At 40.7% G+C, this 121,896-nt stretch overlaps 3 protein-coding genes across 3 annotated transcripts; all 3 read right to left on the bottom strand.

The window, feature by feature from the left end:
• Positions 1-793: 793 nt before the first annotated feature.
• C2cd4d (C2 calcium dependent domain containing 4D) lies at positions 794-2,201 on the bottom strand. Its single transcript, XM_020179844.2, has one exon. It carries the CDS (start codon positions 1,938-1,940, stop codon positions 894-896), a length of 1,047 nt encoding a protein of 348 aa, XP_020035433.2. The 5' UTR covers positions 1,941-2,201; the 3' UTR covers positions 794-893.
• A 9,741-nt stretch (positions 2,202-11,942) lies between these two features.
• Positions 11,943-34,222, bottom strand: Them5 (thioesterase superfamily member 5). Its single transcript, XM_020179846.2, has 7 exons — positions 34,199-34,222; positions 17,114-17,279; positions 16,758-16,959; positions 15,308-15,446; positions 12,817-12,927; positions 12,458-12,582; positions 11,943-12,133 (listed from the first exon to the last, which is right to left on the bottom strand). Exons 2-7 carry the CDS (start codon positions 17,234-17,236, stop codon positions 12,090-12,092), a joined length of 744 nt encoding a protein of 247 aa, XP_020035435.1. The 5' UTR covers positions 17,237-17,279; positions 34,199-34,222; the 3' UTR covers positions 11,943-12,089.
• Positions 34,223-39,290: 5,068 nt separating this feature from the next.
• On the bottom strand, positions 39,291-74,721 carry Them4 (thioesterase superfamily member 4). The gene is made up of 6 exons (XM_020179834.2): positions 74,565-74,721; positions 70,485-70,671; positions 62,445-62,604; positions 61,591-61,701; positions 41,900-42,024; positions 39,291-39,897 (listed from the first exon to the last, which is right to left on the bottom strand). The coding sequence occupies exons 1-6, from the start codon at positions 74,631-74,633 to the stop codon at positions 39,857-39,859; spliced, it is 693 nt and encodes a 230-aa protein (XP_020035423.1). The 5' UTR covers positions 74,634-74,721; the 3' UTR covers positions 39,291-39,856.
• Between the last annotated feature and the right edge of the window lie 47,175 nt (positions 74,722-121,896).

Raw genomic sequence — 121,896 nt, 5'->3', positions numbered from 1 at the left:
CAATCTTGGGACATTATATCTCAGTCTTTGGAAATGGAAGTGCTGCTTTGGTTCTTGGCTCCAGCCTTGACCCCAGGCAGCACAGGCGTGGAAGGAATAGGCAGGAAGGTTAAAGGGAACTGTGTTAGTCTGAGGCTCAAAAATTTCTTTCTTTCTTTTTTTTTTTTTTGTTGCAATACTAGTGTTTGAACTCAGGGTCTCACACCTGCTAGGCAGGCACTCTACCATTTGAGGCACTACACCAGCCCTTTTTTGTGTTGGGTATTTTTTAGATAGGGTCTCCTGAACTATTTGCCCAGGTTGGCTTTTTTTGACCTGCAAATCTCCTGATCTCTGTCTCCCAAGTAGCTGGGATTATAGGTGTGAGCCACTGGCACCCAGCAAAAATTTCATTTGTCTTCAGGACAGATGTGGGCATAAGGGGTAGATAGGGACAGAAGGACTTATTTCCTCTGTACAAGGGAACCTCCAGGGGAAGGTGGCTTATGCTGGTTTCTGTCACGGAGTTTTTTAGGACAGGGACCCTAGGATTTACACAACCCAGACCTCCTAAAGTAGCATCTTTTGGGGATGAGCCTAGGATTTTGCATACTTAACAAGCTTTTCTAGGATTTGTGATACCTGGTTATTTTGATGCTCCTCTAAGTTTAAGAACCACTGCTTAAAGTCTGCTGCAGCTGGGACAATCTGAATTTCTTCCATCCTGTGTATGGCCTGGACAGAGGGAAAAAGAGTAGGCTGCAAACCCCACGGTGTAGGGTGCTGACAATGGGAGAGATCCAGCTACAGACAAATGGGCATTTTATTAATAAAAATAAATACACGATGGGCAGATAGCAATAATGAGGACTGCTGACCCACTGGAGTCCTCCTGAGGAAGCTGCAGTGTCAGTCTACAGGCTGAGATGGGAGGGGGCCAGGGAGGACCCTGGGCCTAGCCCTCCACCCAAGGGGGGCAACAGGGCAATAAGGGGTGTCTCGCACTCCCCCAGCACCACGTCCCTGCGTAGGCCTGCACCCCTGTCCAGCACCTTGGCCCTCAGACTGCGGGCGGCTAGGTCTGGCGGGCAGAGCCCATCGAAGAAGAAGTCCTCATTGAAGATGGGGTTGGCGCTGCACTTGACCACTCGGCTGCGCTGGGCTCGTGGCCGGACGCGGGGCTGCAGTCTTAGCACCACGCAGCAGCCGCCGCCGCCGCTCCCTGGGCTGGGCGGTGACCTGGGCAGGCCCTCGGCGCTCACCAGGCGAAGCCGCAGCCGCCCTGGCCCCGCCTGGTAGGCTGCGGAGAGCCGCAGCTGCCCGCCGCGGGGCCCGAGGCGCAGCACGCTCTCCTTGGTGGGCCGCAGCTGGCAGCAGAGGAAGTCGAGGTGGAAGAGCGGCGGGGTGGGGGGCCCTGCGCGGCGCGGCGCGTACGGGCCCCTGCCTGTGGATCTGGGCTCCTCCGGGGACAGCGAGTGCGGCCTGGGCGAACCAGGCCTCGGGGAGCTTAAGGGCGACGGGTCAGGCGACGACGCCGTGTCGCTGTCGGGGGCTCGGCATAGGCGCAGGTCCGGGGCAGAGACGTGCAGCCGAGACTGCGCCGGGGGGAGGCCTCCAGCCAGGCCGGGTAGAGGCGAGTGGAACAGGGACTCGCGGCGGCGCGTGTGCGGGCTCTCGGGGAGGAAGGCCCAGCCCTCGCGACCCGCCAGGTGTGGCAGCGAGCAGGCCGCGGTGATGCCGCGTCCTCCTATTTCGCGCCAACTCGGGGGCTCAGCGCCTCCTGTGTCAGGGAGCCGAGGCGGGATGAAGAACTGCGGGATGCGGTCCGGGGTGAGGACGTTGGGGTACGCGCGCGTCGGCGGGTGGGGGGCGCGGCGCTTAGGGAACATGTTGGAGGGCGCCCATCGGGACCCGGGCTCCGTGGTCCCCACCCTGTAGCCGGCTTTCTCCAGGAGCCACATGCAGTGGGTGGGGGTAATGAAGTTCCACGGGACCGAGAGGGTCCAAATCCTGCGACTCCGTTGGGAGGGCTGGACGGAGCTGGGCTGAGAGGAGATAAGAAGATCCTGAGCTCCGTGATGCTGCAAGCAAACACCTTCCGGTCCACCGCCGCCCTTGTCCTTAGACTCATGGGGCGCAAACACCAGCGTGCTCTTGTCCCCGACTCGTGGGGTGCAAGACCTCTATTTGAGCAGGAAAAGAAAGAGGCGGCGAAGTCTCGGGGGCTGGAGAGAATGGAGCACAGGGCCAGTTACATTTTCAGATGCAGGCCTCCGACACCCAAGTATGCAGACCTCCCGTTACTACTGAGGATGCCTCACTCACCTCAGAGTTAGAAGGCTCAACACCCACCAGAACACTAAGGGTTTACTACCAGGAGAAACAGTAACACTGGCGTAACCAAAAGGTCTGTGGTTACACACATGGACCCAGATCCTGAATCCCGCTCCGAGCTCTCGGCCCTTGCCCAGGGTGGGGGAGGGAGGGGTCCTGTGTGGGCTCCTCCCTTCTCCCCTGCCAATTCCGAAGATCTGAGGTCTCTTTTAAGATCTGGCCCGGCGCTCCTCGAGGTTCCCTCCAGGGCCCAGGCTGCCCCGGCTGCTCCTGGTTCTCAGCCCCACCTGCCTCCTTTGGCTCCTCCCTCAAGTCCCTCCTGGCCTTCTCAAGTTGCTCCTGTCCAGAAAGGGACTCGCTTCTGCTCCTGGCGGCCAGGAGACACGCCAGACTCCTGACCTGAAAACGACCACGGCTGGTGCAAGGAGATGCTCCTCTCAATGGAGCACAGAAAACCACCCGCTCCCTTCAGCCCTGAGGGCTCCCGGGCCTCTCAGCCCTAGCACAGCTCGTGTCTGCCTGGCGGGGCCAGGTAGTTGGCTCGCGCCTCCTACTGTCCACTCTTTTTCTTCCTAAGAAACCAAGGCAGCACAAAGGCAGCATTGATTCCCGCCACCCCCAGGAGCGACTGGGAAAGCTCCTCAGCTGTGCACTCACCGCACCCTTGCACCGAGTCAGGGGGACTGACATTTCCACCGTCTGTTTCTGCCTGAGAGTCTGGGACCATGACCAGCTCCGTTGTGCACCCAGAGCGCTGGCCTTACCTGTGGGTGGCCACTGGGTCCTGGTTCTGGCTCTGGCTCGGAGGCGTGCAAAGCTCTAGGGGAGTAGTTTCCTCTCCTGCTTGCTCCCCCAGCCCAGTCCTTCTGGGAGGAGCTGGCAGGGGCATCCGCTGCCTACGTCTGACTTCTTTTCCTGGATAAACACTGCTCTGTCTCCCTAACCCTCAGCCTTCTTAACTTCTTCCTCCAGCCAGAGCCAGATTTCTAGCAGCAACCTGCTAGACCTAGATCTAGGCCATTTGAGGGTTGGAGAGGGCTACAGAAGGAGACTGCCATCAGTGGCTAATGGCCACTGTTCTTTCTTGGTGTTGCACCAGCCCCACCCCCAACCCTCCCAGGTGAAGCCCATAGCCACACAAAGCCCATCTTCTGCAAAACCCTCCTTGCTGTGATCCTGTTTTGGTCCCCAGTGTTGTGTTCTGAAGCCATCCCAGTAGTTCCCAGGCAGAGTAGCTTGCAGTGACCATTTTTCTGGATTATAAGAGCCCAAAGAAAAGTGGTCAGAGTTAGGATTTCTGACATAAAGCACTGAGAACAGAGCAGGTTCCAATAGTGAGTCAGATGCCCACCATCTTTGGGAGATCCCAGGAACCACCAGAACCCCTGAGAAGATGACACTATTCATTGTACTCAGGCACACACTTACCTCCCTCTGTCTTTCCAAGGCATCAGCAAGCTCATTCCCTCCTTAGGACCTTATCTTAGGCTGTTTCCTCTGCCTTGCTCTCCCTTCACCTTTCGGATCTGGAGGCCCTCATTGACACTCTCTTATCTGTATGTTTTTGTAGCACCATACACTGTTCCTTTATGACACCAGTTACAGTGTTACTTTCTATGCCATATCCCTAATTTTGAGTTGTGAGGACTGAACAAGGTAAGTAACACATGGGCATTAGACTAACTTCTGCAAAAGTCTGAGGAAACAGAAAACCCAACTTGACCTGACTTAACAATAAGGACATGTGTGTGTGTGTGTGTGTGTGTGTGTGTGGTACTGGGAACAAGAAGGACATTTTTGACTTCATTAACAAGTTCAAAAATAGGGTAGATGCAAGGAAGTTTTTTGTGGCTTCGTTCATTCATTCAACCATAGTCATTGAGTATCTACTAAGTGCCCAGACACTGTTTAGAATTCTGGGAAAATAGGAAAGACAAAACAAATCAATACCCTGGTCAAATGTAGTTTACACTTACAGAGGAAAGAAAGACAATAATAACAATACATTAGTAAAAATATAGTTTATTAGATGGACATTACTATTGAGGAGAAAACATAGAGAGCATGACAGAGGATGCCGGGAGGGTTTGCAGTTTCAATAGAGTGGTCAGGGATGGCCTGAAGGTAACATTTTAGTAACAATGTGAAGGAAGGAGGAGGGTTTAAGAAAAAAAGTCATTCTAGGCAGAAGGAATTACAAATGCAAAGGCCCTGAAGCAGGAGTATCCTTGGAGTGAGTGGTCAAGGGGGCCAAAGTCCAATGTAGTTGAAACAGAACAAATGAGGGAAAGATGAAGTCAGAGGTAATAGGGCCAGAATACTGGAGCTTGTAGACTTTATAACATTTTTAGCTTTTACTTGTGGTGAATTAAGGAATGATGTGGTTTGATTGCTGTGTTAAAGGGTCTGTTTGGTTAAGAATAGAATGAAGAGGAGCCAAGCACCAGTGGCTCATGCCTGTAATTTTAGCTACTTGGAAGGCTGAGATCAGGATGATCATGGTTCCATGCCAGCCTGGGAGAATAGTTCTTGAGTCTCCATCTCCAAAATAACCAGAGCAAAATGGACTGGAGGTGTGGCTCAAGTGGTAGAGCACCTTCTTTATAAACTTGAAGCTCTGAGTTCAAACCCATTTAAAAAAAAAAAAAGCAAAAGGACTGTGTGCAGGGTAGCTAGGAGTGGTAGAGCACTTGTCTAGCAAGAACAAGGCCCTGAGTTTAAGCTTCAGTACAGAAAAAAAAAAAAAAAAGAATAGAATGAAGGGGGTAAGGGTAATGGTAGGAACCAGATAGGAGACTGCTAGAATAATTTTGGCCTCAGATGAGATGAGTGGGACACAGATTACGATTGTAGTACTCAGTTTCTGGATATAATCTGAAGAGAATCAATAGGACCCTGATGAATCCATCCCCATCCAAAGAGAAAAGGTAGTCCAAGGATTTTGACCTGGCAATGGAAGAATGGAGTTACCATTCTTTTACTGAGAGGGGGTGGAAATATCTGGTGCTTGGTTTTGGGTTTGTTAAGTTTGATATGCTCATTAGACATCTAAGTGGAGACATTGAATAATTGGATATATGAATCTGGAGCTCAGAGGAGAGGTCCAGATTGGTGGTAGAAATGTGAGTACCAAGTGAAATAAAGATAGAGTTTAAAGTCATGAGACTTGATGAAGTGTTGGCAGAAAAGAAAAAGGAACCTGCTGTGTCAGATGCTGAGATGAAGGTAAGATGAGGGTTGGCATTGACCATTGGATTTAGCAATGAGAAGTTACTGATGACTTTGACAAGAGCAATTTTGGTGGAGTGGTGGAGGCAAATGCCTGATCAGAGAGGACACAAGAAAAACCTGGCGGGGGGGAAGAGGGTAAGGGATAGAAGAGAAGAGGGAGAGGAAGAAAGAGAGAGAAACTCTCTTGTGGAGCTGGCTGAAAGCTTAGAAGAGAAGTGGGGCAGTGGCTAGAGGGGAAAGGAGAACCAAGAGAGTTTTTTTTTTTTTTTTTTTGGTGGTACTGGAGTTTGAATTCAGGGCCTCATGTTTGCTAGGCAAGTGCTCTACCACTTGTGCCACACTATCAGCCCCATTTTGTGCTGAGTATTTTTGAGATAGGGTCTTGCAAAAACTATTTCCCTAGGTTGGCTTTGAACCGTAGTCCTCCTGATCTCTGCCTCCGAGTAGCTAAGATTACATTCATGAGCCACCAGTGCCCCACCAAGAGATAATTTTTAATTGGGAGAAAGAATGGCAGGTTTGTAGGCTGACAGGAAAGATTCAGTAGAAAAGGAAGAACATTTGCTAATGCAGATGACAGAAGTGTTGGAATAATGCTTCTAAGTAGATGAGAAGAAATGAATACCATGCATAAGAAATAGATCTAGGGATTGTTCTTTGTCTGCTGTGTAGACAGTTCACCCTGTGCCTGTGTGGAGAGAGGCACGTAGGTAGAGAGATATGAAGGTGAGAACTTGTTATCTTCTGAATGTTTCTAATTGCTCAATGAGGCAGAAAGCAAGTTTATCAGCTGAGAGTGAGCTGGCATTAGGGGCTGGTGTAGAGAGGATGGGTAATGGAACAATTCCTAGAAGAGCAGTAGAGTGAATGGGACAGGGAATTGCAGGATGATTGCTGGGCAGCATGAAAGGCCCACTTTAGAATAGTGGTCATGTCTGAACTGGATAGCAAGGTGTGTATTTTCTCTCCAGCTGTGTTCAGCCATACAGTGTGTGAGGGTGGGGTGGGAGTGGGCAGAGATTTGGATTTAGCCAGGGTTGTGCTCAATGTTTGACAGTTCATGTTTTTCTTTTTGTGGATATTAAATCAAGGTTGCAAATGAGACTGCACACCATGTGGGCTGTATAGCAGTGGGATTGAAAACTGACTACAAGTAATTAACAACCTGGTTGAATTAGTCAGAGTCTGGTCAGGAAAATGGCACTTGCTTGGTAGTTCAACAGGGGTTGGGGTTAGCACAGGGAACTCCTTACAAAAGTGTTTGAAGAGCTTAAAAGGCAAACAGGATGATGGTGGGGGTGGGGGCTGTAACTATGGAGACACAGTCACTACTTTAGTTACCTCCTGAAGCCAAGAGAATTGAAGAAATATCCTTATTTCCCCCTCCTTTCTGCCTCTAAACTGCTACCAGACCTTTCTGAAGCCAGGTGACAAAGAGGACTAGAAAATGTAGTTTGCAGGCATGAGCCTTGTGCCATGTAAAGCAGAATAGGGGAAATGTGGGAATCTGTGAGCAAGCAGACAAATGTTTGGCAAATGGGTAGCCAAAAGTTGGTTCACTTGGAATGGTAAGATACCTGACCTGGAAGGAAGTTGGATGTCACCCACCTTCATTTTTACAGAGCAGGAAATAGACCCAGGAAGAAATGATAGGCCAAATAGTAGCAGAGTTGAGACTAGAAGCCCAATTTTCTACCTTAAAGAGCCAGACAATTCTTAAAGAGGTTTGTCCTCTGCCTTCTTGAACCCCTTGTACCCTAAGGGTCTTACATTGGAGAGATCTGCTTCCTTAAATGAGGACTCCAAGTACTGTCTCCTTGCTTTCCCAGAACCATTTCTAACACTCTTTTTACAACTTCCTAGTCCACTTTCTGTTGCTATAACAGAATACCTAAAACTGGGTGATTTATAAAGAATAGAAGTTTATTTTGGTACATGGTTCTGGAGACTAAGAAATTCAAGAGCATGGTGGTGGCACCCAGGAGTGTTTTGTGCTGCATCATAGCATGGTGGAAAAATGGAAGAACAAGAGGGAACATTGAGAGGAGAGAGAACAGGAGTATCCTCACTTTATAACAGCCTGCTCTCAAGAGAAAAAACCCACCCCCAAGACACAGGCATTAATTCCTTTTAATGACTTAATCACCTTTTAAAGGCCTCACTTCCCAACACCACCACAATGGCAATCAAATTGCAACATGAGTTTCAGAGGGAACAAAACATATTAAAACCATAGCAACTTCTAGGACTGATGGTCCTGACTTCCTTGCTCTTGCTGGTACCATTGTAGAAGAACACTTAGAGAACTGGGCTGTACATAGTGCTTTCCTGAGTCCCCACCAGATGGAAGAGGCAGAGAGGGAACAGGCCTTTCTTCCAGTTGGCAGGCAACTGCTACAAGGCTCCCTAGGTTTTTGGGTCTTGATAAGCTATATATTCTGAGGTCATGAGTGATGGCCTCAGGCAGCATGCTTGGCCAGCAGTGCTCATTGCACCCACCTCTGGAGGGTGATGGGGTTGGTCATAAGCTGTGTCTTACAGTTCTGGATTGTGACCCTGGACCTGTAATGAATGACTTAGCTCTGTAGTCACAATTCCAGGAAGGCCTTAGGGCCCCTTCTTTAACAGCTGATATGAGATACCGAGGTCCTCTGCCTTCTTGAATTGCTTGATTTTGCAATGGCCATCTGCACTGTTTGGTTTCTCTTGGCGCCTGCCTTAGGCATTTGGAGACTACATACCCTCTGCTTTAAGCAGAATAAGCTATCACATGTGCCTGAATTGCCTCCTGGATTCTACCCCATCTACCTCTGCAGTAGCTTCATTCCAGATAAATGCATTGTACATGGCAATGGGTTTGTAAATGTGGAGGTGGCATCTTCCCTTGTTTTATCCAGATAGCTGCCAAACTTGGCATTGTGGGAGACCTCCATCAGTCAGAGCTCTATACACTAGAGAAGTGTCCTAGCAGTTGATGGCCTTATTTCCTTTGCAAGATACCTGCCTATCCAGCTAGTTTTGCCTAGTCAAGGCTGATCCTCCCTGGCTTTGGGGCCTTGCTTGAGAGGTTCCCATCTCTGTAGATTTCCGCTCTGCCTTGATTTCTGTTAAAAACTGGCCCCCATAGAGAAGTGCTAGGATGCACTTCTGGAAACACAACACAACTGTCTTGTCCCCCCTCCGCCCCGCCCCTGCTTTTTAAACTACATAAAAGGATGAAATATATTTCTCTTCTGCTGGGGGAGTCTGAATGAAGACTAGGCTCTCCTTGACCATGAACAGAAGGCAACCAGTTTTTTATACACACTGATTTAGACTCTGGGTTTAACAGATTATCAAGGGCAACTGTGAAAGTACAAAGGAGAAAGGGTTTTGATGTGAGTATATGGGGGAGGGGACAGTTGGTTGTCAAAACATTTCTGGCTGTGGCTTCAGTATGTCTCTACCCTTTAGGAGACAATGGGTCAAGACCCTTCAAATCCATGACTACCTATCCTCTGTCCATCATTTGAGATTAATCACTTAGAAGCTTGTGGCCTACTTATTGGAAAGGTCCACCTCCCTCATCACTGCTGAGTTTGTGCACAACCCTCTGGCCCTGTTCCAGGCTGCAAAGGATATTGTTCTCTCTCTGAATCTCCAGTCCCAGCTCCAGATCCTCAATACCAGCTAAGGCTTGAAGCCAAATCCTTCACTTGGCAGGATAAGAGTCTGGGCATAGACTATTCCTTCTACTGACTCCCCTCAAATTAAGGCATGGACTGCTAGCTACTCACTAAACCCATTTCCCTCTCTCCAACATACAGCTAGTTAGACAATATTTTCCCCATCAAACTTGGACTGCGGAGCCTGATGATTGAATTATAGCTGATGGAACCACTTTGAGACCTGCCTCCAAAACACCTCCTGTGTGGATTCTCATCTCTTTTATTTGGTCACTGGATGCCATCACCCAGTATGACTTTGGAAGTCATGTGTTGAAGATGGCTGAGCTTTTGTCAGCCAAGTACCTGAATGACTCCTCAACACCACTAACTGGAATTTACACGAGTGAGAAGTACATTCTATTGAAGATATGGGTGAGGCTATAGGAAAAAAATAAATTTTTTGTGGTAGTGGAATTTGAACTCAGGGCCTTATGCTTGCTAGGCAGGTGCTCTACCACTTGAACCATTCTGCCAGCCCTGTTTTGTGTTGGGTATTTTTGAGATAGGGTCTTGCAAACAATTTGCCTGGGCTGGCTTTGAACCATGATTCTCTTGATCTCTGCCTCCTGAGTAGTTAGGATTACAGGTGTGAGTCACCAGTGCCTGGCAAAGCTATAAATATTTAAAAACTTGTGTGTTTCAGCATTTGACTTTACCATACATAATAGGAAAATCCTTTCTAATATGGCATTTAGAAATTTTCTTGATCTTGACCTCTTCCTGAACATTATTTCCACCTATTAGCCTTAATGCAATTCTGACTATCCCAAGACAGGAGCTCTCTTCTCATGCAGTCCTCCCTACAGAAGCTGCTCAGTTTCCCACCTCTCTACTCCCCAGGTACTGAGGAGGAACAAGCTTCTCTTGGATGGTCATTGCCTCCTCCATTCCATTGTTCTCCATCACAGCAAACCTTTTCTCCTTAAAAATCTGCACCAGCCATGTTGCCCTCTTTCTGCCTTTACTCCTGTTCTAACCTGGATATCTACCATTGTCCTTGAGTTTTGCCAGCTGGCTCCCATCTTCCTCTCACTCAGATTGGTGTCACTCCAGATACCTGTTTTCCTCTAGCAGTGGGGCTGCCAGCATGTTTAGGTCACACTTGTGCTTGGTCAGTTTTATTCCTGATCCCAACAGAGGCTTTCCAAATCATCCTTCTCTCTCTAGGGCTCCTTCTCCGTGGAAGGCCTTGCCTGTCATTTCACTGAGAAAGCTAAAGCCGTCTGGTGTGTATCCCTTTAACTTCTCGTCCTGCTCTTTGTCTCTACCTCCTGCCTCTTGGTCTCAGAATCACATTGATGCTCTCCTGTCACTCCTATCTCCACATGTACTTTTGATTCATCTCTAAGACCAGACAGCTATTCTGCTGGATGACACTTCTCTCCCACCTAGAGGTTTAAGCCTCTCTACTAGCTCTTTCCAAATCAATTTATAAATGCAGTCAAATCTCTTTCTTTGAGTAACAATGACAACAACAAAATTCCTAGAAAGAAAAACCTACATTCCATTTCCCATTCATTTTTCTTTTTGTGGTATTGGAGCTTGAACTCAGGACCTCATGCTTCCTAGGCAGGTGCTGTACCACTTGAGCCACTCCTCCAGCCCTCTTTTGTGTTGTGTATTTGTAAGATAGGGTCTTGCAAACTATTTGCTCAGACTAACCTTGAACTGTGATCCTCCTGATCTCTGCCTCCTGAGTAGCTAGGATTACAGGTGTGAGTTTTTAAATTGATCCCACAAATTGAGTCAGTAGCTCATCTCTCCTGAGCTCCAAGTCATAATACCCAGGATCCTGTTGGTGCTTCCCACATGGTGGAGGTTCCATGGCACTTCAAATTCAATGCATGTACAACTGAGCTCATTCTTCTCCTTTGTTTCACACCTGCTCTTTCTGTGTTTCCAATAATACCATCTGGAATCCCCAAAGTCAGAAACTTGGAGTCATCCTAGACAGCTGTCCTTCACACATCTACTACATACAATTAGTAAGAAAGTCCCGAACTTTTTTTTTTTTTTTTGCCGCATTTCCCACAGCTCTCATCTTGACTGCTCTGACCCATGCAGCCCTTACTGTCCAGTAAGGACGGTACAGCCCTGCAGGAGTCTCCTAACCAGTGCTCCTGCCTCCAGAGTCATCTTTATAAAGAACAGAACATTATGTCACTCCCCAGCTCAGAGCCTTTGTAGTTTTTGTTGTCTATAAGATAGTCAAACTCCATAGTGAGGATTCTGAAGCCTCCCATGGCCTGCCCCTGCCCTGCCCACCTTCTCTTTATTTAAACTCCTGCCCTACTCAATGCTTTGTAGTTTTCCAAACTTCTTGAGCTTCTTCATGATACTGTGCCTCTGTTCTTAAGGTTCCCTCTGCCTGGACTTACTGCCCTCCCCTTCTGCCTGGTGAGTACCACTTAACTTTTGAGACTCATTTTAGGCTCAGCTTCCTTTAGAAAGGCTTTTCTCATTATATTCAGAGAGTAAAATGGACCCATAGTGCGCTCCTGATAGAAGCCACGGTGGGGTGGAAGGCCCCAGTTGTCTGTCCTGAGGCCAGAAGCCCTGTCTTTCATTGCTGTGTGCTAGGTGACTGGAACCTGGCAGGAACTCAGTAAATCTCTGAACTCTGAATGGGAGGGTGAATGGGAAATCCTGGAAGGATTTTGATGTCCCATTACAGAAGGATCTTGGGCTGAGTGTGGGACAGTGAGAGTTTATTTACTCAGAGAAAGTGCCCTGTCTGTCCCCCACATGCCACCTGCTTCCTGGGGACCCTCCTGCTGTGTGGTGAGTCCCTTGCAGGCAGGGCTATCAAGGTTAGTTCTGCAGAAGTCATAGTGACTGCTACTGGGCTGAATCTTCTTCCAGCTGCAGCTGAAGGAAAATACCTATAAGAGAAGAGTGAACTGAGGGTCAAGAAGGATGAGCTGAATGTGAACAGCCAGGACATTGAGGACAGGAGCTTTCTCAAGTGCATGGAACATTTTGGTCCAAATTACCCATTACCTGTAACTGTCCTGTGGTATAGGTTGGTAACTATTTCTTAGAAAAAAATCCTAGTTGGGTCCTTTTATCCGTATCTGTAGCGGGTGCCCAATCCCACCCCTAAAAAAAGATGGATCCCAGCCTAGGAATGGATCTTAGTGTTCTTCCTCCCTTCCCTTTGTTCTGGGAGACCAGAGCTTGGCTGCTGAGGCTGAGGACTTCCTTACCTGAGGACTTGGCATAGACTATCTGCTGGTCTCTGCTCTGGGCGACACAGGACATATAAAGCTTCTGATCCTCAATTTTTTCCACTTGGACATTCAGGACAGCCAGAGAGCCCACGGGGATCAAGCTGGGAGAAGAGTCAGTTTAGTCTACTCCCCATATCTTCACTCTTTGTTCCCCCTTCTTCTCTTCACCCTACTCTGCCTCAAGGACTCATAAGTGGTCTTGGGCTCAGCAGCCATTTGTCAGCTTCCAAAGTTGGATGGCAGGGATTGAATTCTGACCAGGGACTAGAGGAGGAGGCTGGGAAAGGGCTTGCACATCTCAACTGCTCAGGATAGCCCCGGGGATCCATACTTACTTTTTGAACCTGATGTTGAGGCTTAGTGTGAACAGTCCCTCTCCAGCCAAGTAGGCAGTTTTAGAAAAAGTCTCATCCATCATGGCTGCCAGAGACCCTCCATGGGCAAACCTGGGGGTCAGGATGGAGAACAAGTCTAGGGCTGGCACAGCTGGGCAGGCTGCCTCATTGAGCCTCCCTTCATCTTGCGACGAAACTTTCCAAGCTTCTCCCTTTCCCTAGAACCCTCCAAATGTGGATCTTCAGTCTTAGGCAGCCAAACAGAAAAGGAGACAGAGCTGCATCCCATGTGATCAAATCAGTCAAAATCAGCTAAACTTTTTCTCCTGTTTCGCTTCAGCATGTGTTAGTAACCACTCTCATAGAGTCAATGGAAAATATTTTTCTGATTCATCACCTAATTGCCATCAGCAATTGCTGTAATTTGGAAGGGTATATGCAGGCAGAGAATGGAAAATCCCCTGAAATTTTTTACTTCATCTTTCAAGTGTAGCTTGCACTATCTCTCACTGTGCCAGTCACTCAATCAGTGCTGGGTCCACAGTTTCAAGACAGGTGAATGTGAAACATAACTTCTGACATCTAAAGTGCCAGCAAGGTGGACTCCCGAGCAGGGCTGCCTGGAAAAGGCAAGAGCCTGTTTCAGCAGGTTGCTGCAAACATTTACTTTACTTAAAGTATGCAAAACCCTCATTCTCACTTATGTAAGCTGACCTTTATGCCAAAGCTACATCATTATTGGTTAAGTTGGGGGAAAACAGAGAGACATTCTACTTTAAAATGCAAATATCACAAAACAGATTTCAGTTCCTGATTTTTGAAAGTACAATCACAACTCTTCATGGACTCAGGCCAGCTGTTCATGCTGTGCTACCAAAGTTACTTTCTTGCTCCTGTCACCAGTGGTCTTCACAGGCCTTCATGTCCACTTCCTTTGACGGTTAGACTCCTTGTTCCACTACTCACTACCTGTTTTTAATTTAGCAAGTTGCTAAACTTTTCTGAGCCTTAGTTATTCCACTGTGTATTGTGAATAAAATAATTCCTAGTTTGCTGAATTAAATAAACAAATGTTTGTAAAATCTCATGCATACTTACAGACACTTCTGTTTCCACCTCCCAAAGTGTTTGGAAAGAGGGAAAAGGAGTTGCTATCAACTCCTAACACCTGTTCTTTTCTCCTTGTCCTTGCTGGCCAGGCAAGGTATCTATTCTTCAGAGTAGTTCATGGCCAACTGGCAACTCCCTCTTACACTCATTGTGTGGGGGCTCAGTAGACATTAATCTCTTCTCTGGTCCTCCTCAATCCATTGACTGGCCTCAGTGCTGGATGGTCTGTTTCTACCCCTTTGGCATCACCATGAGTCCTAAATCAAAGTCAGCCATTGCATCAACCCCATCCCAGCCTTGGGGTTTTCTTCTTCAGAATGAAAGGGATAGGGATCCATGGCCCAGGTAGGGCTCAGAGCTATTTCCTCAATGTCTGTTGTACTAGTTTAAGGAACAATGTCCCCATGAAGGACACCTGTGGGATGGCCAAGGTGACTGAGGGCTGCAGTCTGTGTCCATAGCCCATAGAAGTGCTCTATGGGCTATGGACATTCTGGATTCTGTTTAACCCCAGTTGAGCCCCTTGCAGGCCTCAGAAACTTAAAGCTGATCCTACCTTCTGGTCTCTCTCCCTTGCAGGAATTCCAGCACCATCAACCACCTTCAGTGACTGGAGCAGGAAAAAGGATAGAGGGGAAGGCAGACAACCAAGGACTTGATGGTCCAGTGGCCTTAGGCAACAGATGCGGTACCAGCCTGATTATGTCCAGTATGAGTTTCTCCCTAGGTCTAGTTCAGCTTTGGAGCAGCAGAGTACAGTGGAAGGAGAAATGCACTTGGAGTCCCAACTCCTAGATTAGAATCCTGGATCTGACTGTGATTGCCCATGCTACTGTGGGCAAATTAATTTCTCTGTGTACCTTAGTTTTCTCATAGGTAAAAACAAGGGGTTTGGGTAGATGGTATCTTTATTGTACTTTTTGGTTCGTTAGCACATACACACTGTGTACATAATGTCATGCCTGTCATTCTCTTGGGCAGGCAGATATTGTCCTAGGTTTCAGATAAGAAGATTAAAAAACTAGAGGTCAAATTATTTGTTTATAGCAACAGAGCAGGACTGGAATCCAGGCTTTTGATTTCAGATCTCGCCCTCTTTCACGTGCATCACATCCTTCTCAAAGTGGTCTCTCAGGCCCTTTCTCACTGGAAAAGTCTAAGACCTAAGTAGGGGGGCTCTCCCTTACATGTACAATGGAGACTGGACTAGACAACTCAGTATGTCCTTCTATGCCTGGCATTGTGAGGCTGAAGCCCAGTTCCTTGATCCCAATCTTAGCTCCTTAGAGAGAGGTGCAGACTCTGGGGTCTGGTGGGTGCCAGACCTACCCTGCTGAGCCAAGCCTAGGAAGTGCCCACACTGGTCTGCCTATGATCTTACCCTGGAGCCCCTTCCAGGTAGGGGCCTGGTTGGAAAAGACAGACTGACTTCTTCTTGGATGGGTGGAAAAAGATGACATACTCGTAGCCTTGTCCTTCCACTTGGATGCACCTGGTGAAGATGCGCCAGTCACTTTTGTCTGGGGAGAGATAAACATTTTTTCCCTTGGAGAAGGGAGGGTGTTGAGGATGTGGAGCCTAGTCAGGATGCAACACCATGAGGTGAGTCTGGTACCAGTTGAACCCTCTGGTACAAGATGGAGAGAGAACCAAAGGACACCCAGGGTCCACCCTCAGGGAGCTTTCAATATGGGAACAGAGACATAGTCCCTGTCTTCTGAGAGCCGCAAGAGCCTGTGTCTGGGAGGGGACAAAGTCTCAGACAGTTCCCATACTGAGGGTGGAGACAGGATCAGGGCCAGGTCAGGACTTGAAAAGCCTGCAAGTATTGACAATTAAAATGCGATTACTAGGGTTGGGATTATGGCTCAGTGGTAGAACATTTGCCTTGTTAATGTGTGAGGCACTGGGTTTGATTCCCCAACACCATAAAAACAAACAAATAAACAAACAAAAAATAAAATAAAAATGTGATTACTCATGTAACTTGTATATAATTAAAAGCAACAATACTTGGGTTGGTGGTGGGGTTCAAGTGGTAGAGCACTTACCCAACAAACTCAAGGCCCTAGGTTCAAACCCCAGTAACACACACACACAAACATTCCTTCAAAAGCTAGGAAAATAAATAAATAAATAAATAAATAAATAAATAAATAAATGAAATAGCAAAATAAGTACAGGAAAGTCCATTAAGTTCTGATTTTTTTCCTCAAGAAATTACTCAACTACACCCTTTTTTGGAAATATCAAATTCTTAAAAGAAATTATTTTGTAGCCTCTGCTTTGTTATGTCAAACTGTTGTTTGTGCCAACCATGCATATGAATGAGAACAGTGTTCTCTCAGGTTTCTGGCTCCCTTCCTCCCATTTGAAGGCAGCACACCCAAAGGATGCCTGTTTTCCCAGCTGAGTGTGTGTTCCTACTTAAGAACTGCCTGCTCGGTGCCCTGCCCTTTCTGATTTCTCCTGGAGGTTCTTCTCTCACAGTCAACCTTTATTCCAGGCCTTCCTTCCCAACCCCACAAAACTCTCTGAAACCCCCTTGCCCACTGCAGGCCTCAGCTTAGCTAGGCCCAGGGTGACACTCTGAGACTCCCACTGGATCCTATAAACAATGCTGTCACCTTCACCTTTGTGTGTGTGTGTGTGCACGGTGTGTGTGTGCACACACATCTACAGCAGAGGATAGAATTATACAGCAGGAAGAGTTTCTAGGCTGAGAATGGGAAGGCAGTTTGTGAATTTCTTTCCTGAGAGTCTTGGAACTGTCAGGTCCCAGGCAGGGGACCTTTGTGTGTGACCCTGGGCCCTCCCAGGCTCTGCCTTACCTGAGGTAGTTTCCAACCCAAATGGGAGTTTGAGCCCTTGGATATGTTCTCTGTTGGACTTGAAGGAGGGTAGTTTGATCCAGCTGCCTGGCTTGGTCTTCTCCAGAAACTCTTGGTATAGACTCAGCATGTCTGGACCCCAGCTGGCATTGGGAAGGGCATAATCCTTCAAGTCTGTCTTTTCTGGACAGAATCTTGAGACCTGAGCAGGAAAATCAGAGTGATAAGATGATGTCCTGGAGGGTTGGGACTACTGCTTGGGTTGTGGGACCTCAAGGTAGAGGAGATTTGGGGTGTTCCATAAACCCCAGGCTCTGGGAAAAAAAGGGTGCCCATCTACTGAGTTGGGAACTCACCAGGGAGTCTGTGGAGGATCCAAATGCTGAGGCCAAGTCAAGTCTGGGCAGGATATGGGGGGTCCTAGGAAGAGCTCTATGGTGGCCAAGTCTTGTTGCCACCTGGAGGCCTCTCCTCATCATCGCTGAGTGCTAGTCTTGCTTGAACCAGGGGATCAGCTGACTCCTGAAGAGGCAACAAAGTGAATGCTGTGTAGCACCCAGGCTGTAGATGCAGCCACCTCCCACAAGCCACTCCTTCCAGCAGTGAGCTTCCACTGCAGAAAGAATGACTGTGCAAGGCTAGGCTGGGCTGATAAAACACCTATGAGGGGCCTTTAGCTGATCCCAAAGCCCTGCCAAATGCTTGGAGAGAGGAAGACACTAACTGAGCATGAGTGGGCAGGAGGACTGGTGTGATTTCCAAAAGAAAATTGTGAAAGAAGTAAAATGTGCATTAGCAAGTAGTATGGGGTACATGGAGATTTGGAGAGCTGCCCTGGATTTTTGGGAGAGAAGCCAAGAAAATTTCCAGAAAGGGCGGTCTGTCCTGGAGGGTGTTGGGGGAGTGTTTGTGGCATGTGTTCTGCCACAAACTAAAATAAAGCATGTTCTACAGATCAGAACTATGCAAAGATGGACTCACTAAGATGATTATGATGAGGATGATAGTGATGATTATTATATTTTGACAGGTTCTGAAAGATCAGACTGATTTAATGTACAAAGTTAAAGCATTTGCCTTATTACCAAACCAGGCCCAGGCCCATTTTATCAGCCATACATATGCCAATCACTGAGACAAGTTTTGCAGAAGAGTTTATTTGCAAGGCAGTTGAGTATGGATGGGGACACCAGTTTCAAATCCTTGAGGATGGGGTTTAGGGGTACTTTTTGGGGAAAGAAACAGGGTGATTTAGGGTGTGGGAAAGTGATTAGTGGTGTGTGCCTATGTAATTAAACCTCATGGCACTTTTAAATTTTTTTTTTTTGTGGTACTCAAAAGTTGTAGTAGACTCAGGACCTTCAACTTGAGACATTCCACCAGTCCTTTTTTTTTTTGTAATGTGTGTTTTCGAGATAGGGTCTCACAAACTATTTGCCTGGGCTGGCTTTGAACTGTGATCCTGATGAACTCTGCCTCCTGAGTAGCTAGGATTACAGGCATGAGCCACCAGTGCCCGGTCCCTCATGGCTCTTTATGAGATATATGATCAGAAAATGGTGGTATTAGCATTAACTGAGGGTAGACTTTCCAGCTTTCTGACTTCAAAACGTCACCCACCAGACACCTGCATAAGCCCAAGTGAAGAGTTGGCGGTTTTAGCAAAAATGGCTTTCAAGTTCCTGAAAAGTAATTTAGGCTATGCTAATTATTATAACCCACGTGTCAGAGGTCTTAGCTAGAGTAGAGCTTGTGGGAGACTAATGATATGTAGATTTTAATAATATATAGCTTTTAAGTGAGTTTTAAAGCCAACTAAAAGCAAGTAGTTAAGGGAAGGCCCAGGTACTCAAAGTCAGAGAAGTAAAAAGTATAAAGTATTGGTTAATGCAAATGAAACTAGGTTAGTTGTGTTTGTTGGCTAGTGAGCTAGTTTTACTCCAAGATTTCAAAGAAAGGACAGGCAATGTGTGGGAGGGTCAGAATCCCTGTGGGCAGCCCCTGAGAGGCAATGGGTGAAACTGTGAGAGTGACACCAAAGCTGTAATGGAGACCTGAGAAAGTTAGGGATACCAGGAACATGGAACATCTGCTGAGAAAAACTGCAGACAATGAGCAGAACCAACCATAGAGAGATGCCACATGGGATGCAGCCAGCAAGGCCATAGGGATGGGACTGCATATACCCCTTGGAGCTCATATCAAGCTACCACATGCACCAGTTGCTGGACATGGAGCTATAGCATTTAATGTTTGCTGTGTGGGGTTTTCATATTGCTTTGATTCCCATCCCTCCTTTCTATCCCCTCATTACTCTCTTTTGGAATGGGAATGTTTATGCCCATCCCACCATTGTATGTTGAAGTATGTAACTTGCTTTTTGAATTTTGCAGGGGCTCACAACTAATCATTTGCTTTGAGTCTCAGATTTTGGACTTGGACTTTTGAGCAATGTTGGAACTGTTAAGACCATGGGGACTCTTGGACTAAATGAATTTGCATTGTGAGATGAGTAGGAGCCTTTGGAGGCCAAGTGTGTAATGTTTAGTTTGGAGATGGAATGTCTACAAAAGGTTTGTGTGTTGAAGGTGAGGTCCCCAACACAGCAATAATCAGAGGTGGGGTTTTTGGAAGTGATAGAATCATGAGGGCTCTGACCTCATTAGTGGATCAATATATTGATAGGTTCAAAAATTGACGGCTTAGGAGGTGGGACCAAGTTGAAGGGAGTGAGTCATTGTGAAACTGAAGCTTTAAGATCCTGGGATTCCACAGGTTAGATCTGGCCACTTGCCCCAATATGCCAAATAAAGAGATGATCAGTGTGGAGACCATAATCTCAGTCACACGTGCAGCCTTAGGGTTGCGGGAGGGCAGCCCTGGGAACGCTGTCTTGGGAACAGCACAACCTTAAAAGTGTAGCCACGGGAAGCAGCCTTGAGCCATCAGGCTCCAATTGGATGCCAAAATACACTTATGTAACAGTATGTTATGATGAACCAGGCTGTTTTGTAACTGGCTTTGGGCCACTTTTGTTCTTTTCCTTTAAGAGGCAGGGATGGCCGGTTCCACCTGACTCTCTCTCTCCTTCCCTCCTGCAGTCTGCTGTAGCATTGTTTTCAATCAAAGCTGCATAAAAATGTAATTGCCTTCTGCCCTGTGTGCTTTTCTTTCAATTTTCCACCGGACCCACACTGGCACCACAGTTGGCCAAAATGGTGGGCTTAACAAGTTGGCGTACTCGGCAGGATCGGTCAGTAAGTCCAGTGGTGGAGCCGTCTGTTCCCCAGACAGATTTGAATGAAAGGCATGAGATATTGGCCCCTAACTAATTTGTGGTATCCAGTGGCAGCTTTGTTATTGCAATGGGCTCCTGAGGAGGCTTGGGAGGACCTGGCAGTGACTCTAGCTGCCTTGGAGACGGCCATCTCACATGTGTTGGACTTGCTCTCAGAGAATCATCATAAATCAGCCTGCCAGGTGGCATAGCTGTTTTTACAAGACATGTAGAGGAACAGGCTTTACAAGTTCAGATATGCCATATGAGGACATCACAGACTTGTTAGAAGCCAAGACAACCAAGCTAACCAGCGGCCTCTAGTTTGGGTGGCTCACCTCCTCCTACCCTAGTAATGTTAAGAGCTGGCCTATTGTTAAATGCCAGTTAGAGCATGATCAGCAATTGGATGAATGTGGCTGGCAAATGGGAGCCCTAGAAGTTAAGAAGCATACTACATATGTACAGTATCCTCCAGAGGGCTTAAGAGAATTGGCTAAACAGTCTTGGCAAAAGCCTGGGGAATCTATTGTGGCATGGATGCTACACTTATGCGATGATGTGTGAACCCCTTCTTTCTTGAGCTGGTTAATGGCTATTGCCCAGGCTGTATGCATAAATGAAGAGAGATGCCTGTTACTCCCCCCTTTATCTTTTTAGTGACTGATCAGCTAGAGTCTAGGGGACAAGATAGACTTACCACTTTTCATTCTTAAGCAAATCACATTAGAGATCTCCAATGCAAACACCCTAGTTTCTCTGTACCTTAAAACCCTTCCATAATAATTGCTAGCACATGGTTCAACTTCCTTGTCACAAAGGCAGAAATCTGAATTAGTTTAAATGAACACAAATGTTATCTATCAGTTCTGTCTTCCTGAACCCCAAAGTGATTGCAAAAATGACTACAGAGAGAATTGACTTAGAGCAAAAACAATTACAAAATAGAGACAGGGGATGCCAAGCTTTTCTCCTTCTTTTATTTAATTTATGGGCCAAGTAAGGAGTTAGTGCTTTTTCATAAAAAAGCATCTTAAGTGCCTTTTATAATTCCCCCCTTATGTTTGAGTGTTCTTAATCTTGAAGGGATTAGAATGTTGCCCAATCTGGCTTTGCAGGTTTCTTGAGCAATGACAAACTAGTACATGAGAAGGGGAATAGAGCTGAAGTATGTAAGTCAAAAGTACTTGTTCTAGCCTAAAACTGGAAATAAAGCAGACTACAGTAGACGGAGTAAAGATGAGGAGACATCCAATTAAATAAATTGTGCAGGGGATCCTCCTTTAATTAACTCCATGTGTGTAGACTACTAAAAAGATATGTTTGGAGCTAGTAGAAATAGTCATTTTTATCACTACTTAAATAGAAGACTTTGGCCAAAAATATGAGTTTGCCTTCTGTCAGAGGTGCCTGAAAGAGCTTTAGTGTTCATTAGCCATGCATAATGTTGGAATTAAAGACCCTCCGGTGCTGAAAACACATGACAGAGAAAATCTTGATAAGGCAACTTTTTTTATCAAAAGGGTGCAAGCACATATTCACTCCAGCTAAGCAGACACACTAGCACAAAATGACTGACAGTGGCTCCTCGTTATATCCCTGACACAGTTGTACCTGCCCCTCCCTGGGACTTGTACAGGTCAAAGGTTCACAGTCTTTCTCGATTGGCTAAAAGGCTTGGGGCATGGGTTAGGGCATGCAATTTGGCAGACAATTTTCATGGGCAGTGGGGCCATACAAGAATCCGGAAGAAGAAACAGGAACCCTTTAAACAATGCAAGTCACTGAAGATGGCGACCTGAGGAATTTTAAGAAATCTAAGTGGGTGACACATACTTTGATAGAAAAGATCGTTTTTCTTACAATAAGAAGTCCTTTTATCACAACCTCTTGCCTTTGGTTACTTTTGGAAGGGTTGGTACAACTGACTCCATTTGGATTCTGACAATTTCCCCTCTTGTCTGAAGAGTTGTCTTCAGAACTGTTTGTGTCTCTGAACAGTTTAGAATTTCTAGCCAGAGATTCTGCTGATTAACCACCCTGTGGTTTGTCTGTCATTGCCAGGATGAACTTTTTCCAAGAAGGTCTAAATCTCTTCCCAGAAGGTCTAATCTCATCCCACATTGGAGGGGAAGTGACAGACAGGTCAGGTGAGAGTCAATGCCGATAAGACCCTTTTGTCCAAATTTAAGCAACTAAGAGCTTTAGAAGGAGTGGCTATAGGCTAGGCTTACTTGAAGGTCCATTTGAAGGGTGGACTGTGGAGGTCCATGTGTTCCCCAAAGCCAGGGAAGGAAATGCCCTGCCTCTTTCCCAAGAGACACCTGTTTGTGCCAAAATCTTCATGTTGAAACATACTCCTCCCACTGACAATAAATAAAACCTATAAAACCTGATGTCCAACCTGACTCAGGGAGCTATGGGATTCTGGGTCCTGCTTCAGGCCTCTCTGTGTAGCTTTTTCTATTGCTTCTCTGCAAATAAAATTCCTTTGCTCTTTACTTGAGTTCCTGCCTTTGACTTCTATCTAAATGTGGAACAAGGACCCTTACCACCTGAGAATTCCAGTGCATTATTATTACATTCTTAAACTTAATTCTTTCTGTCCTATAGGCAATGTTCTATTATCTTAAGAATGCTATTTAGGTTTCCATTATTAGAAGTTGAACTTTTGTAGAATGTAAACAGACAACAATTACAAAGTTTTAAGAGGAAAATACAAAACTAACAAAAGCAGTTGACAATTAAGTACTTATAAGAATCATCCTCTATGAGCCTGACTGCAAATGTTCCAGAGATGGATCAAAACTGTAATGACAAAAGACTTAGAATAGCTGTAGTTAAAATTTTGAAAAACAATACAGCAATAGAACAGTCTGTTTATTTTCATTGCTTATGGCATTTTAGAATATTAATTATGATTAAAAGCATTATACCAGCTCAATTAAGCTCTCCTTGTTACAATTAGCAATATTTAGACACAAGCCTGCAAAAGTAAACTTAGAACCTCTGGCTGGGTAAGATAGTAGGTGTGTAGCACTGACAAAAGTCAAAATTTCAGATCTATTACAAGTTAGGTGGACAATGCTAATGACTCCAAAATAGCCTTATTTTCTAATATGCAAGAATATCTTTTTGTTTGTTTGTTTTTGAGCAGAGTTTTACTATGTAGCCCAGGCTGGCCTCAAACTCCTGATCCTCCTGCCTCAGACTTCTGAGTGCTATGGTTACAAGCATATCCACCACATTCAACTCACAATTGTATCTCACAGATACAGTGACACTTGTTTAGTTCAGACAAATATGTGTAGGCCAGGTTTTATTATTATTATTATTTTTTGGTGGTACTGGAGTTTGAACTCAGGGCCTCACACTTGCTAGGCAGGTACTCTACCACTTGAGTCACTATGCCAACCCTTTTTTCTTTAAAAAAAAAACAAGTTTTATTTTTATAATCTGACCATTCTAATAAAAATATTATTATAATATTAGCTACCTTTATTTTCTGCGCCTTGACTCTAAACCAGGCGTGCCTGTACAGTCTATAGAGTATAGATTCTATCTCACATGCTCAGCTCCCTGAGGTAGGTCTGAAGGGACACCCTGCTGCCTAGCCCACTCCTCCACAGAGATGGGGAGTCCCTGGGAGCCAACACAGGGAGCTGGACAGGCAGGGGTGTCCCAGCTGGTGGACAGCAGGTGGCAGTGTTGGGAGGGCAGGGTCTCTGACCTCCCTGAGACTCACTAAGGGCAGGTTAGGGTGGAGGCCCTGAGCTGGGTGGGGATCTGGGTGGGGACAAAGCCTCACAGCTGGGCAGAACTCCCAGACATGGTGGCACCTGGCTGGCCTCGTGGTGGGGGACACTTCTATGTGGAAACACTATTGCCTCTGGACCAGCCCTTTTTTATGTTAGATATTTTCGAGATAGGGTCTCATGAACTATTTGCCAGGGCTGCATTGAAACATGATCCTCCTGATCACTGCCTCCTGAATAGCTAGGATTACAGGTGTGAGCTGCTGGTGCCTGGTTGTAGGCCAGGTTTTAAATAGCAGGATTGCCCAAAATGGCAGGCTTAAAATCTGAATAACATCAGTTACAAACAGCAGAAGTGCCAAAAGGTTTAGATGTAATATATTTTGGACAAAAACATTATCTGGTCACTTTTATGTACTAAACTTACACACTTTCAACTGTGCAAATGTTTGTGTAATGTTTAGCGTTTAGATACACAGTTCCACTTACTTTTAGTCACAGATATATACAGCACTGACTGTGTTAGAACTATTCAAAATAATAGTTATTTGTTTCTGCACAGTTATAGTGTGGTCATTTAAAAGATTTTGACATAAACAGGTATCTAACCTGTTTCAGTTAACTGAACTCTGATTCAGTTAAGGTTCAGTTTTCTAAGTAGCCGAAAGCCTAACAAAATCTACAGAAAATACAAGCAATTATCTTGATAAAATCTTCCCTTTAAGCCAGCTTTAAAAAAAATGTTACTAATAGAAGATCAGTGTTCTTATTGTTATTAGACATAGAGAATTAGGTTTTAATTTTGCATCAGTACATTACATTTTGACCTTAGATAAGTTTTTAGGTCCCTCTTAAATTATAGCCAAATCACAAACATACCTTTTTTATAAGTTCCATCTTTCATATACTTTTAAGACCATTCATACACTTCGCATATTTTCTGAGCCTTCTTCTTCCATTTTGAAACAATCCTTAGGACAAATCTTTCTCTATAAAATCTTAGCTTATCTAAAAGCATTTCCTCTTCCTTTAGTGTTCTTTTCCAAAACCATATCCCCAATCAATACCTTCCTATATCTTTCCTTCTTGTTAATTGTTTTTTCTTTTTAACTTGTATTTTGAAATCACTCTCACAAAAATTTGAACTTAGACAAAATTGTTTCCTTTTCATTAAAAAAAAAAAAAACCCAAATACTCATAGTAGCCTTATATTTCAATGAAATCCCAGGAAGGAAGGCAATCTCAAATTGTTTTTCTATACAATAACAATTTACAAAAACATATTATTAATAGATCCATTTATTACAAAAAGAGAGTTGAATTCAAATTACTCTTATGACAGAATGACACAGATTAAAATTGCTGTCTCTAAACTGGAGGTGTGGCTCAAGTGGTAGAGTGCCTGCTTTGCAAGCATGAAGCCTTAAACTCAAACCCCAGTCCCATTAAAAAACAAAAGCAAAAACAAAACCAACAAACAAAAAAATTACTATCTATACAATAGTTGTTTTTTTTCTTCAGTCCTAGGTAGCAAATAATTCTTGAGTGCCTGCATTTTAGTTAGACCTGGTTGAGATAAGAATTTTAGATAGATTTTCTTAGAAGGGGAAGGAGGAGGTGTGTGTGTGTGTGTTGGTGGTAGGAGGAGACACACAGAGAGAGACAGACAGATAGTCAGAGAGAGAATAGAAACAGCTCCTCTATATTAACTCTATAATAAGAACCATCCTAAAGATGTTCACATACACACACACACACATACACATATGCAAAAGTTTTAAATTAGGCATGCAAAAATATCTATTTAGTTACATATAAGGTGAGGTCAAGAAATTGAAAGAATTTAATTTAGTGGCCACAAGTACATTGGTCATTTATTTCCACAAATTTTAGGAGCAGACTGAGTTGTGTCCAATGCTGTTCTTTTAGGACTCATCTTGAGAAGTGGGTTTTTTTTTTTTGGTGAGATTGGAGTTTGAACTCAGGGTTTTGTGCTTGCAAAGCAGGCGCTTTACCTCCATTTTGCTCTGGTTATTTTGGAGATGGGGTCTCGTGAACTATTTGCCCAGGCTGGCATTGAACTGTGATCCTCCTGATCTCAGCTTCCCAAGTAGCTAAGATTGTAGGTGTGAGCCACAGGCTGAAAGGTCTATCGTGATAGCTGAAGCAAGAGTCAATGTTAAGGAAGCCTTAGAGTTAGTCTTCAATAGGACTATTGCCATGGCCATCAGAAGTTTTCATCAAGCCAATCATCATAAACAGAGAGTAACAGATATATGCAAATGATACACAAAAGCAATTACATTAATTCAGAGTACACTCTTAGACAAACTATCCTTTTGCTGTTTTATTTTCTTTATCTTTTTTAGTGTACTAATCAGCTAGAATTCTCCTTAGGGGATAAGCTAGACTTAGTGCTTTTCATTCTTAGTAAATCATAACAGAGATCTCCAACCCAAACACTCCGTTTTCTCTGTGTACCTTACATCCTTTCATGCTAATTGTCAGCACATGGTTCAAACTTCCTTGACACAAAAGGTGAAGCTCAAATTAGTTCAAATGAACACAAATGCTCAGAAAGACCTTCAAACTAAGGATCAAGATTTCCTTGTCAGGTAAATGACAAAAACCCAAATAGCTCAGAAGAGCTTCCAGACAACAAAAGGAAGTGGGAAGCCCAAGGTACACTGATAGGGGAGAACTTTAGTGTCAGACTTCAGGGCTGAGTCCAAATGTCCATTTCTCTGCCTCACCATTTGATGATAAAAAGCAGCTAATGCTGGCTGAAGTAGAATAAGAAAAATCCCTGGTATAAAAGTAATTCTGACTTCCAACAGTTGCATGGAACCAATTCAATCTTCCCTCTCCACCCAGGGCTGACTAGCTGTGAGTGACTAACACCTTAGGGAACATTTTCTCCTGCTGGCTCACCAAAACTGAATCTGGAGATTTTAGGCTACAGGTCCAAACTCCTGGTGTTCTACATGTCAGGTCTGGCCATTCGCCCTCATATGCCAAATAAAGAGCCATGGGAAAGGCAAAGATTTATTAAAAGTAACTTCTCAGAGGCATTTGTAAAAAGTGGTAAACACTTTAGCCCATCTTCATCTATCTTCAGGGTACAGATAAAAGCTTTAGTTTTAAATTGACAAAGAATTGGGGTGTGTGTGGCAAAAGGTATGCATAGATAGTCCCAGTCACTGGTGTTGCCTAGTTGTTATCTCAGGCCTTACTCTCCAAGGGTTTCAGAGAAGTTGTTCTTACTGTCATTTGTGTTGAGCAATCTGATTCTCATGAGATAATTACTTCTGTTCCAGGGTGCAGCCTCATTATTATAGGTAATATCCTCATTTGATGGGGTGGTCTGTCCTCAATAGGTCTATTGTTCCTTAGAGGTAGTTTGGTCCTTTGTGATAAAAATGTCATCTATCAGTCCTGTCCTTCTTGGATCCCAAAATGATTGTAAAGTGACTACAGAGAGAATAACTTAGAGCAAAGACAAATACAAGATGGAGGCAGGTATGCAAACTTTTCTGCTGCTTTTAGTTAATTCCTGGGCCAAGAAAGGAGTCAGTACTTTTCAGCAAAAGCAGTTTAACTACTTGTAATAATTGTAGTCCCTGAGGGCTACATCTTGTCCCTGGGCCTTTCCCATTTTCTCTCTCTCTGCTCCTTTCCACAACGAGGTGAGTAGTTTTGTTCCATCCATACCCTTCCACTCTGATAAACTGCCTCACCACAGGTCCAAAAAATGGAGCTAGTGGAGCATGGACTGAAACCCCCGAAACCATGAGCCAAAATAAATATTCCCTCCTTTAAGTTAATTTTCTAAGGTATTTTGTCACAGTGACAGAAAGTCAGCAAACACAGCTGGTAATCATTGAAGTTAGGATTCTGCCCTCCTATGGCATCTTGGGAACTGAGGTCTTATTCTTTTGATTGTTACATTCCTGAGAATCACGCTTAGGTCCCTGAGAGATGCTTCTGAACTGCAAAAGATATTTATAACTGCAAACTCTTCTTTTTGTAAATGCCCAGCAGACAGTTGTGGCCTATGGAGTGAGGGCTTAGTTTTAGTTTCACTGTATTTGGCTGCTCTGGAAGACTGGAATATAAACATTTTCTTTCACCTCATATGAAGGTTTGAACTCCTCAAGGACTGGCAGAACCAGTTTTTCTACGAATGTCTCAGGCTCTGGGTCTCACTAAAGACAATTGAATTAGTTGCTAGCATTTAAAAACAGAGAGTTTGAGAAGAGGAAAGTTCTTTCAAGACTCAGCCAGAGTTGGCTGGGCTGAGGCCTGTGCCTCTTCTTGTCTAGGCCTTCCCTGGTGCTGGCCATCCTTTTGTTCTCTTTGCCCACCTTCTATGTATGGTCTTTGATTTGGAAGATAGGATTTGAGGGTGAGACTGAAGAAAAAAGGAGCATCTTAGAAAGGGCGAATGGACAGAAGAGTACTTGGAGGCAAGGGGAGTGGGGAGAAGATGAGGCTCCTCAGGTGCTGGTGAAGCCCAGAGTTGATTCCCAGCAAGGTGGCCCTGGGGGAGGAAACTGCTGTCTCATTTCCCAAGACCACTCTGGAGATCATTCTTACCGGCTGGCAGGCTTCCTGCAAGTTGTACATCCCAGTGGGATCTATAGTTCTTACTGCCAGACTAGGACAATAACACCTTCTGACTTCAGTTTCAGCTTTTGGTTAAGTCAACATTCAGGTTTTTACATAATTATTATTTTTTTCTATTTTTAATTAGCATACTATAGTTGCACAGGGGGGGTGCATTGTGACATTTACATAAGTGCTTACAATGTTTCTTAGATTCACCCCCTCTATCTTTCTCCTTTATCCTCCCTCCATAATTATATTTATGTAACCTTTGGTCTCAGCCTCGTCACATCCCTTACTTGTATAACTTATATTTTGATAATTACCTAGGTTTAGGGGAACTGAAGGAGCCAATGAGTGGCAACCAACCTTCATTTCCCAGCTGGGATGGGTAAAAAAAAAAAAGGCAGTGAGGTTCTTTTGATGTCTGTGACATCAAAGAACAGACTTAGTAGGAAAAAGGACAGGACAAATTGGAGGTAATTAGAAAGATAGCTAGGGAGAAGTAAGAAGTGAACGAATTAGGAGACTGGAGGAAAATGGAGGAGGTTATCTAAAGTTATCCAGGGAGAGAAAGACTAGGACTATGGAGAACTGGTCCCTTCCTTCTTTCCAGCTCTTTGTTTTTGTTCACACGTCTTACGGATTCTTTCTGCAAGATGAAGCCATTCCTAGATATGGGCTAGGAGGCCAGCTGTTTAGGGAGGTAGAGAGGTACTTCTCTAATGCCTTCAATGGGTTTTATCACAACATGAGCTTTGGTCCTGACCTTTGACCTTTGTCCCTCTGTAAGAATTTGCTCAGAGAAAATAAAGAAAAACTCAACTCAGAGGAAAGAAAGCCTCCTCTGCAACTTAGACTCTCTGGAGAAGTAACTAGGGAAAAAAGAGGGAAGTTGGTGAAGACAAATTCTGATTTAGTTTGTTATCCTGTCTGGTTCATTCCCAGTTTGGGACCCATTGGTGAATGTTGAGTTTGAGGCTTCTCTTGTGGAGATACGCTCTGTACCTAGAAGCACATTCTGGGCCTTCCTGACTGATGGTCCACAGAAGACCCAGCTGTGGTGTGCTAGGACCTGTCTAACAATATGTTCTAGGGTTGGGGACAAGGTGGTTTTCATGATAAGCCCTGATTTATAGCAGTTGCCAGTTTCTGTGGTGTAAATATTCTTGCTGTGATTTCAGGATACCAATATGAAGTCACTGCCCACCTGTGAATCTGGGAAGGGACGCGCACAATCAGCCCTGGTGAGTAGGTAGGTCCCAATTCCCATAAACCACTGCACAAGTGACTTCTTTGGCCTGAAGCAAAGCAACAGGATTGACCAAGGTTTCAGTAGGTTCAGCAGATAAATTCTTTGTTCCAGATCTAAACTCATTCCCATTTTCATGTGTTTTGGAGTCCTCTTTTCTCAAAAGGCTATGTTGTAATGCTTAGTCTTCCCAGCCTATCTGCTTTGCTGCCCCAGAAACAAATCAACAGGACTTTTTGTTTGCTTGTTTAAAGACAGTTAATCACTAAGAGGAAACAGGAAAATCAACATTTTCAGAAGTCTGTTAAAAGTCCATCTCCTCTTGGGTGGCCCAGGAAGCCCCTTTCTGATCAATCTGTACTCTCCAGATGTGTGCTGGCTGGCTTCCTGCTGTGATACAGGATTCTCAGCACTTCAGAGTAGTTCTGTCTGGGCTGACCTTTTTACATGAATGTAAGCAACTGTTAGTTATTTTACCTCTTATTTTAAATGGGAACCTAAATGTAGATTTTAGATAAGGAAAAGTGGGAAATTATGGTGAAAGGGACAATCTTGAGTTTGAGCTTATGGAAGAGAAGTTTCCCTGGAAGCATAATTTTGCCAGCTCCCCCACCCTGATGGGGCATGGCTGGATCAGACAGACTGACTTCTTTCTTTGGTGAAGTCCCACAAAAATCCCAGACTCAGTCTGGTGGTACCTTTGTTCCAAGTCCTTCATTAAGAGGAGAAAGCTTTATTGAAGTCAAATGACTTATTCATTCACACATTGAGCCTCATGGGTTGTATTTCCAAAAAATATCTCAATCTGTCCCTTCCATCCACATGTGAAATCCTAAGGAAAAACTCTACTATCACGTTATGCACTTCCTCTGTGGATCCTGTGATCACAGGATTAAGAAGCTATGAATGACTAAGGCTGGCCAAATACTTGTCCAATGCCAGTGGGTCTCTTTTATGAGAATCAAAGAAAAGTTAAAACGGCTGCCTGCCAAGGCAGCATAGTTCTGTTATTGAAGGCTGGGAGGAAGAGAAGGTGGGCAGACAAAATTTTGACTAATATCCATGATTGTATTTCAGCAGTTCCAGAAGTTTCTGCCCCAGAGATGAATACAGAATCGGAGAAAACAGTCATCCTGGGGAGGTGGTGGCAGAAGAGGCATGTCCCAGTGTGAAGATTATGTTTTGGGAGAGAACGGATGAAATGGAGTCAAAGTAAGAGAAAGGAGGAGTAAAAGTGGCCCTCTTTGTTGTGCACATTTCAAAGTCTACAGATCAGAGTTTTTCAAACCTGGAGTTATTCAGAAATTTGCTGAGGTTGAGGACATGGAAACATTTCCCCCCATGTTCTAGATTTGGGTGAGGTAGATATTTTTCCTAAAATATGTTTTCAGTACTTATCCTTTTGTTCCATTCATCTTTACCTGCAGTCATGGACTTATTTTTTTCTGAAGAACAGTAAGGTACATTAGAGGGGATGGATAGCCCAGTGTTGTCTCCTTACAGCATTTATTTTCATGTGTATTCTTAACTCGGCTAATATAGAGTTAGAGATAATTAACTACAACTCTATAATGTCCACTCCAGTAGTTTGTACTTTTATTTACTATGGTTGATATTTTTTTTTGAAGATGGGGTTTTGCTCTGTTACCCAAGCTGCCTGGAACTTGCGATTCCCTCTCAGCCTCTTAAGTCACTGGAATTACAGTGGCACACTACTGCACCTAACTATGCTGCAGAGTTTTTTTTTTCTGATCATAAAATAGACACTAATTATATGCCACTGTAAAATTTACCTTATTAAAATTTTATTAACTTCTGGATTTGGGTATCTTTTTTTAAACAAAATAAAAAATTTTCAAGAGTCAACTTTGAAGCTGGTCATAAGTGAAGTGATAAAAGAACATGTCCAACCCTGCATTGCAGCATGTGCTTGTAGTCTCAGCTACTCAGAAGGCTGAGGTAGGAGAATTGCCAGCCTGGGTAACACAGTAAGGCCTGGTCTCCCTTCTTTAGGATCTCTCTCCACTGACTCCATCACACTTTTACACACTTCTGTACCCAAGTATGTGATCACAGGAGGACAGTAAATTGCAGGGTTAGAAGCTTAAGATCTAGAGTCAGGAGAAACTCATTGCAAATCCCAGGTTTGCCTCAGCTTCTGTATCTATAAATGGGAATAAAAGTACTCACGTCATAGGGAGGGCTATGTGATTTTGGGAAATTTGCTTAAACCTCACACAGTTTGCTCATTTGTAAATTGAGGGTATTAATCATATTGAGATAGACCAGGAGGACCTAATTTTCCCTGTGGGTATTAGGACTGGGGGTTCAATGTTGGTAAGTGTCTTTGGGAGACTTTGCCTCAGTCATGTTTGCTCCAGATGCCTTGCAATGGCTCTGGAAGATTTTGCTTTGGGTATGACAGCTTCATATGATTAGATGACCCTGCTTACAGTCACTCCAGATGACCTTGGCCACAGCTGCCCTGGGCCTCCTGGAGCTGTCCTCAATCTAGTCTGCAAGGAGGACCTCCCCTGCTTATGAGAGCTAGTGTATAAGCATGACTATGTCCTTTTCATAAACAGTGTTCTTTTCACTCTCCTAGAGCAATTGGAGATCTCCCTCCTGTGAACTGCCCCCTCTGGTACCCAATCAAACCTCATCTGAGTGTTTTATTACCTATTTGTGGTCTATTATAGTTTAGATATGAAATATTCTGCAGAAGCCTCATGCATTGAATATTTGGTCCTCAGCTGGTGGATCCAGTCAATGGGAGGTGACTGTATCATGGGGGGCTTGACCTAATCAAATAGATTAATCCCTTGATAGATTTGTGGTATGATGGCATTGTTGGGAGGTGGGTGGAAAGTAGGAGGTGGGGTGTGACTAGAGGAAGTAGGTCACTGGAGGTGTGTCTTTGAAGGGTGTAGTTTGCCTTGGCTCCTTCCTGTTACTCTCTGCTTCCTGCCCACCATGAGATGAGCTGCTTTGCTCTATCACACTCTTGCCACCATGATATTCTGCCTCACTTCTTCAGGCTCAAAGCCATGGAGCCAGCTAACCATGGACTGAAACTTCTGAAACCATGGTGAAAATAAATACTCCTTTAAGTGGTTTCTCTCAAGCATTTGTCACAATGATGAAAGTGACTAAACTTGGTCTTTATGATGGGTAGAGTGGTCTGAGCTGGTAACATGAAAAGAAGACAACTCCCAGGGCTGCTAGCTACAAGCACACCCATCAGTAAGGCCTCTGGAAAGTTTCAGACAGTGGCCAGTCTCTGTAAAGACAGCAGAAACTGTGAAGAGCTGAGATGATGAAGGACTACAGAAGTACTAACAGGGTGAGAGACAGTAGAGTGTTGAGACTGCTGGAGGTGAAGGCCTGTGAAGAGCTGAGATTATGGAAGAGCTGCAAGTCCCAGCTGCTATGAGTTCCAGAAAGCTGTCAAGTTGCTAACTTTGGCTGCCAAGTAGCTCTAACACTAATAGCTGAGGGTCCTGACACTCTAAACTTGGAGTTGCAACACTAGCTGCTGGCACTTAAAGCCAACAGCTGTAAATAATAAAAGGGCAGAAGGTTCTGACACCTTAAGCTTGAGTTGGTGACACTAAAGGAACTATACTTTTCCTATTTGTGATTTTCATTCAGATAGAGCAAAAGAACCCTCAGCTAACTGGTGACAGTATCTACAAAGTAATGGAGGTGACACAAATACTAAGTGACACAATACCTAATTTTAAGTAATAATTATCACACTTTTCACAATTACTTGTACTGCAGCAGGCATGGCTCATTTTTGATCAGTGTTTTGGGATAATTCATCCTCACTTCACTTGCAGCCTCTGGGTACAGCCTCTTCATAAGCAGATTCTACACATCTTCTTTAACACTGCTCCTCCCTTGTTGGTCATGCAAGACACAAACAGCTGAGAAGAGCAAAAGCCAAGCATTAAATCTACTTCACATTTGCTCTTAAAAAAGATTCTTTAAGATCAATGTCAATCACTGCTACCTGGAGCCTGATATGCCTATTTTTGCCCTTTTCTCTCCCTTTTCCTACACTTCGCTAGATTGCCCTGCTCTGGAATAACAGTGGGAGAGTGCTTACCAAAGGTCAGAAAACTTTTATAGCTTAAGGTTGGGCACATGTCCTTGGAGGAGCCAGCAGGGATCCTCATTTTCATCAGTGTCATTCATAATTGCATACACCATTCAAACTGTGAATACTGGTCTAAAAGAATGTGTTCTAGAGAGGTGCCAGTGGCTCATACCTGTTATCCTAGTTACTTGGGAGGTGGACATCAGAAGACTATTTGTGAGGCCAGCCCAGACAAATAGTTCACAAGACCCTATCTCAAAAACACAACACAAAAAAAGGCTGGTGGAGTGGCTCAGTGACAGACACCTGCCTAGCAAGTGTGAGGCCCTGAGTTCAAACCCCATTACCCTCCCCCTGCAGCCTCAACAAAAAGTTTGTTACATGTAAGTTTGATACATGAGCTGCAAAGCCACCCCCAACCTGTGCAGGCAGATATGAGTCATAACTTACCCAGAAGAGCTGTTCATTCTGTCCTGTAGTAAGTCCAAGAAGCCAGGAGCCCCCTAGAACTAACATGGAAAACAGGGAGGGAGGGCTGTGAGGAATCAGTCCCTGAGGCTGGTGCTGCTCTTACCTCTGCTACATCACCAATGGTTCACTGTGGTGACTGAGGCATACCTGCACTGAGCCTTTCTTCCTGTTATGGCTGTCTAAGCACAGAAGAGAGCCATCACTGCTTTCTTGGGATGGTGCAAGAAGAGGAAGCTTTTCTCTGAAGGTCAAAGCTCACCTGGGTGTTCCCAACAGGTGGCCTAGGTTCTTACTGCTATGTCATGCAACAGACAAACACAGTTCTTCAGCCGTGGTCACACACAAGGTTAGCTCTTTGCATGTGGATTCTGTCACCCAAAGGGCTGAAGGAGGCCCATGTTGGAGTTCAGCCATCTCATGTTCCTGACCTCTAAGTCCCTTCTAACTCTTGTCCACTGCTTCTCCTTTTTGCTCTCCTCCCTCCTCCATGATAGCAAAGTATTTTGAGACATGTTTTACAGATTTTAATCTTGGGGTCTCAGTCCTTTCCCTCTTAGGAAGACCTCAGGACCCTTGTACAAATCACCCTCCTCCACCTCTGCAATTACTCCCTGGGTTCATATACCAGTTCTGTGTGTGTGTGTGTGTGTGTAAAGAGTGGAAAGAATTATGACTTGTTTCCACCTGTCTGTCTACCTGCCTGATAAGATTCCATGACTGGAGACAGAAACAGGATGATATGTCAACTTAGAAATGGCTAAATTGCTTTGAAAATTGGCTTGAAGTATATATTCACAAATTACTTTTCTGCTACAATGTTACAGTTGAATAGTTGTGACAGAGACAATCACAACTGTGAGCCAAAAATATTTACCATCTAGTCCTTTAATAGAAAAGTTGGCTGACCTCTTTCCTGCTAAAAGAAAATTATCTGTATAGAATTCTGTAAAGACACCTTGAAAAAGGGCTGAGGATATAGCTCAGTGGTGGAACACTTTGCTAGTATACAGAAGGCCTGAGTTCCATCCCTGGCATCACAAGAAAACAAAATGCCTTAAAACAGTTCTGCTAGAGACAGGGAATGAGTGTAGTTTAGGAAGAACCTGAGAAGTCAGGAATGGAAGAACTGAAACCCCTTTAAGATCTCCTGATTGGGGTATTTAAATTTATAGTAAGCCATAAAAAACCAAGACAGTTATCATAAACACAGGATTGAAACATTTTCCAGACCTCTCAATTTTTTATTAGCATGTATTAATTGTACAAAGGAACTTCATTGTGATTTTCTACACATGAATATAATGTACTTTGATTATATTTATTGAGGGGGCAGGGGGGAGAGAGAGGGGGCGGAGTGGGTGGTAAGGGAGGGGGTAGGGGCAGGGGGGAGAAATGACCCAAGCCTTGTATGCACATATGAATAATAAAATAAAAAAAATGTATTTTGATTATATTTACCCCCTCTACAGACTTCTCACATTTTTAATAATTAAAAATTTTATTTAGTATTAATACAGCTAATGTTTTTGCTTTCACTAGAAAAGTCTTATTAATAATTGTCTATCTATCTATTTATCTATCTATCTTTCTTTTTATCTTTTTTGCATCACTGGGGATTGGACTCAGGGCCTCATACTTGCTAGGCAAGTGCTGCTCTGCTATCTGAGCCACGTCCCTAGTGCATATGCTTGTAGTTTGTTTTTTCAGATAGGATTTTGAGCTAACTTTGCCTGGGCTGGCCTCAAACCTTGATCTTCCTATCTCTGCCTCCCAAGTGGTTGGGATTACAGGAGTGCATTACCAAGTTCGGCAATGATGATATTTTTAAGTGAGATCAGTGAAACTGAATATGTCAGCCATTGTTGTATCCTTGTAACATGGCTTGACAAAGGACTCCTGGTAGTATAAGGGTCAGCTCTGCCAATTTCTCATTGCTTGTACTTGCATTATTAGGATTAGCTTTTTTTTTTTTAATTTTATCGAGATGAAATTCATAAAATTTCTTCTTGGAATAAGCTATTATAACAGTAACTTTTAAAAGTCATAGCAAAATATATGTAATATAAAATCAGCCATTTTATGCACTTGTAAGTATACAATTCGGTGGCATTAATTATATTCACAATGTTGTGTAACCATTATATCACAGTCCAGGAGCAATGGAGCCAAATGACTGGAAACTGAAACCATGAGACAAAATCTTTCTTCCTTTAAATTGTTTTTCTACCTGTACTAGTATCAACTCAAAATGGATCAAGGGTCTTAATATCAGGAAAGAGTAGGAAACACTTTGGAAGTAATAGGTATAGGCAAGAACTTTCTCAATGGAACCCCAGCAGCACAGCAACTAAGAGATAGCATAGATAAATAGGACCTCATAAAACTAAAAAGCTTCTGCTCATCAAAAGAAATGGTCTCTAAAATGAAGAGAACACCCACAGAGTGGGAGAAAATATTTGCCAGCTACACATCAGACAAAGGACTGATAACCAGAATATATAGGGAACTTAAAAAACTAAATTCTCCCAAAACTAATGAACCAATAAAGAAATGGGCAAGTGAACTAAACAGAACTTTCTCAAAAGAAGAAATTTAAATGGCCAAAAAACACATGAAAAAATGCTCACCATCTCTAGCCATAAAGGAAATCCAAATCAAAACCACACTAAGATTCCACCTCACCCCTGTTAGAATAGTCATCATTAGAAACACCACTAACAACAAGTGTTGGTGAGGATGTGGGGAAAAAGGAAACCTTGTACACTGCTGGTGAGAATGCAAACTAGTACAACCACTCCAGAAAAAATTTGGAGGCTCCTTAAAAATCTAAACACAGATCTGCCATATGATCCAGCAATCCCACTCCTGGGGATATACCAAAAGGAATGCAACACAGGTTACTTCCAGAGGCACCTGCACACCCATGTTTATTGCAGCACTATTCACAATAGCCAAGTTATGGAAACAGCCATGATGTCCCACTACTGACGAATGGATTAAGAAAATGTGGTATTTATACACAATGTAATTTTACTCAGCCATGAAGAAGAATGAAATCTTATCATTCACAAGTAAATGGATGGAACTGGAGAACATCATCCTGAGCGAGGTTAGCCAGGCTCAGAAGACCAAAAATCGAATGTTCTCCCTCATATGTGGACTTTAGATCAAGGGCAAACACAACAAGGGGATTGGACTTTGGTCACATGATAAGGCAAGAGCACAAAAGGGAGGTATGAGGATAGGTAAGAAACCCCAAAAACATGATAGTATTTGATGTCCTCAATGCAAAGGAACTTATGCAGAAACTTTAAAGGGACAGAGGCCAATAGGAGAAGGGGACCAGGAACTAGAGAAAAGGTCAGTTCAAGACGAATCAACTTAGAATGTAACACATTTGTACATGGAAGCAAATGCTAAGAATCTCCCTGTATAGCTATCCTTATCTCAACTAGCAAAAACCCTTGGTCTTTCCTATTATTGCTTATACTCTCTCTTCAACAAAATTAGAAATAAGGACAAAACAGTTTCTGCCTGGAAGCCAGGGGGTGGGGGGGTAGAAGGAGGGGGCGGGGTGGGGGAAGGGAGCAGAAATGACCTAAACATTGTATGCACATATGAATAAATGAAAAAAAAATTGTTTTTCTACTTGTCACAGCAGTGAAAAACTAACACAGCCTATACATATTATTAAATACAAACTGATGAAGGCAAAAATGCCAGGGATTAGTGAAACCTACAGTCTGCTGCGAAGCAGGGAAACCATTTTTCCTTCACTGGCTACAGGGAACCCCTGTGTTAATAGCAACTGAGATTTTTTTCAGTTAGGTTCTTTTGCTTCATAAACCAAATGACAAGAGTAAAGAACCTTCCTTGTCTAAACTTCTTGTCTACTAGCTGAATAAAACTAGATGGCAGTTGGTGCCTAGTCCTTTAGTTTCATATTAAAAAAAAAAAAGTCTGGTTCTACAAAAAGCAAGCTGTGAGATACAGTTGTCATAACAGCCCACTGACTGAGGTTTCAGGATCAGTTGAAAGACTGGGAATAAATGGTAGTTGTTGCCAGACGTGTGAATTGCAAAGTTGTGAGACCAGTCACCTCCCAGGTACTTCCCCAAGCTCTGTTGGAGGTTCCATGGAGAAGCTGCCAGCTTCAAACCCTTAGGGCCCCACTCTCATCTGTGGGCCTTTCCTGTAGCAGCACAGGAGCACAGGTGGGCACCAGAGGCACCTTCAGGAAGACCTTCAGGACTTGGGTCTTCCTCTGGCTTGGCCATCCCAAAGTCAAGTGTTTGACTTTGGCAGTGAAGCACTCTAGCTGATCATTTGGCTGTGGAAGAGTGACTGGTAGGGTGCCATTTGGCTATCCCTAAGTTATTAGGTTGAGCCATGAGAAATTGGTAATATTTGACCATTGTGATTTTCAAAAATAGCAATTTCATATGGTTTGGCCTAAATTTTCAACAAGGGTCAAAAAAGAAAGGTAAGAAACTGAAGTCAAATAATCTGTTGTTTACATTAGGAAGCAAAATATGCTTTCCAGAATGTTAATATCCCACTTTATTTTTAGTATTATCTGAGTTGAATTATGTCTTCCTGTCCCAAAAGGAATGTTGAAGTCCTAATGTCTAGCGTCTCATACTTTATCTTATTTGGAAATAAAATCTTTACAGAGGCAATCAATTATAATGAGGTCATTCAGGTAGGCTCTACTAACATGACTGGTGTTCTCATAAAAAAAGGAAATTTGGACCCAGGGACAGAAATAAATACACAAAAGAAAGATGATGTAGAGACATATAGGGAGAATTGTGTTGTGTCTACAAGCCAAGGAATACCTGAGACTTCCTCTGGGAAGGCATATAATAGTTCTTGCCTAGCACTTTCCCAAGGAGCATGTTCTTGTTAATACCTTAATTTTGGACTTCTGGCCCCCAGAAATGTGAGATGAGTTTTGTTGCTTGAAGTTTGTGCATTCAGTTTCTGGAACTTTGTTATAGCCCTAGGAAACTAATACAGTCTCCTTCCAGTGATGACTAACTGCTGGTAAGACACAACAGAACAGCCTGAGTTAAAAATGGTACAGAGGTTTAATGCCAGACAAAAGATTTCAGCTATCCATATCAATAGAACTAGGTGTGCTTCCTACTCTGCCCAAACAGATCTGTTTGTTCAGATACAACAAAGTTAGCTTTATAACTCACAATGCATGTGCAGATGCACACATGTGCACTCTCCCATACAACTCCACGTATTTATTTATACATTTAATTTTCTAGCATTTCCAAGTTTGTAATAAAAGTTTCAGTACATATTTTTCTTCTGTTTGTAGTGGGTAGATGTCATGCTTGTGTAACTTGAAGGAATCTGTTAAAATTTCAGGAGAACCACAATTTTATCTTACAGAGATATAAAGAATTGTTGATATTCTCATAGGGAGTGTTTCTTCCTGTTAAAAAGTTTAGAAGGTGGAAGAGAGTCTGGGAGTCATATTCAGAAGGTTGTTTTGAAGAGTCAGTGTTAGCAGGCTCACCTTGGAGGATCTTGCAGCAGGTAAGCACAGTAGGAGTGGGGACAACTGCTTTTGGAGGAGGGACAGCCTCAAGCAGAATGGTGTAGAATTTACCAGAATTTCTTTTATGTCAAACGTTTATTAGGATCTAGTTTTATAAATAAACCTAAATGAAAAAAATAACAGAAGATTATTATAAGTCAACTGACTTCAATCTGGTAAGACTACTGTAAATAGAAAGACACATAAAACGTAAGGCACTTAAATTCATGTATGTACCTTCAGTTTATCTAAACATTCTCATTTTTCAGTCAAATTAAGAATCAACTTTTGAATGTTACAGTACAGTATTACCTCCCCCACAGTAACAGGTCCTGTACTACTTGGCTATTTCATAGTTCATTACCACTTCCTTTAAGAGACAGCCACAGAATGAAAAGAAGCAAATTAACATCTGAGCCATCTGGTACCTTTATGTTATGGCAAGGTTTAGTGAGATAGGAATTATAAGCTTCAGCCTGGAATGGAATTATAAATTAACTGTAGATTCAAATTATTCACAATCTCCCTCCTGTTCCTTTTATCCATCATTCCTGAAAATTGCCAATATTTAGGGGAAAAATTAATTTCTTAAACAAGATATAAAAAAATTAACCAGCCAGGCACTGGTGGCTCACACCTATAATCCTAGCTACTCAGGAGGCAGAGATTAGGAGGACTGTGATTAGAAGCCAGTCTGGGCAAATAGTTCATGAGACCCTATCTCAAAAATACCCAGCATAAAACAAGGCTGGTGGAGTGGCTCAAGTGGTAGAGTGCCTGTCTAGCTAGTGTGAAACACTGAGTTCAAACCCCAATACTGCCCCCCTGCAAAAAAAAAAAACTGGGCTTCTTATAAGCTTTGGGCCCCATAAAATCCAGCTCCTAACTTGGTAATTTATTCATATAACCACTTTTCAAAGGAACAAAAGAGCATATAGTCCCTTTCCCAGAAGAATCAAGTCATGTGGGCCACCTTCACGAGGTAATCTAGGTGCATTCAAGCATATGCATATATTTTCCTTCCCTCCTATTTATTACTTTTTATTTTGAATAATTTTAAGCTTGCAGAAAAATTGTGAGACAAGTACAAAGATGTATTCCTTTCAAATTACTGGAGAGTAATTTGGTAAAATATATGCAAAATGACAACATGTAAAATATTTGTTACAACACTATATGCAACAGCAAAAGATTCGGAAAACACACAGTCCAATGTCTCTGGTTGCCATGTAACCACAGATTCATTCTCTTTTTTTTCTCTTTCTATACCTGTAATTCTTCTTTGACAGTATGAACCTGGCTTCCATAACTGCTGCCACTCTCCCTGGACACCTTTCTTACCTGGGGCCAGCCTCCTATGCAGACACCTACTCAGGCTCTGTTACTGTGCTGGGCCACTGTAGTCACCATTCCCTGGGGGATCTCCCCTCATCACTGTGCCTATCATGCCCAACTCCATCTAATGACTCTTAGAATAAAGAAGGAAGAGAGGGAGGGAAGAAGGAAGGGGCAGGCAAAGGAAAAGAGAAAGAAAAGGGGGGGAAGAAATGGGGAGATTTCTCTATTTTTCATATTAGTGATAACATACTATATTTATTGTCCTGCTTTTTGTATTTTTCATTCAATATATGTTAATGAGATAGCTTCAAATCATTATATGAAACTTCTTATCACTGTATGAGCCTTCTTATTCTTATTTATGGCACCACAATATTCCACAATATTTTTGTGGCACATACACTATATAGTTAGGGATGAACTAGTCTTTAACCAATCCCCTATTGAGGAATATCTATGTCTTGCCATTTTTTTTTTGCTATTGCAAATAATGTTGGAATGAACAAACACTGGAACCATTTAGCGACCTAATACATTGTAATTCTTACATTTGATCTGTGAAATAAAGTTGTGGGAATGGGCCAAAGAGCACATAATTTGTACTTTTGATAGATATTAGCAATAGCCTTTACCAGCAATGTATAAGAATGAATTTGTCCTGTGCATGTCAGGAAATTAAGAATTTCTGGGCATGGATGGGTACAAAACCAAAGCAAACAAATGAAACAAAATAAAACCCTAACCTAAAGCCAATCCAATCCCCAAAAGAGATAATGGCAGCTTCTTACTTGTTGCCTCTGAGTGCAGGGTCTTCTCATCAATACTTCGAACACTACAAGAAACAAAAAGTTTCCTTCCTTCAACTTTATCAAGTTGGCTCTTTAATACCACAACAGAACAAAGGGGGATAGGTCTGCAAAGGGGAAAAAAAGGAAAAATTGAGTTTTATCAAAGATATGTAACATTGATATATGATCAGGTACATGATAAGGTGGAAATTTATGGTATCTGATACTAATGAACAGACTGCCTTAGGTAAAACATTCTTTAAGGGCTGCAACACCAACAGTCTCTCATGTCTTTTTCCCAAGCACCACTGCTCTCAGGTGGCTCTTGGCCATAGGGTCCCACATTGCCATTCTGGGTTGAATTCAAATAAATCACCAGGGATTCCAACTCTGTGACAGTAGAGACTGTTCCATTTGGAGACCCAGAGCATAATCTGATGGGAGCTGAAATCCTTTAAAGAAGTAAGAACAGGGTCATGGGATGGTCCTTGTTAGCTTCTCTCATTTCTGTCATAATAAAAAGTTCTCACCCAATTCCATTTACAGTCATGGTCATAAGAAAGACACCTAATAACAAACTTGCTGGTAGTAGCTTATTATTGTAACCAGCACTGTCCACTATAATTTTCTGTGATAATATACTTGTTTCATATTTGAGCTATCCAATATGGTAGCCACATGTGTCTACTGAGTTCTTGAATTATGGTTAGTATGAATGAGAAACTGAATTTTTATTTAAATTTATTTTATTTAAATTAATTTATATTTAAATTTAAATAGCTACATGTGACTAGTGTCTACAGTCACTTTTGGGAATCTAGGAGATACAGTACCACAGTGAAAAAGTTATCTCTTTAAAGGTGAAATTTCAGTTGGCAAAAACAAAGTAGATAGAGCATGGAAATGTGTTTGTGTTCCTATAGTACCACCATGTGGATGAAGGAAGTCCTCTCGGCTGAAAGGAAATCATTACAGTGATATCCCTCTGCCCAGTTTTCCCTCCTATCACCTTTTAATACTCCTACTCCCATTAGCTATTTTCCTAAACCTCTTGATGTAACAACCAGGCTTTGTTCTTTTGTTGATCCAATTCAAGATTTACCAAGATCCTGGGGACATTAGGTGTTCTTGCCTGTCCAGCATCTCTCTTTTCTATTAACATTACTCCCTTCATTTATCTATTCCCTATCCTTTACCTTATTTTCTCTTTCATATACTCATTTACCCGTCATTGGAGAATCACTTCTCCCCCTCCTTGGCCCATGTAGGTTGACCCGAGTTGACAGTTGAATACCCCCATCCTCCAAAGTAACTAGTTGTAGGAGTGGGTATAGGCTGAAACAGTCAATCCTGGAACTTGCACTGGAGCCCCGTGCAGCTGTTGTGGTTTTAAAAAATTTGCTGGGGTTGCTAGGCTTGTAAGATATAAGACTAGCTAGTGGTCATTGCGCTACTATATAGGAAAAGGCTGCCTGATGATGAAGCAGACCCAGAGGAAAGCATGGCTGAGATTCCTGAAGGCTTTCTTTCTTTTTGGTGGTACTGGAGTTTGAACTCAGGGCCTCATGCTTGCTAGGCAGTTGCTCTACTGCTTGAGTCACTCCACTAGTCCTTTTGTGTGTTGGGTATTTTTGAGATAGGGTCTCTTGAACTATTTGCCTGGGCTGGCCTTGAACCCCAATCCTCCTGTTCTCTGCCTCTTGAGTAGCTAGGATTACAGACATGAACCACTGAAGGTATCCTTGAATATTCGGACCCACTCATATTTTTATTTCTCAATCACATAGCCAATACATTCCTTTTTTTGCATGAGCTAATGTTGGTTTTTATCCTTTGCAATAGAAAGTCCTTGATTACTAGAGAGTCTAAAAAATGAAGAAAATAGAAAATAATAACTATGTTTACAGAGTATAATTTTCTGACTATAACTAGCTTAGGTGCAGATTAGTTTGGCACAGAAAGCAGGTTTTATATAATTTTCCTTAATCCAGTTTTGCTAGACAATTTAGTTAGACTTGCATTAGAAGCAGAAAAGTAAGTGGTAAGATAACAAAATTCTGAAATGGAGAAAAACTACATATATGTGTGCATATATATATACATACATATATATGTATATAGACACATATATGTATATATATATATATGAGAAAGGTTTAATAACAAAGCCAAAAGGTAGCTCCTTAAAAAAACTATAGCAATCTCTGGCAAGTGAGATTGAAAGAGAGAGTGAGAGAGAGCAAGCATAAATAGTATTAGGGCCAAAAGGACAAAACTACAGATTTAGTTGAGATGAAAACAACTGAAATTATTTAACTCATGTTATTCATATATGTTCTCAATATATTTGAAAACTTAGATGAAATGGAAACAATTTCAGGAAAATCTGTTATTAAAGAAGCTGGCATGGTGGCACATGCCTGTAATGACAGCACTTAAGAAACTGAGGCAGGAGGATAACGGGTTCAAGGTTAGCCTGGGGTACATAGTGAGTTTGAGGTCAGCCTGGATTACATAGTGAGACTCTGTCTAAACAAACAGAAAGAGTAAAGGGTTAGAGAGTCTGAATAGTCGAATAGACACTGAGGCTCACAGAAGATAGAGAAGCCACACTTGGGAAGGAGCCAGATTTATGAATCACTTCATGGGTTAAGTCTCTCACTGACAGGGATAATCACAAGGGCTATTATGTAAACATAAAAGTCTATTGGCTTATGATAGTTAAATGTAGGGGTATGTTATAGTAGGTAGTATTACCCTCATATACTATAGGTTTTAAAAAATTCTTACAGAGAACTTGGCCTTAAAATTCTGATTCTTTATTGAGATTTGACTTATGAACCAATACATGATCAATTTTGCAAATGTGTTTTTCTCTCACCATGATAGCTGCCCAAACAAATCACACTTATTATCTTGTGTGTTGATCTTTCCACCTCAGTCTTCCAAGTAGTTGGAACTACAGGCTACATGTGTATCTGGTTTCTTATGGCATTTAAATCTTATGTTTTCTAATCTTTTGTCTGCTTGACCTATCAATAATTGAGGCTAGCATGTTGGAATCTTCCACTATAAAGGTAGAATAGTCAATTTCTCCCTATGATTCTATCAATTTTGTTTACATACTTTTAAGTTATTTTATTAGGTAATTGACTTAGAATTATTGTCTATTAAACTGACTCTTAATATTTAGAACTATTCTTCTTTATCCCCAATGCTAACTTTTTTTTGGTAGTACTGGGGTTTGAACTCAGGGCTTCATGCTTGGTAGGCAGGTACTCCACAACTTGAGCCACTCTGGCAGCCCTTTTTTGTGTTGGGTTTTTTTGAGATAGGGTCTCACAAACTATTTGCATGGGCTGGCTTCAAACCGAGATCCTCCTGATCTTTGCCTCCTGGGTAACTAGGATTACAAGTGTGAGCCACTGGTGCATGGCTCCAATATTAATTAGTTTAGTTAATTAATTACTCTTGTCGGTACTGGGGTTTGAATGCAGGGCTTCATACTTGCTAGGCAGGCACTCTACCACTTGAGCCACTCTGCCAGCTCCCAGTATTAATTTTTCAACAGTTTATTTTTTTATATCTCAGTTTTCTTGGTTAGCTTTTGCCTAGCATATTTTTCCTTCCTTTAAAACCTTTCTGTGTCATATTTTAAATGCCTCATATATATAGTTCCTAGACTTTTTACATTTTAAAATTCAGTTTTATAATCTGACTGATAGTTTGGTGGTTCATTTATAGTTTAGTGTAATTACTGATTTATTTAGATTCATTTCTACCATTTTATTTTGGCTTTATGTCTGACTTACTGTTTCTGGCCTTTTTAAAAAAAATATGAATTTTTTTAATGTATTGGATTTATGTTCTTCTACTGTTTTAGGTATAGTTATACCCTCACATTCTTTTATGTTAATCATCCTCCTCACTGAAAAATACAAGGAGGCCTGACCATTAATTCTGCTTCCCATCTCCCACACTTCATGTTGTTCTTGTCCAGTATTTTAGCCATCCTTTTGTTTACCCCAAAATTTAGACATTATGATTACTTATAGAAAGGCTCTGCTTAGATTTAGGTCATCTACGGGTTTACCAATTGATTTGCTCACTTTTTTCATCCTCCTACCTCTTGGGATTACTTTCCTTCTTTCTGAATAATAATTCATTTAGGAGTTACCTGGGTATTGTCCTATTGCTCCGTAATAATTCTCTATTTCTGTATAAATGAAAACATCTTTACTTTGCCCTCACTTTGAGCTTTAGCATTGCTGAGAGCATTTTAGGTTGAAATGTTTCTTTCAGCACTGAAGATATTTTGTTGACTTCTAGCTTCTAGTGTTGCTACTGGGAGATTTATTGTTAGTGTAATGGTGTATTGTTATGGGTGACTTGTCTTTTATCTCCTAACTGCTTCTAAGATCTCTTTGTCTTCAGTATTGTATAATTTTTCTGTAATATCTCTCTCTATAGATTTATTTTTACTTATCTTGCTTGTGTGTTCTATATCTCTGGATTCATCATTTTTAGTTCTAGAATGTGTTCAACCCATTGCATCTTCAAACACTGGATCTCTTCCATTCTCCCTATCATATTCTTCTAGAATGCTGATTAGAGGTTATTATAACTTTTCGTTTGTCCTCTATAGTTTAAAGCTTTTATTTTATTTTCCATTCCTCCCTTTCCTACCCTTTCATCTGAAAATAATTTTAAAGTCCCATTTAACACATTAATTTGCTAGCTCTAAATATATTAGTTGTCATGCTGATAATACCCTAAGTATTATTATCTCTTGTTGATGGATGAGGAAAGTGAGGCCCGGAGAGGCTAAGTAACTTGCCAAAGCTACATGTCCATTTGTTGGCACACATGGGATTCAAACCATGTCAGTCTGATTGAAAGTTCTGCTTCCCATTTTGCATTTGCGCTTGTTCTATCTGTAAAATATATCAACTTACTGAGGCTGACATGTTGATGTATTTGTAGGACAGAGTTCAGTATCACACTGAAACAATGGAGCTAGTGATGAATTTAGTGTTTTTACCACCGCTATCACCATCACTGAGCATATGGATCTATTGAATAAACTCTTGAATAAATCTCAAGGGAAGGGGAAATTATCTTGTAGAGAGAAATGATTTGAGGGTTCACTGTGATGTGAGATTATAATCATGAAAATTATAAAGTATCTAATTGAATTTTAGTGAAAAAACACAGGACAGGATTTAATTGTATATTTAGAGGAACAAGTTTTCAAAATGTGAAACCAAATGCACAAGATTAGAAGTGATCTGAGCTTCTGGAAAGAAAAATCAGAATGAAAAACAACTTAAAACACTAAAAAACAAGCAAACAAAACAAAAGCCTATGGATTACCCCATTTTCCCTCTTTTCCTAAAGAACACTAGTGAATATAGTTTTTTAATTTAAGCTGGGCATGGTGGTTCATGTCCATAATCCCAACATTAGGGAGGGTAGGAAGATCCTGCGTTTGAGGTCAGTCTGGGCTACACAGCAAGACCCTGCTGCAAAAAACAAAATAAAACAAAAAACCAAACAAATAAAAACCTCAAATAAAGTTTTGTTTCAAATACTTGTAATAGACTAATACTTAGAATATAGTGCAAATATTGTGTACACATACATATAAATGGAAAAATGAGAACTGTTGAATTCCAGGAATGGTGGAAAGGGGGGATAAAGGAGAATGATGGAGGGGGTGAGTTCAACTATGATATATTTAATATATTTTAAGAACCTTTGTAAATGCCAGCACAACAATTAAAAAAAAAAAAAAAACCAGAAAGTATTTCCTCTGGTTTACATCCATAAGAATTCATGTTTACCTCACTTGCTTTCACATCCTTCAGGCAGTAGTGAAACCCTTCCATACAGATTGCCCACAAGGTGGGGTAGTTTTAACAGGAAAACAAAGTTTTTGCGTTTCTAAACAGATTCAGAGAAAAGGTTTTGGGCTTTCTCAGCATAGCTTCATCAGGGTAATTTTTCCAGTTCTATATTTCTGTTCACTTTCAGTTGTACTTAAATAGCTCTTTAACCTATTCACTGATATGTTTTTATTTTTAAACAACTACAATTTCCTTTCTAAAAGTTCTAGTAGGTTCTATAGCAAATATGCCTAATAATTTTAGTTTCTTGTTGCTTTCTCCTTTTGAGATTTCATCTTTTGTTCTTCTATATCATGTATTTGATGCTATGACATGATATTTTAAGTCTTTGAGGGTTTAAATCTGTTATTTATTGTTTCTGCTGATACTCACTTTGGCAGTTTACTTACGTATTTGGTAGAGGAGCTACTTTTTTTTTTTGTAGGACTGGAATATAAACTCAGGGCTTTGCACTTGCAAAGCAGGTGCTCTATTGCTTGAGCCACTCCTCCCCGCTCCAGTCCATTTTACTCTCGGGTCATTTTTTGGAGATTGTGTCTCACCAACTATTTGCCTGGGCTGGCCTCAAACAGTAATCCTCCCAAACTCAGCCTCCCAAGTAGCTAGGATTACAGGCATGTGCCACTGGCACCCAGTTAAGAGCTACTTGTTTTGAAGGGGAAATGTTCTTCAGTATTTTTTATCTGCCACATAGCATTAAGAAATCCAATCCATGCTGGTGGAGTGGCTCAAGTGGTAGAGTGCTTGCCCAGCAAGTATGAGATCCTCAGTTCAAATCCTAGTACTCCAAATCCAATCGAGAGTTTCCCATCTGATATGTGATAAGTGGGTTATAGGCATGTTGAGCTACTAAACCTTTCAGCAGGCTAGTCACCACTAGTTATAATCTTTGTCTTTCTTTATATGCCAGCTATAAGAAAATAAGTCAAGTGGATAAGAGGGGTGGAAATTCTTTGAGGTGATTAATGAAAAATCTTTCTTTTTAGGAAGCAAGGAAGTGGATTAAGGCACCTGAAACTCAATCACCACTGGAGATTATCTTCAATTAAATTTTAGTCCCAACCTGGGACTAAAATCCCAGGTTGTTACCTTTAGTATCCTAAAGGATTATCATCTGGTCAGATTAAATTTGTTTATTACAAACCTAAATGACCTTATATAAAAGGATGAGGCCTCATAAATATTAAATTCTAAACTGTAATTGAATTATCATTCAATGCTCTATTTTGGCCTTTTTTTTTTTTTTTTTGGAAACAGAGTATCTCTGTTTTAGAGTAGCCCAGGCTTGCCTTGAACTCGTGATCTTCCTGGCTCAGCCTTATGAGTGCTGGAATTGCACAGGTGTGCGCCACCATGCCTGGTTTACAAACACTTTTGAGCTAAAGTGCAATCCAAATACTTTATTTCAGCTTGATTTTAAATGAATGTTTAAAAATTTGTTTTTGAGGAAGAATGTTATATTTCATTATTCAACTTTAATTGAACATGGAAAAAAACTTTTTAAAAACATGGAACATGGCAATACCTTCAAAAAACTTAATATATTCTTTATCATGTTAATATGGCACTGAATGTCCAAGCCAGAACAATTAGGCAAGAAAAAGAAATAAAAGGTATCCAAATTGGGAAGGGACGAAGCAAAATTATCTGTCTGCACATGTCAAAATCACTATGTAGAAAATCCTGAAGATTCCACATAAAAATTGTTAGAATAAATGGATTCAGTAAAATGGTAGGATACAAGACCAATGTATAAGACTCAACTGTGTTTCTATAAACTAAAATGTGCTATCTGAAAATCAAATTAAGAAAACAATCCCATTTATAACCATCAAAGAGAATAAAATCCTTTAGAGTAAACCTAACTAAAGAGGTAGAAAAAGTTGTCTACTAAAAACTACAAGACACTGATGAAAAAAATTAAAGACACAAATGAATGGAAAGATATCCTGTGTTTATGGATTGGATGACTTATATTATTAAATGTCCATATTATCCAAAGTAATCTACAGATACATTGCAACCCCTGTCAAAATCCCAATAGCATTTTTTACAGAAATAGAAAAGGCAATTCTATAATTTGTATGAAACACAAAATACTCCAAATGGTCAAAATAATCTTGGAACAGAAACTAGTAAGAGTCACACTTCTTGACTTCAGAATATATTTATAAAAATTAAAATAGTATGGTACTGGCATAAAGACAGACATATAAACCAGTGGAACACAATAAAGAGCTCAGGCACAAGGGTGCTAAGAATATACAATGGAGCCAGGTACCAGTGGCTCACGCCTGTAATCCTAGCTACTCAGAAGGCAGAGTTTGGGAGGATCTCCGTTTGAAGTCAGCCCCAGACAAATAGTTCAAGTGATCCTATATTGAAAAAACCCACCACTAAAAAAGGTTGGTGGAGTGGCTCAAATGGTAAGAGTGCCTGCGTAGCAAGCGTCAGACCCTCAATTCAAACCCCAGGGCTGCCAAAAAAAAAAAAAAGAATACACAATGGGCAAAAGACAGTCTCTTCAACAAATGGAAAACTAGATATTTTACACACAAAAGAGTAAGTTTAGACCCATATCTATGCTATAGACATAAATCAACTCAAAAGAGTTCTAGGTTTAAACATAAGGCCTATAAAACTTCTGGAAGAAACTGGGAAAAATCTTCATGGTACTGGTCTTGGCAATGATTTCGTGGATAGGACATCAAAAGCACAGGCAGAACAGGTAAATGAGACTACATTAAACTAAAAAGGTTCTACATAGCAAAGGAACAAGTGGCAGGGTTAAAAGGCAACTTACAGAATGGAAGATAATATTTGTAAAACCATGTATCTGGTAAGGGGTTAATTTCTAATATATAAGTAATTCCCACAATTAAATAGCAACCTCTGCCCCCGCAATAACCCATTTAAAAATGGGCAGACTTCAATAGATATTTTTTCAAGGAAGACAAACAAATCGCCAATACATGAAAAGATGCTCAATGTCACTAATCATCAGGGAAGTACAAATCAAAACCACAATGAAATGTCACCTCACACTTGGTAGGATGGATATTATCAAAAATAACAAAAGATAGGTCTGACATATAGATCAGTGGCTGAGCACATGCTTAGCATGCAGGAGGCACTGGGTTTGATCTCCAGTACCACATACCCACACTCACACATACTCCCACACAAAAACATTAAGTGTTGGTGAGGAGGTAGAGAAACTGCAACCCTTACACATTATTGGTGAGAATACTAACTATTATAGCTGCTATGGAAAACAGTAGAAGGTTGTCAAAAAATAAAAATAGAACTATCCAGCAATCCCACTTATGAATATTTACACAAAAAAATTGAAATCAGAATCTTGACAAGATATAAGCACCCCAATGTTCACTATAGCATTAGTCTCAATAGCAAAGATGTGGAAACAACCAAAACGTCCACTGACAGATGAATGGCCATCTCCTACCCGATACTGTGAGGGTATCACTCATGATTATTCCTTGTTTTCAGGTCCCTAGAGTGGCTCAGTCTTAAACAATTGGCCCCCTCTCAAGATGGCGCTTGGCTCTGGCACTCCACTGAGGACTAGAAGGTTCCTCAGTGTGTGATTTCATGAATGAGATAGGTCAGGGTAGCAAAGCAGAGACTATATTTTGAGGAAAGAGAAAAAGCATCAGGAATCAAAAAAGAGGGATCAGAACAGCTAAAAAACATGGAAAAAAAAAGAAAGGTGACACACAGAAAAGTAGGAAATAATCCATAGCTCCAACCAAGGCTTCCCAGAGGGAAGGAGAAGCTGAAGCCACAATCACAACATAAGCCAGGGAGCCCTGGTGACAAGTGATTGGAAGTTCTAGTCACAGAAGAATTCCACAGTTCTTGCAAATCTAAAATCCAGTGCAGGGATTTGGTGTGACAGTGTCTCCCCTGTGTGGCAGGCTAGAACTGGAGAAGAAATCAATTGTATTACTTCCCATATCTTGGAGAGCTATAGCCAGGCACCATCTTAAGAGGTGGCTAATTTATTGAGACTAAGTTACTCTGGGATATGAAAACAAGGAACAATCACAAGTCTGGGAGCCTGGGATACTCTTCCACAGTGTCTAGGTGGGAGACAGCCACAAGAGGCAGTCTGGGGAAAGGGAGGGTCAGATGTGGACATGCTGAGGTCGGCAGGGAGCTTTGACTGTGGAAGGTGCAGTGGTTGGCGGCCCCACTCCCATGGCAAGGAGTGAGCCTAACTGACTGTGGATTAATTACTATGGAAGCTGGTGGCTGGTGACTGCTCAGCTTCCAGAGCTTCTTCCCTTCTGCAGGGTGGTTTACTGCTGTGCAGGGACTAGAAGAGCAGAGACCAGCAGGCAGAGTGCCTGATTCCCTCAGGGTTCCTCCTCCAATGAAAACTCAGTGTTGTTTGCTTCACCCACACACAACACATTTAGGGGGATACCCCTCAGTTTGGACATCTGCCACCCTGGATGTACAAATTGGATGGGTGGGTCTCTGCAGCCAATGGGAAACTGCTTGGCCCACAGGCTATACACTCACTGGGGCCACCAGTGGCTGCTAATAAGCAAAGAAGTGAAGCTTCTAAAGTGAATGAGGCCTAGACACTGACAATATACCCTTAACTGGCCTGGCCCTCAACCTGCATACATTCAGTACAGTAGTAACAGAGAGGAATGACAGACAATAGACTCCAGCTATGACCATCACCTCTCTGCAACCCCCAGGCTTGGCAGATTTCAATATCAAAGGACCCAGAAAGATTCTGTAATTCCTTTTTTCCCCTCAATTCTTTATTTTATTTTAATCATTGTTGTATTGGGGGTATACTGTGACATTTACAAAAGTTCTTATATCATAGCTGAATTTACCCTCTCCATCATTCTCCTTTATTCTCCCTCTGTCCAGTCCTGGAATAGTTATAACAGGTCTCATTTTCCCATTTACATACATGTATACACAATATTTCCAAAATATTCACCCTCCTACATCTTTTCCTTATATCCTCCCCCCTTCCACTGATACCAACCCCCCATATAGGACCTGTTTTGCCTTTTTTCCAGTTCTTTCTTTTTTAAAGTTTTAAACAACTCTTTTCCTTTTTACTATAGCTTAATATTGTTTTTACTTTATTCTGCAAAATCTTTTATGTTCTTATTTTTTAAATTGTGTTTTGCAGTACTGGCGATTGAACTTTACTACATGAGCCATGCCCCTGAGTCTGTATGTTTTTATTTATTTTTAATTTTGGGGGCAATACTGGAATTTGAGCTCAGGGCCTTGATCTTACTAGGCAAGCACTCTACCACTTGATCCTTACCTCCAGTCCTTTTTGTTTTAGGTTATTTTTCAGACAGGGTCTTGCTTTTTACCTGGACTGGCCTTGGCAACTATGCTATTTATTACCTTCCACGTGGCTGAAATGACAGGCACACACAACCACGCCGTTTGTTTTGTTGAGATGAAAGTCTCACTAACATTTTGCCCAGGCTGGCCTTTAACGCCAAGTCTCCTAAATAGCTGGGATTATAGACAGCAGCCACTGAGCCCAGTCCTGTTTTTATTTTTATCTTTTTTTTTTTTCCTTTTGGTGTAGTGCTGGGGATTGAACCTAGGGTCTTGCGCATACTATGTAATGTAAGTGCTCTGCCACTGAGCTATGTGCTCAGCCCTGGCTTTATCTAATTTTATTTACATATTTTAAATTTTGTAATTAGATTAAAAAAACTCTTACTCTTTTCCTCACATTCTTTTCCTTTTATTTAAACTTGCTTCTTTCTTTTTTCTCTCTCCCTGCACCTCTTTGTATTTCAATCTTTTATTATTAATTTTTAACTTCATTATTTATACTACTATTTTTGCCATTCTCTTTTCTATGGTTATGAATAGTGTAATAGTAATCTTTAATGGTTTTAACTGTATTTTTATGTGTGGTTTGTTTTGGTGTTGTTGCTGTTACAGTGGTTTGCTTTCTCCTCTTAGAGTGGTACTGGGAATTGAGCCCTTACGAGAAGACTATTCATTAAGGACACCCCCACATGAAAACAGAAGAGAGATTCATCCCAACAGATGAATTGTGCAAATCACAATGCAGAAATATAGGAAATAAGAAAAAGCAAGGTGACATGATGACTCCAAAAGTTCAGAACTCTTCAATAACTGAATCTAAAGATATGACATGCATCCATGCCAGACAAAGAATTCAAAAGTTTAGCTTAAAAAATAATCAATGACCCAAAGAGGATTCACATAAAAGATCAATGAAGTAAAGAAGTCAATTTAAGACTTGGATGAGAAATTCAACAACTTGGTTAAGAAATTCAGCAAAGAATTTGATATTTTGAAAACAATCAAACAAGTAAACAGAAATTGTAAAATGAAAAGCTCAATAAATCAAAACACAGTAGAGGGTATCACCACAGACTAGATCAAGTGGAAGAAAGAATATCAGGAATTGAAGGCAAGGTTGAGGAATAGCAATAAATAAAACAAAAAAAGTAACCATGGCTATAATATTCAAGACCTCTGGGACATGATTAATCTATGAATCTGTGGTATAGGAGAGGGAACTGAGATACAGACTAAAAATACAGAAAACTTATTCAAGGAAATTATAACATGAAAATCCCCAAATCTAGGGAAAGAAATGGACCTACAAGGATAAGAGTCATTTAGAACCTCAAATAGACATGACCAGAAAAGAATCTCTCTACGTTATAGTTAAAATGCCAAGAGTACAGAACAAAGAAAGAATATTAAAAACTTCAAAAGACAAGTGTCATGCTATTTACAAAGAAAAACCTATTTATAAAGAAAGACCTCTCACAGAAACCCTAAAAGCCAGGAGGGCATGGGCATCATGATCAATTTCAAGTCCTAAAACAAAACAACCATGAAGCAACATCATTACATCTAGCAAAGTTGTTCTTAAAACTGAAGGTGAAAGATGCAGATTGTTGAATGGATGAAAAAAAAAAAATCAAGACCCAACTGCTGTCTGCCAGAAACTCATCTCACTGGCCAAGACAAAGACTGAAAGGATGGAAAATGATATTTCATGCAAATAAATTCTGAAAGCTAGCAAGAGTAGCAATGCTCATAAATTTGACAAGAAAGAGTTCAAGCCAAAATTAGTCAGAAGGGATAAAGAAGTTCACTACATAATAAAGGGAACAGTCTCCATCAAGAATATATGATGACCATAACCATATATGCACTGAAATTTGGTGCACCCAATTTCACAAAACAAACTACTGGACATTAAAGAGACAGATAGGTTAGGAAACAATAATAGTGGGTGACCTCAATACCAACCATACTCTCATCAGTAGATAGATCACCTAGATCAAAAAAAGAAAAAAGAAAAAAAAAAAACAAACCCAAACAAAGAAACTTCAGAGTTAAACTATAGCATATATCAAATAGACTTAAATAGATAGCTACAGAATTTTCCATCTAGCAGGTACAGAATTCACATTTTCCCCAGCAACTGATGGAATGATTTCTAACATAGGTTACATTTTAGGCCATAAAGCAATTCTTAAACGCTACAAAAAATAACCTGAAATAATTTCTTATATGTTGTCAGCTCATGATGGAATGAAACTGGGAACTAATGAGGAACCACAGAAACTATACAAACATATGGAGACTAAACAATACACGCTGAATGATCAGTGGACCACTGAAGAAATCAAAGGGGATTTTTAAAAATTTCTAGAATTAAATGAGAATGAAAACTCAATTTACCAGAACCTTTAGAATACAGCAGAGTTACTTCTCAGAGGGAAGTTTATAGCTATGAGTGGGACTTTAGAGATGTCTTAAAATAACCTAATCATGCATCTCAAAGTCTTAGAAAAATAAGAACAAGCCAAACCCTAAATCAGTAGGTGGAAAAATAATAAAGATCAGAGCAGATATGAATGAAATGGAGATGAAAAGACCAATACAAAGAATCAATGAGGGCTGGTAGAGTGGTTCAAGCAGCAAGAGTACTTGCCTAGCAAATATGAGGCCCTGAGTTCAAGCTCCAGTGCTGCCAAAAAATCCCCCCAAACCAAACCAAAGAATCAACGAAACAAAGAGTTGGTTCTTTGCAAAGATAAATAAGATTGACAAGTCCTTAGCCAAACTAAAGAGAGAAGACCTGAATTAATAAAATTAGAGACAAAAAAAAGGGGATATTACAACAAATTAAACTGAAATCCAGAGGATCATTGTAGAATATTTTGAAAACTTGTATTCCAATACATTGGAAAATCTAGAAGAAATGGATACATTTCTAGAAACATATGACTACCAAAACTGAACCAAGAGAATATAAACAACTTAAACAGATCTATAATGAGCAATGAGATTGAAGTAGTAGTAACAGTCTCTCAACAAAGAAAAGCCCAGGACCAGATGGATTCACTGCTGAATTGCTACTAGACCTTTAAAGAACTAACACCGAATGCTTCTCAAACTATTCCTTACAACAGAAAGGGAAAGACCACTTCCAAACCTATCCTAAGAAGCCAGTATTACCCTGATACCAAAACCATATAAAGATACAATGAAAAGAGAAATTCCCTTGATGAATATAGATACAAAAGTGCTCAATAAAATACTTGCTTATCAAATCCAACACTACTTTAAAAGGTCATACATCATGGTTTCACTCTAGGGATGTAAGGATAGTTCAACATATAAATATCAACAAATGTAATACAGTACATAAACAGAATCAATGACAAAAAAAATCTCATGGTCATCAAGATGCAGAAAAGAGCCTCTGACAAAATTCAACATTCCTTCTTGATAAAAGCCCTGAAGAAACAAGGAATAGAAGGATCATATCTCAATGTAATAAAGACTATATAACACAAACCAATAGCCAACATTATACTGAATGGGGAAAAGCAGAAAGCATTTCCTCTAATAACAGGAATGAGACAAGGGTACCACTTTTACAACTCTTTTAGTTTTTTTTGGTGGGACTGGGGTTTGAACTTGGGGTTTCATGCTTGCAAAGCAGGCACTCTACTGCTTGAGCCATACCTTTGGTACATTTTACTCTGGTTATTTGAAGATGGGGTATCACACAGTATTTGCCCAGGCTGGCCTCGACTCTCAACACTACAGATCCCAGCCTCCCAAGTAGCTAGGATTATAGGCATGAGCCATTGGCTCCTGGCCACTTTCACTAGTCTTATTAATGCAGTGCTTGAATTCTAAGCCAGATCAATGAGAGAGAGAGAAAGAAGAGAGAGAAAGACAGAGAGAGAGAAGGGATATAAACAGGGAAGGAAGAAGTCAAATTATCCCTATTTGCAGATGATTTGATCCTATACTAAGGGAACCAAAAATCTTTACCAGAAGACTCTTTGATCTGATAAACACTTTCAGCAAAGTAGCAGGATACAAAATCAACATACAAAAATCAATAACCTTTCTATATACTAATAACAAACATGCTGAGAAAGAAATTGGGAAAACAATACCATCCACAATAGCCTCAAGCAAACAAACAAATAAATGAACAAATAAATCAAAACCCAAAAACCTAGGAATAAACCTAGGTGAAAGATGCCTGTACTGAAAACTATAAAAACACTGAAGAAAGAAACTAAAGAAGGGACTGGGTGTGGTGACACATGCCTGTAATCCCAGGTACATGGGAGGAAGAGATGGGAGGACTGAAGTTTGAATGCAGTCAGCCTGGGCAAAAAGATAGTGAGACCCTATCTCAAAATAAAATAAAATAAATGCTGGCTGTGGCTCATACCGGTAATCCCAGCTATATGGGAAACATAGGTAGAAAAATTAGTCTGAGGCTTGCATGGTCAGAAGAAGGAAACCCTATCTGAAAAATAAAGGACTGGGGGCATGGGTCAAGTGATGGAGCACTTGCTGAGCAAGTACAAGGCCCTGAGTTCAAACCCCACTACCACACACACACACACACACACACACACACACACACTCGTGCATGTGCGCAAAATACTTTCCATGTTCATGGATCGGCAGAATATTGTGTTTTTGGCTCCATTACAGAAAGTGATCTTAAGATTCAATGCAATCCCCATCATGAAAGATCTTGAATAGTCAAAGTAATCCTGAGAAAAAAGAATAACGAAGGTATCACAATGCCTGATTTCAAATTATACTATAGAGCCATAGTAACAAAAACAGCACTGTACTGTCACAAAAACAGAAAAGTAGATCAATGGGAAAGAGTAGATGACTCAAAAATAAACTCACGCAGCTACAGTCATTTGATTCTTAACAAAAGGGACAAAAAACCCGAAACTCTTTAACAAATAGTGCTGGGAAAACTGGATATCCACCGTAGAAGACTAAAACTAGATCTCTATTTTTTACCCTGTATGAAAGTCAACTCAAAATGGATCAAAGACCTTAATATAAGACTCCAACTCTGAAACTATTAGGTGAAAACACTTTAATTTACAGGTACAGGCAGTGACTTTCAGGATAGGACTTCAACAGTTCAGGAAATAAGTGGAAGAATTGACAAATAGGATTGTATCAAATTAAAAAGCTTCTGCACAGCAAAGGAAACAATTACCACAGTGAAGAGACAGTCTACCAAATGGGAGAAAATCTATGCCAACCATTCACCCAACAGGGGATTAATATCTAAAATATATAAAGAACTCAAAAAATTAAACACCAAAAGAACAACAAACAAATTCAACAAACAAATGGGCAAAAAACCTGCACAGACACTTTTCAAATGAGGAAGTAAGTACAAATGGCCAATAAATACATGAAAAAAATTCAGCATTTTAAGCCATCAGGGAATGCAAATCAAGACTCCACTGAGGTCCATCTCATTCCAGTCAGAATGGTCATTGTCAAGAAAATCAGAATCAAATGCTGACAAGGATGCGGGGGGAAAGAAACCCTTATACGTTGTTGGTTAGAATATCAATTAATCCAGCCACTATGGAAATCAGCATGAAGGTTCTTCAAAAAACAAACAGACAAAACCCCCCATAAAAACAGAACTACCATATGATCCTGTTATACCACTCCTGGGTATTTATCAGAAGGAATCTAAGTCAGCATATAATAGAGATACCTGCGTACCTATGTTCATTGCAGCACTATTCATTAACAGCCAAGTTATGGAATCTGCCTTGATGGATAAAGATAATGTGGTACATATACATAATGGAGTATTATTTAACCATAAAGAACAAAATTATGTCATTTGCAGGAAAATGGATGGAACTGGTTATCATCATGTGAAGTGAAATAAGCAGAACCAGAAAGACAAACATCACATATTTTCTCTCATATACAGAATCAAAATTTAAAAAAGACATAAAAGTAGAAGCGTGACTACTTGGGAAAAGGGTCTCACCAAAGAAGGAGGGGAGACAAGAGAGATATCTGAGGATGAATATGATCAAAGTACATTATATACATGTATGAAAATGTCATAATAAAACCCATTATTTTATATAATATACACTAATAGGACTGGAAGTGTGGTTCAAGTGATAGAGTACCTGCTTTGTAAGCACAAAGTCCTGAGTTCAAACCCCAGTCCTACAAAAAAACAAAACAAAAAACAAAAAAACAAAACAAAACAAGACAAAACAAAAAAACCAAATATACACTAATAAAAAAATTTGGGCCCGGCGCTGGTGGCCCATGTCTGTAATCTTAGCTATTCAGGAGGCAGAGATCAGGAGGATCACGGTTTGAAGTCAGCCCAGGAAAACAGTTTGCGAGACCCTATCTCAAAAAAACCCATCACAAAAATAGGGTTGATGGACTGGCTCAAGGTGAAGGGGGAGGGTGGGGTAGGGTGGGGGAGGGAGGCAGGGTGGAGAAATGACCCAAATAATGTATGCACATGTGAATAAATGAAAATAAATAAATAAATAAAAATAAATAAAAGTACACCAAATTAAGTAAAAAAAAAATTGGTATACTCATATAAATGGAATATTATTTGGCCTTAAAAAAGAAGGAAATTCTGCAATGTGAGACAATATAGGTGAACCCTGAAGAAAAACAAGCCAGTCACAGAAAGAAAAATATTGTATCATTCTACTCACGAGGTATCAAAAATAGTCAAACCTGGGGTTGGCACAGTGTAGTTCTCAGTGGTAGAGCATGTGCTTAGCATGTGAAAGTACAAGTCCCCTCCTCCACTCAGGAAAAGTCAAACTTTTAGAATCAGAGAGTACAGTGCTAGTTACTATAGCTGGGGGTGGGGAGCTGGGAAACTGCTAATCAATGAGCAGTTTTATTTAAGCAAGATGAGTAAGTCTAGAGATCTACTGAACAACATTGTGCCTATTGTTAATGGTATTTTGTTAAGTGGGAAGATCTCCTCTCATGTGTTTTTACCACAAAATAAAAAAAAAAAAAAAAAAAAAAAGAGGACAGCTTCTCTTTTCCCCATCCTTAATCCTGCTGTCCAGGGCCTGTGACAGCTCTCCCTGGCCTTCTGGGCTGTGAAAAGTGAGCTAGATAGAGCTGTCTCTCTGGGAACCATACCAGCTCAGTCAGTATGCCTTCTTTGGACTTCTTTTACATGATACATTTCAATAATTTTAATTTGAAATTATGATTACTAGCAGTGAGGGTAGAAGAAATTAAAATGGCTGACTTGCAATTCCATGTATGTGCTTGTATAAGAGAGAGGGGTGGAGAGCAGGAGAAATACAACTGAACCTGTATGTAAGTAGGCCAGTGGTTGGCAAACTGCTGCTCATTGACTAGCTAACTGCTTTTGCAAATAAAATTTTATTGGAACATAGTTATACTTATTTATGGATTGCTTATATTGCTTTTGTGTTACAGTGGTAGAGTTGAGTAGTTGTGCCAGAGACTATAAAAACCACAAAGTGTAAAATGTGTACAGAAAAAGTTTGCTGACCCCTGAAATAAACTAATGCTATTTGCTAGGGGAAAGAACCCTTTTCTGTAGAATGACCTTAGTAGGATATGCCTGACTAAAGATTACTTATAAGAAATAAACCCATAATCTATGAAACATGGCTCTCAAAAGACTGCTAAATAAGCCATACAACTCTCTGGGGGAATATGGTAAAGAAGATGCTTTGCAACTTAAATGCTTGTATTACCTAATGCTTGTATTAGGTAATAACCCATAAAATGTTACTTGAATTCTCTGTTCTTGAACTCTGTTCTGCCCTATTGCTCTCTCTTTTTGTTACCAGAACCCACACTACTTTGTTCACTGTAGCTATAGCAGTATGCTGAAGATCATGCTAAGCATTTTTTTTTTTGATGGATTCTAAACTCATCTTATTGCCCTTGTATTTCTCTGTGTGAAGTTAGGTAAAAATTCTGTTTTGTTATGCAGTGACTATCTGTGCTCCACCTTTGATATTTTTTGTTTGTTTTACTTCTAAAAACTTTTCCCTAGATCCTGCTTTGCTCAAACTCAGAGTACCTGGGAATTTATGGTTCCATGACAGCCCTCATCCTATGACTGCCATGTCTAGGAAAATGAAGACTTTAGCTCCCTTCCTGAGGTAGGGATGATTCTGAGGCATAACATTCACTCTAGAATTCCTCGCACGATCAGGTTGAAGCTACCCTTTGCAGGACTTTGACAGCTCAGCCTTAATTGGCTTCCTTGTTTTTACTGTCCTGCTTTTCCCTCTTTCTTGCTAGTTTCCTCTGTTAATACTTCCTTAATAATCATTGACACATGAATCTTTTTCTTAGGATCTGCTGGATGGGGAATATGACTTCTGATATGTAAGGGAAGAATTATTACAAATTTACCTTTTAAAATTGATGTTGAGATTGGCAGTCATAGCAGCTCCCCCAGCTCTGTTTGCACACATACCAACAGTAGCATCAATGATGGTTGCAATGGCACCTCCGTGAATGAATCTAGTTATAATAACAGAGAAAGAGAAATGTTTTCAGAGTTCCAGGAAACAGATAGCCTTTCTCTCTCTCTCTCTCAAAATTACTTAAGTATCTTCATAAAATTCAGAGTGGTTCAGTTACTCCATGTTCAATCTATTGAATGTCAAATATCCATGTCCCCAACTTTGTTCATAGCATAATAGGACAGTCTTTTCTCTTTTTTTTTTTTTGGTGGCCCTGGGGTTTGAACTCAGGTCTTCATGCTTGCTATGCAGATGCTCTACCACTTGAACCACTCAGCCAGCCAGGACAGTCTTGTATCTATAATGAAACTGCAACTTAACAGTAATCAGATCACAGCATGCAAAAAGCTAAATATCACTTTCACATAATGTGAATTTTCAAACTATACACATTCATTGTTTAAAAGTTTAGGAAATACAAATAAATAGAAGAAAAAAATTTAAGGCCCATAATGTAAAGTCAGTGGCAAGCCACTGATATACATATTAACGATATTCCCTCAACTTATACACTATTGCCATGAGTCTTCCAATAACATATATTTATTATATGATTTATTATATTAAATTTTTTATGTCTATTAACAATATAATGACTTTTATCTATTATAAACATCTTTCCATGTCCATAAATATATATCTATATTACCATTTTAATGCTTTCTCTGTAGCCCCTGGATACGTGAGGGTGCTCGGAGATAAAAACGTTTCAAATTCACACTGTTAGGCTGTCGTTCTTACCCAGGTACTCCTTGTAGGTGAGGACCTCCTTGAAAAAAGCAAACTACCATTTTTTCAATATCATTACAGAACATCACATATTCAAAGCCCAGGCCATCCTCAAAGCTTCTGGTGAAATTTTGGGCCTGTGACATTTGTTCTTCTTTCATATGCTTTGAGTCTGTAGGGAGATGAGGTAGATAGGTACAGGTAGGTGAGAAACAGATATGGGAGAAATGCCCTGACAGTGCTAAGTACATGTTGATGAATGACTGATTAATATGTCAAGTGAGTGTAAAACTGAAAGGAATGAGAGGGTCTCGAGAAACAGAATATAAGATTTCTAACCTTGTCTAACTGGGGACAGAGTAGACACAAATGAAACCAAAACAAAGAATTTATGCACACCACAGCAATAGGAAGTATAGTATATAAATGCCAATTAAACTAAACAAAATGATAAGGTACAGAAAGAAATTCTTCTTGGAGTAAGTGTGGTTTAAATGGTTGTTAATGAATAATTGAACAGCAAGGAAAAGGTTTTCCTGGCAGATTATTAACTTGTTAGTTATACTGAATCTGAAACAGGGCCAGTTCAGTCCAATATTCAGTGTGACTGAAACTTTCTTAAGTCCCCATCCTGAAGGTAGGCTCATTAGAGTTCATGAAATCAAATTAGTGGGTAGTAACCAGCTTTTCTTCTTTTGGTGGTAATGGAGAATGAACCCAGTGTCTCATCCGCTCTACCACTTGAGCCATGCCTCCAGCCCTTTATTGCTTTAGCTTGTTTCTCAGATAAGGTCTCATGCTTTTGCCTGAGCTGGTCGGGACAGGGATTCTACTTTTACCTCCCGGTAATCAGATTTTTAAAAGAAACAGAATACTGCACATATATTGTGTGAAAGTACCTGGGCACTTGTTTAGCCTTTTTATTTATCTAGGTAGAGTCAAAATGTAGTTCACTTCAAAATACAGATGGAAGCTTCTGTCTTTGTCCTTTCACATCTACATATTCTTAGCTTTCTTTCATAGGTCATCATTATTTGCTGTGCAGAAGGCTGTATTAAGTTTCTTTCATTTTGACTGAATTTCCATTTACAAACTTGGGGAAGGCTATAAGCTGAGAAGACAGAGGAGAAGTGGAGAGGACAGGTAGGAGGCCTTTTACTTAGGGCATGAACTTCCTGGGAGTGGGAGCTTCTTTTTCAGACTTTGTACGCCTAACAGCTGGCACAGAAATGCACACACTATTATGTACCCAAGCAGTTGTGAATAAAGTAATGATTTAGAGGGCCAGAGAAATTTACATTCTTCTTCTAGCTCTGGCCTAGAACTAACTTTTTTTGTCTCATAGTTTATCTATATAGTGAGGATCTTAGAAATCTCTAAGATCTCTTCCAACTCTGACATAGGAGAAGACAGACATCTCCAGGATGAAGTAATCATGAAACCCTTCTAAGTTTTCACTTAAGAGTTTAAAATTTCTGGGAGGCTGATATAACTAATGTACAATATAAGCTTAATCAGAATTGTCACTATGAATTCTCCCTGTATAACAAATATATTCTAATAAAAAAATTTATTAAAAAAAGTTTAAAATTTCTGGTCTAGATTATCAAACCTTGAGGTTATCTCATAAAAAGGAGAAAAATAAGGACAGTGAAACAAATTTATTAGAAACACAGATACTCAGGATGGTGGAACAAATTTATTAGAAATATAGAATCTCAGACTCTACTCCTGATCTACTAAAGCAGAACCTTGTACCTTTTCTTTTTTGTAGTACCAGGCTTTGAACTCAGGGTCTACACCTTGAGCCACTTCACCAGCCCTTTTCTGTGATGTTTTTTTTGAGATGGGGTCTCACAAACTGTTTTCCCGGGCTGGCTTTGTACAGTGATCTTCCTGATCTCTGCCTCCTACATAGCTAAGATTACAGGTGTGAGCCACTGGCACCCAGCAGAAACTTGCACTTTGATGAGGTTTCACAAGACTGGGCATAAGACTAGAGATGGCAAAGGAAAAACATGATCCAATTGGCATTAAGAATAAGCATGGAGGCAGGAGAGTTACAGGGCCAAGGTTACACTATAAAATGAATAATGCCACCAAATTTGGCATTTAACTGAGTAGTGGCTTCTGTGAAGACATTTTAGTAGAGCTAACCTGGTAGAAGCCAGATTGCACTAAGGTAAAGACATTTAATTAATTGTGTGATATGGTAATAGTTAGAATGGAATTAGCAATACAAATTGCATTTTAAATTATTAAAAAATTTTAATGAAAACATAATAATTATTCTGTGGTGCTGGGTGCCCTATCACCGAGCTGTACCCCCAGCTCTAAAACCTTAATTTTGGGACTGGTGGAGTAGTTCAAGTAGTAGAGCAGCTGCCTAGCAAGGATGAGACCCTAAGTTCAAATCCCAGTACCACAAAAATAAATAAACAAACAAATAAATACAAACTTAATTTTTTTGGAGACAGGGTCTTGTTACATAACCAAGGCTAGCCTTGAACTTGCAATTCTCCTGCCTTTGCCCAAGTGCAGGTATTATAAGCATGTGCCACAATGCCTGGTGTTAAAAATTAATTTTTACATAATTTAACAGTTAAACTCTAGTCTGGGTGCTGGTGCCTCATGCCTGTAATCCTAGCTACTACAGAGGCAGAGATCAGGAGGATCATGGTTCAAAGCAGCCCAGGCAAATAGTTGGTGATATTCTATCTTAAAAATACCCAACACAAAAAAGGGATTGCGGGGTGGCTCAAGTGGTAGAGTGCCTGCCTAGCAAGTGTGAGTCCCTGAGTTCAAACCCCAGTACTGAAAAAAAAAAATCTAATAATAATTAAAAATACAAATTGTTTTTCTTCATTTATAAAATAGATAATTCTCAGCCCTACACTGAAGAGTTTAAAAAAGAAACTTAAGAACTTTGCCATTTTTTCCTGGTAAAAGTTTTACTTTTGTGTCACTCATTCCTCTAGCAAGTACTGAAGTACCTACCATGAGGAGATTGAGGCACTAGAGTGAAATGCCTTGCCCATGGCCACACAGTTTTAAGTTGTGCAACCAGAATTTTAACCTAGAAATTTGTGGAACTAAATTCCAACCATTAAGTTGCCATAAGATTCAATTATGTTACCAAAGGACAGTGAAGAAGAAAGGAGTGCTAAGCACTGAGACACAGGGGCACGCCAACATTAAAAGTTTAAGGATGAAGGGGAACTGACATAAGAAATTTAAAAAGGAGGGACCACTGGGGAAGGAGAATATAGTATCCTGGAAGCTAAGTTCAAGGTAGAAGAAGTTACCAGGTATGCCAAAAGCTGGGAGGTCACTGGATTTAGCAACAGCAAGATCTCTGATGCTCTTCACAAAAGCAGTTTTTTAAAACCCGTTTTTTTTTTTTTTTGGCAGCACTGAGGTTTGAACTTAGGGCCTCAGGCTTGCTAGGTAGGAGTTCTTACCACTTGAGCCACTCCACCAGCCCATAAGAGCAGTTCTGACGGAAATTTTGAGAGTCTGACTGAGATGGGTTCCAGAGAGACTGGGTTGTGGTCTGTTTGTTGTTGGGAAAGATCTAGCAGGGAGCAATGTCCCTCAAAAGGGAGGGGATGCAGTGCTCAAGTAGCTTCCCCTTGGGGATGGATAGTTCATCCATGCAGGACAGAGCAAAACAGCAGGCCGAGGTACAAAGAGGAGACATGAGGCAGGGAGAGCTTGGAAATGCTCTTTGGCTGGCTTTTATTTTCTCTTAGTGAAATAGGAAGTGAGATCAGCTGATAGTGAGAATGGGAAAGAAAGAATGAGAAGAAAAAGGTAGGAAGTAGTCATTTAGGGGAGCTGGAGAGTCAACAGACTCAGGAAATAGGAAATATGATTGTTAGGCAACATTAAGGGCCAATTTGAGGTCATCTTTTAAGAAACCATCAAAGTCATGAAACGACTACCTAAAGATCTGTTTTGATGATTAAAAGACAATGGGTAACTCAGATAGGTTTGTAAAAGCTCCATGAGAGCAGGGACTCTATGGTGCACTCAGGTCTATTTCAGGAATAGAATGCTTGGCACAGCACAGATGTCTAACAGTTATTTATTGAAGGAATAAATACTGTATATTGCAAATAAGAAAGCAAAAACAGTTTTGACAAGCTGACTCTAAAACTGAAGAATTTATTAGGTATATATTTATGCATGAAGATCTTCAGTTAGGTTTAATAAGTCAGCCACATTGGTGCAGAAGATGGGAGACAAATAGTTCACAGGAAAGAAACAGGATACTGGTTGACTGTAAATGAACAGTGTGATGTGGCTTTTGTTCTAAGCTTTGTTCTGGGAAGCGTATACTAAGAAGGATAGACTGCCACATGTCCTGAGAAAAGCAACCAGGCATGTGAGAAGACTGAAACACCTTCTGGGAGAAATGCCTAAAAACAGAGAAGACTGGACAGGCAAAGAGAACTGGCAGGTACACAGGAATGAGATGTTAGTATCTAATTCCTACTCATAAAATGATGACAAGTGAGCTTGGTGCCAGTGGCTCATGCTTGTAATTCTAGCTATTTGGGAGCTGAGATTGGGAGGATCATGGTTCCAGGCTATCCTAGTCAAAAAAAAAAGACTATAAGATCCCCAACTCAATGGAAAAAAGCTGAATGTGGTGGTATGCGCCCATCATCCCAGTGATGATGGGAAGCATAACATAGGAGGATCATAGTCCAGGCCGGCCTGGGCAACAAATAAGACCCTATCTACAAAATCACCCAGAGCAAAAAGGGCTGGAAGCATGGCTCAAGGAGTAGAGTACATGCCTCAAAAGCACAAAGCCCCGAGGCACTGAGTTCAAATCCCAATACCACAAAAAAAAAAAAGAAGCCAAGTGAAAGAATTATACTCATTCTGTATGTCCCCAGAGAGCAGAACTCAATGAATGGGTAAAACTCCCAAGAGAGATTATAGCTCGACATAGCATAAAGAAATCACTAATAATTACAGCTGTCTGAAATGGAAGAACTCCCTTTGTCCCAAGTACCTCATGATTAGTGGGGAAGGAGTAAGTTAAAACCTGATGACTGGTTGTAAGGGTTATGCAGAAAGCAAGAGAAAACAGAAAAAGGTTAAAGTAGTTGGTTCCTAATCTTTCTTCCATCCCAAAACAACTGAGGGAGCCCACTGCCTTCTCTTTAGTAGCAATAGCTTATTAGGAGAGTAACACTGCGAGTTCCATGAGGGTGGGTACTTCATCTATTTTCTTCATTGCTCTATTCCAGTGCTTAGCATAGTGCCTGCCACACAGTATGTGCTCAATAAATATTTATATAACCAAGAAGTCTGGTGACTCAAGGGGAAAGAAGAGGAAGAAGTACTGGAGGCTAAGAATCTTCCTTAAATGATTCTTAGCAGCCCCAGACTAAGTGATTTTCTAGGTCCTAATTCTTGAGATTCTGTTTATTTATCCTGATTTGCTTTATCTAATTAATCTATTTGTCTCAATAACTGCCCACCCTTATTAAACTCTTTAAACTAGTGGTTCCTAATAGTTTTAGGCTGTGAATACCTCTGAAAATCTTATGAAAATTACTGACCACGACATAAAAAATGGACATTCCTTGTGGGAAGAGAGACTACTAATTTCTAAGTGCTTGTTGGAAGGTAACTATTTTGCATTAAGGGCAGATGCTACTTTTTTGTTTTTGTTTTAAGAGCAAAAGTCTAATTTAAGGTTCTAACTAGGCATTATAGCACCTTCTGAAGTGGAAATAAGTGGGCATTATTATCTCCATTTAGAGAGAGCAAAAAAATCAAAGATAAGTTCAATTAGACTGGCTTTTGAAAAGTGGAGATAAAACCATAAACTGTTTTTTTTTTTTTTTTTACTGGTACTGGGGCTTGAACCCAGGGCCTCAGGTTTGGTAGGCAGGTGCTCTACCACGTGAGCCACCCCACCAGCCCTGTTTTACATTGGGCTTTTCCAAGATAGGGTCTTCTCATGAACTAATTTGCCTGGGCTGGCTTCAAACCATGATCCTCCTTTTCTCTTATTCCTGAGTAGCTAGGGTTACAGGCATGAGCCACCAATACCCAGCATAAACTGGTTCTTTAAACAAGAACTTTCCATTTCTAGTTAGTCAGTTGTTAACATCAATCAATCAATCGATTCCTAAATTAAGGCTAACTGCATCTGAGCCAGCTGCAAGTTTATCAAAAAAAAAAAAAAAAAAAAAGACTCTCAGCAGCTACACCAAGAGTCCAGATGATTCAGATAAAGACTCAGTTTTTAGAAACACTGACAAACAGTAGTTTACTCTTCAGTTATTGCAAAGTCAGTAAGCCAATGCAGACTTGGAAACAGAAGTTTTCCAATGTGTCTCTTTTAAATCATAATAGCAGATGTGTTTTTTACTACCAGACCCAAGAAGGAAGGTGAAGAAAGTAATGGGCAGAAGGAAAGAGGTTCACTATTCTCTGTAATTCATATACAAGGGATGTGGCACCACATTTTAGGTGAGAGAGAAAAAACAAAAGTAGAACATCTTGAACAGATTCCCCAGTAATTTCCTCCTTCCCTCTCTTCCTACAAATATTCATAAGCACTTAAGATGTACTAGAGACTTTTCTAAGCATTAGAGATACAGTAGGGAATAAAACATGCAAAAATCTTAAGAGAAAAACCAACAAGTATATAAAACACTAAGTATGTCAGATGGTGATGAGTGCTATGGAAAGAATGAACACTATATACATATTACCAGGTGAAAGAAGCCAACATGAAAAGGCTTCATAATGAATGATTCCAACTATATGGAATCATTTGGAAAAGGCAAAACTTTGGTGAAAGCAAAATGATCTGTGGTTGCCAGGGGTTCTGGAGAAACAGAAGTAGGAACAGGAGGATGAACAGGTAGAGAACATGATTTTTAGGGCAGTGAAATCATTTACTTATGATACTATAATGATAGATATATGCCACTATATATTTGTAAAAGCCTATAGAAAATATAATACAAAGAGGGAACCCTAATACAAAACTATGCATTTTGGTTAATAACAATGTATCAGCATTGGTTCATCCATTATAATAACTGTACCAGAATAATGCAGATATAAGTAATATGGGAAATTAAGGGCAGGGAAGGAGTAATGAGTATAAGGGAATTCTGTACTTTCCACTCATTTCTCCCCCACCCCATTCATTTTTCTATAAACCTAAAACTGCTTTAAGAAAGTGTATTTAAAAAATCTAAACAAACAAAACAATAGGAAATGCAATGTGTGTGTGTTGGATAGTATAGGGTGGGTTGCCTTTGGGGCTTACCATCTGGAAGTTTTTACCTGAGCATTCTAAGCTTCTCAGCTTAATGGAGCCAGGTATTAGAACAAAAGGAAAACTAAGATTAGTGACAACAGCCTCAAGACAGAGAGGTGATTAGGTGTGGGAGGACAGAGGATTCCTGTGCATTTTCTTTACTCCTACCAATGGTGATGAAGATGCCAGGGTGGGGGCAATTTTATTCTTGACAATAGGATTTATGTCTCCCACAATTCACAAAATTGGTTGAGATTTCTGGCTTTTAAAACAGAGAACTACAGAAACTTCTGTACTATACTAATTCTATCTGTCTCTCTTTTTTTTGAGATGGAATTTTGTTGTGCTGCCTAGGCTGGGTGATTCTGATTCTCCTGCTTCAGCCTTCTGAGTAGCTGGGATTAAAGGTACAAGATTCTATGTCCAACTGTTTCTTCTCTTTTCAAGTAATAACTAGTTCTTTGATCTGTTTTTTTTGTTGTTGTTGTTGGGACTGGGGTTTGAACTCAGAGCTTGGCACTTACAATGCAGGTGCTCCACTGCTTGAGCCACACCTCCAGTCCATTGTGCTCTGGTTATTTTGGAGATGGTGTCTTGTGAATTATTTTCCCAGGCTTGCCTTGAACTGCAATCCTCCCAATCTCAGACTCCCCAGTAGCTAGTATTACTGGCGTGAGCCGCAGGTACCAGAGTTTGATCTGTTTTATACTTGATGTCCAAAATATTATTGTTGGGAAAGTGACTATTCCTACCTAGAAAATGGGTTTTGAAATCTTCAAATTTTTGAAGAGGGGTTTGTCTGTGTGAAGGTAAACGTTCCCAGGAGCCATCTTCACATTTCTTCATGAACTGGTCAAAGAGGAGTCTTAGGTCCTTGCTCCAGCTGGGGTTGGGGACAGCAAAGTCCTTATGAATGACTTTCTCAGAAGAAAATGACCTCTAAAATACAGAGAGAAAAAAAGGAAGAGTAATTGGAGGTGCATCCTATTTCATAACATTTTCTAAAACTATCTATCTTTCTGCTTTTCTTCCCAGAAGGCTATCATTTCAAAATAGAAGGGAATTTTAGAGAGGGTAAACAATTCTTCTAAGATCACCCAACTAGCTACTGTCAGAGTCTGCATTCACCTCAGGTGAGCCAAGCACCATACCTAAAGAGAACTGAAGAACAGATACTATCCTCCACATAAGAAGTACACCAGGGGGCTATATCCAGGAAGCCAGAGCACACTGGAATGGTATTCAGCTCACAGTGAGTTTTTTGACTTGAATATTGATTAATCAAGTAGAAATTAGCTAGGGGAGAAAAGTGGTGTAGGCAAAGGAACACTCCAAATGCAAGGATGTATGAAATAGTTTTGAAGGGTCTTAGCACAACTCTATGAAGTAAGTACTAATTGTTATCTCCATTTTACAGACGATGAAATTAAGGTCTGAAAGGAGTTAACATTGTCATAATGCAAGAGGAGAAGCAGGTGCTGAGATGCAGGCAAAGCCTCAAAGCTAAATTAACTGGTCTAAATTGTACCTGCAGGGCTCTCAGTATTTTTTTTTCTTCCTTTTGTTCTTTTTTTTTTTTTTTTTTAAATGTTGGTACTGAGGTTTGAACTCAGAGCCTCAAGCTTGCTAGGCAGTTGCTCTATCACTTGAGCCACTCTGCCAGCCCTGCTTTGTGTTCAGTATTTTCAAGATAGGGTCTTGTGAACTATTTGGCCGGGGCTGGCTTCAAACTCTGATTCTCCTGATCTGTGCCTCCTGAGTGGCTAGTATTATAGGCATGAGCCACCAGTGCCTGGTTTGTTGTTTTGTTTTTTAAACAGGGAGCAACATGATCAGATCTGCTCATAACAGGAAAGGTAATGGGAGTGACCAAGATTGGAATTTTTGGAATCAGAGGGTATTGGTGCAACTTAGGTGAGAAATGAGAGCATGAAGTGGAATTTGCATAAGGAGAAATACCATAGCCAGTCCCTGGTTTCTGACTCAAGTAGTTGGGTCAATGACAGAACCAATAACCAAGAAATAGAATATAAGAGAAACAGGAGGAGGCTGGGGGAAGTGTGCTTAGTGTCACAGCTACAACTTCCACCCATATTTCTCTGCAGCACTGGGTACTACTACCACTCTACTCCTCAGGTAACAAGTGGAAAGTTGCAGGGGTCCTGGAGGACTTGGAAAACAAAGTGTGACCTAGCTAGGAGCATAATTGAGCAAATACAGAGAGCAGACAGGAAAATTGAATTTTTTTGACCACTGCAGAATCTTGGAACAGTTAAGATCACAGAAGTATCAACTGCAGCATTCTGCTTCTACTCATCATTATCAATTCATTCAGATGCAATGTAGCTATGACACTTGGACCATACCCTTGAAACCCAAAACAGGCAGGTTGCACTTACTGTAATGTAAGAACCAGTCACCTTCTGACACCTGGGCTGGCTCCAACGCTGGGTTGGTAGGAAGAACAGAGGGAATCTGTCTCAAGAACTCTACAGAATTAAAAACTTCCTGGCTGAACAAAACAAAGTCCTGACTTTGTGGTATCAACAGGAAAGGAGGAAAACCAGCAGGGATGAGACTATTCTGCCTTTGGCCCAATTGGTAACCTTGTTTTTTATGGCTTTCTGATTGGCTTACCCCTTCAGAACCTAGCTCAGAAAATCAGGGAAAGAAAGACAAAAACCTCCAACCATCTTTTCTTTTTTTTTGGCAGTACTGGGGGTTGAACTCAGTGCTAGAGAGACAACCAACTGAGCCACACCCCCATTTCTTTTTGCCTTAGTTAATTTTTAGATAGGGTCTTGCTTTTTGCCCAGGCCAGCTTGGACCACAATCCTATTCACGCTTCCTGCGTAGATGTGATGACAGGTACGCGCCACTATGCCCAGCTTCTTATTTGTTGATATGGGGTCATATCAACTAACTTTTTGCCTGGGTTGACATAGATCCATGATTGTCCTGCTGTCCACCTCCCGAGTAGGCCTAGCTCCAACCATCTTTTCTTTTAAAAAATTTTTTTATTAGCATATATTCATTGTACAAGGGGGATTCATTGTGCCAATTCTCAATAGCCTTACATCTCTTCTCCTTGTAATGATAAAATTTTGATGTATTTTCTCCAAATTTTTTCCCTGTGCTTTCATTCACTTTATTGTGCCACAATTTGGACTGGTAAGAAAGTTTATTTTGTTTTTCTGGCAGGTCACTGGCAATAAGAATTTTTTTGCATAGTTCTAAAATGTTAAATGTCATTCATTTGACAGCATATTTTCTTTCTTTCTATACTGTTCATTTCCTCAGAGGTGACCATTTGTTTTTGTTTTTTTTTCCACTGAGAATTTTTTAATTGAGCATATTTATTGGTCAATTAGTGTTGTAATTTGACACACAGAAGTGGAACTACTAATTTTAGTTTGAGGCATGTTGCCTTTGTTACCCTAAAGACTATAATGCTGTGGGAAATAAAACAATGAAAGTTTCGGCAACTAAGATATCTGAAGTAAATGCATTTGTAAATTCACAGTACAAACTATGCTTGAGAGGGAAATGTTAGAGATAATCATTACCTTTTGTTGTTCTAAATAGAGGAAAGGTCAAGACTGATCTTTGGTAATACAGTCCTAAAGGTGGATTTTATGAGAAAAGTTATGACTTTGTAAATGTGTCTCCTTTTAAAATTACTGAACAGAAAGAAGCATGACTTATAAAGCTTGAAAGTATTAATACTTAAATATTCTCAGCACAGATTACAAGACACCAACGTATAATTAAAGGAATTAACTCATCTTTGTTGTTGTAAGATTAATACATTTTCTTTTTCCAGTGGGTCAGATGGTACATGATTAATAACTAATGTGCCCTCATTATTCTCTAGAAGAAAGCTACAATAGCTTAATAGAGATGCCATACTCACCTCAATTCTCAAAGTCCTCTAAGTACTTGCTCAATACAGAGCTGTTTCCTTAGTAATTTATAGTACACACAGTACACAGATATTTTAATTTTGCAATTTGAATTTTGACCCCATTCTTTCAAATTAGACTGTAAGCTCCTTACTTTCTTTTGTGTGTGTGTGTGTGTGTGTGTGTGTGTGTTTTCGTTTGGCAATACTGGTGTTTGATCTCAGGGCCTCAGGCTTGCTAAGGCAGGTACTCCACCACTTGAGCCACTCCAACAGCCCTGTAAGTTCCTTGAGAGGAAGAATTTTTTTCTTTATCTATATATTATCATCAGTGGCCAATAATGCCTGGAACATTGCTGAAGCTAAACCAATATTAACTGACTACATCTATGACAGGGATATAAGAGTAGGCAATATTTGTTCCAGGCACTTGCATTATCTCATTTAGTTTTATAGCAATCTTTAATGGTGAGGAAACTGGCTTAGAGAGGATATAATAGCTGATGATCAGAACCCTTCTAACCCCTCCCAGCTTGGCTGTCAGGCTCAGAAGTAAGACAAGTCAGAGACCGCCAGGGTTAGACCATTGGAAGGGCAGTGCTGCGCTCTTGAGGTCCTTAAGGGTTGAGTCTGACTGCCTGCTCTGGCACGTGTTTTCTGGGTGACCTTGCCTAACCTTTCCTTAATAATATCGGTAAAAGTGCTGACCAGAGTTAAGCATCCTGCACGTTGCTCCAACAGTCACTTTCCGGTCTAGTTTCTTAAGGACTGAACCACAGGACTCAAGTAATCCTAAATCCGGTTACCATGGCTGCCTTCGCATGCTCTTGGTATTGTGCTGACTGAAGGAGTGGAGGAACAATTAAACCGATCCGCAACCCAGGGTGCTTCCCACAGAAACTCTGCCCCGCCACACCGCGCCAGGACTCACCCACACCACTCCGGGAGGGCCGCGCGGGGCTCCGAGCGTGCGCAGGAGTGCGGCGCAGCTCCTCAGCATGGCTCCGAGCGGCGGCTGACCGGCTACGGCCTTCACCCTTGGGGCAGAAAAGGCAGACACGCCTGCTCACCGGATTTAACTGTGGAGGCGGTCTGAGGGCGGAGCTTGGCGGCCTGAGGGCGGAGCCTGGAGAACGGAGGGCGGAACCTGGAGGACGGAGGGCGGAACCTGGAGAGCGGTGGGCGGAGCCAGGCAGACAGACCCCGGAGTGACCGCGGGCCTCAGCCGGCCTTCTTACTTCTGGCCCTGGCATTTTGGTTCCGGAAGACTTTTTGCCCTCACCGCGGGCGGGAGCCACGCGAGGTACAGGTTTTGCAGTTGAGCTGCGAGTGGAAGATTGGCTGTCATCCCGTTCGTCTGTTGCTGGCCGACTCGGTGCTTCTTGTTCCCAAATACTTAGTTCTTCATCCACAGTCAAGTTCCTCGGGCGGACAGGAGCGCAGACAAGAGTGGTATAAATAAGACGTTTTCATGTAGGTCATGGGAAATCCCTGGGATCAGGTTGATGATATTAATTTATAGCTGCTGGATGCGATCATGTCGCCCCCTTCCTAAGTATTTGCTTCTTGTTCCCAAATACTTAGTTCTTCATCCACAGTCAAGTTCCTCGGGCGGACAGGAGCGCAGACAAGAGTGGTATAAATAAGACGTTTTCATGTAGGTCATGGGAAATCCCTGGGATCAGGTTGATGATATTAATTTATAACTGCTGGATGCAGATCATGTCGCCCCCTTCCTCAGCCCCCATGCGCTTACTCGGTGATTTAGAGTGAGGACCCTGTATCTTCGGTGCCCAGCTATGAGTCCCTACCTCAGACTTTTTCAAATAGGAATTGCAGGGACATTTGAAGGATGAGGGAGGTTGACTGACTGCTAAAGGTTCATTCTAGCCGAGCAGGTGGCTCACGCCTGTTATCCTAGCTACTCAGAAGGCAGAGATCAGGAGGATCGCAGTTCGAAACCAGCCCCAGGCAAATAGTTCCCAGACCTTATTTCAAAAATACCCAATACAAAACAGGACTTGTGAAGTGGCTCAAGTGGTACTGCGCCTGCTTAATAAGCTTGAGGCCCTGAGTTCAAACCCCTAGTACACTCCCACAAAAGAATAAATAAAAATAAAGATTCATCCCTAACTTTGCTGTTGGACCTGAGCTCAAACTATCCCCTTTACTGTTTTATTGACATGTACAAACTCTTCAATTGCTCCTGAAAAGAATGCACATCAAGTTAACTATTGCAAAAACCTTCTCGTTAAATGAACGTGCTCCCAAGCCAGTGGTTTAATGGTGTTTGCTTGTACAGCCTCATGGGAACCTGAGTGTTAAATTTTCAAGAATTTGGCTAGTCAGTTCTTAAACATTGGCATTAAAATTAAATTATATATCTGAGTGAGGTCGTGTGCTCCAGTAATCCCAGCTACTTTTGTTATCGGCAAAAGTATCGGTGTTCTCAGAAGACCTTGGTCCTTGTGTTCCAAATGGAATAATCCAAGCAGAACACGCGGATGGGGTGAGGTAGTGTAGCTTATTTGAGGGAAGGGGAGTCACCTATTCTGCCAGGTGAGGGAAGGGAAGAAGAAGGGTGAGGGTCTCTTGAACTTGGAGGTGGGGAGACATTATGTTATCACCTGGCTCCTCTCACCTGTGGGCTAGGGCAAGGAGCTCTTTAGCCAAGACTGGGAGCAGTCCCAGACCATTCCTAACCTAGCCTGCCTCACTTTGGAGGCTAAGGCAGGAGGATCTCTGGAGCCCAGAGGTTCCAGGCCTGCCTGGGTTACATAATGAGATCCTGTCTCAAAACCAACCAACTAACCAGTGACAAAAACCAAAGTAGATATTGTATCCTCTTAATTGCTTTGCTACATTTCACTATTTTCTGTGCTTTTGAAGTTATTTGCCCTTATTGTATTTGTACAGTGGGAATTACCAATCAGAAAGAGATTCTTCAAAAATAATGATAATTTAAGAATAGCAGAGCATTGCAGTGGGGACTACACATACTATAAAGTAAACTATGTGAGTATTCAAAGAAGTTGAGGCAAGGAAAAGTTTTATAGTTTTACTTTTTGGGGTGAACCCAGGGCCTATATACATGCTAAGTAGGGGCAATTACTTAGCTGAGCTACTCACTGAGCTACACCTAGGAGAATTTGTTTAAAGGCTAAAAGAGAGAACTTTAGTTAAGCTACTTGGATGCAAAGTTCATTGGTTTTGGAGACCTAAAGCAGGAGAGACCTCAACTCACTGGTAGATGTGCTAGGAGGTAGGCAAGTGTCCTGCCTAGGGCTTGTTGTCTGAATTGCTTCGTCTTAAAGAATGCTAAAGATAAACTTCCGTACAGAAATATGTGCATACACATATACATTGAGTATAAAATGTGAGTTGAGTATAGAATGAGAAGGAATTCTCAGGGACTCTAGAAAGTCCTTGATGAAGTATTATGTAAGACAGGTGGGCATGAGTTTTCCCCTTTCATTATTTTCTGTCTCTAATTTTGTGTGGATCTGACAAGAAGGACTTAATCTCGCTATCAGCAACTTAATAGAACACTGGGTATGTATCTTCCCAACTTCACATTCAGTGACATTGAGGGGTAGCTTGATTGTAATTTTTTTTTTTTTGGTGGTACTAGGGCTTCCTGCTTGCTAAGCAGGCTTGGATCACTTTGCCAGCCCTTTGAGAGCTATAGCTTGAAATCACACTGGTTGAAAGTATTCACTTCACTCAGATACCGCATATCAGGACCATCCTCTTTCCTCCTTTATTAAACATTTATCACTGTGCCACAGTTCTAGTCTGTCCTGAGGTGAAGACTCAAAGACTCTAGTAGGTTACCAGAATCACTCTGGGATCAGGTTGATAGTGTTGATTTATAGAGTCTGCTGGGTGCAAAGGGTTTATATAATTAAAATATGGCTTTCCCTATTTGATGTCATTTTTTTCCATATTTTTGTGTTTGGGGTTGACTGTAATTCTTGGATCTGTAAATACATAGATTTTTTGGGGGGAGGACAGGGTCTTACTATGTAGCCCAGATTGGTCTTGAACTCATGATCTTGCCTCAGCCTCCCCAGTGCTGTGATTATCGTTAAGCACAGCCATGTCCACCAGGCATATAGTTTTTAATAGTTCAATTTTTTAATTTATGTTTAATTTTTAGCTGTTATTTCTTCAATTATATTTTTAGTTATACCCTCTCTTTTCTTTGAGGACTCTAAATACTTCGTATATTAATTAGGTCACTTACAATGTCTCAGACCTCAATGATGCTTTTTTCTTTTTTTTTGAAAGTTTAATTAAGGGGGGGCTGGAGGTGTGGCTTAAGCGGTAGAATGCCTGCTTTGCAAGTGTGAAGCCCTGAGTTCAAACCCAAGTTCCACCAAAAGAATGTTTCATTAAAAAGTTCTTGCTGGGAGTAGTTGCAAATAGCTATAATCCCAGCTACTCAGGAGACAGGGATTAGAGGATTATGGTTCAAGGCCAGCCTGGGCAAAAAGTTATTGAGAGCCCATCTTAATAAACAAGCCAGTCATGGTGGCATACACTTGTGATCCCAGCTACAATGGGAGGTGTAGGTAGGACGATCATGGTCCATGGTTGGCCCTGGGCAAAAAGTGTGAGACCCTATCTGAAAAATAAAGCAAAAAAGGTCTGGGGGTATGGCTCAAGTGGTAGAGTACTTGCCTAGCAAGCAAAAGACTCTGAGTTCAACCCCCCCTTCCAAATTCTCTCTATTGTTTCATTGCACTATGCCTTCAGATTGACTAATCATCTGAAATATTTAATTTACTGTTGATCTCATCCAGTGTTTTTCACCTCAGACATTGCAAGTTTTATCTAAAAGTTTTGCTAGGGGTGTGACTCAAGTGATAGAGCACTTGCCTAGCAAACTCAAGGCCCTGAGTTCAAACCCCAGGACTGCCAAAAAAAAAAAAAGTTCTGTTATCTGAGACCTGACTCAAGGCATCACAGCAGTCCAGATTTGGTCACTTGTCATGATTCCAAACAGCAGAGAGTGGTGGTGAAACAGGAAAGGAATTTATTTCAGTGTGACTAACGTTGGGAAGGACAGTAGTCTCATGACCTCCTAAGAACTGCTGTTGGGGTGCTAGCAATAGCTCCAATATTAGATAGGGGAAAAACCAAAACCAGGATGAGGGGCAGGAGGCACGTTTAGTTAGCAAGGGTGTCAAGCATGTAGCCGTCTTGGTTAGGCTCTGGTCTGGTTGATCATTATCTTAGGTCCAGTCTCGTTGGGTTCTGATGTCAACAAAGAAATCGCTATTGCTTGGGGGGCACTTTTGGTTCGCACCACAGGGCTTACTGTTCCTGGAGTTTGAGATAACTTGGGAAAGAGAAATAACTGAAAGAGAGAAGAGGTCAAAAATAAAGATGTAGTCTCATAGGGCAATAATTTGAGGAGCAATCCAAAGAAGATGGAGGCTATCATGCACGAAGATCGTCTCAACTTAGCCTAGGTTTTAAGCTTCTTTTATCTTTGGTAGGGGGCTGGGTTGCTTATGTTAGAAAAGTATTGATGAATGGAGATTTCTAGGCATTGTTCCAATGGTCTGGAACAGGACATTGTAAAAGTTTGTGCTTGATAATTTATATTGGTCATGATTTTCCTATAAATCTCAAATCCATTTTAGTTACTCTTGGTGTCATCAGCCTTGAAGGGGGAGAAGAAAGATTAGGTAAATTTAGGGCTAATCAAGCTTGTATTACCAGTATTAGGCAAATATTCTTTAAAGGAGAAATCTGACCCAAAGTTTAAGGTAGCAAAAAGAGACAGATGCAGTATGAAAGCAGAGATTCCAAGCTTTTTATTCTGTTTTTTAGTCATCCACTGGACATCTGAGGCCCAAGTAAAGAGTCAGTGCTTTCAGCAAAAGCAGACTTTTAAGTTCCTGAAAAGCACGATAGTTAACCCTTATTATTGTAACCCACAAGTTAGGTGCTGTCTACAGCAAAGCTAGTAAGAAACTAATAATATATTGCTTAGCTGCGTGACCTCCAAAATTAGTGATTTCTATAGTCAACTAAAAGCAAATGAAGCTGGAGGGTTTATGTAGGTTTTTCCTCAGTTGCAGTTTGACTTGGGTCTTTTTTTATATCTGCAAGTCTCTCCTTAACCATTTGAACTTATGAATTACTGTTAAAATAAATATTTGAATGTCATTTGTGCTACTTCTCTAACACCTGCATCAGTTAATGGATTTAGAATTTATGTTTTTTCAGACAGGGTCTCACTATGTAGCCTGGGTTGCCTCAAATTTGCAGTCCTCCTGCCTTAGTCTTTCCAATGCTGGGATTATAGGCATGTACCACCACACCTGTCTTTGATTTTTTTTATGGTATTGGGGTTTGAATTCAAGACCTACTCAATGAGCAACTCCACCAGCCCTCCTCTTTGTGTGTGATGGTTTTTTTAAAGATAGGGTCTCGAACTATTCGGCCTAGGCTAGTTTCAAACTATGATCTTCCTGACCTCTGTCTTCTGAGTAGCTAGGATTACAGGTGTGAGCCACTGGGGCCCAGGAGGCTTTGACTGGTTTTTCTTCTCATGAAGGATTATACTTTCATGCCTCTTTGTGGTTCTTTGATTGAATGAGGAAGAGTTGGATGTCAGATATTGTGAATTTTACCATGTTGGCTGCTGGCTAGTTTTTGTATTCCTATAAATCTTCTTGAGCTTTGCTCAGGGATGCAGTTAAATTACCTGGAAACAGTATAATCATTCTGAGTCTTGCTTTTAAGACTTGTTAGGAAGGACCAGAGCAGTGATTAGTATACAGGGCATGGTTTCTCAGTCTTAGAACTATTGACATTTTGGACTAGATAATTCTTTGTGGTGGTGGTAGGGTGGGCTGTCCTGTGCATTGTAAAATACTTGTTTAGTAGTGTGTCACTGGCCATTCTACTAGTGCTAGTAACATCTCCTCCAATCCTGACAGTCAAAATGTCACCAGACACCAACAAATGTCACCTTGGGGAAGAGAGCAAAATTGCCCCTGGTTGGGAATCACTGGGTTAGGGCTAATTATTTCTCATCAATAAGAGACCTCTGAGTACTGTACCTAATGCCTGAGACTCATCAGGTTTTTCTAGTCAGCTATTGGAAACAGTTGCAATTTCAGCCCTATGTGAGTGCTGGGCACTGTTCCCTTTAATTCTCTCAAATATTATTTCCCCAGCATCAGTTGCTTGCTTACACACATGCACTAATTTATACTCTGCTGAATACCTTCCACAGATCTCCAGAGTTCTGTCTCTATGTAGGCTCCTTTCCAGCACTGTCCTGCAAACACTAGCCTTGGTCCTCCAGACTTTGAACTATACTTCCTCAACTAACAGAGTACTGCCCTGTGAGCCAGTCTGAACACTTCCTTAAGTTAACTGCAGTGTTCTTGCCTCATTTATTCCCAAACTCTGAAGGACCACTGTTCTTCATTGATAGATGTCAAGTGGCTTGAAAATTGTTGTTCCATAAAGATAGGGACTCAAGCTTGAGTCCATCAAATGATGAATGGCTAAAGAAAATGTGGGACATATACACTGTTCAACAAAAGGAAAGTGTGTCATGTGCAACAACAGAGACCTGGAGGACCTTAAGTTAAATGAAATAAGCAGGCACAGAAAGACAAAATACCACACGGTCTCACTTACATGTGTCATCCAAAACAGTAGAATTTGTAGAAGCAGGGAGTGGAATGATGGTTACCAGAGGCTGGCGGAGTGGCATGGTAGGTAATGCTGATGAAAGGACACAATTTTAGCGAGATGGAAAGAAGTTCAAGAGAGCTACCATGCAACATGGTGACTGTAATTAATATCAGTGTATTGTATATTTGAAAATTGGTGATAGAGTAGATTATAAGTGTTCTTATCACAAAAGTATGTGAGGTAATTCCTGTGCTAATTAGCTTGATTTAGCCATTCTACAATGTAAACATACTTCAGACATCATGTCGAATACCATAAACATATGCAATTTTATTTATAAATTACAAAATAACTTTCAAAAAATTGCTGTTTCATATATTTTGCCTGTGTGTGACAGACAAAGGTATTCTTTAAGGTGAGAGGTACACCCAGTCATTGAAAATCAGGTGCTGCCCCCTTTACCATTTCTTGCTGAAATTCCCTTGGATATGTTGTCATAGGATCCTCCCTTGGGAGGGATGGGTCCTTGAATTGTTAATTGCAGAGAAAGGCCCAGAGAGAGGTTTTGGGTAGATGAAGGTCATATCTCCCCTTTGAGTGGTGGGAGAAGGTGACTGAAAGAGAAGGTCCAAAAAAAAAAAGGAATTGCAGGCCCATTTTCTGGCTGATGGAATTAATTTGCATCATTAATATTTTAATATAATATTTAGAGTTGTGTGTTCTTAAAGTCATTTTAATCACATGGGTGGGGGAGATTTCTGTCTGGGGTGGCTAGGTAGACTGTCTCATTTACTGTCTTGTGTTTTAGCCATCCAGGTTTCCTTTCAGCTCCTAGAATACCCCAGGCTCTTTGCTGTCTCTGGGCCTTCCTGTGTGCTGTTCCTATGCTTGCGGTGCTCTTGCCCCCCCTCCTTTCCTAGCTAACTCCTTCTCATCATGTATTATTATTTTTTTTCTGCTCATGGTAATAAAATGCAAGCAGTATAAAAAGATATGAAATGTACTCACAAGCTCAGACTCCTCTTTCCCCCACCCAAATACTGGGCACTTTGATGTTAGCACAGTCATCACTTTCCTAGTGAGCCCTTCTCTGAGCAATGTGTTTACAGTGTGTGAGGTATTATGTAAAGTACTTTACATGCATGAGTTAATTCATTTAACCTGAATTAAGTCCTCATTAAGTTTTCCCATAGTAGCTGAAACTTTTCCTTTAAACCAATTTTCATAGTTTGTAATTCAGTCTACATTTGTTTGTTGCTTGTTTCCCTCAGAAGACTATAAGCTCTTTCATGTCTCTGGCTTACTCCTGAATCCCCAGTGGCTAGCACAGATCATAGGCTCTCAAAGATAGCTGTTGAATGAACAAATGAGGGAGAAACATTTGGAAGGAGGACTGGTATTTTCTTTTTTCTCTTAACCCTCTATCTAGGTTATCTCATTAATTCCAGTGGCTTTAAACACCATCTATGTGTTGATGACTTCCAACTTTTTATCTCGAGTTCAAAGTTCCCTTAACATAATCAGGATAATCATAGAGCTATCCATTATTATCCCAATTTTGCATCTGAAACATCAAGGGAAAATTATGTTTCCCTGCCATTATCAAATTAAGGTGTCATAGATGTTGTGATGCATTCTTAAGAAAGTTCTTCTAAACAGTTTTCAATAGAGTAGTGACTTCATCTTTCTTTATACTGCTTTTGTGGAATTTAGAGTTAAAGATCACTGTAGGATTTGTTATGTAAACATGCCTGAATTAATGGGCAAAGCTATTGTCCATAAAGATTCTGGCAATTAGTGGGGTGGGATGAATTGGATCAGCAGCATTCTTTTTTTTTTCCTCCCCCCTGCCCCACCCCCTCCCTTACCACCCACTCCGCCCTCTCCCTCTCCCCCCTACCCCCTCAATACCCAGCAGAAACTATTTTGCCCTTATTTCTAATTTTGTTGTAGAGAGAGTATAAGCCATAATAGGAAGGAACAAGGGTTTTTGCTGGTTGAGATAAGGATAGCTTTACAGGGAGTTGACTCACATTAATTTCCTGTGGGTGTGTGTTGCCTTCTAGGTTAATTCTTTTTGATCTAACCTTTTCTCTAGTTCCTGGTCCCCTTTTCCTATTGGCCTCAGTTGCTTTTAAGGTATCTGCCTTAGTTTCTCTACGTTAAGGGCAACAAATGCTAGCTAATTATTTAGGTGTCTTACCTATCCTCACCCCTCCCTTGTGTGCTCTTGCTTTTATGATGTGCTCAAAGTCCATTGCCATTGTTGTGATTGCCCTTGATCTAATGTCCACATATGAGGGAGAACATACGATTTTTGGTCTTTTGGGCCAGGCTAACCTCACTCAGAATGATATTCTCCAATTCCATCCATAGCAGCATTCTTTACAGAATTCTGGTGTAAAAAACCTTATTTTCACCTTGGAATGCTATGAGTAATGAAAAGCACCATTATAAGTACTTATAAATGCTCAATACGAGTTTTAAATCACCAACATGTGACTAAAGACACAAATCTACTTCTGTACAATTACTGTAGCTCATACTTCCTTTATTATTGTATAAAACAATTTAGGATTGATACTCATCCAAATGCCTAATAAGAGTCTTAAAAAGAGAAGATAGAACAGACGAATAATTAAACTATTGGGTAGAGGTATGGCTCAGTGGTAGAGCACTTGCCTAGTGTGCTGAGGCCTTGAGTTTGATCCCCAGCACCCTGAAAGGATTCTGGCCACATTATGTTCCCACTCTCTGTTGGGTATTATAGTGAGTCAGGGGGAGGAAAGTCCTGACCATGACCCCATTCCAGGTACACATAGCTGTGGGGGGACCAAGGTCTCACTTCTGGTTATGCACTTACAGTAGTAACAGAGGAGCATCACAGTTTCTGCTGCCATCACACCTGTCCAGTTCACACCACTGACTATCCCCATACCTTGTCTGACCACACACTGCTGTCAGTACTGGATGAGTGCCACAGAAGGGGTGCTGTGGTTCATGCTTCTGCCTTCCCCATAAAGCACTGTCCTACACTAGTGTCTGGTCAAAGCACAAGTGTTTCAGGCTCCTTACTACTACTGGTGCACTAAGTGTCACAGCTAACATCAATGGTGCTTGAGAAAACCTTCATCTCCCAATAGGGGTCACCACTCCCCTTTCAGGGAGTGATCCATGCCTGGTTTTTTTTTTTTTTCTTTTATTATTCATATGTGCATACAAGGCTTGGGTCATTTCTCCCCCCTGCCCCCACCCCGTCCCTTACCACCCACTCCGCCCCCTCCCTCTCCCCCCCACCCCCTCAATACCCAGCAGAAACTATTTTGCCCTTATTTCTAATTTTGTTGTAGAGAGAGTATAAGCAATAATAGGAAGGAACAAGGGTTTTTGCTGTTTGAGATAAGGATAGCCAAACAGGGAGTTGACTCACATTAATTTCCTGTGCGTGTGTGTTACCTTCTAGGTTAATTCTTTTTGATCTAACCTTTTCTCTAGTTCCTGGTCCCCTTTTCCTATTGGCCTCAGTTGCTTTTAAGGTATCTGCTTTAGTTTCTCTGCGTTAAGGGCAACAAATGTTAGCTAATTTTTTAGGTGTCTTACCTATCCTCACCCCTCCCTTGTGTGCTCTCGCTTTTATGATGTGCTCAAAGTCCAATCCCATTGTTGTGATTGCCCTTGATCTAATGTCCACATATGAGGGAGAACATACGATTTTTGGTCTTTTGGGCCAGGCTAACCTCACTCAGAGTGATGTTCTCCAATTCCATTCATTTACCAGCGAATGATAACATTTCGTTCCTCTTCATGGCTGCATAAAATTCCATTGTGTATAGATACCACATTTTCTTAATCCATTCGTCAGTGATGGGGCATCTTGACTGTTTCCATAACTTGGCTATTGTGAATAGTGCCGCAATAAACATGGGTGTGCAGGTGCCTCTGGAGTAACCTGTGTCACAGTCTTTTGGGTATATCCCCAAGAATGGTATTGCTGGATCAAATGGTAGATCAATGTCTAGCTTTTTAAGTAGCCTCCAAATTTTTTTCCAGAGTGGTTGTACTAGTTTACATTCCCACCAACAGTGTAAGAGGGTTCCTTTTTCCCCTGCATCCTCGCCAACACCTGTTGTTGGTGGTGTTGCTGATGATGGCTATTCTAACAGGGGTGAGGTGGAATCTTAGTGTGGTTTTGATTTGCATTTCCTTTATTGCTAGGGATGGTGAGCATTTTTTCATGTGTTTTTTGGCCATTTGAATTTCTTCTTTTGAGAAAGTTCTGTTTAGTTCACTTGCCCATTTCTTTATTGGTTCATTAGTTTTGGGAGAATTTAGTTTTTTAAGTTCCCTATATATTCTGGTTATCAGTCCTTTGTCTGATGTGTCTCCCACTCTGTGGGTGTTCTCTTCAGTTTAGAGACCATTTCTTTTGATGAACAGAAGCTTTTTAGTTTTATGAGGTCCCATTTATCTATGCTATCTCTTAGTTGCTGTGCTGCTGGGGTTTCATTGAGAAAGTTCTTACCTATACCTACTAACTCCAGAGTATTTCCTACTCTTTCCTGTATCAACTTTAGAGTTTGGGGTCTGATATTAAGATCCTTGATCCATTTTGAGTTAATCTTGGTATAGGGTGATATACATGGATCTAGTTTCAGTGTTTTGCAGACTGCTAACCAGTTTTCCCAGCAGTTTTTGTTGAAGAGGCTGCTATTTCTCCATCGTATATTTTTAGCTCCTTTGTCAAAGACAAGTTGGTTATAGTTGTGTGGCTTCATATCTGAGTCCTCTATTCTGTTCCACTGGTCTTCTTGTCTGTTTTTGTGCCAGTACCATGCTGTTTTTATTGCTACTGCTTTGTAATATAGTTTGAAGTCAGGTATTATGATACCTCCTGCATTGTTCTTTTGACTGAGTATTGCTTTGGCTATTCATGGCTTCCTGTGTTTCCATATAAATTTCACGGTAGATTTTTTGATTTCTTTAATGAATGTCATTGGAATTTTGATGGGAATTGCATTAAACATGTAGATTACTTTGGGGAGTATTGACATTTTTACTATGTTGATTCTACCAATCCATGAGCATGGGAGATCTCTCCACTTTCTATAGTCTTCCTCAATCTCTTTCTTCAGAAGTGTATAGTTTTCCTTGTAGAGGTCTTTCACATCTTTTGTTAGGTTTACACCTAGGTATTTGATTTTTTTGAGGCTATTGTAAATGGAATTGTTTTCATACATTCTTTTTCCGTTTGCTCATTGTTAGTGTATAGAAATGCTAATGATTTTTCTATGTTGATTTTATATCCTGCTACCTTGCTATAGCTATTGATGATGTCTAGAAGCTTCTGAGTATAATTTTTTGGGTCTTTAAGGTATAGGATCATGTCATCTGCTAATAGGGATATTTTGACAGTTTCTTTACCTATTTGTATTCCTTTTATTCCTTCTTCTTGCCTAATTGCTCTGGCTAGGAATTCCAGTACGATGTTGAATAGGAGTGGAGATAGTGGGCATCCTTGTCTGGTTCCTGATTTTAGAGGGAATGGTTTCAGTTTTTCTCCATTAAGTATAATGCTGGCTGTAGGTTTGTCATATATAGCTTTTATAATGTTGAGGTACTTTCCTTCTATTCCTAGTTTTCTTAGAGCTTTTATCATGAACTGGTGTTGGATCTTATCAAAGGCTTTTTGTGCATCTATGAGATGATCAAGTGGTTTTTGTCTTTGCTTCTGTTAATGTGGTTTATTACGTTTATTGATTTTCGTATGTTGAACCACCCCTGCATCCCTGGGATGAAGCCTACTTGGTCGTGGTGAATGATCTTTTTGATGTGTTGTTGTTGAATTCGGTTTGCCATTATTTTGTTGAGGATTTTTGCATCAATGTTTATTAAGGAGATTGGCCTATAGTTCTCCTTTTTGGAGGTGTCGTTGCCTGGTTTTGGGATAAATGTAATACTGGCTTCATAAAATGTGTTTGGCAGTTTTCCTTCCCTTTCTATTTCGTGGAACAGTTTAAGGAGGGTTGGTATCGGTTCTTCTTTAAAGGTCTGATAGAATTCAGCTGAGAATCCATCAGGTCCTGGACTTTTCTTTTTGGGGAGACTCTTGATGGCTGCTTCAATTTCATTTTGTGTTATAAATCTATTCAGGTGATTAATTTCCGCTTGGTTCGGTTCTGGATGATCATATGTATCTAGAAATCTGTCCATTTCTTTAAAATTTTCAAATTTATTTGAATATAGGTTCTCAAAGTAGTCTCTGATGATTTCCTGGACTTCCATGGTGTTTGTTGTTATCTCTCCTTTTGCATTCCTGATTCTACTAATTTGGGTTTTTTCTCTCCTCATTTTAGTCAGGTTTACCAGGGGGTCTATCGATCTTGTTTATTTTTTCAAAGAACCAACTTTTTGTTTCATTAATTCTTTGTATGGTATTTTTGGTTTCTATTTTGTTGATTTCATCTCTTATTTTTATTATTTCTCTCCTATTTGTTTTGGGATTTGCTTGTTCTTGTTTTTCTAGGAGTTTGAGATGTATCATTAGGTCATTGATTTGGAATCTTTCAATCTTTTTAATATATGCACTCATGGCTATAAACTTTCCTCTCAGGACTGCCTTAGCTGTGTCCCATAGGTTCCGGTAGGTTGTGTTTTCATTTTCATTAACTTCCAGGAACTTTTTAATTTCCTCTTTTATTTCATCGATGATCCATTCTTCATTAAGTAATGAGTTATTTAGCTTCCAGCTGTTTGCATGTTTTTTGTCTTTACTTTTGTTGTTGAGTTCTACTTTTACTGCATTGTGATCAGATAGTATGCACGGTATAATTTCTATCTTCTTATATTTGCTGAGGCTTGCTTTGTGCCCTAGGATATGATCTATTTTGGAGAAGGTTCCATGGGCTGCTGAGAAGAATTTATATTGTGTAGAGGTTGGATGAAATGTTCTGTAGACATCTACTAGGTCCATTTGATCTATTGCATATTTTAGATCTTGGATTTCTTTATTGATTTTTTGTTTGGATGACCTATCTATTGATGATAATGGGGTGTTAAAGTCTCCCACAACCACTGTGTTGGCGTTTATATATGCTTTTAGGTCTTTCAGGGTATGTTTGATGAAATTGGGTGTGTTGACATTGGGTGCATACAGATTGACGATTGTTATTTCCTTTTGGTCTATTTCCCCTTTTATTTGTATGGAATGTCCTTCTTTATCTGGTTTGACCAGTGTAGGTTTGAAGTCTACTTTGTCAGAGATAAGTATTGCTACTCCTGCCTGTTTTGGGGGGCCATTGGCTTGGTAAATCTTCTTCCAGCCTTTCATCCTAAGCCTATGCTTATTTCTGTTGGTGAGATGGGTCTCCTGTAAGCAACAAATTGTTGGATCTTTTTAATTCTTTTTGTCAAGCGGTGCCTTTGATGGGTGAATTAAGTCCGTTAACATTAAGCGTTAGTACTGACAGGTATGTGGTGATTCCTGTCATTTAGTTGTCTTAGTTGTTTGAAGGTTTGTGTGTACCTAAGTTGAGGTTACTCTCTACTGTCTTGCTTTTTCTTTCCCTGTGGTTTGGTGCTGCCTATCTTTTCATGGTTAAGTTGGGTTTCACTTTCTGTGTGCAGAATCCCTTGCAGAATCTTTTGTAGTGGTGGCTTTGTGGTCACATATTGTTTTAGTTTCTGCTTATCATGGAAGACTTTTATTGCTCCATCTATTTTGAATGATAGTTTTGCTGGGTAGAGTATCCTGGGGTTGAAGTTATTTTCATTCAGTGCCCGGAAGATCTCACCCCACGCTCTTCTTGCTTTTAATGTTTCTGTTGAGAAGTCTGCTGTGATTTTGATGGGTTTACCTTTGTATGTTACTTGTTTTTTCTCTCTTACAGCCTTCAATATTCTTTCCTTAGTTTCTGAACTTGTTGTTTTAATGATGATATGTTGTGGAGTCATTCTATTTTGATCTGGTCTGTTTGGTGTCCTGGAGGCCTCTTGCATCTGTACGGGAATAGCTTTCTCTAGATTTGGGAAATTTTCCGTTATTATTTTGTTGAATAGATTATGCATTCCCTTCGCTTGCACCTCTTCTCCTTCTTCGATGCCCATGATTCTCAAGTTTGGTCTTTTGATGGAGTCAGTGAGTTCTTGCATTTTCTTTTCACAGGTCTTGAGTTGTTTAATTAATAGTTCTTCAGTTTTTCCTTTAATTACCATTTCATCTTCAAGTTCTGAGATTCTGTCTTCTGTTTGTTCTATTCTGCTGGATTGGCCTTCTGTTTTGTTTTGCAGTTCTGTTTCATTCTTTTTTCTGAGGTTTTCCATATCCTGGCTGTTTTCCTCTTTAATGTTGTCTACTCATATCATTCTTTACTGCAATGAGAAAGAATGGACTGTGTCCCACACAATAACCTGGGTGGGTCTCACAAACTAATGCTGAGTGAAAAAAATTCCAGCCATAAGGAGTACATTTATGTTCCATTTATATGACTTTCAAAACCAGCAAAACTATAATTTAGAGTGATGGCAGTTAAAGTGTTTGCATTTGGGGTGGCAGTGGTTATTCATTACGAGAGACACAAAGGAACCTACAAGGATGCTAGCAATGTTCCAGTTCTTGATGTAGGCATTGGTTACATGGATATGCCAATTTGTACAAACTCATTGAGCTGTGCCTTTAAGATTTGTATCATACTCATTATGTCTTTCAGTCTACTTAGAAATAATAGGCTATGGTTTTTAGGCTGTTTTGTGGCATGGTTTATTATTTATAATAATGTTATTCAGTTCATCACTCTTTAAAAATTATAACAACTTTGGGAAGTTTCAACCTAAATCCTTTTCTGTTGCTCATTTTTATGTGAAAATAGTTTTCTTGAACTTTCAAAATGAGGCAACAAAGTTTTTCTAACACTATAGAATACCCTCTGCTGCTGTGTTCTATGTCCAAATGACGTCACACCAAATTAACCAATACCTACCCCAAGTCAAAAAAACTTGTCAATTATATTTTTTAGAATATGAAAACTTCCTTTCTGAGATTCTGGGATGCTTTCCCCTACTTCAGTTGGAATCTTCTCTTTGTCTTCTCTCTCTTGTCCTTTCCTGCTCAATTTTGATTCTACTTCCTGAAGTTTTCTCCCAGCATGGGATGCTGTTCTGGAAGGGGGACTGACAGATGAATTCTGACAGTTCATGGGGTGCAGACTGCTCCAGCCCCTTCAGTCCCTACTGTGGGCCTCTTGAACTCATCTAGTACAGGAAGAGTAAAATCGCTCCCCTTTCAACTAGACAACAAGTCTTCCACATTTCTTGTTGTTTTGGGTTCATGAGTCTATCAGACGCTGTCATAATTTCTTTCTTCTTCATTCTCCTGTACCAATGCTGATACCATGCAGACTTTATAATTAGTGGTTGACATTTGCTTCAATTTGGGGGTTCATGGGGATCTTTATCATTTAGTTTATTGTAAATGTTCAGAAGGGTTTTATTTTGTTATCTACTTGTATTTTTGTTCATTTGGGTGGCTATCACAAAATAGCTTAAACTGGGTAATTTATAAACAACAGAACTTATTTCTCACAGATCTGGAAAATGAGCAGTCCAGGATCAAAAAAAAAGTGCTAGAAGATTCAGTGTCCAGTCAGGACCTTTTCCTCATCAATGACACCTTCTACGTGTCCTTACATGATGGAAGGGGTAAACAAGCCCTCAAGAGGCTCTTTTATACAAGTGCAATCCCATTCTTGAGGGCAGAGCCTCATGACCTTATTGCCTTCCAAAGATCCCACCTTTAATAACATTAGCTTGGGAGTTAGTTTTCAATATGTGAATTCACATGGTTGGGGGGGTGGACACAGACATTCAGACCATAGCACATTGCTTGTGTGTTTTCATGTGAGAATTCAGAGATTAAATATCTATGTTACTGCCACTTTGATGCTGTCTTCCCCAAATCCCCTATACTACATATGTGTATACTTTGCATATATGTGTGTATATTTCTTTTTCTTAATTAATAAGCTTTATTTTAGATCAGTTTTACTTACATAGAAAAATTAAAGTACAGAGAATTACCAGAGTAATTCTGTCTTAAACACTGTGCTATTGTTAGCATCTAGTTTTAGTGTACATTTATTATTATTAATGAACCAGTGAGTTAGGATAGATCAGGGAAATTGAGGCATGGGAAAGAGTGGCTAGAAATTTACAAATAAGTATTGTACTAATGAAGAGTTCAGTTAAAAACATATAGATAGTACTTTCTCTGCTTTAAGACTTACATTCTCTCAACAAACTGCAACACTTACTAAAAAGAAAAAAAAAACAGGGAAGAAGAGGAGCTCTTTCCCTTGCCTGCTTGCCCCCAAATTAGTGTACTCTGAGAACTAAGCTAGGATATCTCAAAGAAAGACACTTATCCTGGAAAAAACACCTGAGAAAATGACTCCTCTGGGCACAAAAAGTGTCAAGGATGGACACCTATCTTGAAGGAAGCATCTGGCAGGACCCATGCTTGTTTAAAATGATGTTCATACATCTATGTCATAGTGACTCAAATTTAATGAGCAGGTCAACCTTTGAATCTTTGGGCCCAATTGATAAAACAGTGTAACAGCAAATGCAACTAATTGTTCCAGGTGTCAAAACAAAGGGGAGCACTTTTCCTAAGGTAAATTCCAGCCAATCCCCAACCCACTCTTTCACCATAAATACCCTTGATGGTAAAATATTCATGGTATCTGTTATCAGATGTGCCCTCACCTATGTCTGGGTTGTGTACTACATTTCTAACTTTGCTTTGCTTTACTAATAAACTTTCTTGGTCACTACCTCAATGTGTCCTAAAATTCTTTTTTGCAACAACACCACAAACTTGGTACCCAAGGATCAAGTGGAGGCCTTTTCCCTTTTGGAGATCTCTTCCCTGGAGAATCGTTGCTTCTGGTAACATCAGTAATGATACATTAACCAAAGTCTGTTATTTGCATTGTATAGTTCTATGGCTTTTGTCAGATATATAAGGTCACATATGTCTTATTTCTATAAGAGTTTAAAAGAACAACTCTCAGGCTGGGGATGTAGATCAGTGGTGGAGCAAAGCACTAGATGAGTAGGCCCTGGGTTCTATCCCCAGCACTGGAAAAAAAAATTCTCTACTGGGTGCTGGTGGCTCACACCTGTAATCTTAGTTACTCAGGAGGCAGAGGTCAGGAGGACTTCAGATTGACACCAGCCCAGGCAAATGGTTTGTGAGACCCTATCTTGAAAATACCAAACACTCCACTGGTAGAGTGGCTCAAGTGGTAATGTACCTGCCTAGAAGGCATGAGGCCCTGAGTTTAAACCCCAGTATCACCAAGAAAACCAAAACTCAAAACAAAACAAACAAAAAAGAATAACTCTCTGTTTAAAAGCAGCTTGCCTGTTTGTAGTACTGACACTGTAGATCATGGGTTTATGCAGGGGTTCTCATGGAGGGAATTCTATGCAAAGCAATGAGTAACATTCTTAGTGACATCCTTACTGTAATGACAGCAGAAAGTCTCACAGGACTCTACCATGTAATGTCTTTCAGTATAAGCTGATGGCATCAAAGTCCAGTGAAAGAAATCCAAGGGGTATGAGGAGGCTCACAGAGGAGTCCATACAACACAGCACAAGTGTATAGCTTCTTGATAATCTAGTCTAATTCAGAAAAAAATACTGTGACTTACTTCAGATGGCCTTGCATAAAATTTTGATATGTATTGAGGAGTAACACCAACATTGTATATTTGTTTGTTCATTAGAAATTATTTCTAAAATTCAGGCCATTGTTTTGTTTGAGAAATTATAAATCTGGGTTTTGATGTTGATATTTTACATGAGGAGAAGTGGGCTTTAAACATGATTATTAGTCTCCTGGAAAGTAGGACAGTTTACCAGATTATGGTAAGAGAATGTGTTATCCTTAGATAGAACACATATTCTTACCTTTTATGGCTCCCTTTTGTGTCTTTGTGTGGAACTGTTTACGGCTGCGTGTTCAGTAAAGTTTGTGGTTTTAATCATTACAGTTGGGCTAGTAATTCTACCTTCCTCTCAATTTTCTTCTTCTATTTCTTTTGGAATTATTTTATAGCATCACCAACTACATGCAAAGGGAATATCACAGAATTTATGGACAATTTTGATTGATTTGTTCTCACCAAAACTACACATTAACCTGAAGTAGCCAAAAGGGTACATATTAGTTCTCTAATGCTGCTGCAACAAGTTAATTAGCACAAACTTAGTAGCTTGAAAAAACACAAATGTATTACTTTACATTTCTTGAAGTCAGAAGTTCCAAAAGAGTCTCATGGGATCAGAATCTAGGTGTCAGCAAGGTGGTTGGTGCTCAGGGGAGATTCATTTCCTTGCCTTCTCTTGCCCCTAGAGGGTGCCTGCAGTCCTTGCCTTGGGCTCCCAGTGAGCAATTGTAAAACTACCTCTGCTGCTGTCATCTTTTCTGCTATCATGCTTCCTCTGCATTTCTTCCAGATTTATAAGGACCCTTGTGATTACATTTGTTCCACCTAGATAATCCAGGATAATATCCTCATCTCAAAATCCTGACATAAACTCATCTACATGGTACCTTTTGCCATGTGAGGTAAAAATTCAGATTCAAGGCACAAAGACATGGATATCTTTTGGGGCCCATTATCCTGTCTGTCACAAGCATATCTAGAGATAATTATCTAGTTTTTAAAATTGTTTCCATCTTTTGCTGCTGTTATGTCTATCTTGAATCTTCTGAATTTATGGTCAGTAGATAAAAAATTTGTTTACAATAAATATTCTTTGAGCCTGGTACAGTGGTTCACATCTGTAATCCTAGCTACTTAAGAGGTACAGATTGGGAGGATCATTTTTCAAGGCCAGACCAGGCAAAAATTTTGCAAGACCTAATCTCGACCAATAGCTGGGTGTGGTGGTACACACCTGTCATCCCAGCTATGGGGAAGCACAAATAGAAGGATCACAGTCCAGGCCAGCTCAGGCATTAACACTAGACCCTATCCCCAAAATAACTAGAGCAAAGAGGGCTGATAGAGCCCTCAAGTGCTAGAGTTTATGCCTAGCAGGCGGGAGGACCTGAGCCAACCCTTAGTACCATCACCACAAAAAAAAAAAAAATCCTTTGAGTAATTAGGAAGATTTTATACAGTTTTCTTTCCTAGTATACCTATAGGCTATTTTTCAGTAAATGAAGAGATATGTCCATCTCTATACCTGTATTAGTTACTTTTGTGTCACTATGACAAAAATACCTCATATAAACATCTTAAGGAGGAAAAATATTTATTTTAGCTCATGGTTTCCGAGGTTTCGGTCCATTATGGCAGGCAGGGTGTGGCAAAGCAGCTCACATTCATGTGGCCAGGGAAGCAGAGAGAGAATGCCTGTGCTAACTGACTTTTTCCTTTTCTAAAACCATTATTCCATCTGGGCCCACAGTCTGTGGGATGGTTCCACTCACATTCTACTTAGTTACTTCTCTCTGGCAACACCTTCACAGATATACCCTGGGGTGCATTTTACTAATTTCCTAGGCACTTTTCAATCCAATCAAGTTGATCATCAAGATTGACCATCACATACCTAATAGTTTGTACCTTTAACTTATGAGCACCATCTTATTGGGGTCTTAGAACAACTTCAAAGCTTAGTTTGCTGGCCTTACAAAGTGATCAATACTCTCTTGTTTATCCTTTTGGTTTTCCAAATTGGGCATAAAGGAATCAATAAATATATAAAATGGATCTTTGGGACTGTTCCTTTTTTTTGGAAAGTGAGGGGCAAAATGCTTCCCACCTCTCTCTCTAGCTCTTGCATTCCATGGGGGACCAGGCATACATAGAAGACAAACACATTTAGTGATTCAAACCAACTCAGAAAGTATCACCAGAAATCCTCATCCTAGTTCTCCTTGAAATCTGGGCTGCCATGCTTGTTACCATGTAATATCTTGGAACGTCCGAGGGATGGATTTTTGAACTGTCATCTTTTGGATACTTGACCAGGTAGTACTATAGAGTAGACACATTAAAAGTGGCTGAAGGGCAGTATCTATGTTCTCCACCAAAGTGGGATTAGGGTGAGAGAGAGCAGATTCTAAGGCACAGAGATCTGTCATATGAAAAGTCTGTAGGTGATCACTTTGCAGAACTTCTAGGGCTGCAAGAAAAAAGTACTTTGAGTGGTAAGTACTGTGCTAACGTGAGTGGGGTGTGAGGTGATGCTTCTCACAGGGGAGCTGGGACAGGCAAGTGGCAGAGCAAGGGAGCCTGCTGCAGGCAGCATGAGCTTTGCCTGTAGCAGTTCTCATTCCAAAGCAAAACCACAGAAATTGCAGCTATCTTCTGCTTGGAGGAATGGGCCAAGGAGGGGGGAAAGAATAAAGAATAAGATTATTATATGATTATCATTTACATTCCTTTTCTTTCTGATATCACAATGGATGCAGAGCTCCTAAAAATCTTTCTCTTTGGAATGAGGTTATCATAGCTACCACTCATTGAGGAGCTACCAGGCACTCAATTTTGAATGAGGCATCAATGTAAATAGCAATTAAACATCCATAATACAGTGTTTAATTCTTACAAGTCTGCTTGGACGTCTCCATTTTTGAAGGTAAGGAAGCAACTCTGAGAGATTAATGAACTTTCCTAAGAGCACACAGATAGTGTGTGCTCTGTGGAGCAGGAATTAAAACGCAAGTCTCTCTGAAAAGATTCACCCACTTTAACTAAATTGCAGCAACTATACTATTTGTCTTTAAAAATGATGGTGAAACCTCTCATTTCACATACATGTCAGGAATGCCTAAGAGTAATCTCAAAACCATTCTCAGAAACACAACTGTTGAAGCTGCCACAGACTCTGTCTCTTGTCCGAGAAAGAGAGAGAGAGAGAGAGAGAGAGAGAGAGAGAGAGAGAGAGAGAGAAAGAGAAAAGAAGAAGAAGAAGAAGGAGGAGGAGGAGGAGGAGGAGGAGGAAGAGGAGAAGGAGAAGGAGAAAGAGAAAAGAGAGGAGAGGCTGAGAATGTAGCTCAGTGCTAGAGCATTTGCCTAGCTTGTGTGAGTCCCAGCAACACATAGAAAGAGAAAGAAGGGGAGGGAGGCAGGGAGGGAGGGAGGGAGAGAAAGAAATGGGGCAGGGTGGAGAGGGTGAAAGAGAGAGAGAAAAAAGAGCAAAGAAAAGAGAAAAAGAAAACTTGCTTTGAGGACCTGCAGAGGGCACCAAAAGCCCATTGACCCTGTGACTCACTTATCTTTGGCGTAGTTCAAAAAGCCGAACTTATTTTCCCTCTAAAACACAGTTATTTATTTATTTTTTTATTTTTTTGTGTTGGATATATTTTTTTCTTTTATTATTCATATGTGCATACAAGGCTTGGGTCGTTTCTTTCCCCTGCCCCCACTCCCTCCCTTACCACCCACTCCGCCCCCTCCCTCTCCCCCCCACCCCCTCAATACCCAGCAGAAACTATTTTGCCCTTATTTCTAATTTTGTTGTAGAGAGAGTATAAGCAATAATAGGAAAGAACAAGGGTTTTTGCTGGTTGAGATAAGGATAGCTATACAGGGCATTGACTCACATTGATTTCCTGTGTGTGGGTGTTACCTTCTAGGTTAATTCTTTTTGATCTAACATTTTCTCTAGTTCCTGGTCCCCTTTTCCTATTGGCCTCAGTTGCTTTTAAGGTATCTGCTTTAGTTTCTCTGCGTTAAGGGCAACAAGTGCTAGCTAATGTTTTAGGTGTCTTACCTATCCTCACCCCTCCCTTGTGTGCTCTCGCTTTTATGATGTGCTCAAAGTCCAATCCCATTGTTGTGATTGCCCTTGATCTAATGTCCACATATGAGGGAGAACATACGATTTTTGGTCTTTTGGGCCAGGCTAACCTCACTCAGAGTGATGTTCTCCAATTCCATCCATTTACCAGCGAATGATAACATTTCGTTTTTCTTCATGGCTGCATAAAATTCCATCGTGTATAGATACCACATTTTCTTAATCCATTCGTCAGTGGTGGGGCATCTTGGCTGTTTCCATGACTTGGCTATTGTGAATAGTGCCGCAATAAACATGGGTGTGCAGGTGCCTCTGGAGTAACTTGTATCACAGTCTTTTGGGTATATCCCCAAGAGTGGTATTGCTAGATCAAATGGTAGATCAATGTCTAGCTTTTTAAGTAGCCTCCAAATTTTTTTCCAGAGTGGTTGTACTAGTTTACATTCCCACCAACAGTGTAAGAGGGTTCCTTTTTCCCCCGCATCCTCGCCAACACCTGTTGTTGGTGGTGTTGCTGATGATGGCTATTCTAACAGGGGTGAGGTGGAATCTTAGTGTGGTTTTAATTTGCATTTCCTTTATTGCTAGAGATGGTGAGCATTTTTCCATGTGTTTTTTGGCCATTTGAATTTCTTCTTTTGAGAAAGTTCTGTTTAGTTCACTTGCCCATTTCTTTATTGGTTCATTAGTTTTGGGAGAATTTAGTTTTTTAAGTTCCCTATATATTCTGGTTATCAGTCCTTTGTCTGATGTGTAGCTGGCAAATATTTTCTCCCACTCTGTGTGTGTTCTCTTCAGTTTAGAGACCATTTCTTTTGATGAACAGAAGCTTTTTAGTTTTATGAGGTCCCATTTATCTATGCTATCTCTTAGTTGCTGTGCTGCTGGGGTTTCATTGAGAAGGTTCTTACCTATACCTACTAATTCCAGAGAATTTCCTACTCTTTCCTGTATCAACTTTAGAGTTTGGGGTCTGATATTAAGATCCTTGATCCATTTTGAGTTAATCTTGGTATAGGGTGATATACATGGATCTAGTTTCAGTTTTTTGCAGACTGCTAACCAGTTTTCTTAGCAGTTTTTGTTGAAGAGGCTACTATTTCTCCATTGTACATTTTTAGCTCCTTTGTCAAAGACAAGTTGGTTATAGTTGTGTGGCTTCATATCTGGGTCCTCTATTCTGTTCCACTGGTCTTCATGTCTGTTTTTGTGCCAGTACCATGCTGTTTTTATTGCTACTGCTTTGTAATATAGTTTGAAGTCAGGTATTGTGATACCTTCAGCATTGTTCTTTTGACTGAGTATTGCCTTGGCTATTCGTGGCTTCCTGTGTTTCCATATAAATTTCACGGTAGATTTTTCAATCTCTTTAATGAATGTCATTGAAATTTTGATGGGAATTGCATTAAACATGTAGATTACTTTTGGGAGTATCGACATTTTTATTATGTTGATTCTACCAATCCATGAGCATGGGAGATCTCTCCACTTTCTATAGTCTTCCTCAATCTCTTTCTTCAGAAGTGTATAGTTTTCCTTGTAGAGGTCTTTCACATCTTTTGTTAGGTTTACACCTAGGTATTTGATTTTTTTGAGGCTATTGTAAATGGAATTGTTTTCATACATTCTTTTTCCGTTTGCTCATTGTTAGTGTATAGAAATGCTAATGATTTTTCTATGTTGATTTTATATCCTGCTACCTTGCTATAGCTATTGATGATGTCTAGAAGCTTCTGAGTATAATTTTTTGGGTCTTTAAGGTATAGGATCATGTCATCTGCAAATAGGGATACTTTGACAGTTTCTTTACCTATTTGTATTCCTTTTATTCCTTCTTCTTGCCTAATTGCTCTGGCTAGGAATTCCAGTACTATGTTGAATAGGAGTGGAGATAGTGGGCATCCTTGTCTGGTTCCTGATTTTAGAGGGAATGGTTTCAGTTTTTCTCCATTAAGTATAATGCTGGCTGTAGGTTTGTCATATATAGCTTTTATAATGTTGAGGTACTTTCCTTCTATTCCTAGTTTTCTTAGAGCTTTTATCATGAACTGGTGTTGGATCTTATCAAAGGCTTTTTGTGCATCTATTGAGATGATCAAGTGTTTTTTGTCTTTGCTTCTGTTAATGTGGTTTATTACGTTTATTGATTTTTGTATGTTGAACCACCCCTGCATCCCTGCGATGAAGCCTACTTGGTCGTGGTGAATAATCTTTTTGATGTGTTGTTGAATTCGTAAAACACAGCTTTTATTAGCATTTGTTAGTTGTACAAGGGGCTTCACTGTGACATTTGTATATATGCTTCACAATGTGCCTTGCTTAGGTTCACCTCCACCATCATTCTCCCCCATACGCCGCCCACCAAAGTGATTTCAGGTTCATTGCTGTATTTTCACGCAAGCATATGAGGTACGTTGACTATATTCACCCCGCTTTGCCCTCTGCATTCACCTTCCCCTACCACTAATCCGCACCCTGAACATAACCTGTTTTACATTCCTGTCCTTCATTTTTAAGGGTACATTCTTTGTTCAAAGGAGTTTCATCATGTGAATATACTGACAGGACCTTGCTATGTAACCCAGGTTGGCCTCAAAATCATGAGCCTCCTGTCTCAGTTTCCTGAATGCTCAGAGTTCACTTTCTTAAGCCTTTCAAATCATTCTTCCTAACCAAGTTTTAATGCACTCAGTACTTTTTAAACTTGTCAACATTAATATACAAGAATCTTTTATATTCTCAGAACCTGAATTAAGCTTTTTCATATTCACAGTGCCAAAACATTTTTTTTGTATTTTTTTTTATTATTGTTGTACTGGAGGTACATTGTGACATTTACAAAAGTTCTTACAATATATCATGATTGAATTCATTCCTTCCATCATTCTTCTTTATTCCTCTCTCCACATTCCTGGAATAGTTTTGGCAGGGCTCATTTTTCCATTTACATACATGTGTGCATAATATTCCCGCTGTATTTGCCCTCCCATACCCTTTCCTTACATCCTCCCCCTTCCCACCTCTACCAACCCCCTTGACAAGACCTGTTTTGCCTTCCTGTTCTCTGTTTTTGTAAAAAAAAAAATCACATTTTTGTTTGTTTAATGTAGCTATACCTGGTGTTTTATTGTGACATTTCTGTGTATATATGTATTATAATCCAAATTGGTTCATCCTCTCTATTTTTCTCCTTTCTACCTTAGTCCCCTTCTTGTGGTAATTTCAACAGGTTTAAAAATTCTACATTTTTAAGACTACAAAAATAAAACAAAGTAGCTAAATCAATTCCATGTAATTTTTAATGGAAATAAATATTTCTTATCAGAGAGAGAGAGAGAGAGAGAGAGAGAGAGAGAGAGAGAGAGAGAGAGAGAGAGAAAGGAGCCAAAGGGCCAGGAGTGGTGGTACATGCCTGTAATCCCAGCACTTGAAAGACTGAGGCAATAGGATCACAAGTTCAAAGCCATCCTGAATTATATAGTGAAACCTTGTTTAAAAAAGCCAATAAAAAATAACTAAAAATAAAAAAGGGCCCAAAGGACACTGTGTCTACAGGTAGCTCTCTGTTTTGGAATGTAAGGCAGGAATAAAACCAAGCCAAACTTCCAAATGGAAAAAAAGAGATGTCTCCCTTTCCTCCCTTTCCTACATTTGCTTCCTGTTTTTTTAAGTTTTTTTTTTTTTTTGGTTTGTTTCAGGTATCACCTTTCTACCTCCTTTCTAATTCTGCTGCTGTAGTTGCATTTTCCTTCTTATCTTAATGTAGTTATTTTCATTCCTTACAATTCATTCTTCTTCCTGCTTTATCCCCCCTTAAGATTACTTCCTCTTATTTTTAAGAAACGTAGATTTTGTCTAAAACGTACTTATTCAAAATTGTCACTAAATCCAGGTGTGGTGGCATGTGCCTATAGTCCCAGTTACCAGGGAGGCTGAGGCAGGAGAATTGACAACACCAGAGAGTTCAAGGCCAGCCTGGGGGACATTGTGAGACCTTGTTTCAAAACAAAAGAAAACAAAAAATTATCTCTGTACATTAAAATTAGCTTAAAAGTAACAAAGCAGTAGCAGTGATATTATAGAATAGGTAACTACTACCAGGAGAAAGAGAATACTGGAAGGTTCTCACTGATTTTTTTGTGGGGAGGGCAGGGAAACACTGAATTAAAATGAAATGTTATAAAAAGTTAGAATGCTTATGTCTTGTTTTGGGAAGAAGGAAAGTTTAACACAGATGTTTTGGATTGAGATAGACTGAGATCACAGTTTCTTTTCTGTTTAAGAAAAATTTCTCAGTAATCTAACTTCACAAAACTGTGTACTGCAATCTGAAAAATTTATGAACTCATGTAGTCTTGCATACCCACCCAAAAGATTGTAAACATTAAATTTTGTTTAGACTCACAGTATGTTAAAGCTGAATGAAACCTCACAGAGCACCTGGTCACCCCCTTCCCTTCCAGAGTGGCTGAGAATCTTCTTGAGAGCAAGGTCAATGTCTTGTTCTTTGTAGGTGCTCTGTAAATAATTGTTACTAAAATGAGAAAAATTTGAGGCCCAGAGTGGTGAATGATGCTTAGAATTTACACAGCAAGATCATTGTGGAGCTTGGCCTATGACCAGGGTTTCCTGATCCCTGATCTCTGGTCTGGTTTGTCTTATTTTTTTTTTTTTTTTCAGTCCTGGGGTTTGAACTCAGGGTCTTGCTTATGAGGCAGATGCTCTACCACTTGAGTCACTCCACCAGCCCAGTTTTGTATTAGCTATTTTCAAGATAGGGTCTATCACACTATTTGCCTGCAATGTCTTTGAACCATGATCCTCCTGATGTCTGCCCTCTGAGTAGCTAGGATTACAGGTGTGAGCCACTGGAATCAGGCAGGCTTGTCTCTTTTAAGTTATTGAAACACCAGCTCCACTGTTCACTTGCCTATCTGTCAAAATCCAGTTTTAGACAGTGTGTGGGTTTTCTGAATTCTGCATTTTTCATTTAATAATATCTCATACATAGTATGTATTTTCAGGAATATTGGTTATCTACTATTGCTGTAATAAATTATCACAAATTTAGCAGATTAAACAACATAAATCTATTACTGAGTTACAGTTTTATAGATTAGACGTTCATATCATGTATTATGGTTTAAATATGAAATGTCACCCACAGACTCCTGTGCTGAAGGCCTGGTCTCCCCAGCTGGTGGTACTACTGAGAGGTGATTGATCATGAGAGCTATGAGTTCATAGGTAGTCGCTACTTCTGAAAGGGGTGGAGACAGCTATTGAGAGGAGAAACCTCTGAAATCATGAGCCAAAATGAACCTTTCCTTCTTCAAGCTATGTTTTTTTTTTTTTAAACAAGTATATTGTCACAGTGACCGAAAGCTGAATGATACAGAAAATTGTGTGGTCATTGTGGGGTCATTGCTGTGACCCTACCTGACCATGTGGTTCAGAAGCATTTGGAACTGGTTTGCAGGGTGAATTTGGAAAAGTTTAGAGAGGCAGGCTAGAGAAAGCCTACACTGTTATAAGCAGAGCTTAATGGGCTATTCAGATGGGAGCTTAGAAGACCAGAAGGTTGATAGGAATGCATACAGTAAAGGCTGTGCTGATGAGGCTTCAGATGGGATTGAAGACTCTACTGCGAAGTGAACTAGAGGCCATTCATGTTACATTCTGGTAAAGAACTTGTCTACATTTTATCCATGCTCTGAGACTCTATGTGAAGCTAAGTTTAAAGGTGAAGGACTAGTTAATTTGGTGGAGGAAATTTTAAGACAGCACAACATTCATACTGTGGCATGCATATTGCTGCTGCTTTAAGCTGGATTTACAGTGAGAATTGGGAGAAAAAAGTCGAGCAGAAGGATTTAAAAAAAATGCAGTTTAGCAGGATGTAGTGGCTGCCTGTGATCTCAGTATTCAGGAGGCTGAGGCAGGATTATCAGAAGTTTAAGGCCAGCCTGGGCTACATCATGGAGAGAAGAGAGCTCTAGGGCACTCTGCTCAAACAGGGCTGCCCAGGGAATTTTTTCTCACATTCAGCCGACCAGGCACACAGAGGGCACTGTAGCCATTGTCCAGGGGGTCCCAATTACTGCTCAAGATGGTAGCACACCTTGGCATCATCTATGTGATGCTGGTTTTGTAAGCATGCAGAATGCTGTGGGGTTGCAGAGGCTTCCACTCAGATTTCAAAGGAAGGCCTAAAAAGCCAGGCAATGTATGGCAGGGTTAGAATCCATGTAGGCAGCTCCTGAGAGACTGATGCATGAAGCTGTGAGAGTGCAGCAGAAGTGGCAACGGAGACTCCAGGAAGTGAGGGACGCCAAGAACCATGGAATGTCTGCTGAGGAATGACATAGACAATACGCGGAGTCAGGCAAGGGGAGGAGTCATGTGGGCTGTAGCCAGCCAGGTCATAAGAGGTAGAGCTTCTCAAGTCCTTTGGGGCTCACATCCCACCACCATATGCCTTGGATGCTGGACAAGGAGTTAGAGTGTTTAATGTTTTTCCTGCTGGGTTTTGGTCTTGCTTTGGTCCAATCCCTCCTTTCTATGCCTCTATTCCTCCCTTTTGGAATGGGAATGTGTACTGTGTGCAACTGTATCTTGGAAGTAGGTAATTTGCTTTTGATTTTACAGGACCTTATAGCTAAGAGTTTGCCTTGACTTTCATGCTGGACTTTTGAGCAGTGCTGGAACTGTCAAGATTATGAGGGCTCTTAGAGATGGACTGAATGTATTTCAGTTTATGAGATGGACATGACACTTTAGGGGCCGAGGCAGAATGTTATGGTTTGATGTGAAGTGACCCCCACCAGCTCATGTGTTGAAGGCCTGGATCATGAGGGGACTAACTTCATCAGTCGATTAATCCATTGATGAGTTCCTAGCTGAATGAGCTATTAGGAGGTGAGGCCTAGTTGGTAGAAGTGGGTCTCTGGGAGTTTACTTTTGAAGAACACATCTTGTCCCTGGCCTTTCCCCCTCCCTTTTCTTTCTCTCTCTCTCTCTCTCCTGCCCTTTTGGCCTCCATGAGGTAAGCAGCCTCTATCACATGCTCCTGCCACCATGATGTTCTGCCTGGGCCCAGGCCCAAAATAATGGAGCCGATGGATGTTGGACTGAAACCTCTGAAACTGTGAGACAAAATATACCTTTCCTTCTTTAAGTTGGTTTTCTCAGGTATTTTGTCATAACAACAATAAGCTGACTAATACTCTGGATTTCACTGGGCTATTATCAACCTATCAGCAGGGCTGAGTTCCTTTCTGGAAGTTCCACAGGAGAATTTGTTTCTTTGCCCTTTCCAGCTTTGGGAGGCTACCCACTTTCCTTAGCTAGTGTCCCTCTTCTTCCATTTTCTAAACCAGCAGTGTTGGATCTCTCTGTGTCTTATTGTCACAATTACATCCATCTGATTGCCCCCTCTTCTACTTTTAGGGACTCTAGTGATTATGTTAGGCACACTTGGATAATTCCTGCTATAAGATCATTTGATTAAATGAACCAAGCCTTGTATGCACATATGAATAATAAAAGAAAAATGAAAAAAAAAAGATCATTTGATTAGCAACCTTAATTCCATTTGTGTCCTTAATTCCCTTTTGCTATGTACTCTAATGATTTATAAGTTCTGGGGTTTAGAACATAGACTCCTTTGGGTGCATTATTCTAACTGCTACCTTGAATACCAACATAGTTTACATTTTTTAAAAAAAGTTTACTGAAAACTTTATTTATAATAAAAAGTGACAGAACCTCAGTTTACAGTTTAACATTTATTTATTTTTGGCAGTACTGAAGTTTGAACTCGGGGCCTCACACTTGCTTGGGAGGTGCTCTTTCAGTTGAGCCATTCCACAAGCTCTTAATATCTATTTTAGCTAGTTAAACAATTTAATTGTTCACATAATCCAGCAATTAATGAGTTTCTCTTTAAATGTGCACTCTGTCCTTTTGTCACTTAAGGGCCAATATTTGCTCTCATAGTAACTGCTTCCTGATGCTCCCTATGCTCTCCTGAAACAAATTCAGAGAAAATGTTACATAGACATACATAACTGAGAAAATCAACTCTCATGTAAAGGAGAAATAAACATTTTTGTCCAACACTGTATATATATATATGTTTGAATAGGGAAATAAAAGTAGCTTTATATATTTCTGAATTACGTTAACTTCCTTCAAAAAACATATTTTTTTAATATAAAAATACCTATAGAGTTAAAGTAAAACATAAAAAGGGAACTAATTTATAACAAGATGCCATCAATTCCACCATGTAATTGCTCAAGCATCGATATTTTAGAAGACATAATGATGGAATAAGAGTCTAAAAGAATACACAGTATCTCTGTGATTGCAGTAGCTGCAGATATTGGTTGAAACAGCTGAGTTATGCTGATGAGAGAACTACTCTAATTTTAGTGTGTCTTTTGGGAATGTTTCAAACAATGTGAAGTTTAGCTTTACCTGTATTTGATAGACACGATAGGTGCACTACTGGAAAATTCAATAATATTCAAGCTGTGCTAAATGCTTTCAGGGCTGGAGGCGTAATTCAGTGGTAGAATGTTTGCCTAGCATGCATGAGGCCCTGGGTTCAATCCCCAGCATCACACCCACAACTCCCTCCCCCCAAAAAACCCCTAAAAATGAAAATCAGCTTTTTGTTTATATTATACACAGTTACCAGGGATTTTCTTTTCTTTTCCCCTTCCTTCCTTCCTTTGCTCCTTCCTTCATTCCTTCCTCCCTTCCCTCTTGCCTCCCTCCCTCCCCCCTAACCTCTCTCTCTCTCTCTCTCTCCCCATCTCCTCTCTTCCTTTCATTGCTTGAATCAGGGATTTGCTATGTCACCCAGGCTGACCTAAAACTCTCTATATAGTCTAGGCTGATCTAGAACTCACAGTCCTCCTGCTTCTGCTTTCTAAGTGCTGGGATTATATGTGTGATCCACCATGCCTAATACTTGGCATTTCATTGGGAGAGATGATAATAGTAGACTTGACATTTGTGGAGTATTAATTATGTGTCATATACTGTTCCAAACATTTAATTTGCTTAAACTCATTTGACTTTTACCATAACCCTACAATGTAGGGCCTATGATTATCCCGTTTCCATATGGGAGGAATTAAAGCTTATCAAGATTAAGTGTTTGATCCAAGAAAGTAGCTGGTAAGTAGAGAAATTGGAATTAAAACCTAAGCATTTCAATGCCAGAACCCGCATAAGTAACCAGTGCACCCCACTCTCTTATGGTAGCAGCTGATTAGCCCTGAAACAGGTCTGCCAAGTTCATAGTGATTCTTCTGCAATTTATCAGAGTATCCTAAACTAATCTGACTAGACTGCTGCTAGAGAAACTGACCAAGGCCCACTGAATCCTTGTCCAGTTGCCACGCCCATCACACACACACACACACACACACACACACACACACACACACACACACAACCTCACATTATTTCTTCTTTGGCTCACTGGAAGAAATGATGACATCATAGCTGCTGTAGCTCATCAGTACTGGTGCAAATGAGTCAGGGGCCATTCATCGGAAAGACTGTGTACATGTGTATTGTTTTTCCCCACTGATGCAGTAACTTGGTTACAGTTGCTTGGTAACCATACACTGTTCTAAGTCGTTTTTAAAAATCGAAATTGGCCCTGACAAATGCCTATAAAGATTTCCTCACCCCCTTTCCAGTGTCTAGCTCTCACTGTTATAACAGGGAAACAAATCCAAAGTCTTCTGGGTCTTACTTTTCTCCCACTCTTCCCTTGTGTTTGGCGTCCACTCATAATACCTTTTTCCAAATTTTGCAACTCTGAAATTTGAATCCATGGCATGGAATTGCTTCATAGTAGGTTTTAAAAATAGCTACTTTTTAGATATTTATTGGCAAAATCCAAACACTATTGTCCTTCACTAGAAGAAAATTAAATACATTTCCCATTTTGAGTGGAAGATATATGACCACACTGAATTTGAGTGTATTAGTATCCCTAGTCTGAGGAGGTGAGTGCTTTAGTCTGTTTTCTTTTGCTCTAACAAAATACCTGACACCGGGTAATTTATCAAAAGTAGAATTTTATTTTGAATATAGTTCTGGAGGCTGGAAGTCCAAGAGCATGGTGCCTGTACTGCTGAGGGTCTTCTTACTGCATCATAGCCTGGAGGAGGCTATCACATGGTGAGACAGACCAAGCATGCATGAGCTCAAGCCTCTTGTCTTCTTCTATAAAGCCACCAGTCCCATCATAAGGGTTCTACCTGATGACCTTATCTCATCTCAATTATCTCCCAAAGACCATCTCCAAATATCGCCAACATAGGTGTTTGAGGTTTTAAAGTTTCAGTGTGAGTTTCAGAGGGACATTCGAACCATGGCAGTGGGCTCAATGCAATACCAGGACATTAGGGTTGAAAGAAGCAGTGGACTTCCCCCTCAGAGTGCAGAGCTGCCCCAGGACAAATCCCCGTGGTGTATTTGTGTGACCTTGGGAAATGGTTTAACCTTCTCACCTATACATGCTAGCCCCCAACTCACAGTGTTGCTGTGGGAGATAAAGTGAGAGGATGAGTTGCAGCAACCAGGACGGTGGATCCCCAAGGCAGGTAGTAACAGAGCAAGCACTGAATATCCATGGGTGCACCAAAGGTCAGAAGCCAATGTCCAGGGATTCTATTAGTGACTAGAGGCTGTGACTAAGTAAGTGGCCTTTACCTGTTAGGTCATCCATGCAGTCCTTTAAAAAATTTTTAGTAATTTTTCAACTTTAAAAATCTGGTTGAAAATTCATGTAACAACCTGAATTTCTGGATTCTCCTGAAAATATAGAAAGATTTGAAAAATCTCTTGCCCACTTACCTACATGGCAGCAAAAGACTGGAACTTAGTAGGATCCCCAAGGACACTCTCCCTCAAGTACTTAGAAGTGCCAGCTCAAGTGCATGTATTAACTGCTGCCCGGTATGTGAAAAACCTTGTCCAAGATCTGCACATGGCAACAGTGACAGCCAACTTGTGTCAAGCCCTCAGCTCCAGGAGGAGCTGGGAAAGCAAGGACCCAGAGACTGGAAATTCCTGAGTACTGTCCAGAATCCTGTAACTGACCTGGAGTGTCAATGATCTGACCAGTTTTAGCAGCTTTGGGCACATTCATCAGACACATTTTAAGTAGTAGACAAGAACATATTTGCATGCCTGCCATATTAGATCATTTGCAAGAAATTCAAAAGGAAGTTCTTGAATCAGGAAAATGACTCTGCTCAAATAATATTTCTTTTCTTTTTTTGTTCTTTTTTTGGGGAAGGAGGCAGTACTGGAGTCTGAACTCAGGGCCTTGTGCTTTCTAAGCGAGTGCTCTACCTCTTGAGATACACCCCAAGCCCCTTAAGAAAAAAGTTTTTTGGTTTTTTTTGGTGGGACTGGGATTTAAACTCAAGGCTTAATGCTTGCAAAGCATGATCTACTGCTTGAGCCACACAATTTTCCTCTGCTTATTTTGGACTGTTTGCTCAGGTTGGCCTTGAACTATGATTCTCCTTATCTCAGCCTCTCAAGTAGCTAAGATTACAGATGTGAATTAGCACACGGCTAAATTTTTTTAAAGAAAAGGTCTCACTGCTACTTTTGCCCTCTTGATCCTCTTGTCTCTGCCTCCAAAGTACCTGGGATCTCAGGTATGCAACACTATACCCAGCTCTCACCTTTCAGATCTTTCTTTCTTTCTTTCTCTCTCTCTCTCTTCTTTCCTTCCTTCCTTCTTTCTTTCCTTCTCTTGCTCTGTTTCTCAGTTGGTATGGGATTTGAATGCAGGACCTCATGCTTGTTAGGCAGGTGATCTACCATTTAAGCTATGCCTTCAGCCTCTTTTTGCTTTAGTTATTTTTCAAATAGGGTCTGTGTTTTTGCCCAGACTGGCCTTGGACAGTGATCTTCCAACCTATGTCTCCTGCATATCTAGGATGACAGGCATGTACCACCACACCCTGCTTGTTTGTTGAGATGGGGTCTTGCTAACTTTTTGCCTGGGTTGGCCTCAAATTAGGATCCTCCTGATTTCACCTCCTGAAGAGCTGGGGTTGTAGGTTTATGTCACTGTTTCTGACCTTCAAATAATATTTCTATGGCTGTTTTTTAAAAGTTTAGTTTAAAAAACCTCCAGGGTGGTTCACTGAAATCTTACTGTGGGAAGGGAAGAATGGGAATGCATAAAATTATCAAAATAATTAATGCAAATTCTTGATATATCTAAACATTCCTGTCATTGAGAGGGGAATGAGAAATAGTAACCAAGAAATTTGGTGGACTTAACTTCTTCATTCCACAAAGACCTCTCCAAATAAATATGCAGTCCAGTAAAATAATATTTTTTTGTTATTGCAAATGAACCTGCAAGACAAGTGACCATGTTCCACTTTCCCATTCCAGACTGTGACTCCTCTAAGCCCCTACTTTTCTGGAATCCCCGAGGTACCGTGGCAGTTGGTAACAGCCTGTACCCCTCTCTCTGAAGGGAGGTGTGAAATAAAATAACAAGGGTTAGGTCTCATTCCACAGAGTTGGCTGTCCTGCACTAATAGATTCATAGCAAACAACATGGCTTTAGGGTTTTTTTTCTGAAATCCATCTGACTTCCCCTTTCGCACTTGATCCTGGGATTTGATTGGGACTGTGATCAGATTTACGTTTAAAAAGTGATTGTGGGGTATAGCTCAGTGGCAGAGCATTTGCCTACCATGCATAAGACCCCAGTACTGAAAAACAAAGCAAAGAAAAACAAAACAAAACAAAATGAAAAACAGTAATTGTACTTGACTTAACCCTGTTAGGCTGGTGGAGTGGCTTAAGTAGAAGAGTGCCTGCCTAGCAAGGGTGAGGCCCTGAATTCAAACCCTAGTACTGCCAAAAAAAAAAAAAAAAAAAAAGAAAGAAAAAAGAAAAAGCCCCGTTAGGGCTCTAACATTCTAACATTCTGGTGAAGCCCATTTGAGTAATAAATACTTTATAAAACCTGAACGTGAGCAAAATGGAGATGGATTAGATCAACAAGGCTCTTTATATCGTAGTTCCCAGTTAGCACACACATTGACGTTCCTCACATACCATATTACAGAGGGCAAAGCTGAGCCACTCTCAGGTGGAAATTCAGTAAACTCAGCTGAATGGCAAGTTCTCAATCCAAGACTGAAGTCTATGGCATGATGTGCCAGGAACTGTTACAAGCACTTGGCACTAATTAGTTTTTTTTATCCTCACAATAACCTTCAGAAGCAGGAACTTTTCTTTTTGGCAGCACTGGGGTTTGAACTCAGAGCCTCACACTTGCTAGGCAGGCACTCTTACTGCTTGAGCCACTCTGCCAGCCCAAGAAGTAGGAACTATTACCACACTCCTTTTAGAGGCAAGGCAACTGAGGGACAATTATACAGCTAGTAAGTGGCAGCAAGGGAGTGGGAGCCCAGGCAGCCGGCTGCAGAGCTGCATCCTGATGATGAGGCAAACTTTTGGCAAGCTCATCTTGTTGACCTCATGAGTCAGGCCTAACCAGGTGATTGGTCTGGTCACACTTGCTTATTGTGGCATGATGGTTTTGCATGTGACACAGCATAGCTGTAGTGCTAATAGCATACAAAGGAACTTCACATTACCTTTAATAACCCAATTTGGACTTCAGAGAATTGCTACCCATCAATGATGCATGAATAAAGCAAAAGTGGAATATACACAATGGAATATTAATCTGCTATGAAAAAACAGAATCCTGTCGTTTATGATGAACCTGGAGGACCTTATGCTCAGTGAAATAAGCTATGTACAGAAAGATAAACACATGCTCTCACTCATGTGTGGAATCCAATTAATCTGAACTCATAGAGGGACAGAGCAGAATGGTGATTGCCAGAGGCATGGGTGTTTAAGAGAGAGGGAGAAATGGGGAGATGTTGCCCAAATGATATATAATTAAATTAGATAGGAGAGGGAAGATAGAGAAACGGCATATAGATATAGACAGAATGTATGTACATGATTACTGCTGGGGAAAAGACAGGGGAGTGTGTGTGGGAAGTAGGGATTGGAAATGATTATTAATAGCTATGGAGTACTTTTCTTAGGTGATGAAAATGCTCTTAGGTAGTGGTTGCACAACTCAGTAAACATACTAAAAACTACTGGATTGTGTACTTTATTTATTTATTTTGTGGTACTGGGGTTTGAACTCAAGGCCTATACCTTAAGCCATTCCACCAGCCTTTTTTTGTGATGGGTATTTTCTGAGATAAGGTCTCATGAACTATTTGCCAGGCTGGCTTCGAACCATGCTCCTCCTGATCTCTGCCTCCTGCATAGCTAGGATTATAGGCGTTAGCCACCAGCTCCTGGCAATTGTACACTTTAAATGGACAAACTTTATGATCTGTGAACTATATCTCAATGAAGAGCTTTGTAAAAAATTAAAAAATAAAACAAACTAGTCTTTTTTCCAGAAAAAAGAGAAAGAAAATCACTAGCCATCAATGACAGAATATTTAAATCACCTCAGTGCCTAAAACAGTGGTAAATGTGATACTGCTTGTTTTTGAATTGAAGTTCACCTAAAGCTTCCTTTTTAGCTGGGCATTAGAAGACTATAGAAATGGCCCCTTTTTTCATCTTGAGTCTCAAATAACAGCTCTGGACTCAGAATTAATAGTCCTCCTGAGTTCAAGCAATTCAAGCAGTTAATGGGTGTCCTGGAAAATGAGCACATTTATTGGGGGTGCAAGGCTGTCCTTGGTGCCTTGATGGTCCTCTGCCAGTGGGGTGGGTTCTGTGTACTGCATTTCTAGTAATGACAGTGGACAATGCTGACCTGTCCCCTGCAGAACCCTCTTGTGATGAGAGGTGGGGTTGCTGATATGCCTGGCCAAAGTGGCAGCATTTATAGCTGTGAAAGGGAAAGCTGCCAGATGTAGAGATTTTGGTTGATGACACCAGACAGAGAGCCTTTGCCACGCCTGTGAGAGTGAACACGTCCATCTTGGCAGCCAGGTTGCCACTATGCAGTTCCGTTTTTGCTTAGTAATAAACCACCTAATTAGAAATCCATCATCTTTTAGTCTCCAGAGCTTTAATATAATTGAATTATAGTCAGCAAAAACAAACAAAACCTAACAACTCATGAGGCTCCCTGGGTCCTATAACCCAATGTGATCAGATGCAGTAGTGAACAGAGCAGGTCCCTGAAATCAGACTGGCCTGCCTTTGAACCTTGGCTCTGTCACTCACCAGGTATGTTACCTGAAGCTCTGTGAGTCTCTGTTTCTTCATCTGTAAAACAGGAATAATAATGATTGATGCTGTGAGGACTTAATGTGCCTTGTAGTAAGACCTGAACAATTGTCTTCATCTCTGGTTTCCATCATGCTCAGTGTTGTCTGTGACTAAAGTCACTGCAGAAACATGCACTGAAAGTAGATGGTTAATGAGATGTAATTGTGTTGCTTGGGATCTCTCCTTTTCCTCTTTGCTTTTCGCAACGTTCCTCCAGTGCCAAATGATCTCTTCCTGTGAGTAATGTTTCACATTTATACCTAGTCAAACAAATAAAATCTGACCCTCAACCAAAAAAAAAAAAGTGGTAGTACTTAGTCAACCACACAGAATGAGGGCGGTGTTGTGCTGTTGCCATGGTGATGCAGAGTATTTTGTAAAACACTTGGCTTTCTGAACAGTTGATGAGTCACATTCTAGACTGGGTGGGGAAACCTGCAACTGCTTTCAATTAAAGCTGCTAGACTGAGTTGAATTGGAAGATGGCCCTGGTTTCTGCAAATAAGTCAGGGCATCTTGGATCTGGAGGTTTGATTGTACACTTGGTTCGTTTGTTGTGTGGACATTTTCTCCTATTTCCTTCCTTTGGGTAAAGGGAACTGTAGATAGATACCCTTTTGCTTTTCCACATGTCTCAAGAAACAGAAAACTTAGTACTGATAAAATTTAAGCTCTGTTTTTGTTTGCAGTCCACACACAACTAAATCTAGTTGAGGGATTGTCATGGCCTGTTCCTTCTTCTCTCATCCCCTATCTCTTCACACAATGCGAATAGCATTTGATTTTAGTTAAGCACAAAGGAAGACATTTTCAACTGGAAATATTTGGACAATAAAGGCAAAATAACTTCAAGATGGGAAAACTGTATGAGGCAAGGCTCTTCTGGAATTTACTAGTGGGTTGAAGTCAGCAAATCTGCATCAAGCAAGTGGAGAAGCAGAGTTCCATGCTCCCTCCTGGTAGGATATGTCATAGCCTCAAGTGGTTAGTTTGGATTAATATTGCTCAATTTCATTGACAATTACAGCATATTTGTCAGGAGCAGAATGTAGATATGTCCTGTAGGAAATGACATGCTAATGAAATCAACCACTTCATCACTTAACTAGGTCTTATTGAGCTGTGGTCACAGGACAAGCCCCAGGCTAGGACATTAGCAGGGATATAGACACTGTAGAACACAGCCCTTGCCCTCTGGGAGTTTATAATCTACGTGAGACAGAGACAAAAAGATAGGAAAAAGTAGCTAGCAATGTGTTGTACAATGGAACATTGTGAATAGTACCAGCCATGGGTGCTGCATGTGGTGGGGAGGAGAGCCCCATCGGCTGTGTGATCAGAGAAGGTGGGGCTTGGCGTGAGCCTTGAAGGATGGGCAGACAAGTCGGAGGAAACATTCAATATGGGAAAAGAGAAGAGCAACAATGTGGAGGCCTTGTCCCACCAGAATTTGGTTCATGTAGGAGTGTTAGGACAGACCAAGGGAGGACTAGAAACTGGGGGTGCTATTAACATATAGTAGCATTAGCACAGAGTGCAGTGCTTCTGAAGCCAACCAGAGAACAATATGGCATTCAAAGGAGGCTATTTAAAAACTTGTGAGGTATGGCCCTGACAAACTAGGAAAAGATGAAAAGAATACAGAATTCAGCCACCCCAGACCATGCAGTAAAGTGCAAAAATTTACAAGATAATTCCATCAGGCTTGAAGGGTCTGATGAATAGGCATTTTGACCTTAAAGTGACTTGAAAGACAGATGGAAGGTCTTATTAGCCAGAAAAAAATTAAAAGGAAAAAGAAAATATACTAAATCTACAAACCAGTTGTAGATTTAAAAAAAAGAAAAAAAAGAACTATATATTAGGCTGGGCCTGGTGGTACATGTCTGTAATCCCAGCTACTTGGGAGGTGGAGGGACAGCAAGATTGAGAGTACCAGACCAGTCTGGGCAAAGGCAGTGAGACCCTACATCAAAACAAAACCAAACCAAAAAAACAAAAATCATCCCAACAGAAAGGACTGGGGATCAACAGAGAGGACTGGGGACATGGATCAAGTGGCAGAGTGCATTTCTAACATGTGCAAGGCCACTGGTTCAATCCCTAGTACTGAAAACAAAAACAAAAACAAAAACAAACCAAAAACGAGTGCATTTAATTAATCTGTAAAAACACTCCTTAAAAGTGATTGTTGAATTTTTCTTGGTTAATAACTAGAATATGAAGATTTATACTTCATGAAAAGAAAGATTAAAGAACAGTTTTAAAATTTTAACTTTAATAAACCAAATGTTTTTCTCCATACAGCAAGTTTACCTTATTTACAGATTTATTAATGTGGTTTTGGCCAAGTGCTGTAAAAATAAATAAATAAATAAATATCAAAAGAAATTAAAAAAATTAAATTCCCATGTGTGCATTATGTAGCTCATTTGATAATTTTGGTCTGTCTGGATTATCGTCAGTTGTGTTTAAATCCTGTGATCGGCTGAGTGTTTCCTTCCCTTAACTTTGTGAAGATATGCCTTGTACCAAGCAGATGGTGCCCCAAAAGCAAGGTAGACGTTAATGAGCTTAATTTAACTGATAAAGTGACAATTGTAAATTTGCCATTAGCATAAGTTGGGCAACAGTATGGGAAAAATGAATCAAGCATCCACAGTACACTGAACTCTTGCATTCTGAGCATTTCTGGGTTTTCCTCAATGGCTGTCTCCTGCGGATACTAGGCTGTATAAAGTATACAGTTGCTGCCTTTAAAACAACCCTATGTTGTTGGCCTGGGGCCCGTTTCAGTGGCAGATTTCAGGGGAGCAAGTCCAGCCAGGGAAGGGCCCTACTTGCTGCAGATTGAGCAAAAAAGTAGGTGTCCAGGGTAGGATAGAGGTGTCCAGGTTCAGGCAGGCAAGTGGGGGGCACTAGATGGAGGGACCCTCAACTCTTGGGAGGGGAATTTGGGAAAGTCCCTCTAGGTATTGAGAGGAAAAAGAAACATTGACAATGTGGGACCAGGGGCAGGAAACAGAGTCAGATGCCAAAAATTGTAGCTCTCTCTCACAAAGTAAACAAGTGCAGGGAAAAAGTGCTTCTTTTAGGAAAGAACATGTGGAAATCCAATGAGGTATTTTTCTTTTACTTTGCATCTAATGAAAGCCTAGAGTTGACAGGAATAAAATTGGTATTGGCCTCTATGTTATATTGAGCATTTATTATAATAGATCCAGACTTTTAAGTAGAATTCTCTGTGTGCTGAGAGTGGGCCAAAATTTAGAAACACCACGGAAAGCATATTAGAATAGAACTTTAACAACATACTGATTTGGATGCCACCCCAGACCTGATTGCATCAGACTCCCTGGGGATAGGACCCTGATACCTAGGTTTTATTTGTTTACTTACTTTCTAAAAAAGCTCCCCAGGTGATGCTCTGCACATTCAGAGCTGTGCACCCCAGAATGATGGAAACTATGCCCTGAAGTGGAAACCAAAAGACCAGCTTTAGAGTCCAGTTCTGATAGTTCATTGTATGTTCTTGCGGAAGTCATTTGAACTCTGAGCATCTGTATCCTCTACTATAAAATAAAGGGATTCACCCTGACGACCTCAAGGTCCCTAACTAGCTCCAATATTCTGTGACTCAGAGAGGGAAACTGCCTTCTTTATTAGTTCAGATACTGTCCTGCCCACAACCCCACCCCAATGGCCCACTCATCCTTTGTCATTTCACACAGAAAAGAAAATGCTAGCAGTCACTCCAGAGAGACTTAGCCAGGGACTTTGATGGGTGGTTAGGAAAACAAATGAGAAAACAAACAAACAAAAAATAGCAACAACCAAAACAAACTTAAACAGGAGAGAATACTGAACTCTCAGGTGGAGGCTTATATCTCCTATTAGCTTCTTATGTTGCCATAACATGTTACCTCAAATTTAGCAGCTTAACTGACACATTTATGTCTTACTGTTCTATAGGTTGCAGTCTGACATAATCTAAGTGTCCTCAGGATGGTTTCTTTTGGGTGCTCTGAAGGAAGATGTATTTTCTTTTCCTTTTTTATTTTTGGCAGAATCTAGTTCTTTGCTGCTGTAGGACCATGACATCTCGTCCCTTGCTGGCTGCTGTCAGCTACGGACTGATGAGAGGCCATACACATTCCTTGGCTCCCCCTTCCCATCTGTCTCTATTTTCAAAGCCAGGATCTGTCATTTTTCCAACACAGCTAGGAAATTTTCTCTGCTTTTAAGGCCTAATGTGATAAAACTTCCCCAGATAAGATAGAATAATCTTCCTATCTCAGAATACTTAGCCATTAATCACATCTGCAGAGTCTCTTTTGACAAGTAAGTTATCATATTCACAAATTCTGAGGGTTAGAATGAGGACTTCTTAAAAAATTTAAAAAATATTTAAAATTTTATTTTATTTTTGAATTAGCATACACGAATAATATGAAGGGAATCTCATATTGATAATTCCTTACATGCATACAGTGTACTTTGAACAATTTCACTCCCTCCATTTAGAATGAGGATATTTTTGGGTGAAGGAAGTGTTATTCTGCCTATCCTATGCTTCTAGGTAAAGGTTTTTTATTTTTTGATGGGGCTGGTGTTTGAACTCAGGGCTTCACACTTGTAAAGCAGGTTCTCTACCTCTTGAGCCATACCTCTAGTTTATTTTCTCTGGTTATTTTTGAGACGTGGGTCTTTCAAACTATTTGCCTGGGCTGGCCTCAAACTGTGATCCTCCTGATCTCAGCCTCCCAAGTAGTTAGGATTATAGGCATGAGTCACAGGCATCTGGCTAATATTTTTTAAAGTTAAAAAATGAGTTGGTGCTTGTGGCACTGGCAAGGCCATAGGTTTGTGTTCAGAGTCACTGAATATTGGGGGAGATGAAAATATTTATTGAATATAAATGTCTTTGCCGGGGTAGGTAAAGCCAAACCCTAGACACTGAGAACTCTAGGTTTTGCTTTTCATTTTTGTTCAAGGATAAGAAAACAGCATGCCTAATCCTAAAAGTGATAAACGTTTTGAAAGCAGGCATCAGTTGCTGAACACACCCTCTCTTGTGGCTAGAGCTCTTCATCCCTGTCCCATGGACTTCTCTCTTTTCTAGGGATCTTTTAGAAAGAAAGTCTGGTCCTGCCCTCCATGCTTTATTTGCTTCCAGCTCATTCTCAGCACTACCAACATCAGGGAATGAAATCTGGGGCACTGACAAAACCAAATTAATTCTTTTGATTATATACCCTCCAATAGAATTAAAATTATTTGTATCTTTCAGATCCATCATCTACTTAGGCAATGAACTGCAGAGTAGATGGCTTTGAATTTTTTTTTCCTTTCTCGTGCTGGAGATGGAATCCAGGTCCTCATGCTAGGAAAGTGCTATACCACTGAGTTACATCTCCAGCCCTGATTTGAATTCTTACTATAGGAATGGTAAAAGTGTATTCCCTCAATAAGCATTTATTAGGTGACTACTGTGTGTAAAACTCAGTAGTACAAAGATCGCTGAGGACGAAGCAGGCTGTTGTATTCAAAACAGTCATCTAACAAAACCTGTGTTCATGTGAGACTGACCTTGTTGAATTAGAATTTGTGTGCCTCCCACACTTGTCCAATGGTAAGACAGGAACCAGAGTTTCCCTAGAGTTTTGTCTGCTTAGTTGATTAATTATTCAAAAGATTGTCTCTGCTTTTAAGCAGGAGGATAAAAGATATTGTCCTTGAACTTTTTCTTAGCATTTCTTTGGAACATTTTTTCTGGCATTGCTCTGGCAGAGAAAGGAAACAGATTTTGTTTTGAAGAGGATGGAAATATTGCATTCCAAAGTTTTCTGCTCTGGTGGTTGATTCTGATAAGCAGAATTGGGGAAATTGTATTGGAAAAACATAGCTTTTTCTAATCCTTCATTAAAATGTTGTACATAACTTATCTGTACGCTAATTTGACAGCGTGTTTTTTTCTTTGATTTGAGCAGTTTTCCTGCATGGAGGAAAACATTTCAGTTCTGAATGATAGAGAATGCTAAGGAAAGAGCACAGACAAGAGATAAACAGGCCTGGATCCAAACCCAATCATAACCTCTCTAAAGCCTTAATTTCCACATCCAGGAAATATTATAATATCCACCTATATAAGGCAGAGTCCTCAGTTTATAACAACAGAAATCAACCACACATTGAAGCAGCAAAGTAATTTTCTGAGAGGGTATTGAATAGTTTATAGAATCTCTAGAAAGGAAAATGTATAGGAAGAAAGTAAGCCAGGTTACTGTGCGACAGCAGCCAGCCTGGTGGAGAGGGTATTCCTCTGTGACTAGGCTCTGATGCTAGCTGTCACTTCCTGTCCCTTCTGCTCATGGAACCCCAGGATTGCTATGCTCTGCTCTGCCTGTCAATGCAATGGAATCTCTGCAGTCTTGGCTTCTTAGCATCACTCCCACTTCAATGTAGGGAACAGGATGTGTCTGTTTGGCGAACTTAGGTCATCTGCTATTCCCTGGCAGTGAAGGAGTCTGGCAAAACAAGTATTTAGTGTTTCAGTTTCTGTAGCAAGAAGTGGACATTTCCCATCCACTAAATCACTTAAGACTGGAAAAATTTTCAAACATAGGTAGGAGATCCAGAGAGTAGGTTGTCCCCCACCACCTTAGAAAGAAAGCAAAGAAGGAAGAAAGGAAGGAAGAAGGAAGGAGGGAAGGAAGGAGGGAGGGAGGGAGGGAGGGAGGGAAAGGAGATAGGAAAGAAGAAAGGAAGAAGACGTCCATTATAGTTCGTCCCTTTGTATGACATCAACCTATATTTACACTTCCAAAAGAAAAAGTTTCTCCCACACAACCTGATGCAACTATAATCTGTGTACCTGGCAATGCTCTCACCCTTTCCCCAGGGGCACATAGGAGTCTCATCATTTATTATGTTCATCTCCAAATTCAGGATCTCTGAATGGTCTCCATTCCTCCTTCAGTTCTGACCTGATTCACCTCAATGTTGTATAATATACAGACTGAATTGTAAAATTAACCATTGCTGGAATAGCCTGTATAAATGAGGAGGAAGAAAGAGAAATATCTGTTTAATTATGTAAATTCAGAAAAGAAAAATATTGCTTATGCTATATTTCATGCTTCTGTATCAGGTCACAAGGCCAAAGTAAGTATTTTGATTTTCCTCCTTCATTCCCCATTCCATATCCCTTTACCTTCAGCCTTTACCTGGCATGACCCAAACCTGCACTATTGCAGGACGTAAGCTTTTGGCAATCTTAAGGCTCTCCATGATCCAGCCACACTCTCCCTTGCCTCGTTATGCAGCAGCATCTCTGTATATCCTCTTGATATTCAGGATCAGTCAAAACAACATGTAGCTAGACATGGTGGTGCATGCCTGTAATCCCAGCACTCGGGAAGCTGAGGCGGGAGGATCAAGAGTTCAAGGCCAGCCTGGTGCTACATATGAGACTCTGTATTAAAAAAACAAACAAAAGGGTTAGGAGTGTGGCTCAAGTGGAAGAGTGCCTGTCTAGCAAGTGCAAGGCCCTGGGTTTAAACCCCACTACCACCAAAACAAACAAATCTTAAACAACTACTGTAGCCATCACAAGGCTTGTCTTCCCTGTAGCATAAGGAATGCAGGAATGTCAAATGGCAGTCTTGGTTACAAATTAAATTTAAGAATTGTTGCCTGACTTGCTAGGATTATTCAACCTTCGGACATTTCCTATACAAGAAAACCTACCTTCGTTGTGATGGGAAAAGAGGTTGTGCAACACCTACAATAGCAAGTCACATCTTGTTCATATGAACCTAAGTGATGCATTCCCCTGAGTTCTGTGAACTGCTCTAGTAAATCATTTGAACGCAAGGAGGGGATGGTGAGAACCAGACAGACAACAAATGGACTAGAAAGCAGCACAGTGTGCACTTATGACTGACATCTGAAGTCTTATAGAACTGAGCCTTCCTTCTGTGGGGTCTGGTGCTATCTCCAAGAAAAGAGTCAGAACTGATTTGAAGTAGAGGACACTCAGCTGTGTCTGCTGAAGAATCTGCTGCAGAATGTGTTGGCTGCTGGTGGGAAGAAATAATCCTCACACGTTTTGATGACCAGAGGTCACAGTAGTTTTCTGTGTTGATTGCTGAGTGAAAGAGTAGAAACCCCCCTTTTTTTTTTTCTTGTCTCCAGTCTCAAGCTTGATATAGTAGCTTCTCCCTATACTGTTCTTTTTATCCCTTAATTTCCCATCACTAATTAATCAGTCTTCATATTAGGCTTCCTCTGTTCAAATAATTGTGTGCTTTCTGTCTCCTGATTGTACCTTGATTGACACAATTACCAAGCATTGAACATCTTTCTTAGATGCTTGAGTATCTAAGAAAGATGCAATAGCTTATTTTTCAAAAGTCCATTAACCTATTGATTTTTTTGTGTGTAATAATAGTATTTTGGTTTATGTTTAAAAAGAAGAGTCCTTATCCTTTAGTAGTACATACTGAAATATTTACAGACAAAATGATTCCTGAGATTTGATGCAAAATAATCTAATGAGGAGAGGGTAGTTAGGGATTATAGAGGAAACAAGATTAATCTTGAATTAATAATTGTTGAAGCCAGTGCCATCACTACTTTATATAAAAAATTCATCACAATTTTATATAAAATATACTAAATTTTATATATTTAAAAATTTTTAGATAATAAAAAGTAATAGCAAACACAAAAATATCTTAGCAGCCTCTAGGATGGCTGGATCTCAATAAGCATGGTATGCATATTTAGAAGAGGAAAAATGCCATTAGTTACTTACTGCCATAACAGTCCACTCTGGCTAGTGGACTCTAATGACATTCTAGGTCCCCAGGAGTTAGGGTTAGCTGAGAGCTGAAGACCAATATTTCTGAAGTAACCATCTCAGTGAATGATTACAGGGTGCCCTGACAAGACACACACTATGTTCTTGGGTTCTTCATTCAAAGGGCTCGGTCTCTGGGCACGGAGGCAAGGATTTTCTCCTATGGTGACTCAAGTCAGGTCTCTGTTCTTCAGACCTGCTGTATTTTCAGATATACAAAAAAGTTGAACAATTTTGGTCATAGGGACCCTATGATGAATAAACCACCACGAAAGATCCTCTTGGACAGACCATTCTGATAACCTTGCCATCCTGTCTGCATTTGGCAGCTGGCAATAGTCGTGCTACCTGGCTTCTGCAGGCCCAGGAGCCTTGTATTCTCACCCAAATCAGGAAAAGAACAATCACTAGCATGCTTTTTAAAGATGGTATTATTTCTATCACAATATATTTCTCAAGGCCTTGCTAAAGGAAGACTCTTCAGGGGTACTTTAAAGGAATCTGTGGGTAGCTTATACATGTTAAGACCCCAATATTCTTTTCATCTTGAGAATGGACTTCTTAGCAGGGCGTGGTGGTACAT

Source organism: Castor canadensis, chromosome 11, assembly GCF_047511655.1.
Source record: "Castor canadensis chromosome 11, mCasCan1.hap1v2, whole genome shotgun sequence".
NCBI classification, from domain to species: Eukaryota; Metazoa; Chordata; class Mammalia; order Rodentia; family Castoridae; genus Castor; species Castor canadensis.
Note: the sequence above shows the minus strand (reverse complement) of the source record. Positions and strands in the feature narration are given on the sequence as shown.

Coding starts and splice junctions, on each gene's coding strand:
- C2cd4d (XM_020179844.2), bottom strand. CDS start 1,940: ATGTGGCTCCTGGAGAAAGCCGGCTACAGGGTGGGGACCACGGAGCCC.
- Them5 (XM_020179846.2), bottom strand. CDS start 17,236: ATGATGAGGAGAGGCCTCCAGGTGGCAACAAGACTTGGCCACCATAGA. Junction 16,960..17,113: donor GATCCTCCACAGACTCCCTG/GTGAGTTCCCAA, acceptor TTTCCTGCTCAG/GTCTCAAGATTCTGTCCAGA. Junction 12,583..12,816: donor CTCAACATCAGGTTCAAAAA/GTAAGTATGGAT, acceptor CTCTTCTCCCAG/CTTGATCCCCGTGGGCTCTC.
- Them4 (XM_020179834.2), bottom strand. CDS start 74,633: ATGCTGAGGAGCTGCGCCGCACTCCTGCGCACGCTCGGAGCCCCGCGC. Junction 62,605..70,484: donor TTTCAAAACCCATTTTCTAG/GTAGGAATAGTC, acceptor ATCTCCCTACAG/ACTCAAAGCATATGAAAGAA. Junction 61,702..62,444: donor CACCTACAAGGAGTACCTGG/GTAAGAACGACA, acceptor TATTATAACTAG/ATTCATTCACGGAGGTGCCA.